The following is a 144179-nucleotide window of genomic DNA, read 5'->3' as shown; positions in this document are numbered from 1 at the left end:
CCCATTTTCGGTTTGTCGTCTTAGTGTGTATACCGGAACTGCTGCATATCACGGTCCACTATTGAAGACCTGTATATACTACTGTATAATAAAACATAGCTTGTCGTTACAAGACACGTGACGTTTAAATTATTATGGGTTGTGACAGGAAATAAGGATGCATGATCTTATATCACGTTCTTATTAGAAATTAGCCAATATACAAAAATAGGAAATAAATGATATAATGGTGTTAAATTTTCCCGTGAAAAGCCTGTTTTCCCACGATTTTCCTGCCTTAGTTCCAAACCGTTTTGACCCCTAAAGTCACTGACGAGTCCTAGGAGGACGGAACAGCTGTATAGTATCCCTAGCATCACTGACTACTCCTAGGAGGACGGAACAGCTGTATGCTATCCCTTTTTTATTGCGAATTTTAATCGCCGGAGAAATACTCGAAAATTAATCGCACACGAAAATACGTTGGTTTACAGTGATCCAGGTTACGTTTTGTTCTACAAATGAGAGCCAGGGTAGTGACCCCGGGACTACCAGACATACCAATCGTAGGATCGAGTATGTTCCGTGAGTTTATAGTAGAATTATATCATTACCCGTAACCATTTCCGGGAGATATGATGTAGAACCTAACAGGAGAGGAGGGAGACGGGAATCTGTTAGAGTTTGATTTCGAGCACCATTTTAAGGCCTTGGTCTTCACTCATACTAAAGGAAACACTTATCACCTTTATTAGTTCGACACATCGAAATAAATGACATTTCAACACTAACTCGATTTGAGCAGCATCTCCTCGTCCGCTCTCTTTCGGGTTCCTAAATCTCCATTAGCCATTAGTAGCTTCCTACATAGATCGTGTTAACGCTAGTGTTTAACAGTGGAGGATCCAATCTGGCCACTGATGGACATGTTAAGACGTCCGCGGGGTTAGAGGAGGCGAGGAAATACCGCCATGGGATCACGGTTATTGATAAAGTAAAGGAGACTGTGTACCGTGATATCCTGAGTTATTTTTATAATAGGAAACATCAACAACAAACAACAAACAACAACAACAAGACTAGTAACAACGGAACAATAAGCATCAACAACAAACAAATAACAACATACAATACACAAACAACAACAAACAACATAACAACAGAAAACAACATCATAACAACAATACACAAACATCAAAACAACAACATAACAACAACATAACAACAATACACAAACAACATAACAACACACAAACAACAACATAACAACACACAAACAACAACATAACAACAACATAACAACAATACACAAACAACAAAACAACATAACAACAACATTTCAACAATACACAAACAACAAAACAACACAAACAACACAACAAAACAAACAACAACAACAACACATAAACAAAATAACAACAAATAACAAAACAACAAACAACACACAAACAACAACAAACAACTGAAATATGGATTGTACAGACTTCGTCTATGATATGCCGTGGACGACAAATGGTAGTCTATGGTCAAACTGTCACGGAGTGAAACACGTCCGTATGGTAGCAGCTTGATTGGCAGTGTAGACTGACCGTGTGCCGTGACGCACAACAGCAAATCACCTCCGGGGCGAGTTGACATGAGCAATTTAACGCAGTTCTGTTCTGGTTCGTCACACATATCCACGTGGAACACAACAACAACAACAACAACAATAAACAACAACAATAAACAACAAACAATATGAAAGGAGTTAATTCCGAGAAAGATACTAATAAGTTATCTCAATGTTTACAGTTCTTTTCCTCATTATACAATTATATTTATAAATACAACAAACACTTGTCTCGAAACCCGTTGGTAAGTATGTTTAACACCCTACCAGTGGCCATGGTCATTTATAAGGATAGCCTCCCGTGTGTGAGCGATTTTTGTGAAGATGAGGTTTGTTCGATTTGGTCTCTCTGATAGCGCGATATTGATGTCTATTTTATTGTGCTGCATCACTGAGACACACTACCGTAGACAACCAGCAGCACATCACACCAGGTCACCACCGGGTCACCACCAGGTCACTAACAGGTCACTACAAGATCACTCCGAAATCACCAACAGGTCACCACCAGGTCACCACCGGGTCACCACAGGTCACCAACGGGTCAGCAACAGGTCACCACCGGGTCACCACAGGTCACCACCAGGTCACCACCAGGTCACCACGAGGTCACCAACGGGTCATCACCGGGTCACCACCAGATCACATTATACTGACAATAGACGAACCAGTCGTTCCTCTCCCAAAATGCTGAAAGCAGGAAAAGCATATCTCGTAGATAATACCGTGTGTGATGTGACGACTCTTTACTCCCGTAGATAATACCGTGTGTGATGTGACGACTCTTTACTCCCGTAGATAATACCGTGTGTGATGTGACGACTCTTTACTCCGTAGATAATACCGTGTGTGATGTGACGACTCTGTACTCTCGTAGACAATACCGTGTGTGTTGTGACGACTCTTTACTCCCATAGATGATACCGTGTGTGATGTGACGACTCTTTGCTCCCGTAGATAATACCGTGTGTGATGTGACGACTCTTTACTCCCGTAGATAATACCGTGTGATGTGACGACTCTTTACTCTCGTAGATAATACCGTGTGTGATGTGACGACTCTTTACTCCGTAGATAATACCGTGTGTGATGTGACGACTCTTTACTCCCGTAGATAATACCGTGTGATGTGACGACTCTTTACTCTAGTAGATAATACCGTGTGATGTGACAACTCTTTACTCTCGTAGATAATACCGTGTGTGATGTGACGACTCTTTACTCCCGTAGATAATACCGTGTGATGTGACGACTCTTTACTCTCGTAGATAATACCGTGTGATGTGACAACTCTTTACTCTCGTAGATAATACCGTGTGTGATGTGACGACTCTTTACTCTCGTAGATAATACCGTGTGTGATGTGACGACTCTTTACTCCCGTAGATAATACCGTGTGTGATGTGACGACTCTTTACTCTCGTAGATAATACCGTGTGTGTTGTGACGACTCTTTACTCCCGTAGATAATACCGTGTTTGATGTGACGACTCTTTACTCCCGTAGATAATACCGTGTGTGATGTGACCACTCTTTACTCTCGTAGATAATACCGTGTGTGATGTGACCACTCTTTACTCCCGTAGATAATACCGTGTGTGATGTGACGACTCTTTACTCCCGTAGATAATACCGTGTGTGATGTGACGACTCTTTACTCCCGTAGATAATACCGTGTGTGATGTGACGACTCTTTACTCCCGTAGATAATACCGTGTGTGATGTGACGACTCTTTACTCCCGTAGATAATACCGTGTGTGATGTGACGACTCTTTACTCTCGTAGATAATACCGTGTGTGATGTGACGACTCTTTACTCTCGTAGATAATACCGTGTGTGATGTGACGACTCTTTACTCTCGTAGATAATACCGTGTGTGATGTGACGACTCTTTACTCCCGTAGATAATACCGTGTGTGATGTGACGACTCTTTACTCTCGTAGATAATACCGTGTGTGATGTGACGACTCTTTACTCCCGTAGATAATACCGTGTGTGATGTGACGACTCTTTACTCCCGTAGATAATACCGTGTGTGATGTGACGACTCTTTACTTCCCGTAGATAATAACGTGTGTGATGTGACGACTCTTTACTCTCGTAGATAATACCGTGTGTGATGTGACGACTCTTTACTCTCGTAGATAATACCGTGTGTGATGTGACGACTCTTTACTCTCGTAGATAATACCGTGTGTGATGTGACGACTCTTTACTGTCGTAGATAATACCGTGTGTGATGTGACGACTCTTTACTCTCGTAGATAATACCGTGTGTGATGTGACGACTCTTTACTCCCGTAGATAATACCGTGTGTGTTGTGACGACTCTTTACTCTCGTAGATAATACCGTATGTGATGTGACGACTCTTTACTCTCTTAGATAATACCGTGTGTGATGTGACGACTCTTTACTCCCGTAGATAATACCGTGTGTGATGTGACGACTCTTTACTCTCTTAGATAATACCGTGTGTGATGTGACGACTCTTTACTCTCTTAGATAATACCGTGTGTGATGTGACGACTCTTTACTCTCGTAGATAATACCGTGTGTGATGTGACGACCCTTTACTCTCGTAGATAATACCGTGTGTGATGTGACGACTCTTTACTCTCGTAGATAATACCGTGTGTGATGTGACGACTCTTTACTCTCGTAGATAATACCGTGTGTGATGTGACGACTCTTTACTCCCGTAGATAATACCGTGTGTGATGTGACGACTCTTTACTCTCGTAGATAAAACCGTGTGTGATGTGACGACTCTTTACTCCCGTAGATAATACCGTGTGTGATGTGACGACTCTTTACTCTCGTAGATAATACCGTGTGATGTGACGACTCTTTACTCCCGTAGATAATACCGTGTGTGATGTGACGACTCTTTACTCTCGTAGATAATACCGTGTGATGTGACGACTCTTTACTCTTGTAGATAATACCGTGTGTGATGTGACGACTCTTTACTCCCGTAGATAATACCGTGTGTGATGTGACGACTCTTTACTCTCGTAGATAATACCGTGTGATGTGACGACTCTTTACTCCCGTAGATAATACCGTGTGTGATGTGACGACTCTTTACTCTCGTAGATAATACCGTGTGATGTGACGACTCTTTACTCTTGTAGATAATACCGTGTGTGATGTGACGACTCTTTACTCTCTTAGATAATACCGTGTGTGATGTGACGACTCTTTACTCTCTTAGATAATACCGTGTGTGATGTGACGACTCTTTACTCTCGTAGATAATACCGTGTGTGATGTGACGACCCTTTACTCTCGTAGATAATACCGTGTGTGATGTGACGACTCTTTACTCTCGTAGATAATACCGTGTGTGATGTGACGACTCTTTACTCTCGTAGATAATACCGTGTGTGATGTGACGACTCTTTACTCCCGTAGATAATACCGTGTGTGATGTGACGACTCTTTACTCTCGTAGATAATACCGTGTGTGATGTGACGACTCTTTACTCTCGTAGATAATACCGTGTGATGTGACGACTCTTTACTCCCGTAGATAATACCGTGTGATGTGACGACTCTTTACTCTCGTAGATAATACCATGTGATGTGACGACTCTTTACTCTCGTAGATAATACCGTGTGTGATGTGACGACTCTTTACTCCCGTAGATAATACCGTGTGTGTTGTGACGACTCTTTACTCCCATAGATGATACCGTGTGTGATGTGACGACACTTTGCTCCCGTAGATAATACCGTGTGTGTTGTGGCGACTCTTTACTCCCGTAGATAATACCGTGTGTGATGTGACGACTCTTTACTCCGTAGATAATACCGTGTGTGACGTGACGACTCTTTACTCCCGTAGATAATACCGTGTGTGATGTGACGACTCTTTACTCTCGTAGATAATACCGTGTGTGTTGTGACGACTCTTTACTCCCGTAGATAATACCGTGTGTGATGTGACGACTCTTTACTCTCGTAGATAATACCGTGTGTGATGTGACCACTCTTTACTCTCGTAGATAATACCGTGTGTGATGTGACCACTCTTTACTCCCGTAGATAATACCGTGTGTGATGTGACCACTCTTTACTCCCGTAGATAATACCGTGTGTGATGTGACCACTCTTTACTCTCGTAGATAATACCGTGTGTGATGTGACGACTCTTTACTCTCGTAGATAATACCGTGTGTGATGTGACGACTCTTTACTCCCGTAGATAATACCGTGTGTGATGTGACGACTCTTTACTCTCGTAGATAATACCGTGTGTGATGTGACGACTCTTTACTCCCGTAGATAATACCGTGTGTGTTGTGACGACTCTTTACTCTCGTAGATAATACCGTGTGTGATGTGACGACTCTTTACTCCCGTAGATAATACCGTGTGTGATGTGACCACTCTTTACTCTCGTAGATAATACCGAGTGTGTTGTGACGACTCTTTACTCCCGTAGATAATACCGTGTGTGATGTGACGACTCTTTACTCCCGTAGATAATACCGTGTGTGATGTGACGACTCTTTACTCCCGTAGATAATACCGTGTGTGATGTGACGACTCTTTATTCCCGTAGATAATACCGTGTGTGATGTGACGACTCTTTACTCTCGTAGATAATACCGTGTGTGATGTGACGACTCTTTACTCTCGTAGATAATACCGTGTGTGATGTGACGACTCTTTACTCTCGTAGATAATACCGTGTGTGATGTGACGACTCTTTACTGTCGTAGATAATACCGTGTGTGATGTGACGACTCTTTACTCCCGTAGATAATACCGTGTGTGATGTGACGACTCTTTACTCCCGTAGATAATACCGTGTGTGATGTGACGACTCTTTACTCTCGTAGATAATACCGTGTGTAATGTGACGACTCTTTACTCTCGTAGATAATACCGTGTGTGATGTGACGACTCTTTACTCTCGTAGATAATACCGTGTGTGATGTGACGACTCTTTACTCTCGTAGATAATACCGTGTGTGATGTGACGACTCTTTACTCTCGTAGATAATACCGTGTGTGATGTGACGACTCTTTACTCTCGTAGATAATACCGTGTGTGATGTGACGACTCTTTACTCCCGTAGATAATACCGTGTGTGATGTGACGACTCTTTACTCTCGTAGATAATACCGTGTGTGATGTGACGACTCTTTACTCCCGTAGATAATACCGTGTGTGATGTGACGACTCTTTACTCTCGTAGATAATACCGTGTGTGATGTGACCACTCTTTACTCCGTAGATAATACCGTGTGTGATGTGACGACTCTTTACTCCCGTAGATAATACCGTGTGTGATGTGACGACTCTTTACTCCCGTAGATAATACCGTGTGTGATGTGACGACTCTTTACTCCCGTAGATAATACCGTGTGTGATGTGACGACTCTTTACTCCCGTAGATAATACCGTGTGTGATGTGACGACTCTTTACTCCGTAGATAATACCGTGTGTGATGTGACGACTCTTTACTCTCGTAGATAATACCGTGTGTGATGTGACGACTCTTTACTCTCGTAGATAATACCGTGTGTGATGTGACGACTCTTTACTCTCGTAGATAATACCGTGTGTGATGTGACGACTCTTTACTCCCGTAGATAATACCGTGTGTGATGTGACGACTCTTTACTCTCGTAGATAATACCGTGTGTGATGTGACGACTCTTTACTCCCGTAGATAATACCGTGTGTGATGTGACGACTCTTTACTCCCGTAGATAATACCGTGTGTGATGTGACGACTCTTTATTCCCGTAGATAATAACGTGTGTGATGTGACGACTCTTTACTCTCGTAGATAATACCGTGTGTGATGTGACGACTCTTTACTCTCGTAGATAATACCGTGTGTGATGTGACGACTCTTTACTCTCGTAGATAATACCGTGTGTGATGTGACGACTCTTTACTGTCGTAGATAATACCGTGTGTGATGTGACGACTCTTTACTCTCGTAGATAATACCGTGTGTGATGTGACGACTCTTTACTCCCGTAGATAATACCGTGTGTGTTGTGACGACTCTTTACTCTCGTAGATAATACCGTATGTGATGTGACGACTCTTTACTCTCTTAGATAATACCGTGTGTGATGTGACGACTCTTTACTCCCGTAGATAATACCGTGTGTGATGTGACGACTCTTTACTCTCTTAGATAATACCGTGTGTGATGTGACGACTCTTTACTCTCTTAGATAATACCGTGTGTGATGTGACGACTCTTTACTCTCGTAGATAATACCGTGTGTGATGTGACGACCCTTTACTCTCGTAGATAATACCGTGTGTGATGTGACGACTCTTTACTCTCGTAGATAATACCGTGTGTGATGTGACGACTCTTTACTCTCGTAGATAAAACCGTGTGTGATGTGACGACTCTTTACTCCCGTAGATAATACCGTGTGTGATGTGACGACTCTTTACTCTCGTAGATAAAACCGTGTGTGATGTGACGACTCTTTACTCCCGTAGATAATACCGTGTGTGATGTGACGACTCTTTACTCTCGTAGATAATACCGTGTGATGTGACGACTCTTTACTCCCGTAGATAATACCGTGTGTGATGTGACGACTCTTTACTCTCGTAGATAATACCGTGTGATGTGACGACTCTTTACTCTTGTAGATAATACCGTGTGTGATGTGACGACTCTTTACTCCCGTAGATAATACCGTGTGTGATGTGACGACTCTTTACTCTCGTAGATAATACCGTGTGATGTGACGACTCTTTACTCCCGTAGATAATACCGTGTGTGATGTGACGACTCTTTACTCTCGTAGATAATACCGTGTGATGTGACGACTCTTTACTCTTGTAGATAATACCGTGTGTGATGTGACGACTCTTTACTCTCTTAGATAATACCGTGTGTGATGTGACGACTCTTTACTCTCTTAGATAATACCGTGTGTGATGTGACGACTCTTTACTCTCGTAGATAATACCGTGTGTGATGTGACGACCCTTTACTCTCGTAGATAATACCGTGTGTGATGTGACGACTCTTTACTCTCGTAGATAATACCGTGTGTGATGTGACGACTCTTTACTCTCGTAGATAATACCGTGTGTGATGTGACGACTCTTTACTCCCGTAGATAATACCGTGTGTGATGTGACGACTCTTTACTCTCGTAGATAATACCGTGTGTGATGTGACGACTCTTTACTCTCGTAGATAATACCGTGTGATGTGACGACTCTTTACTCCCGTAGATAATACCGTGTGATGTGACGACTCTTTACTCTCGTAGATAATACCGTGTGATGTGACGACTCTTTACTCTCGTAGATAATACCGTGTGTGATGTGACGACTCTTTACTCCCGTAGATAATACCGTGTGTGTTGTGACGACTCTTTACTCCCATAGATGATACCGTGTGTGATGTGACGACACTTTGCTCCCGTAGATAATACCGTGTGTGTTGTGGCGACTCTTTACTCCCGTAGATAATACCGTGTGTGATGTGACGACTCTTTACTCCGTAGATAATACCGTGTGTGACGTGACGACTCTTTACTCCCGTAGATAATACCGTGTGTGATGTGACGACTCTTTACTCTCGTAGATAATACCGTGTGTGTTGTGACGACTCTTTACTCCCGTAGATAATACCGTGTGTGATGTGACGACTCTTTACTCTCGTAGATAATACCGTGTGTGATGTGACCACTCTTTACTCTCGTAGATAATACCGTGTGTGATGTGACCACTCTTTACTCCCGTAGATAATACCGTGTGTGATGTGACCACTCTTTACTCCCGTAGATAATACCGTGTGTGATGTGACCACTCTTTACTCTCGCAGATAATACCGTGTGTGATGTGACGACTCTTTACTCTCGTAGATAATACCGTGTGTGATGTGACGACTCTTTACTCCCGTAGATAATACCGTGTGTGATGTGACGACTCTTTACTCTCGTAGATAATACCGTGTGTGATGTGACGACTCTTTACTCCCGTAGATAATACCGTGTGTGTTGTGACGACTCTTTACTCTCGTAGATAATACCGTGTGTGATGTGACGACTCTTTACTCCCGTAGATAATACCGTGTGTGATGTGACCACTCTTTACTCTCGTAGATAATACCGAGTGTGTTGTGACGACTCTTTACTCCCGTAGATAATACCGTGTGTGATGTGACGACTCTTTACTCCCGTAGATAATACCGTGTGTGATGTGACGACTCTTTACTCCCGTAGATAATACCGTGTGTGATGTGACGACTCTTTACTCCCGTAGATAATACCGTGTGTGATGTGACGACTCTTTACTCTCGTAGATAATACCGTGTGTGATGTGACGACTCTTTACTCTCGTAGATAATACCGTGTGTGATGTGACGACTCTTTACTCTCGTAGATAATACCGTGTGTGATGTGACGACTCTTTACTGTCGTAGATAATACCGTGTGTGATGTGACGACTCTTTACTCCCGTAGATAATACCGTGTGTGATGTGACGACTCTTTACTCCCGTAGATAATACCGTGTGTGATGTGACGACTCTTTACTCTCGTAGATAATACCGTGTAATGTGACGACTCTTTACTCTCGTAGATAATACCGTGTGTGATGTGACGACTCTTTACTCTCGTAGATAATACCGTGTGTGATGTGACGACTCTTTACTCTCGTAGATAATACCGTGTGTGATGTGACGACTCTTTACTCTCGTAGATAATACCGTGTGTGATGTGACGACTCTTTACTCTCGTAGATAATACCGTGTGTGATGTGACGACTCTTTACTCCCGTAGATAATACCGTGTGTGATGTGACGACTCTTTACTCTCGTAGATAATACCGTGTGTGATGTGACGACTCTTTACTCCCGTAGATAATACCGTGTGTGATGTGACGACTCTTTACTCTCGTAGATAATACCGTGTGATGTGACGACTCTTTACTCTCGTAGATAATACCGTGTGTGATGTGACGACTCTTTACTCTCGTAGATAATACCGTGTGTGATGTGACGACTCTTTACTCCCGTAGATAATACCGTGTGTGATGTGACCACTCTTTACTCTCGTAGATAATACCGTGTGTGATGTGACCACTCTTTACTCCCGTAGATAATACCGTGTGTGATGTGACGACTCTTTACTCTCGTAGATAATACCGTGTGATGTGACGACTCTTTACTCTCGTAGATAAAACCGTGTGTGATGTGACGACTCTTTACTCCCCTAGATAATACCGTGTGTGTTGTGACGACCCTTTACTCTCGTAGATAATACCGTGTGTGATTTGACGAACCTTTACTCCCGTAGATAATACCGTGTGTGTTGTGACGACTCTTTACTGCCGTAGATAATACCGTGTGTGATGTGACGACTCATTACTCCCGTAGATAATACCGTGTGTGATGTGACGACTCTTTACTCTCGTAGATAATACCGTGTGTGTTGTGACGACTCTTTACTCTCGTAGATAATACCGTGTGTTATGTGACGACCCTTTACTCTCGTAGATAATACCGTGTGTGATGTGACGACCCTTTACTCTCGTAGATAATACCGTGTGTGATGTGACGACTCTTTACTCTCGTAGATAATACCGTGTGTGATGTGACGACTCTTTACTCTCGTAGATAATACCGTGTGTGATGTGACGACTCTTTACTCCCGTAGATAATACCGTGTGTGATGTGACGACTCTTTACTCCCGTAGATAATACCGTGTGTGATGTGACGACTCTTTACTCCCGTAGATAAAACCGTGTGTGATGTGACGACTCTTTACTCCCGTAGATAATACCGAGTGTGATGTGACGACTCTTTACTCCCGTAGATAATACCGTGTGTGATGTGACGACCCTTTACTGCCGTAGATAATACCGTGTGTGATGTGACGACTCTTTACTGCCGTAGATAATACAGTGTGTGATGTGACGACCCTTTACTCTCGTAGATAATACCGTGTGTGATGTGACGACCCTTTATTCCCGTAGATAATACCGTGTGTGATGTGACGACTCTTTACTCCCGTAGATAATACCGTGTGTGATGTGACGAACCTTTATTCCCGTAGATAATACCGTGTGTGATGTGACGACTCTTTACTCCCGTAGATAATACCGTGTGTGATGTGACGACTCTTTACTCTCGTAGATAATACCGTGTGTGATGTGACGACCCTTTACTCCCGTAGATAATACCGTGTGTGATGTGACGACTCTTTACTCTCGTAGATAATACCGTGTGTGATGTGACGACTCTTTACTCCCGTAGATAATACCGTGTGTTATGTGACGACTCTTTACTCTCGTAGATAATACCGTGTGTGATGTGACGACTCTTTACTCCCGTAGATAATACCGTGTGTTATGTGACGACTCTTTACTCTCGTAGATAATACCGTGTGTGATGTGACGACTCTTTACTCCCGTAGATAATACCGTGTGTGATGTGACGACTCTTTACTCCGTAGATAATACAGTGTGTGATGTGACGACTCTTTACTTTCATAGATAATACCGTGTGTGATGTGACGACTCTTTACTCCCGTAGATAATACCGTGTGTGATGTGACGACTCTTTACTCTCGTAGATAATACCGTGTGATGTGACGACTCTTTACTCCCGTAGATAATACCGTGTGTGATGTGACGACTCTTTACTCTCGTAGATAATACCGTGTGATGTGACGACTCTTTACTCTTGTAGATAATACCGTGTGTGATGTGACGACTCTTTACTCCCGTAGATAATACCGTGTGTGATGTGACGACTCTTTACTCTCGTAGATAATACCGTGTGATGTGACGACTCTTTACTCCCGTAGATAATACCGTGTGTGATGTGACGACTCTTTACTCTCGTAGATAATACCGTGTGATGTGACGACTCTTTACTCTTGTAGATAATACCGTGTGTGATGTGACGACTCTTTACTCTCTTAGATAATACCGTGTGTGATGTGACGACTCTTTACTCTCTTAGATAATACCGTGTGTGATGTGACGACTCTTTACTCTCGTAGATAATACCGTGTGTGATGTGACGACCCTTTACTCTCGTAGATAATACCGTGTGTGATGTGACGACTCTTTACTCTCGTAGATAATACCGTGTGTGATGTGACGACTCTTTACTCTCGTAGATAATACCGTGTGTGATGTGACGACTCTTTACTCCCGTAGATAATACCGTGTGTGATGTGACGACTCTTTACTCTCGTAGATAATACCGTGTGTGATGTGACGACTCTTTACTCTCGTAGATAATACCGTGTGATGTGACGACTCTTTACTCCCGTAGATAATACCGTGTGATGTGACGACTCTTTACTCTCGTAGATAATACCATGTGATGTGACGACTCTTTACTCTCGTAGATAATACCGTGTGTGATGTGACGACTCTTTACTCCCGTAGATAATACCGTGTGTGTTGTGACGACTCTTTACTCCCATAGATGATACCGTGTGTGATGTGACGACACTTTGCTCCCGTAGATAATACCGTGTGTGTTGTGGCGACTCTTTACTCCCGTAGATAATACCGTGTGTGATGTGACGACTCTTTACTCCGTAGATAATACCGTGTGTGACGTGACGACTCTTTACTCTCGTAGATAATACCGTGTGTGATGTGACGACTCTTTACTCTCGTAGATAATACCGTGTGTGTTGTGACGACTCTTTACTCCCGTAGATAATACCGTGTTTGATGTGACGACTCTTTACTCTCGTAGATAATACCGTGTGTGATGTGACCACTCTTTACTCTCGTAGATAATACCGTGTGTGATGTGACCACTCTTTACTCCCGTAGATAATACCGTGTGTGATGTGACCACTCTTTACTCCCGTAGATAATACCGTGTGTGATGTGACCACTCTTTACTCTCGTAGATAATACCGTGTGTGATGTGACGACTCTTTACTCTCGTAGATAATACCGTGTGTGATGTGACGACTCTTTACTCCCGTAGATAATACCGTGTGTGATGTGACGACTCTTTACTCTCGTAGATAATACCGTGTGTGATGTGACGACTCTTTACTCCCGTAGATAATACCGTGTGTGTTGTGACGACTCTTTACTCTCGTAGATAATACCGTGTGTGATGTGACGACTCTTTACTCCCGTAGATAATACCGTGTGTGATGTGACCACTCTTTACTCTCGTAGATAATACCGAGTGTGTTGTGACGACTCTTTACTCCCGTAGATAATACCGTGTGTGATGTGACGACTCTTTACTCCCGTAGATAATACCGTGTGTGATGTGACGACTCTTTACTCCCGTAGATAATACCGTGTGTGATGTGACGACTCTTTATTCCCGTAGATAATACCGTGTGTGATGTGACGACTCTTTACTCTCGTAGATAATACCGTGTGTGATGTGACGACTCTTTACTCTCGTAGATAATACCGTGTGTGATGTGACGACTCTTTACTCTCGTAGATAATACCGTGTGTGATGTGACGACTCTTTACTGTCGTAGATAATACCGTGTGTGATGTGACAACTCTTTACTCCCGTAGATAATACCGTGTGTGATGTGACGACTCTTTACTCCCGTAGATAATACCGTGTGTGATGTGACGACTCTTTACTCTCGTAGATAATACCGTGTAATGTGACGACTCTTTACTCTCGTAGATAATACCGTGTGTGATGTGACGACTCTTTACTCTCGTAGATAATACCGTGTGTGATGTGACGACTCTTTACTCTCGTAGATAATACCGTGTGTGATGTGACGACTCTTTACTCTCGTAGATAATACCGTGTGTGATGTGACGACTCTTTACTCTCGTAGATAATACCGTGTGTGATGTGACGACTCTTTACTCCCGTAGATAATACCGTGTGTGATGTGACGACTCTTTACTCTCGTAGATAATACCGTGTGTGATGTGACGACTCTTTACTCCCGTAGATAATATCGTGTGTGATGTGACGACTCTTTACTCTCGTAGATAATACCGTGTGATGTGACGACTCTTTACTCTCGTAGATAATACCGTGTGTGATGTGACGACTCTTTACTCTCGTAGATAATACCGTGTGTGATGTGACGACTCTTTACTCTCGTAGATAATACCGTGTGTGATGTGACCACTCTTTACTCTCGTAGATAATACCGTGTGTGATGTGACCACTCTTTACTCCCGTAGATAATACCGTGTGTGATGTGACGACTCTTTACTCTCGTAGATAATACCGTGTGATGTGACGACTCTTTACTCTCGTAGATAAAACCGTGTGTGATGTGACGACTCTTTACTCCCCTAGATAATACCGTGTGTGTTGTGACGACCCTTTACTCTCGTAGATAATACCGTGTGTGATTTGACGACCCTTTACTCTCGTAGATAATACCGTGTGTGATGTGACGACTCTTTACTCCCGTAGATAATACCGTGTGTGATGTGACGACCCTTTATTCCCGTAGATAATACCGTGTGTGATGTGACGACTCTTTACTCCCGTAGATAATACCGTGTGTGATGTGACGACTCTTTACTCTCGTAGATAATACCGTGTGTGATGTGACGACCCTTTACTCCCGTAGATAATACCGTGTGTGATGTGACGACTCTTTACTCTCGTAGATAATACCGTGTGTGATGTGACGACTCTTTACTCCCGTAGATAATACCGTGTGTTATGTGACGACTCTTTACTCTCGTAGATAATACCGTGTGTGATGTGACGACTCTTTACTCCCGTAGATAATACCGTGTGTTATGTGACGACTCTTTACTCTCGTAGATAATACCGTGTGTGATGTGACGACTCTTTACTCCCGTAGATAATACCGTGTGTGATGTGACGACTCTTTACTCTCGTAGATAATACCGTGTGTGATGTGACGACTCTTTACTCTCGTAGATAATACCGTGTGTGATGTGACGACCCTTTATTCCCGTAGATAATACCGTGTGTGATGTGACGACTCTTTACTCTCGTAGATAATACCGTGTGTGATGTGACGACTCTTTACTCCCGTAGATAAAACCGTGTGTGATGTGACGACTCTTTACTCCCGTAGATAATACCGTGTGTGATGTGACGACTCTTTACTCCCGTAGATAATACCGTGTGTGATGTGACGACCCTTTACTGCCGTAGATAATACCGTGTGTGATGTGACGACTCTTTACTGCCGTAGATAATACAGTGTGTGATGTGACGACTCTTTACTTTCATAGATAATACCGTGTGTGATGTGACGACTCTTTACTCCCGTAGATAATACCGTGTGTGATGTGACGACTCTTTACTGCCGTAGATAATACAGTGTGTGATGTGACGACTCTTTACTTTCATAGATAATACCGTGTGTGATGTGACGACTCTTTACTCCCGTAGATAATACCGTGTGTGATGTGACGACTCTTTACTGCCGTAGATAATACAGTGTGTGATGTGACGACTCTTTACTTTCATAGATAATACCCCGTGGTTTTGCGGTCACTACCCTGTTCTCAATGTATTTTCCTTGGCCATTAACCTTTGACCTAATTTACCATGAGTTGTTTGGTCAATAAAGTAGAAGACGTTTACCCTTCCGGAGAACCTGATCTTCCATATCAGCCTCACAATTAACATTTCATTGTATCCTGTTGATGAGAAAGGATGATTTTGTTTAAACCCCATTTTACTCTTGGTATTTCGCGATATGAGACCGAAAAAGGACACCGGAAGAACAGTCTCGACTGGTCTCAATCGATAATGATTGGTTTAAAATATCTTTTTTTTTTCAAATTCTAAGTTTAGTTTAAAATTTGATATCTATTGTGAAAACCGGACTGTAACATATAGATGTATGTGTTTGGTTTATTTTGTTTAACGTCCTATTAACAGCCAGGGTCATTTAAGGACGTGCCAGGTTTAGGAGGTGAAGGAAAGCCGGAGTACCCTGGAGAAAAACCACCGGCCTACAGTCAGTACCTAGCAACTGCCCCACGTAGGTTTCGAACTCGCAACCCAGAGGTGGAGGGCTAGTGATAAAGTGTCGGGACACCTTAACCAGTCGGCCACCGCTGCTCCACAAATGTATGTGACAATATACCTATATGATATACTGTATACACGTATACCTATTGTAAGGCTATGCTTATTGACACAGGTTTATTGTTATTTGATACATAGAGTCTACAGTCCACATGTTGATAAGTACATCATGTGACCTTGACATTAGGAGACGGATGGAAATCAATATTCAATCTCGAGTGTCTGGCTGGGGATACTGAGGTGTCAGTCCTAGATGTGACAAGTTAACCGATTATTTTTCAGTCTGTTTCATGATTCGATTCGTGAGCTTGTCATTCGCCTGCCGTTAATAACTGTGGAATATGACTGACACCGTGTGTTCAAATTTCAGAGAAGCCATATTTGCTGGTGTTAAAATTGTTTCTGCTGTTTTTGTTTCGAATACTTTCATGTTGAAAGTCAAGTTCAATTATATTAGATTTTTATCGAATTAATATTGAATAATATTTAATCAAAATGCATCAAAACTTGTTTCTTTATATCTCACAAGGAAATGGACTTCTCCCAGAAGAGAGCATACCGACTATTAACTTCTTCCATTGTCTTTACAAACTTTTTTAATGCATCTCCACATGAGAATACTCGCGGTACTAAATTCACGTTATATATCAGTTTGGTGAAATTTTCGTACGAGTTTAAACCAACGAGTGTGTCAGAGTGCTTGAAATGCACTGTTCTGCATAGCCCGAGTTTCCTCTGGCCCTGACACTATGTCTGGTGTAGGCCCTACTCCAGACATGGTGTCAGGGCCAGAGGAAACTCGGGCTATGTTCTACAATAGTTTTTCCTCAACGGTATCATGGCACAGCACATATTTTTTGACAGAACTCAGAACTGCTCCTCTAAATTCTGATACTAGATCATAATTTCCTCCTAGTTTGAAATCAGACATACCCTCCAGACCAAAATCATAAATCTTAATCTAATTTATTATTTTAATACTCTATAGACAGGTGACCAGTCTACTCAGAAACACGTGACAGAGTTTTTGCAGCTTGATGTTCAAATCCTATGGAACTGTTTGTAAAACATTATACGTTGTTGAACTACATCTGTAAATAAAATACTGTTTATACAAACACTGTTAACTACTCGACAGAATTTCCTCATATTAGGAACGGGGTTTAATTATGACTGTTGAGACCCACTAAGAGCTCTGGAAAAAACGTAGAGGGTGAAGTAGACTCGGGGGGGATAAACCCTTAAACTAAAAAACAAAAAAATGGTAATTTATCGGATTCCCACTAATTGAACCCAAATACTTTACGATGGAATCACTCTCGGTCCATCGACAATGGATTGGACCGGTTACGTAGCCCCGTACATCCCTTCCATTGATGAGCATGTAGGATGCCGCCAGTCTCGCCCGATTTCAGAACGCGTGCTACTTCCAAATTAAAGAAAGTACTTTTAGTTTCAGACTTGGCATTTTTTTTTTACTGAAAAGACTTGAAGCAAAATCAGATAAAAAAATAAACACCAACCGATAATTACAAGTAATTTTCTTGAAGGAGTGACTCCTGAATCTAATACGCTCACATGAAAATCTAATTACGTTGATTTCATTATCTAAAATAATTAGCTGTTCTCCCAACGCGTTTAAGTATGAATAAGTCGAGGAAAAGTGGAAAAATTATCTTCCGGTGTAAATTTCAGTAAAAGGTATCATTGAATAATTAAGTTTTCGTTAATAATACACTCCCCATTATTTATTTTATATGTTTAAGTATAGAATTGAAGATATGAAATCGCGAATACATATCGGATATGTTGCAGATGGCACGAAATCATCGGATGATTGCAATATTTGAAAAATCTGCTTGAAACTGAGGTTGTGGAGAGAATGAATGAAAACACTTTATTAATTATCAGTTAAAACTCTAGATGTGGAGAAAATGATAGACTTCTCCATCAATGTATATATTCATACCATAGTGCTATAGAATCATTGCGTCTATAGGATGTGCTAGCCTTCCACCTCTGGGCTGCGAGTTCGAAACCTACGTGGGGCAGTTGCCAGGTACCGACCGTAGGCCGGTGGTTTTTCTCCGGGTACTCCGGCTTTCCTCCACCTCCAAAACCTGGCACGTCCTTAAATGACCCTGGCTGTTAATAGGGACGTTAAACAAAAGCAAACAAACCAAACGTCTATAGGATGCGTCAGTGCATTGCCTATTATTTATTTCGTGAGTTTTCGGGGTCGCCTTGTAGTAGCTGGTGACTACCTCTCTGAACAACATACGGCATGCCATCCAGAGCAATCAGGGTAAAGTGTCCTGCCGCAGAACACAACCACGACAGCACAGACCGGCCTGTTCCTCAGCTTCCCGAGGTCGTTAAACAGCAACCTTGACATCCATAGAATACTAAAATTTACGGAAAATGTTTATAGGTTTATAAAGTCACCTTTCATTGTCGAACAATGACCGTCCATTGTTCTAGAGGTCCTTTGTTTTAACAACCAACTCAAACATCGTTTAACGCACTTAATTGCATAGACAGCGTCGGGACATTGTTCTTCAGAGATCCAAAGCTTTTTGGTTTTAAATATCAGCTTGTATAGTTTCTAAACGTGATATTTTACCGATCTGCTTCGCTCCTTTGTCCGGCGTTGTGAAATGCTTTGAAAATCCAACATTAATATCGATTTCAAATTCTTTCAGACGAACAAATGAGACTTAAGTTATATAAAAATGCCACCTTTCTAAGCTTTGGACACAGATGGTATAGGTGATGTAAATGGCGAACACCAACGGGGAAGTCAGTCTCACAATGGCTATTGTTATCTATTATATGTTAAAATCTGTATCCTGGACGATGGGTTTCGATATTCATCTGTAACAACTACTGCAGGGTACAATCAAAAAGTCGATAGATTTCAAAAGGATTATGTGATGAATTCATGCCATCTATTTTACTGTGTAATCCCTCCCTCCCCCCCCCCCTCCCCCTTTCCAGGTGAAATAAAATAGAATCAACATTTGTTCCATTAACTGAATATGATATTAGCAGCAGCTATATAAAATTATCTATGTAGCTGTCCATCAACCTTCCGACACTTAGCCTACATATGCATTTGTTCTGATACAGTAATGCCCTGGCATATTCTGGTCAAAGCTCAGGAAAAATAAAATAATTTAGTGACCTCTAATTATCGCTTTTGACACAAAGGATACAATCATTTATAGGGCCCTCACCCTTTTCAATTCATCAGAGTGTAACAGCTGTGACGTAACCGTCAATAACATGCCATATAATTATCCAGCTACCAAATTGTATTAATTATACTGCCGTAACATACAATCGAAATGATGAAGGCCTTTTACGGTTGCTACGACGTCCGCAATTAAAACAGAACATGGGGCTCTAAGATCTTTTGCATGAGATTCCACACTTCTACGCTATCCTATGGTGGTCTCAATTTTGTTACGAGACAAACACGATTCTGATCAAGGCGTGTCACGATTTCCATCACATCCACTCGAGTCGTCACACAATCACCACAAGATATGCTCGGTCACGTTCTGTTTTAATCTCTTACGTGCATAAGGTTCAATTAAGCTATCCTACGATTAATGGCCTCGACTTGAGCAAGATCGCCACGCTTTACCTTCTCATTCGGTCCAGATATGTACGTGTGTAATTAATTTAATGATATATTGTTGTTTTCTTGTTTAAAATATATACAATATATTGTTATAACATTTAAACAAATGTAAAAGGCACTACATGTTTCTCTTCTCGCAGGCTAGTTCCTTTATATTGAACTCTAATTGATCTGGGTGGCATGCGACGGGCCTCCCGAATGTTGTTCAGTGAGTTAGTCACCAACTACAACAAGGAGACCCAACCTCAAAATCTTCCTCGATGTTCACGGGGCGATAAATACAGCAAACAAACAAACAAACAAAATAATCCTTTGTACATAATGAGATATTATTTTTCAACGTTCATTACGCCTCGCTTATCTCCATTTTGCTTAGTTTTTTTTTATCGACTTTCGTATTGTCCTGGCATGACTGGTTTGTCTTTATTTTTTTGCTCCTAATTTCCTAGTATTGCCTTCCTCCCTTGTTGATAGAATTATACGTCTTGTGTACGTTGGTCGATTCGCTGTAAAACCTGAGAAAACCGTGGTTGCAAGGATGCGAACATCCCTCGTTTATATTGGAATTCCAAAATTCATCGAATCATTATACACAATATTTCATTCCTGGCACGAGAACTTGCTCAAGATATCCTTAACACTATCGAGTGAGGACTGCAGTCGTATTGGGATAGTGCTTACTCTAGAACTGGAATTAATGAAATGTTTGTTTTGAAGAACTCCAAAGAGCTTTTGATTTTTCCACTATTTACATTACCATTCCCCGTTCCAAACTTCACGAACGCCTTCATTCTCTTGTGATGGGAGCGTTCATTCCAACATTTCCGAGAAAGGCGAACGGAGTTAAAAGCACATTGCTGTGAACTATAGCGTATGTCGTTCAACATACGGTTAGGGTCCAAAGAAAAAAACACCGAAGATCGTGAGAAGAAGTGGACTTCTTTTAGAGTTTTACTTGTTCCAATTATCACAATATTCGTGATTTATTTCGACTACTGGCAGAAAAATTAACAATAAAAGATATCAAGGTTAGAGGTTTCTAATTTTAGATACAGCTTTGTCAACATGAATTTCCATGACATACAACTATCAAAATATACACCAAACAGGTTTTTCAATTTGTTCCAAATCAGTGATAAGGTTTAAATCAGAACAGGAAAGTTTCTCTTTTAAGGAAACAATCATACATTTTGTTCTCTGGTCATTTAAAATAATTTTGTTTTCATCGCACCACTCAGTAACATTTTCTAAATCTGAATGTAAAGTATCTTGTACATTTTTCCAGTGATTGTATTTACATAGTGAAAGATTTAATCGTCAGTATACATTTCGGTATTTCCATCTACAGATAATGAAAAAACATTAATAAGAAATAATTAGAAATAGTAGGGGTCCTAAAATCGAACCTTGTTGTACACCATGTGTCTTTTTTTTTTTTTTTTTTCTGACCGAGTGGTTAAGGTGTCAGTCCCGACACTTTTTCACTCTGGGTTGCGAAATCGAAACCCACGGGGGACAATTGCCTGGTACTGACCGTAGGCCGGTGGTTTTTCTCCGGGTACTCCGGCTTTCCTCCACCTACAAAACCAGGCACGTCCTTAAATGACCCTGGCTGTTAATAGGGCGTTAAATGAAATAAACCAAATAATCCAATCCTGACAAAATTCCACACAACGAGACTTTCTGTGCCCTACGGTAAAGATAAGACTCAAACAAAGGCATAGAATTTTCGTCACATCTATAAAGTATAATAGAATAAAATGGTTAATTAAGTCAAAAGCCTTTTTTTCAAATCTACACATCTTAAAAAGTCCATCATCAATATATTTGGCCCAAGATTTAACAATACTTTACAAGGTTGCTTCAAACGAGTTTTTTCCCTCTAAAACAAGACTGTGCTATTAGCTTTATTTAAGAACTTTTACAAATGCGTGTATACACACGTCTCTCAAGAAACTTTGGTGAAGTAGGCAAGACGGATATCATAATTATTAAAATCTGTACAACTACCACTTTTATAAAAAAAATGTTACTCTTGCCATTTTCTACTGACCAGGAAATTTACACGTTTTATACAACGATTTAAGATATAACCCAATGAAAGAGACATCCGATTGTGAAGTAGTGAACAGCCTTAAATAGCTTAGCATTTACACCATCGCCAACTTAAGCTTTGTTTGTGATCTGGTGGCACTGTGGTTACACCTAGGCGGACGGGGTTCGATTCCCCGATCGGAATCAATTATTAGTAATAAAGGTATTACTAAATTCTTAATTCTAAATTTTTAATGACTTTTTTAATTGTGATTTTTCTTCAAAATATTACATGGTGACCGAGTAGTATCAGGTTGCTGAAAACAAAGAATCCAGAATAAAAAAATAAGGATTTTCATTGAGTTAGGCCCCTGTGGCTCAATAGTGTCTGGGTGAATCTCGCCGTTGCCAGACCTGTTGACGATATTACCTTGGACGTGTTTTTCCTTGGCAGTAAATTTTATGGCCATCAAATAAGCTATATCGCAAAATGGCCCTCTAAATGACTTAGATTAGACTCAGAAGTGATCACTCTCAACATTATGTGTTTGTAGCAAGTCTAAAACGTTCCATGAATATTGGAAATGACAGGCATATCTCTTTTAAGTATACAATTATACACACCGACTACGCCCTGTAGTTAGAATCTATTGTGAAAGTGAAATAGTCGTCCCGGGACGATCAATACATTTCAGTAATTGAAATTATATTACTATTACTCAATTTCACATCTGACAGGCGCTGTTAGAGGGATCCCATTTGTGGAGTGTACGAAGTTCACCATTCTCATTGCATACACTGCTGAAATATGAACTCTAGATATTCCTGGTGATACCGTACCTGTAAATGCGAATGCGCGAGAAGGTCATCCGGAAATGGACGTTGGATAACAGGAACTTATCGGGTCTTACCCGCGAGTATGATGGGTCATGATAGGCTAAAAATACCAAAATAACAGTCCATTTAGCAGGAGTACGAATGCAATGGCTTACATAACTTAATTACCGTTTAGGTCATACCATTTCGTCCACAGGGGAAGACCTCATCTTCAGCCGACAGCTGGGTGGTCGGGAGGGGCAATGATTACACAGTTGCTTTTCGCTAAGGAGGCCGGGGCTTGATTACCCGACCGGACGTGAAAAGGTATATGGTCACCTGCCTTACCACGTGACGGGGTACTCCTGTTTCCTTCCACGGGGGCCGCGATAGCTCAGTCGGGTAGAGTGCCGGTCATATTGTCTCAGTTAGAGATCCGAGGAGCGTGGTTCGACACTTAGCAGCTTTCTACACAAATTGAGAGCTGTTTCGTACTTCTAGGACTCCTCATTGATGTTAAGGGCATCATACAAATGTTTCGTCCTTCTAGGACTCGTCATTGATGTTAAGGGCATCATACAAATGTTTCGTCCTTCTAAGGCTCGTCATTGATGTTAAGGGCATCATACAAATGTTTCGTCCTTCTAGGACTCGTCAGTGATGTTAGGGGCATCATACAAATGTTTCGTCCTTCTAGGACTCGTCAGTGATGTTAAGGGCATCATACAAATGTTTCGTCCTTCTAGGACTCGTCAGTGATGTTAGGGACATAATTAAGCTGTTTCGTACTTCTAGGACACGTCATTGATATTAGGGACATCATACAAGTGTTTCGTCCTTTCATGACTCCTCATTGATGTTAAGGGCATCATACAAATGTTTCGTCATTCTAGGACTCGACAGTGATGTTAGGGGCATCGAACAGCTTTTTACAATGACTCGTCAGTGATGTAAGGGACATCATACAGCTGCTTCGTCCTTCTATGACTCGTCTGTGATATTAGGGACATCATGTAGCTTTTTCGGGCATATCAATAGTGCCCGGTACGTGTATTGTGTATGGTAATGCCGATGCATGTTGAAGCGCGGTTGGCTCTAATAGTTCTTCGTTGGTCCTGTTTGTGAACATGCAAGTGACGTCATAGGACAAGCTGTGCATTCAGTTTTAACTGTGTACTTAAAATATTCTGTTGATAAAGAATTTTATATCTGTGATATATGTTTACTGTTTTCGAACCAAAGGTACACGGAAACAGGCATACTGGGTATTGCTAAAGCAATACTTAGTTGCAATGACCTTGACACGAAAACCTATCACACTTTCTGTAACATATATTTGTGGAGAGGGCTTTTCTAAGTTGTAATAACTTGTGCCCGATCCATTTGTTTATAACAATGAAATATTTTCAAAACACAAAAACCTCGAAATTCGAAATTGTCCGTGATATTATGGTCCTATATTTTTGCGTGAAATTTGATCAAAATCCCTCAAGGAATGAAGCAGAGAGCTTTGGCGTTGCATGTATAGGTGGTACAAGACGGACGGAGAGGAAACCGGTGGTCCCACGGTTTCACCGGTAGGGGACTAATTATCCATGTGCACTTGCACGTGACTGTTGCGAGGACTTTCAACACCATAGAAAAGTAGAAACGTGGTTTAAAATATGCTCTTGATATAAAGTATATAAATTTGAACTCGCATTTACTGTCCGACTCAGGATGAACGGTATCGGGCACATATTGTTTGGCAGATGAAGAAACCTACATAAGTCAAACTAGAACACATAGTGTAAATTGTCCACGTGATCAGCCTTTTCACTCATTGGTGTGTTTGACTATATCAATTAATCCCGACAAAATTGAATGTTATCTATCTATGAACAACCCTGTTGTTGATATTTTGACGTAAGTACCGATTGATATTTTGTCTTTAACGTTACATATACAAGTATGTTACTATTCACTTGTGTATCCCTGCTGGTGGACTCTTAGCCTTCATGGTTTGAGGTTAACCTAGAGGCCAATTCTATTTTTTAATCACACACTCACATATCCTATACTGTAAACCTACATACTTTTGCGGTTTTTGCACTGGAGCACTTAAATTCATGAATTGTTATCTACGACAAATACTGTTGGCGCCTCAATTCATCACCGCGCTAAATATTTACAGTATCCAATATTTCCTATCAAGGTTTCTTTTGACACCTAACATCATTAATCAGTCCTGCATGTTATTATCCCGAAAATCACATTCAAATGTAGAATTCTACAATGCTATTTTGATATTTTGTCGTCAATATGATTTGATATTTTGTCATCTGTATAATCCTATCGTTTGTTTTCAATGTGATTTGATATATTTTTTTATCCATTCCCATCAGCCGAGCCTGGATTAGCGTGTCAGCCGTGACAGACTGGGAAGGTAACCGGATGTTGTGCAGGTAATCCCGGAAAGCCCGGACAGCCCACAATCAGAAACCGATAACACCGGATGTGTGGTGTGGCTTATACAATGAGGCTTCAGTTGAAGCTAATCTCCGGATTTTCTTCGATTTCCGTGATAAGGCCTTTTGTGCTTTATCCTTATTTGGCATTCAAAATCACGCCTGGCGATGTATCCAAACAAAAGGTACACAGGGCCCGTGTTGACATATCGTCTATGGAATTTCCCCTTGTATATATATATTTTTATTAATTGCAATTTATCTCCGAATTTTCTTCGATTTCTGTGATAACGTCTCCTGTGCTTTATGAAATGAAATGAAATAATGAAATGAAATAATGAAATGAAACGTGTACTCCGGCTTTCCTCCGCTTCCAAAACCTGGCACGTCCTTAAATGACCCTGGCTGTTAATAGGACGTTAAACAAAATAAATCTAACCTAAAAATAAACCAAAGAAATGAAATAATGAAATGAAATGAAATGAAATGAAATGAAATAACCTTTATTTATCGTCGTTTACATGGTTAACAATAAACATAAGCTCTGTAGCTTTGTAGAGCTTTTATTACGACGCCACTGAAGGAACAAATATTGTTTTGGATCCTCATTTGACATTCAAAATCACGCTTGTCGATATATCCGTACAAAAGGTGCACAGGGTCCGTGCTGACATATGTCTGTGAAATTCTAACGTGTACATTTTTTTTCAGTAATGCCGATAATTTTTAACTAGGAATTGGTAATTCATTTTTGTCCTATTACAACTTGAAATGTTAAAGTAATATGAAGAAATGTATTGACTGTCAACATTTATGTTATAGATTTGTCCAATTATTCAGGGTTTCGTGTCGTAAGCTGTGGTCATATGAGCAGTCTCCAAAGATCACTGGCTCAATCCGGGACACTTTTAAACAGCCATACCCAGATAACGGAACAGAGATTCATTTCACCGTCAACGGGCTTACAGACTTCACCGTCACATTAAATTATTGTCAATGACACAAGTGAAAAAAAAATATGAATCTGGTTAAATAAAGTGCCTGTCCTATTAAAGTGTAGGTCATTAACAAATTATTATGATCAGTTTTATTACATTAAAGATTTTTCCCGAGACAGATGATTCCGAGGCGTTGATATAATGCTGATAAAATGTAATATAACTTGTTATTTTCAACTTTATAATGGGCCTGAATCGCTCACCTGCTATCCGATGGTTGAAGGTCATTCATTTGAACAAACTTTGTAGCCCTTTACCCAGCATGCTAAAGACCCAATATCAAGTCCCTTGGCCTACTGGTTATTGAAAAGAAGTTGTTTCAAGATTTTCGTCTATTTAATATATGACCCCCGCGACCTTCAATGAAGGTCAACTTCATTCATTTGAACATACTTGGTAGCCTTCATGTTACAGATCCAATATGGACTCCCTGGGCCTCTTGGTTATTGAGAAGAATTTGTTTAAATGTTTTAGCCTATTTGATCCCTGTGATCTTGAATTTAGGTCAAGGTAATTCAATTGAACAAACTTGGTAGCCCTTCATCACAGCATGCTATATGTCTGATATTAGGTCTCTGGGCCTCTTGGTTATTGAGAAGAAGTTGTTTAAATTGAAAAGTTGATGACGGACGGACTGCAGATGCCATGCCAAGTCATAAGCTCACTTGCCCTTTGGACTGGTGAGCTAATAATGCTGATAAAATGTAATGTAACTTGTTATATTTACCTTTAAATAATGCTGATGAAATGTAATATAATATTATTTTAACAGTAGAGCATTGATCTTTTTTCCTGGGTAATTGTTAACCTTATTTTGACATTTGGAGTTAAAAGGAACTACTTCTGAGTTATTGTAATGCAATATTTAACATCAACAAAACTGTCGAACCATTGTATCAAAATGGAGTTATCTGTAGACAATAACATTTTAATATGTGGTTATATTGTTGTTTGTTTTGTAGGATATCAAATGTTGTAAAGATGTTTAAGTTTTACATTAGAACCAAACACTATTATTGAATTGATAAAAATCATTTACTAGATTCAGAGATCAGGGTCATGTTCAGATGACCTCTGAGATTGGCCAATCAGCCTGTCACCGAGGAAAATTTGACACTGATACAACAATGCTGAAACATTCGAAGCAAAATACTGTAGCAACCATAAGGTCCCCCCTAACTAGCTTACTGCATTTACTAGTGATTAAAAGTTACCAGGCAGGAAGATTCAGCAATCAAACACGCATTCATAATCATTATTGAATTTTATTGAAGTTTTATCAAACTCCGGATGATTTAGAGTCCATCCATGATGTCTGTGTCCTTCAATCATAAAGATGTAGTTTTAAGTATGGAGTGTTTACTATCACACCATTCGCGGATACTGTCCAAAGCACGAAGGTTTAGGACTTGCACAACTAAATGATTTACTATAAGTTATTACTAATGACCCCATCCCTTCATTCGCTCGTTTGAAGTTCAAATGATGTGAAAATTATATCAAATCAAAATTTGAACTTTTTCCTATTGGATAAATGTTGTTATTGTATAGGTTTAATGGCATATAGGAGCCCACTGGTACTCACAGTGCACTGGGGAACCCTTTTTACCTTTTTACATCTCAAATCCTACGTCATTCTATTTTCAGTAGGAGTGTATATTTTTGATTTTCCAAATCTCAAGACTCTACTCTTTATTCTTATATATAGAAGGTACCCATTCTATATAATATTTACTCAGGAAAATAACTACAAACCTAAGAAATACATTTTCCTCAGGGACTTAGTTCAGGCGAAACACCAGCTGATTGGCTGATTTAGTTGTGGGAGTCCTTTATTGTTAAAATAATCAGTTCAATTACAAATTCTAATAAAGAATATCATACATAACTGTCCAAACCATGACACAAAAAAATTATAACTTCAGACTTTTATTTAAAAAGAACTTAAACAATGATAAATTCACCAGGTATTACAAATCGTTGATGTATTTTCCCTTTTCGTATGTGTTACAATCATCAGAGTGGGATACTACAGGTGAAAAATTAAACTTTCACTTAAAAGTACATTTCTGGAATAAAAAAAATACATACATGTAAGTATATTAAAAACATGCCTTGGGATTTTGTTTATTTTTATAATCATCTTGTTCTTGTTTACAGTTACATCTACAGTACGAACGAGGAATTATATGTATAAGTACCATCAGGGTTCAAATGTTATGGTAAATAAATTTTGAGAAATTACAAAAAACTTGCTAACAGGAAAATATATCCCTAGAATATGATATGAAAGGGTTTTTTATACAGTGAGAAATACCTTTGTCTGAATTCCAGCATTACACAGGTACATAGTATATGTAGACAGATGCGGTCAATAAGGATTTGAAATTTAACACTTCTTAAACATGGGTAGAAATCCACTTTATATATCATGATTAGTCAAATTAACACTGTATAAAATTCTTTGTCCTATACATAATGTACACCAAACAATTGTATTATCACACCAAATAATTAACATACCATTTACAGTTAATTACATCATTATTGAAATTAAATTTGTTAAAATCGTATCAACGTTATGGCAGAGGATAATCATATAAAATTCCTCTTCACAGATTGGCACTTAAAAAAATGGCTTTGATGTCATCACCACATAACAAGCTGATCACACACATTAATTAACATTAAAATGCCCAAAAATGTCTTACATGGAAATACAAACTGAAAGTATATTATTTATATGTGCATGTAAACAACTGCATTAGAACACGCAATCCAAAGATTATACAATTTGAGATAAGTCAACAGTAATGCCTCCCAAGATCCTTTTGAGCAGAATGATACGAAAATCACTCCTAAAGGATGGAATTATCCGACAGCAGATAAATTTGGTGATCAGAGAATTGAATTATAAAATTTGTGTGATTATTATAGTCGGGTACAACTGTGTGAGTGACAGAAATATATTATATATGCTGGTCAACTTAATGTCCCCACGATCCTCATTGAACTACTGAAATAATCCTGAGCATGCGTATCACAACCAACTTTATAATTCCCATGTCTAAATGGTGATTAGTCTGTTCATTTCTTGTCTTAAAAGTCCTCAGCTTCCCTAATTAGGACTCAAAGATACTAGAATTCCTCATACAGCACTAGAAGGATCGGAGATTGTCTAAAATACCAGCAGTTTCAACATCTGTATTGTCGAGAGGTTTCGACGCGAGTGTACTTGTGTACATGAATATAGTTTGAAGATAAAGACCGGAGATGTACTTCAAGAATTCAGTCATTATCGGTTCAATAGAAGATTCCAAGATGTCCAAAGAAACATCATTTGCGTTGAAAAGCTTGAATTCTTAAAGAGCTTTTCCTCTCACCATCTGAGATCATTTTGGTTTGCCCAGCTTCAAAAATGCTTCTCTGTTTTCTGCAAGACAACAAAAGTACCATCAATCAACGTCAGTCTACATGTTAACTACCAATGTTCGAATATGTAATTTTTATTAAGTCTACAAAAGAACTTTCAGAGATATACTGATAGCAAATTTCAACTATCAAAATCCAAGATGGCCACCAATTATAATTCGGCAATGATAAGTGATCAGCAGATTGGACCCTGTGGTTGCTTTTTCATTCTGGGTCATAGAAATGTGTCAAGCCCCTGTGTTCTTGTCAACCGTCTATATGTATAGAATATGTGATAGATGGACATTTGGTTGGAAATAAGTCCCAAACCCCTGTGTTCACAATCATAAAAACATATGCGGCAGATCATCTTGAATTGTTTAAGAACTCCACTGCCTTATGTTGGCTGGATAGCATATTATGATGAATCTATTACAACACTGCTCTGAAAAAAAAAGGCTAATGCCATAAAGCTGCTAAGTAAAATCAGTTGACACAAACTTCAAAGGCCTGGTAGCTGGGAGACAGATGGTACGCAATAGGGGACGCTGACTAACAAAAGCGGAAAGTCTGCCAGTAAAATGATAGATACAGAAAAAGGTTTAAAACTGACAGATACTTATTTGTGTGACAATACTGTACACGTACAATTTATCAAAAAAAACCAAAACATTTCTGATGATTCAGAAGAGCGGATCGAGAGACATATATATAGAAGGGATGATAAATTTTCAGTTAACACATGTTGATATTCAGAGTATTCCGGATCTTATCCATAAATCAACGCTTTCAAATTGATAACTGAAGTACATCAATAGGTTTATGAGACAGCACAAAAGATGTGGTCTAATCAAGTCCACACCTAGCTGTACTGTTGTGCTAATTACCTGTCTGCCGCACCTTGTTACTGGCCATATTCCACTGTCACAGCCTTGGTCTTCAGGTATTCTGTAAGAGCTTCTTGGCCTGCAAGTAGAACAATATAATTTTTTATCACGCCATCCATATCAGACCGACCGACTGACATCTCACTCTGCCTGACCACGTGGCATTTCTCTGGTTTTCTCCATTAGTTCAACCCCCGATGGAATCCCATTCCAGCTAACAAAAAGTGATCAGAAAAAAAAAAACATGTTCAAATAGTTTATCTCATTCCTTTTATGGACCTCTACAACAAGCATCTCCTTTCATTAATCTTTCAATTCCTTATTTCAAAATCTCCCCCATCAAAGTCAGGTTATCTCCCATCAACATCCCAATTTATAATCTCTCCCATCAACAACCCAGTTTATAATCTCTCCCATCAACATCCCATTTATAATCTCTCTCCCATCAACATCCCAGTTTATAATCTCTCTCCCATCAACATCCCATTTATAATCTCTCCCATCAACATCCCAGTTTATAATCTCTCCCATCAACATCCCAGTTTATAATCTCTCTCCCATCAACATCCCAGTTTATAATCTCTCTCCCATCAACATCCCAGTTTATAATCTCTCTCCCATCAACATCCCAGTTTATAATCTCTCTCCCATCAACATCCCAGTTTATAATCTCTCTCCCATCAACATCCCAGTTTATAATCTCTCTCCCATCAACATCCCAGTTTATAATCTCTCTCCCATCAACATCCCAGTTTATAATCTCTCTCCCATCAACATCCCAGTTTATAATCTCTCTCCCATCAACATCCCAGTTTATAATCTCTCTCCCATCAACATCCCAGTTTATAATCTCTCTCCCATCAACATCCCAGTTTATAATCTCTCTCCCATCAACATCCCAGTTTATAATCTCTCTCCCATCAACATCCCAGTTTATAATCTCTCTCCCATCAACATCCCAGTTTATAATCTCTCTCCCATCAACATCCCAGTTTATAATCTCTCTCCATCAACATCCCAGTTTATAATCTCTCTCCCATCAACATCCCAGTTTATAATCTCTCTCCCATCAACATCCCAGTTTATAATCTCTCTCCCATCAACATCCCAGTTTATAATCTCTCTCCATCAACATCCCAGTTTATAATCTCTCTCCATCAACATCCCAGTTTATAATCTCTCTCCCATCAACATCCCAGTTTATAATCTCTCTCCCATCAACATCCCAGTTTATAATCTCTCCCATCAACATCCCAGTTTATAATCTCTCCCATCAACATCCCAGTTTATAATCTCTCTCCCATCAACATCCCAGTTTATAATCTCTCCCATCAACATCCCAGTTTATAATCTCTCCCATCAACATCCCAGTTTATAATCTCTCTCCCATCAACATCCCAGTTTATAATCTCTCTCCCATCAACATCCCAGTTTATAATCTCTCTCCCATCAACATCCCAGTTTATAATCTCTCTCCCATCAACATCCCAGTTTATAATCTCTCTCCCATCAACATCCCAGTTTATAATCTCTCTCCCATCAACATCCCAGTTTATAATCTCTCTCCCATCAACATCCCAGTTTATAATCTCTCTCCCATCAACATCCCAGTTTATAATCTCTCTCCCATCAACATCCAGTTTATAATCTCTCTCCCATCAACATCCCAGTTTATAATCTCTCTCCCATCAACATCCCAGTTTATAATCTCTCTCCCATCAACATCCCAGTTTATAATCTCTCCCATCAACATCCCAGTTTATAATCTCTCTCCCATCAACATCCCAGTTTATAATCTCTCTCCCATCAACATCCCAGTTTATAATCTCTCTCCCATCAACATCCCAGTTTATAATCTCTCCCATCAACATCCCAGTTTATAATCTCTCTCCCATCAACATCCCAGTTTATAATCTCTCTCCCATCAACATCCCAGTTTATAATCTCTCTCCCATCAACATCCCAGTTTATAATCTCTCTCCATCAACATCCCAGTTTATAATCTCTCCCATCAACATCCCAGTTTATAATCTCTCTCCCATCAACATCCCAGTTTATAATCTCTCTCCCATAAACATCCCAGTTTATAATCTCCCAAACTCCCGTTTAAACCCTTCCCCCATCAAAATCCGTTTTAATCTCTCCCATAAACCCCCCAGTTTTTAATCCTCCCATCAAATCCCAGTTTAAATCTCCCATCAACATCCCGTTTTAAATCTCTCTCCCATAAACACCCCAGTTATAATCTCCCCTCATCAACATCCCATTTTTAAAATTTTAAAACAAACCCCCAGAAAAAAACCCATTTTAAAAATTTTCCCCATAAAAACCCATTTTTAAATTTTCCCCCCCCATCAAAATCCCAGTTTAAATTTCCCCAAAAAACCCATTTTAAATTTCCTTCCATCAAATCCCAGTTTTAATCTCTCTCCATAAACCCCCCGTTTAAAATCTTCCCCATAACATCCCAGTTATAATTCTCCCATCAACATCCCAGTTTATAATCTTCCCCCATCAACCCCAGTTAAATCTCTCCCATCAAAATCCCATTTTTAAATTTCAGATCCCATCAACATCCCAGTTTATAATCTCTCTCCCATCAACATCCCAGTTTATAATCTCTCTCCCATCAACATCCCAGTTTATAATCTCTCTCCCATCAACATCCCAGTTTATAATCTCTCTCCCATCAACATCCCAGTTTATAATCTCTCCCATCAACATCCCAGTTTATAATCTCTCCCATCAACATCCCAGTTTATAATCTCTCTCCCATCAACATCCCAGTTTATAATCTCTCTCCCATCAACATCCCAGTTTATAATCTCTCTCCCATCAACATCCCAGTTTATAATCTCTCTCCCATCAACATCCCAGTTTATAATCTCTCTCCCATCAACATCCCAGTTTATAATCTCTCTCCCATCAACATCCCAGTTTATAATCTCTCTCCCATCAACATCCCAGTTTATAATCTCTCTCCATCAACATCCCAGTTTATAATCTCTCTCCCATCAACATCCCAGTTTATAATCTCTCTCCCATCAACATCCCAGTTTATAATCTCTCTCCCATCAACATCCCAGTTTATAATCTCTCTCCATCAACATCCCAGTTTATAATCTCTCTCCCATCAACATCCCAGTTTATAATCTCTCCCATCAACATCCCAGTTTATAATCTCTCCCATCAACATCCCAGTTTATAATCTCTCCCATCAACATCCCAGTTTATAATCTCCCATCAACATCCCAGTTTATAATCTCTCCCATCAACATCCCAGTTTATAATCTCTCTCCCATCAACATCCCAGTTTATAATCTCTCTCATCAACATCCCAGTTTATAATCTCTCTCCCATCAACATCCTAGTTTATAATCTCTCCCGTCAACATCCTAGTTTATAATCTCTCTCCCATCAACATCCCAGTTTATAATCTCTCTCCCATCAACATCCCAGTTTATAATCTCTCTCATCAACATCCCAGTTTATAATCTCTCTCCCATCAACATCCCTAGTTTATAATCTCTCCCCGTCAACATCCTAGTTTATAATCTCTCTCCCATCAACATCCCAGTTTATAATCTCTCTCCCATCAACATCCCAGTTTATAATCCCCCTCCCATCAACATCCCAGTTTATAATCTCTCCCATCAACATCCCTGTTTATAATCTCTCTCCCATCAACATCCCAGTTTATAATCTCTCCCTCATCAACATCCCAGTTTATAATCTCTCTCCCATCAACATCCCAGTTTATAATCTCTCTCCCATCAACATCCCAGTTTATAATCTCTCTCCCATCAACATCCCAGTTTATAATCTCTCTCCCATCAACATCCCAGTTATAATCTCTCTCGATCCCATCAACATCCCAGTTTATAATCTCTCTCCCATCAACATCCCAGTTTATAATCTCTCTCCCATCAACATCCCAGTTTATAATCTCTCTCCCATCAACATCCCAGTTTATAATCTCTCTCCCATCAACATCCCAGTTTATAATCTCTCTCCCATCAACATCACAGTTTATAATCTCTCCCATCAACATCCCAGTTTATAATCTCTCTCCCATCAACACGACAGTTTATAATCTCTCTCCCATCAACATCCCATTTTAAAATCTCTCCCATAACATCCCGTTTAATCTCCCCCCATCAACACCCCAGTTTATAATCTTCCCCCAAAAACATCCCATTTTAAATCTCTTCCCATAAACGAATTTTATAACCTCTCCCATCAACATCCAGTTTATATTCTCCCCCATAACATCCCAGTTTTTTTTAAATCCTCCCCCATCCTCCCAGTTATTTTTTCCATCAAAAATCCCCAGTTTATAATCCCCCCAAATAACACCCATTTAAAATTTTTCTCCCCCACAAAACCCCCCCCCAAGTTTAATCTCTCCCATAAAACCCCCCAGTTAAACTCCCCCCCAAAACATCCCATTTTATAATCTCTCCCTCAAACCCGTTTATAATCTTCCCCCATCAACACCCCATTTTATAATATTCTCCTCAAATCCCAGTTTTTAATCTCTTCCCAAAACACCCCATTTTAAATCTCTCCATCAACATCCCAGTTACAACTCTCTCCCCAACACCCCAAGTTATAATCTCTCCCCATCAACATCCCAGTTTATAATCTCTCCCATCAACATCCCAGTTTTATAATCTCTCTCCATCAACATCCCAGTTTATAATCTCTCTCCCATCAACATCCCAGTTTATAATCTCTCCCCCATCAAACATCCCAGTTTATAATCTCTCTCCCATCAACATCCCAGTTTATAATCTCTCTCCATCAACATCCCAGTTTATAATCTCTCTCCCATCAACATCCCAGTTTATAATCTCTCTCCCATCAACATCCCAGTTTATAATCCCTCTCATCAACATCCCAGTTTATAATCTCTCCCATCAACATCCCAGTTTATAATCTCTCTCCCATCAACATCCCAGTTTATAATCTCTCTCCCATCAACATCCCAGTTTATAATCTCTCCCATCAAACATCCCAGTTTATAATCTCTCTCCCATCAACATCCCAGTTTATAATCTCTCTCCCATCAACATCCCAGTTTATAATCTCTCCCATCAACTCCCAGTTTATAATCTCTCCCATCAAACATCCCAGTTTATAATCTCTCCCCATCAACATCCCAGTTTATAATCTCTCCCCATCAAACATCCCAGTTTATAATCTCTCTCCATCAACATCCCAGTTTATAATCTCTCTCCCATCAACATCCCAGTTTATAATCTCTCGCCCATCAACATCCCAGTTATAATCTCCAAACATTCCCAGTTTTAATCTCTCCATCAACATCCCAGTTTATAATCTCTCTCCCGTCAACATCCCAGTTTATAATCTCTCTCTCATCAACACCCCAGTTTATAATCTCTCTCCCATCAACATCCCAGTTTATAATCTCTCTCCCATCAACATCCCAGTTTATAATCTCTCCCATCAACATCCCCAGTTTATAATCTCTCCCATCAACATCCCAGTTTATAATCTCTCCCATCAACATCCCAGTTTATAATCTCTCTCCCATCAACATCCCAGTTTATAATCTCTCTCCCATCAACATTCCAGTTTATAATCTCTCTCCCATCAACAACCCAGTATATTAATCTCTCCTATCAACATCCTTTGTTTAACCCATCCTCATGTACCACTCCCTTGAACCCATTCGATTCATGTAGACATAAAGTACTGTCTGAAAGGCTAAATAACCTTCAAGGCAGCCAGGGAAACCAGATAAGCACATGCATGCATCAAGTTTATTAAATAGTTTGGGGAATGTAATAAGAAAATGGCAATTTGCCAAGACTTTCACACAGAATGAAAACTTCACGCCAGGAAAATGTGTATTTCATTAATTGTCCCCTCGTGGCATTTGTGTGTGTTTCTTGATCTTGACCGAAATATGGCCGTTGATGGGCCGTATCTAAATCTGATCACCATCTAAACTCAATACATGACAATTGTATACCAGGCTTTAAAACACAGATAGGGACTCTCATACCCAGGCACTTAGAGGATATTGTGACAACAGGATTAGTAGTGACTGGATATTGATATGATTTAAGGTGACTGGATATTGATATGATCTAAGGTGACTGGATATTGATATGATCTAAGGTGACTGGATATTGATATGATTTAAGGTGACTGGATATTGATATGATCTAAGGTGACTGGATATTGATATGATTTAAGGTGACTGGATATTGATATGATTTAAGGTGACTGGATATTGATATGATTTAAGGTGACTGGATATTGATATGATTTAAGGTGACTGGATATTTCAACAAGTGCAATCAATGATTGCGAAAGCTCACCGGCGGCAGCAATCACACTATGCATTCATTTTTTATGTATGTATAAGCATGTCATTTTGAAATTGTATGTCACATAATATTGCTCCTGACCTCTAATGGATTATATAAACCAAATAAGAGGGTGTTGACCTTACAAGCTTTCGCTGTAATAACTAACCCCCAAAATCTTTTAAGAGTGTTTTGTTGTCGATAAAAAAGTAAGTCCACTAATGGTTAAAATGCCAAAAAAATAAAATCACAACTTATTCTGCTTAATGAATTTTTTGACATTCATATATAATCACCCTAGACCTCTAAATGAATGTTAACAAATTAGAAGGGCATGAGGTGTATACTTTTGGACTTGTTGGACAAGCTTTCCAAAAACTTACCCCAAAAACTTTAAAGTTTTGGAGTGGGACGCCGACGCTGGGGTGACAGCATTAGCTCTCGGTTACTCGTATGATTAATATGACAATATGATTTAAGGTGACTGGACATTGTGACAATATGATTCGAGGTGACTGGATATTGTGACAATATGATCTAAGGTGACTGGATATTGTGACAATATGATTTGAGGTGACCGGACATTGTGACAATATGATTCGAGGTGACTGGATATTGTGACAATATGATCTAAGGTGACTGGATATTGTGACAATATCATTTGAGGTGACTGGACATTGTGACAATATGATTTGAGATGACTGAATATTGTGACGATATGATTTGAGGTGACTGGATATTGTGACAATATAATTCGAGGTGACTGGATATTGTGACAATATGATCCGAGGCGACTGGATATTGTGCTATCAGGACTCGAGTGATGACATTGTATTTTATAACAGGATAAATCATGAGAGGGCCTAGGTTTTTAAGATTACAAAGACTGATTAAAACCTTGAAGCCTAATTGTACCTTAATGAAAATCTGTTCTCTTGAAGCACATACACCAAAAGTGAAAACAAAATGTCTGAAACACCTTACTCCTTCTACATTTCCAGGCCAGCATGTTTGCAGGTTTAAGTTACATATGTAATAAATTTCTAGACAATCAATTTTTTTTATAATCCTAAACTTCTTCGACGGTGACAGAGTACCACCATAAACGGAAAATTCAATCAAAGTATAATGTTTCAGTGCCAAGCAGAAACCTGGCTAACGACCGTCCCACAATTGTATGTACACCCTGAAATATCCCCACTTGATTAAGACTTTAATCAACATTTAGAACCAATTCAATTCATCCTTGAACTGTGTTTTTGAATTCCCAAAAATTTGAATTAGGAAAAATTGCGACACACTGATAATTTGAAAATAAAACACACAAAATTTCATCTGAGGCTCTTTATCTAAAACACACATAAATGTTTAAAACAAACGTGGGTCCGGCATTCCTTTGTTCGTTTCCCAATGTTGCTCGACACAGTATATTTGAGGAAAAATCTCATGCGCATTTGGACTTTACATCAATTGATTCAAAATGTGCTGAATTTTTAACATGCAGTAGAAATACATTACCTAGCCATTGATTTCACTGGCTATTCTTGTGACATTTAGTGCTGTTTCGGGAATAAGCTCAGAAAGAAAAAGACATTTTGTGAAGTTTTGCGGCCGCCTAAGTATTATTGAATAACCAGCCCTCCTTGGAGCAATCCCTCGGGACCAATAGCATACACATATACCTGACAACTATAGAGTTCGGCACATTTCATTGAAGTCCAGAGCCACACTGATGTTACACAGAAACAGCGATTTTGTGTGGGGATGCATATGAAGTTCGGATCCACTCTCTGAGTTGCCAACTTTGCAAAAAACTAATCGGACTGTAAACAATAGATAGTTTGTAGCTTGGTGATAAAATGTTGATTTGGTCACGGTCCAAATACAATATACTGATTCGGCACAATATACAGCTGTTCATTGTCAAACTTATTAAATATTTGTTCTTGGTACATTATTTTATTTACTTTTAACTCTTCCTTAATGTGAATTTGTTGTTTTGTGTTGTTTTTTTATTTTTCTATATATGGTGTTTTTTATTCATTTTTTTTTGGGGGGGGGGGGGGGTGGGGTTGATTTTAATGTGCACTAAACTAAAAGTAACTTCCACTATTCATGATTTGAAATCTTGTTATTTCTTTCTAAATTTCTAAACAGAAGAGGCGCTAGAGGCCTGTATCCCAAAGGCTATAATGTTGTACAGGGACTACCAGTACAAAGTCCCAGATGCCGTAACAAATCAAACTTAAAACACAATGAACGAAATATATAAAAGAATAAAGCTATCCTGTCAAAATAAAACAAGGAAAAAATTGGAACATCAAAACCACAGAGGAGAACCTTCTTGGCGTTCAGTCAGAAAACAGCTCAATACTTGCGAATAGGGTACAATGAAAATCAACAGTAATCGTCTGTATGTAGCGCGGGACGGGAAACTTTCACATCAATTATTGTTGACAGACTAACAAAAAACAGATCTTCATGCAGTAGTGTGCAAGTTTTGTTCAATCAGCAAACCTAGCTTTAATTCCCAATACTAGAGAGACAATTTCCGAACGTAAATGGAAGTTGATTTTTTTTGTATGTAACACCAGACAAAGACTGTTAAAAGCCCCTGGTTCATTTGGAAGTAATCATAAATATAAACTTTTTATTTCATGAGGATTGATTGTTACATTAACTGATAACACTAGTACCAGGGTCATCATTTTGGCCAAACTGGAAGGGTGCCGGTGACTTTCTGTGTGAGGAAACCGTTCTGTATAAAGGCCCATGGGACCTGTATCTAATTATGTCAATAGTCGATTGGCCACTTGATCATTTATTTTTCTACTGACCCAAGATACAGGTCTGAGTGGCCTTTATATAGCTACAGTTTGAGAGATGGTCACTTCTTGATGTATATTTCTACTGTTTGTTTGTTTGTTTTTGTTTAAAGTCCTATTAACAGCCAGGGTCATTTAAGGACGTGCCAGGTTTTGGAGGTGGAGGAAAGCCGGAGTACCAGGAGAAAAACCACCGGCCTACGGTCAGTACCTGGCAACTGCCCCACGTAGGTTTCGAACTCGCAACCCAGTGGTGGAGGGCTAGTGATAAAGTGTCGGTACACCTTAACCACTCGGCCACCGCGGCCCCTATATTTCTACTGACCTAAGATAAAGGTTTGATGAGGCCTTATATAGTAACAGTCGGAGGATCAGCCATTGTTCATGTATTTTTCTCAGGGGCCTTTATATAATAACAGTCTGTAGGTTGGTCACTTGCTCATGTATATTTCTACTGCCTCTGACCGTAGATACAGGTCTGAGGGGCCTTTATATAATAACAGTCTGTAGGTTGGTCACTTGATCATGTATATTTCTACTGCCTCTGACCGTAGATACAGGTCTGAGGGGCCTTTATATAGTAACAGTCTGTAGGTTGGTCACTTGCTCATGTATATTTCTACTGCCTCTGACCTAAGATACAGGTCTGAGGGGCCTTTATACAGTTACAGTCGGAGAGGTGGTCACTTTTTAATGTATTTTTCTACTGCTTCTGACCTAAGATACAGGTCAGAGGGGCCTTTATATAATTACAGTCTGAGGGTTGGCCACTTGATGTATCTTCTACTACCCCAGAATACAGGTCTGAGGGGACTTTATATAATCACAGTCTGAGGGTTGGCCACTTGTATTTTCTACTACCCCAGAATACAGGTTGGAGGGGACTTTATAATATATTAGTACAACTAAGAGTCGGTGGCTCAGTACCTTGAAACTTGTTAATACATTTTGTGTTGAATAAGTTATGGTTTCTACGACCACATACATACATATTGATTAACTATTTCGAAGGAGTTAATGGGTTCATCCACAGGGACTGGGCGATATACAGGAATTAATTAATTCACCCCCAGGGACCGGGCAATAAACAGGAATTAATTAATTCACCTACAGGGACCAGGCAATCTACAAGAATTAATGGATTCACCCACAGGGACCAGGCAAAATATGGGAATTAATGGATTCACCCACAGGGACCAGGCTATCCATAGGAATTAATGGATTCACCCACAGGGACCGGGCAAAATACGGGAATTAATGGATTCACTCACAGGGACCAGGCTATCCATAGGAATTAATGGATTCACCCACAGGGACCGGGCAAAATACGGGAATTAATGGATTCACTCACAGGGACCAGGCTATCCATAGGAATTAATGGATTCACTCACAGGGACCAGGCTATCCATAGGAATTAATGGATTCACTCACAGGGACCAGGCTATCCATAGGAATTAATGGATTCACTCACAGGGACCAGGCTATCCATAGGAATTAATGGATTCCCTCACAGGGACCAGGCTATCCATAGGAATTAATGGATTCCCTCACAGGGACCAGGCTATCCATAGGAATTAATGGATTCACTCACAGGGACCAGGCTATCCATAGGAATTAATGGATTCCCTCACAGGGACCAGGCTATCCATAGGAATTAATGGATTCATCCACAGGGACCAGGCTATCCATAGGAATCAATGGATTCATCCACAGGGACCAGGCTATCCATAGGAATTAATGGATTCATCCACAGGGACCGGGTAAAATACGGGAATTAATGGATTCCCTCACAGGGACCAGGCTATCCATAGGAATTAATGGATTCACTCACAGGGACCAGGCTATCCATAGGAATTAATGGATTCACCCACAGGGACCAGGCTATCCATAGGAATTAATGGATTCCCTCACAGGGACCAGGCTATCCATAGGAATTAATGGATTCCCTCACAGGGACCAGGCTATCCATAGGAATTAATGGATTCCCTCACAGGGACCAGGCTATCCATAGGAATTAATGGATTCCCTCACAGGGACCAGGCTATCCATAGGAATTAATGGATTCACTCACAGGGACCAGGCTATCCATAGGAATTAATGGATTCACTCACAGGGACCAGGCTATCCATAGGAATTAATGGATTCACCCACAGGGACCAGGCTATCCATAGGAATTAATGGATTCCCTCACAGGGACCAGGCTATCCATAGGAATTAATGGATTCACTCACAGGGACCAGGCTATCCATAGGAATTAATGGATTCCCTCACAGGGACCAGGCTATCCATAGGAATTAATGGATTCACTCACAGGGACCAGGCTATCCATAGGAATTAATGGATTCACTCACAGGGACCGGGCTATCCATAGGAATTAATGGATTCACTCACAGGGACCAGGCTATCCATAGGAATTAATGGATTCACCCACAGGGACCAGGCTATCCATAGGAATTAATGGATTCCCTCACAGGGACCAGGCTATCCATAGGAATTAATGGATTCACTCACAGGGACCGGGCTATCCATAGGAATTAATGGATTCACTCACAGGGACCAGGCTATCCATAGGAATTAATGGATTCCCTCACAGGGACCAGGCTATCCATAGGAATTAATGGATTCACCCACAGGGACCAGGCTATCCATAGGAATTAATGGATTCACCCACAATGACTGGACCGGACGATCTAGAAGATTCATGGATTCACTCACAGGGGCCAGAAAATATAGAGGAATTAATGGACTTTGAAGTTTGAGAAATAATTCTGGAGTTCTTTCTGGAAACAATTAGCCACAACTGATATTTGAGAAATATCCCATGAGTACAGTATTAAGAAATAGTGGTAATAAAAATGGACAAATGATAAAGATACCTCTCCTATTCTCTGAGAAATAACAAGAATACAAATTTTAAGAAATATCACCTGAATATTTTCTGAGGAATAGTGATCAACTGAAAATAGGAAAGAGAGATGAAAATCTGATATTTGAGATTTATCCCATGGGAACAGAGGAAGACGGGCAACAAACAAAAATTCAAGAAATTTGTCTGAAATAGAGATAACAATCTTTAATGCTAAAAATCAAAGATACCAACCAAACGACCATCTTGTATTTTTATCAATCCTAAATCAAACTTGCCAAAAACTTTCTTTTTAAATTTGAGACATGTTGCGTATCTCCCTTATTTTCCCCTTCCTTCCTTCTGTATTATTTTATATTAAAACATATATTGCTAACAAATATGTATTAGAAACAGTTAAGAAGTGATAATCCTCACACCTCCAACAATGTGGTTGATGTACAAACCACTGACCATTTCCCCCTTGACCAATGACCACCAAAATTAAGTCGGACCTTAACCTCGATGTTAATATGCTATGTTATAAATATCAATTAAATCTGTTTTAAGGTTCATGAGATATTTTGTATACAATGTTTTTGTTAATATGATGTCAATATGCTATGGTATAAACATCAATTAAATTACAAGGCCCAGGAGATATCTTGTATACAATAGTTTTACTGGAGAAAAACAGAGATAATTTTTCACAGAATAACAAATACTCTCACAGCAGTAACTTACTGGATAGTACCAATATTGGTAATAACAGAATCGCTGACCTACACACACTCTCTAACACATCATATCCCCATATATTGCCAATAAAAGCTTCTCATTATTCTCAGAGCTGTACTCCGCATTTATCTTGAAGCCACAATTTGAATGAAATTTGCCGTACAAGCCCGGTAAAGAGCATCTACATTAAGACTGTAGGAAGTTAGGAGGCTTCTATAACCCATTTGGAGCTTCATGCATATTTGATGACAAGGCGAGGTTATTATCCTGTATCTATACTTCCTTAGTGACAAATTTGACAAGGTTTATTTTTTCCGGAGCTGAAATACATGCTGTTATGAAAGCATGCCAAGAGTTGCAGGACACATTTCTGCTGTATATTGTAACACAATTAACTCCCTCAGTGTGAAAGTACCGCGAAGGTGCTCTTTACTTTAGACATGTTTGTGAAGAGACCCACTGGCATTACTGGATAAAACCTAATAATTTTAGGGAAAAATAATGGTTTTGACGTCATGTCCATAGCATCGTTTATGGTGCCGTGTGTATGCATGTATGTATAGATGGAAATGTATGAACTTCCATAACTATTCACTCTGCACAAATATTTCTTATTCCTATGTCTATTTGGTGAATCATTTGACAAGGGAAATCTGAAATCACAATTAGCATAATCCAAGGAAAACTGAAATCACAATTAGCATAATCCCTCTCCATATACTTGCATGATCACATATCTTGATAAACATCAATTGAGCTTCATCACTCAGGCATGGGTCATTGAACATCAACTTCATCACTCAGTTGAGGGTCATAGAACATTAACTTCATAACCCAGTCATGGGTCATTGAACATGGGTCATAGAACATTAATTTCATCACCCAGTCATGGGTCATTGAACATCAACTATCTCACTGAGCTGTGGGTCACTGAACATAGACTTCATGACTCAGTCATGGGTCATTGAACATCAACTTTGTCACTGAGCTGGGGGTCACTGAACATAAGACTTCATGACTTAGTCATGGGTCATTGAACATAAATATGTCACTCAAATGTGGCCTAGGAACATCAACTTCATCCCTCAGTCATGGGTCATTGAACATCAACTTTGTCACTCAAATGTGGTTGAGGAACATCAACTTTATCACTCAGTAATGGGTCATTGAATATCAATTTCATCATATCAAACATAAACTTTGTTTCATCACTGAACTTGAACACTTGAACTGCTACAACCCAATACAAGGTCCACAAACCTCCTGCATAGTCACAAATGTTACATCATACAAGATGCCCAGAGGGCCTGCATCAGTGATTATTTAAACAGATATAAGCCCATGCTTAGGAATAAACACCCTCCCCATATTTTTCAGTTTTGTTGCACAGGCCTATATTTGGGAATAAGCCGGGTAACATAATTTATTTATGATATCACAAATATTTTCTGATTTTCAGATCACAGCTTCTCAGTACAATTTATTAGTCTCAAAACTGGAAGCCAAGAAAAAACTACAATTAAACCAGAGAAATAACAATAACAAAATAACTCTCATATTCAAAGATGGCAAACATGTCGGCCATCTTGTTTATCCAATCAGTCTCTAAATTAATCTGGTACAACTAGGGGCTGAGGAGAAGTTATTTAACTACAAAGTTTAAGAAATATCCTTCAAGTACTTCTCAAGAAGAAGCAATAACAAGGATTGTTTAATGGCACAAGACTGGACAGAATGTGAGCAAAGAGCATTTAAACAGTGTACTATCTGATGGTAAGCTAACTACATGTAGTTGAGTTGCCAAAAACAGATCAAATTGGAAGTTATTACTTGTAACTATACAGCCATTAAGAAACCAAAGCTGCTTTCTTATATCATAAAACTTAAAATCATTTTTCATTTCTTTCTTTATTTTTTAAATTCAAGTTCACAAAGAACCCAAGGGATATTTGCTATTATCTTAGAAATTCAGAAGCAATGGCCACCATCAAGAAAGCTGAAACTTAGAAGTTAGTCATATAAAACAAGCTTGCTGGGTATTGCTAAAGCAATACATGTCCCCTACCACCCCCAATAAAAACAGTAACAGTGACCTTGACCTTGACCCAAAAACCCTAAAACTCAAACTTGATCTTGTAGCTACTCATACTGAAGTTACAGATAACTTTCACCAACATACCTTGAAGCATGGCGGAGAAAATTGCGGAAAACTGAGTGGGCAGACGGACAGACGGACAAACAACAACGGGGAGGAAAACTATAGTGCCCCTGGTTTTACCGGTAGGGGACTAATAAAGTACACCACCTCATGTGACATTTCAATGAACAAATCTTAAAAAAGTTAGTTGCAATAAATAAGTAAATTAAAGAACTGTTTACACTTCAACTTTCTAATAACTTTCTTCACCAATAGAGATTAAAAAAACCTATTAATTTCACACACTTTCATAAAAATCCATTCCATAAAGTAAGTGTCAGCCCTACATGTCTTGATTAATCAGAAACTACATCAACCGAAAAAATGTTAACTGCACATGGACACCTAACTGTCGACAAGGTACCACATAAAACGGCATGCTACTAAACCAATACATGAACCTGATTCTCTTAGTTATTGAGAATGTGTTTAAATATTCTAATACATTTGACACCTGTGACCTTTAAAGTAAGCCAAGGTCATTACTTTGAACAAACTTGGCAGAAATTCATCCCAGCATGCTTCTGGGTCAATATCTTGAACCTTTTCCTCCTCTAAGTTATTTAGATGGTGTTTAAATATTTTAACACATTTGACACCTAAGTAAATCAAGGGAATTTATTTGAACAAATTTGGCAGAAATTCACCCGAGCATGCTGTGGGCTCTCTATCATGACCCTGTTCCTCTTGGTTATTGAGAAATTATTTAAATATTTTAACACATGTGACCTCTAAGTCAATGTCATTCAATTGAAGAAACTTCGTAGAAATTTATCCCAGCATGCTGTTGGCTCTATTATATCAAGACCCTGAACCTCTTGGTTATTGAGAAACATTTAAAAAAAATTTAACACATTTCACCATTGTGACCTTGAACAAACTTGAACAGTCCTTTTGCAACTTCGTTGTTTATGTTCAGAATTTGTCCTCAGTAAAGAGAATTTTATAGGCCAGTAAAAAAACTTGTTATATGTTTCCTGATGATATCTCTGATATTGTTTTCAGAAAATTAGTCGGGGAATTGGACCAAAACATATTATATAGAAGCATAATAACAAAACCAAATGTAGAAAAATATATTAATATGTACAATCCGGGTAATCAATGAAAATCCTCAAACTTACCCAGATCTTTTCCAAATCCAGATTGTTTGAATCCTCCGAATGGTGCAGCGACATCGGTCTTGTTGTAGGTGTTAACAAACACAGTGCCGGCCTGGATGCTGTCTGCCACATGCATGGCCTTGTTGATATCCTTGGTGAAGACGCCAGATGCAAGTCCAAACTCTGTGTCATTGGCACGACGAATCACACCGTCAATGTCACTATAGAGAGAACATATCGCAAACATCACTATAGGTATATGGACACAGTAAAAGATCACCAACATCATTATAACGACACACCCTAAATGTCACTAAAGAAAAGAGATTTCAAATGTCATTATGTCAACATTCCCTAAATGCCACTATAGAGAGATTTCCAACATCATTATATTGACACACCCTAAAAGTCACTATAGAGAACTTTGCAACATCATTATGTTGACAAACCCTAATTGTCACTATAGAGAAAATATTTCTAACATCATTATGTTGACAGACCCTTATTGTCACTATACAGAGAAGATAGCAAACATCATTGTGTTGACAGACCTTAATTGTCACTATAGAGAGAATATAGCAAACAGCATTGTGTTGACAGACCCTAATTGTCACTATAGAGGGAAGATAGCAAACATTATTGTGTCGACAGATCCTAATTGTCACTATAGAGAAAAGATTTCCAACATCATTATATTGACACACCCTAAAAGTCACTATAGAGAACTTTGCAACATCATTATGTTGACACACCCTAATTGTCACTATAGAGAAAATATTTCTAACATCATTATGTTGACAGACCCTTATTGTCACTATAGAGAGAATATAGCAAACATCATTGTGTTGACAGACCTTAATTGTCACTATAGAGAGAATATAGCAAACATCATTGTGTTGACAGACCCTAATTGTCACTATAGAGAGAAGATAGCAAACATCATTGTGTCGACAGACCCTTATTGTCACTATAGAGAGAAGATAGCGAACATCAGTGTGTTGACAGACCTTAATTGTCACTATAGAGAGAAGATAGCAAACATCATTATGTTGACAAACCCTAATTGTCACTATAGAGAAAATATTTCTAACATCATTATGTTGACAGACCCTTATTGTCACTATACAGAGAAGATAGCAAACATCATTGTGTTGACACACCCTAATTGTCACTATATAGAGAAGATAGCAAACATCATTGTGTCGACAGATCCTAATTGTCACTATAGAGAAAAGATTTCCAACATCATTATATTGACACACCCTAAAAGTCACTATAGAGAACTTTGCAACATCATTATGTTGACACACCCTAATTGTCACTATAGAGAAAATATTTCTAACATCATTATGTTGACAGACCCTTATTGTCACTATAGAGAGAATATAGCAAACATCATTGTGTTGACAGACCCTTTTTGTCACTATAGAGAGAAGATAGCAAACATCATTGTGTTGACAGACCCTTATTGTCACTATAGAGAGAATATAGCAAACATCATTGTGTCGACAGACCCTAATTGTCACTATAGGGAGAAGATAGCAAACATCATTGTGTTGACAGACCCTTATTGTCACTATAGAGAGAATATAGCAAACATCATTGTGTTGACAGACCCTAATTGTCACTATAGAGAGAAGATAGCAAACATCATTGTGTCGACAGACCCTAATTGTCACTATAGAGAGAAGATAGCAAACATCATTGTGTCGACAGACCCTTATTGTCACTATAGAGAGAAGATAGCGAACATCAGTGTGTTGACAGACCTTAATTGTCACTATAGAGAGAAGATAGCAAACATCATTGTGTCGACAGACCCTTATTGTCACTATCGAGAGAAGATAGCGAACATCAGTGTGTTGACAGACCTTAATTGTCACTATAGAGAGAAGATAGCAAACATCATTGTGTCGACAGACCCTTATTGCCACTATAGAGAGAAGATAGAGAACATCAGTGTGTTGACCGACCTTAATTGTCACTATAGAGAGAAGATAGCAAACATCAGTGTGTCGACAGACCCTAATTGTCACTATAGAGAAAAGATAGCAAACATCATTGTGTTGACAGACCCTAATTGTCACTATAGAGAGAAGATAGCAAACATCATTGTGTTGACAGACCCTTATTGTCACTATAGAGAGAAGATAGCAAACATCATTGTGTTGACAGACCCTTATTGTCACTATAGAGAGAAGATAGCAAACATCATTGTGTTGACAGACCCTAAATGTCACTATACTGATAACCAACAATAGGCTATATTTAGCTATTTCACATATGTTTTCACTCCCGGGCAAAACCTAGGTTAAATTTTGACTTACCCGTCCTGGAATTTAGAGATTATCATGACGGGCCCAAAGGACTCCTCCTCTGCGATGAACATGTGGTCCTCGACGTCAGTGAAAACTGTAGGCTCCATAAACAGTCCTGCAGAAGAGGATAAAGTACATGGGCTGTAATTAATCCAGTTCCTTCCAAAATTACTGGAGTATGGTGATAGGATGTTTACTAACAGAGTAGCCATTTAAATTAATAATTTATAAAATCTTAATATATTAATTATAAATCATTAATTTTTAAAAATCTTTATTTCTTTTAACTTTACCATACAATTTTACACCAAAAAAGATCTCAAATCATGTTTCTTTTAAATCAATGATTTTTATAAATCTTTATTTTCAAACTTTACAATACAATTTACCAAAAAGACCTTGAATCAAGTTTCTTTAACAAGAAAATGGAGATAATATTTGACATGATTTGAAACATGCCTTTATGCTGGCTCTATCTTGACACAGTTGTTCCCTGAAATGATCTCTTAAGATATAATAGGCACATTTTACAAAGAACAAGGTTTGTAAAAAGCCATAATCGGCGCCAGGATATTGTAAAACATTTTCAGAAAAATGGCATTATCTATGAGATCATATTTGTACCAGATTTATTAGACGATGTTATAATAGTCTATCCCCTTCAACTGAGAAATGACCTGGCAATGTTCACTCAATTCGATTTTACCTGGCATATCGCATTGTTTGCCTCCTGTCACCAATGTGGCACCCTCCTTCACACCAGTGTCACAGTATTCCAGCAGCTTCTCCAAATGGGCGCGGTGATTCTGAGGCCCATGGTCAACTGATCGGTCAAGAGGATTACCGATCTTCATTTTCTTAATCTCATCAAGCTGGAGATCAATATAAAAGGTTTACAATCCAGAAAGAGTAAAAAAGATTTATTTTCAATTGAAATTATGATTATCATTTTATTTAATCTTTGAAAAAAGACAAAATAGGCCAGCATGCTCAAAAATTACATCCACATTTACATTAGATCTGTAATAACTATTTATGACCAACATCCCCATAATGCTAGATATCGTACCTCAGAAACATTGATTTTATCATTAACATCTCATAAGCTTGGTACTCAAGCTGTAAATGTACTTCAGAAAAATTGATTTTATCATCAACACTCCTAAAAGATTGTTTATGTTTATGTGATAAGCAGAAACAAACAGGTGTTTCAAATAAAAGTAATAACATTCACTTTCTGAAATCTGTCTCTTCAAGATATTATTGATAAAATTTCAACTAAACAGCAATACTGTAAATCACTTATATTTCGCGTGGGATTCATTTTCGCGTAAATTCGCGAGGAGAGTCAAACGCAAATTCAAATCCCTTCGAGAATATTTATATAAGAATGACAAGAATAAGCGGCGTCCATTTTGAATCTATCGTAATCATTAATTGGTGAACAGACATCGCCATTAAAGTAAAAATAGAATGATAGATTACTTATATCAGAGTGTTATTTTATATCACAAAACACCAAAATTTCACACACAAAAAACCCGCTGAACACTATATATATAGCTAATATTGTAGTTGAACTCGGACTAAAATACCGTCTAGACGACAATTTAGTTAATTCAAGCGCAGTAGGTCCGGTCCCGAGGATCCTGGATGGTCACCCGGAAGACGTTTTTTTTACCTGCGCTGTTGTTTATGTAAGCTTACCTGTATGTCGTACTTCACATCGCTTGATTCTATATGTTTGTTCACTGTTTCCGTAATTGGGACCAGCAAATTATCTTTGGTAACTATTTTCTTTTAATTGGAGATCTTTGGCATGACAATTGTATATAGCCTAGAGACATATACAGGTATACGTACGGTACATACAATTCAGCATAGACAGACATCGATATCACATGACTTTTCTTGTACCGTCACATGACTCTCATAAACAAAATGTCTACCAACATGGAAATATCGCCTGTTAACGTTATTCGCGAATTTAAAGTCATTTTGAGGTCAGAATTCGCGAAATTATGTATTCGTGTATAAGTCGAATGAGGTGTGTTCGCAAAATTAAGTACTCGCGAAATATAAGTGATTGACAGTAATACATAAGCTTTACGGTGACCTAGATGTTACATACCACTCTTTGTACGAACTCATCGTGGATGGACTCCTCCACAAACAGCCGACCAGCAGCTATACAGTTCTCTCCCTTGTTGAAGAACACGGCTCCACATCCCTGAAGCAAATGAGTTAACTTATTACTTTTAGAATCGACCAATCGGAACAGTGCTTTCTATTCACTACATTAAAATCAGCAATATTACAAATGAAGCAAAAATAGAATCAGTGATTGTTTTCACTACATAGATTTCTCTGCCCTCCCCTAGGGTATGACAGATCGCACGAGCTAACCTTCTGAACCGGAAGTACTTACGGAACTACTTTTTGAGTGAAGTCACTATAGTTCCCACATTGTTATTTAATGTTGAATATGTGTAAGAGACACAAGTTTTATGAAATGACAAAAATGTACTGTTGTTAACATCAGAATATAATCACTGATACCTTATTTCAGTGTCTGTTTGAATAAATATTGTGACTTAATTTAAGATCTATGTTTTTTTGTGTAATTATAGTGGTATGCATATTTTGGAGTTGATGGATACTTCTTCAAATGAGGATATTCATGTGCCGACCATGTGTATTTGTTTACAAACAGACCTTGATCACCGATGGGGTATGCAATTATCTTAAGTTGTGGAAAAATAATCATTCGCTACCTAGGGAGTGTGACGAAGAAATCTCAACCCTCGAGGATATTCATTAAAGTCTAACCCTCACCAAGCCTTGGGTAGGATGTTCGTGAATTCCACCTCGGGTGGAGAATTTTGTATCACCCCCAAGGCAGGGAAAGATTCTACTTTCTCCCATACTTCACAGGGTTATCCGGCGGTTGCTAGGGAAAAGATAAATCGATCTTACACGGGGTGGGTAAAGACAGCCGGCACGCGCTATATGACGCTGCTCACAATAACGTAACGTCATCATTTAACGTTGAGTAACCAAGTCGTAAATGATGACGTCATCAATTTTGACGCACATTCCAAGGAGCATTGAAGACGGCACGATGAAAAACTTTCATAAAAACCGACGTTTGGTTGCAAGTATGTGAGAAAAATAATGAATCATGGGTCTGTTCCGCGAACAAGGATATCTCAACCCTCGTATAAGAGTTTTGCTGGCCAGCACTCGGCAAGCCACGTGCTGACTGGCCAAACTCTTACACTCGGGTTGAGATATCCCTGTCCACGGAACAGACCCGTGATAGATTCTATTACCCCCCCCCCGGTTTCACTAGTACGGGACAAACAAGTGCCTCACAAATGACGACCAGACAATACACTGATAACTAGCCCCTACCATATGATTCACTGAGCCATCATTCCCTCTCTATTGACCTACCATTCTCACGGCCTTATCCAGATCACAGTCCTTAAAGATGATGAGAGGAGATTTGCCCCCTAATTCCAGTGACACCTTCTTCAGGTTGGATTTACCACAGCTACAAAATAAAGTTAATTTTAGTGTATCTGTAAACATAGGACCTTACATTTTACAATCAAATAAATCTATAGGCAAGATATTTGAAACATTTAAATGAATAATACTTATTTTACTTGTTACGATAATAATACATACACAAGCCAATACTGTAATGAACAAAGGGCAATAACTTTTGCAAAAATCGTCAAATCACAATTGTTTTCAGGGAAACACAACTTCATGCCATGATCATAATGTATAAAGTTTCAAAAGATTGGTAAAAAAAATGTAGGAGATCACCAGACAAACAAAAATTTGTGCCAACCAAATTTGATAGGCATATAAAAATAAGATGCATGAGAATCATTTTTATCATTATCAATAATAATCTTTTTTTCCACTAAAGTTTTTAGTATTTTGTAATGAAAATATGTTTATTAAGCACAACTTGTTAAATTAAAGTTAAAGTGTTTTACTTTTGTTTTGGCGTTTTCTGTCCAAATATATCTGTTCATTGTTCAATTTTTTGCCATTAACATGAGGTAAATAAATCATGATCATTTGAATGTTTGCCTTTATAAGTCATACATTCAAACGTTTTAGTGATTTGGGTGACCAACTGGTAAAATAAACATGAGGGCCAAATTTTGCGGGTGGCCGATGCATTCCCAATCTTTTTTATTTTTGCATTTTTACAATTAAAATTGGCAAGGCAGCACCTTTAAAGGGCAGGTCTGAAAACTGAAGTGATTTTTTTTTTATAAAGTTTGAGAAGGGCTTATTAATGAACCACATTTATCACACTATTTCAAAATTGATGAAGGGGACTTATTTTTGGGTAGTGGCTTATTTGTAGATAAAAAGTGTTTATACCTTGTCATGATAGTCTTGCCGATGGGGGTTGATCCAGTGAAGCCTAGTTTCCTGATATCTGGGTGTTCAGACATGGCCTGACCAATGGATGAGCCTGACAATCGGTAGACAGAACTCAAATATATTGTTTTATAAACAAATGCAATGCATTACATTTCATGATCATATACATGTACAAATTTACAAAATCAATGATATTTGGTGCGAGTAATACATGACTGAAGAAAGCGTAATGTAAAATCTACAATTTGAAGCCTGAGGTCAATATTTTAGATTCCAACAGGTCAGTAGTGATCACATTGACCAAATCAAAGGTCCTTGATTTTTATATTAGATATAAAAATTGTTTACACAATGGTGGAATTGCATTATATTTATCTTGTCAGAGGAAATTAACATTGGGGCATTATGACATCACAATGATTATCATGACATACATAAAATATGTTTAAAATAGAACTATCAGGTTACAGATATATATGTTGTAAATATTGACCTCGACTTGACAATGTTTTAACCAAAGAAAAATGAGGAAAATGGGACCAAACTAATATCAACCAATCAGAATTTGCGATGTGATACAATGCGATACTATGTGATGTATCTTGACAACTACAATATAAACCCTTATATACAGTTATTATGTACATTGGTGTATACTGGTATGTATAGCAAATAGTAAGTATGAACAAACTAAGCTAAGAATTTTGAACAAATGATTCTAATATTTCCAGAAATACTGACTAATGAGAAATGTATGCTGTGGTCCAGGTCTCTGTGCCTTGTACTTGTCAAACATAGAGACTTAAAAATCCAGACCATAGCTAATTACTGTACCTCCCTACCCAAACAGACTCGGACATACCTAGGTCCGGCCTGTCCCCTAAAACTGGGAGGAATTACTACAAACAACTTCTTTATGGTTACAAACACAGCAACAAAGAATACCTTTAAATAAATAAACTACTACAGTCGTTTTTTCAATGGTTCTAAAGGTTTTAATCAAAAGACTGAGGCAAAAACCATGTTTTTTTAGGAAATCATGAAAGGGACCATAATTTTCCCTAATAATTTGATTTACAAAGTATTAAATATTTTGTGTGCTTTTATCTTATTCGAGAAATTAACATTCTTTGATTAACCGTGATTTGTATTCAAGTTATCTAGGCAACAGTGGGATGAAATACAGATACCTGGGCCAGGAAGGATGTTGATGACACCTGGAGGAAAGCCAGCCTCTACAACAAGCTCGGCAAACTTGAGGGCAGTCAAAGGCGTCACCTACAGGAAATAGTCTGTTGATTAATTTGGGTGATAAAAAGACATGATCTTCACATGTAGAACAATTTCTTATCAGTTGAAACTGATGTCTAGGTTTTCAGTATAAATCTAAGTGATATTAAGTCTAACAGTATAGTCGATGGACATATTCACAGAGCTGGTACTGACAGATAAATCAAGCGTGTTTACAAAATCAAACGTGCTTACAAAACATATTACACAGATGTCTACAAATGAGAATCTGCCAAAGCTTTAGTACAAATGTTACTGATGACAAGTAGTGGGAACCTATCCCAGGTGGAGACAGGAGTACAAATGTTACCCTTGACAAGTAGTGGGAACCTATCTCAGATGGAGACAGGAGTAGGAATGTTACTGATGACAAGTAGTTTGAACCAACTCAGCTGGAGACAGGACTGCAAATATTACTGATGACAAGTATTGGGAACCTATCTCAGCTGGAGACAGGAATACAAATGTTACTGATAACAAGTAGTGGGGAACCTACTTGAGCTGGTTTGAGGACCACTGTGTTTCCTGCGGCCAGACAGGCCGCCATCTTCCAAGCCAACATCATGAGGGGATAGTTCCATGGAACCACGATACCGCAAACACTGTATAGGACAAAACAAAACATTACTGGAGAAGGCACCATTTTTTGTTTGGACATTTTCTTCAATCTATTGAATATAAATTTATAAATAAATCTTATATTTTGTACATGATGACTTTCACTTGAAATTATTGTAGAATAACTTTAAGTGACCTATTAACATGGTGAAAAAAGGGAGAGGTTTTTTTTATTTGTTTTTAAAAGACTTTTGAAATAAAATACTTGTTTTTACAAAGCTGTATACGGCTAGATCTTCCAGCACTTACCCGATTGGTTCTCGTTTTGTGTAGGTCAGATTCTTGCTTGGCCGGGCATTATTGATAGGAATCGTCAATCCCTATGGTAATATCAAACAAAAAGATAATTTAAACAGATATTATATTTTTAATTATTCTGTACACAAACTCGACACCACTAAGTATACTATTTGTGCTATTTAAATGTAAAATACAAAATTTAAAGTTAAAAAAACATCAAAAGTCTTGGAAAAAAATAAGTTTTCCAAATTGACTTCACCACAACTATGTTTTTCAACAAGAATTTTTTATGCAAAATGAATGCCACATTTGGTACTATCATGATCCGTATTAAGGAGATGATGAGCAACAGATGGACAGACAGAGTGAGAGAAAAAGACTAACATTGTCAATGCCTCTGACTATTACGTGGCATGAACGTGCATCTCACAAAGTCGACTGATACTAACCTGAATTTTGTCACACCAGCCAGCGAAGTATCTGAAGGTAGCAATAGACATGCCCACGTGGGTTTTCAGTGCCAATGTGTAAACAGCACCGGAGTCAATACTCTCGATCGTCGCCAACTCCTCCTGGTGTTGTTCCATCAAATCAGCAAGTCTAAGGGGGAGATAAGTCAGAACCTTACATTCTGGTCCAGATTATAGATTGCAACATCCTAATAGTATATTTTAGTATTATATAGTATTATTTCATAACAATCTTGTTTTTTTCTTTATAAAATTTATCCTGCCTTTAGCTAATTTATGAAAACATTATACTGAAACTTATTATAGTGAAACTTTTTCAGATCTTATTGCTTTGTCACTAATTTAAAGTCAGTTTACCTGTTATTCCAACTTTTCTCTGTTTAACTGCTTCTGTACTTACACAAGAACTTCCCAATCCCCATCTATTGCATTCAAAAGAGCCCCCCCACACACCAAAAAAACAATGGTTTTTCAATACATCAATGACCAGGAAAACCACCAGAGTGTAGTTCACGACCACCACCCAGGACTTGACCAATGTCCAGTGTTTGACCACTTGGATTTACCTTAGCTGCCTCCACTGTGCGGTTCACATCATCAGTTGGGGTTCACTTGGCTATCTCAGCCCCCCTCCCCTCATCAAACTTAAACATAATTGCCCCCCTGTTTCTAACATTCATAAATTCTGGCTTTCATACTTACTTGAACATAAGAGCTCCCCTGTCTCTGGCATTCATTCTCCCCCATTCTCCTTCATAGAATGCAGCCTGTTAACAAAATGAGTTTCAGAACATCAGTCTTTTTCTATTCTTATTAAGGGGGAATAACTCTACTTTACCAAGCACCACAAGGTGGCACTCTTGCACCACCTATCAGTTTTGGACAAATTATTTGTAATATGTCTATTTTACTTATCAAACAGATCAAATATATGTTGCTATCCCATTTTATGCTGATACATGTGAGAACAAAACAAAGTTTTATATCTATGCATTGTGTAAATTATTCCATGTTGACATAAGTTTATACAAACTTAATTTCAAAAATTTAAACCTTAAATACAATGAAAACTTTTAAAACGTAAAATATTTTACAATACGTTTGTTATTTAATGAATGGCTGTACAGCTAACATTAAATTGGATATAACAACCCTCTAAATTTTTTTAGTCATCACAACATTATATTAGCTACAGACCTACACATGACAGACTATCCCTGTCAACATACCGGGTGATAAAAGACATTGACCATTCCATTGATATAATTTATTCCAGGCCTAATTCCAGGGTTCATACAAATTTCGAGTTATCAATGAAAATTAAAATTATATCAAATTCCAAAATTCTCAATGCAGACACTGAATTTCAACACTTTTCCAGCAAGGGGCAGCATTTAAGGACATATCTGTACAAATCATGGACACATGACCATTACCAAGGACTTGACCACTGTCCAGTGTTTGACCACTTACCTTAGCTGCCTCCACTGCACGGTTCACATCAGTTGGGGTTCCTTTGGCTATCTCACATATCACCTGTACAAACATGCAACAAGTATATGAATCCAAACTTCTACAAAATTGTCAGTATTTACCTTAGAACATTAACATTTCAAATAATATGTCTTTATATTACATTAACCTGTCATTAAACGTTAATAGTTTTTGAACTTTGTGATCTGAAGATCGTTCAAAGGGCATAATAATGGAAAATGAGTCAAATGCCTGAATGATTTAATTGAATCTGTTTCTTTTCTTTTGACTGAATCACTTACTTTTCGTTTAATTTTTCATTCAAGCAACCATATTTGTTCTTGGGAGTGTAATATCAGTCAGAACAGATGAATCTCTCTGATTAAAAGACTGTTGAATGTTTAAAACATTCAAATCCGTTCCTTTGTGTGAATTTTGAATGCTCAAAACTTACAGATTCGTCGTTTGGATTGACAGTCTTGAAAGTGTTCCCATCAGAAGAGTCTATAAATTCATTGTCGATAAAAAGCTGGTGAGCAAACGAGACATCCATGTTGTTGACTCTCATCTTAACCTGCAAAATGGAATAAAGATAAATCAAAACGGAATAAAGATAAATCAAAATGGAATAAAGATAAATCAAAATGGAATAAAGATAAATCAAAATGGAATAAAGATAAATCAAAATGGAATCAAGATAAATCAAAATGGAAAAAAGATAAATCGAAATGGAATAAAGAAAATCAAAATGGACGAAAGATAGACCAAAATGGAATAAAGATAGACCAACAAGGAATAAAGATAGATCAAAATGGAATAAAGATAGATCAACATGGAATAAAGATAGATCAAAATGGAATAAAGATATATCGAAAACATATTTCATTCTGAGAGAGTTAAACATGTCATTATTAATTGGAAATTTTTATTAAACCTTAAATACTAATCTTCGGTTTAACTTTTGAAACATATTGCAGTAATAAATTTTGGCAAATTCAATAAAAAAATACTTAAATTGTCAAATGAATAATTGAATACATACAGCATCAAATACGAAAGGTTCCTTGTCCTCAATTCCTCTACTCCGTCGGATGACACAGCTCGAGAAATCCTCAAACGTGGTATTCATGTATACATCCTCAGTCTGGAGGGTGGTACCGTTACATTTCTCCTTCACCTCCTCAACTAACCTACAAACAGAGCAGACTCAGAACTGACAAACGGTCATTCTGGAGGGTCGTACCGTTACCTCAACTAACCTACAAACAGAGCAGACTCAGAACTGACAAACGGTCATTCTGGAGGGTCGTACCGTTACCTCAACTAACCTACAAACAGAGCAGACTCAGAACTGACAAACGGTCATTCTGGAGGGTCGTACCGTTACCTCAACTAACCTACAAACAGACCAGACTCAGAACTGACAAACGGTCATTCTGGAGGGTCGTACCGTTACCTCAACTAACCTACAAACAGACCAGACTCAGAACTGACAAACGGTCATTCTGGAGGGTCGTACCGTTACCTCAACTAACCTACAAACAGACCAGACTCAGAACTGACAAACGGTCATTCTGGAGGGTCGTACCGTTACCTCAACTAACCTACAAACAGAGCAGACTCAGAACTGACAAATGGTCATTCTGGAGGGTCGTACCGTTACCTCAACTAACCTACAAACAGACCAGACTCAGAACTGACAAACGGTCATTCTGGAGGGTGGTCCCGTTACCTCAACTAACCTACAAACAGAGCAGACTCAGAACTGACAAATGGTCATTCTGGAGGGTCGTACCGTTACCTCAACTAACCTACAAACAGAGCAGACTCAGAACTGACAAACGGTCATTCTGGAGGGTGGTACGTTACCTCAACTAACCTACAAACAGACCAGACTCAGAACTGACAAACGTTCATTCTGGAGGGTGGTCCCGTTACCTCAACTAACCTACAAACAGACCAGACTCAGAACTGACAAACAATCATTCTGGAGGGTCGTTCCGTTACCTCAACTAACCTACAAACAGAGCAGACTCAGGACTTACAAACGGTCATTCTGGAGGGTCGTACCGTTACCTCAACTAACCTACAAACAGAGAAGACTCAGAACTGACAAACCACTATAACGACAGTATTTATCCTGAAATGAATTCTGGGGACAAACATCAACTATGACCCAATGCCTTATTATCTGTTGGAGTTTTAAAAATCCTGATAAAACCATTTCTCGTAAAACTGTTTTGACAAAATTGTATGAAAATATAACATTCATCAGTCTTCCTACCTGCCTATTTTATAAACACACAAGAGTTTCGAAAGGAGAAATGAGATTTTCACTAATCAATTAAGTTAATCTCCTTTTGAACAACCGGGCCATGGTGAACAGATATGGCTTATTGTAAAACATCACTTCACAATCAATACAAACAAACATAATTATCAAAGAAGGCAATCCTGTGATGAACAGCAACATCGAGATTTTAGCGCAGGAGAAAACTGTTCACAGCAACATAGAGATTTTAGTCCAGGGGAAAAATGGTCACAGCAACATTGGGATTCTAGTCCAGGGGAAAAATGTTCACAACAACATCAAGATTCTAGGCCAGGGGAAAGCTGGTCACAGAAACATCAAGATTCTAGTCCAGGAGAAAGCTGGTCACAGAAACATGGAGATTCTAGACCAGAGGAAAGCTGTTCACAACAACATCAAGATTCTAGGCCAGTAGAAAACTGTTCTCAGCAACATCAAGATTCTAGGCCAGGAGAAAACTGTTCACAGCAACATTGAGATTCTAGGCCACAGGAAAACTGTTCACAGCAACATCAAGATTCTAGTCTAGGAGAAAACTGTTCACAATGTCTATTGACACACAGTCAGCTCTGAACCTAACACAAGTTAGTGCTTTCATCTACCCTACATCAATCTATTAAGGAAGCTCCAAAATAAATATACAGTATTTGACCCATGGTAATAAGTACAGTGTGTGTTTACAAAAACATCGAAGGGGCGTGCTTAATCAAACCATATACTGAGAAAAATTTGTGTGTGAAATTTTGAGCGGGATTTATTTTTTTTCATATACATGTACGTATATCTTGATGTAATGAAAAGACTGAAGACTACATTAACAGAACAGTTTGGTAAGGAACTTTTTATATGTTTCAATTAGCGTACCCATCCTCTTTCCTGAAAAAAAGGGGGGGATTGATGTACTTATAGGGGCAAGTGTGCTTATTACATCAAATATGGTATTAGTCCTTTCGTCACAAAACCTACCTCACCACGTCCATGGAGCCAGCTCCGGACTTGAAGAAGTCGGTACTTTCATCAATGTCCACATTTAAAATACCGTTCCACACAGACTGGAAAACAGAAACCAATACATATTTGTTATTTGTAAAAACTCAACCTATATATCCAGATATATGTGTTCGAAAATAATTTCATTACTTAAAATCATTATTTTTGTGTTAATATGCGAGGAGAGTCAATCCCAAATCCAAATCTTATGCAAATATTTGTATGAAAATAATACTGTTAGATAGCAGCCAAGTTGTTGGTTACCAATATAGGAGTCCTGTATATTATATGACTCCAAAAGCTCATTTGCGAATTTAAAGCCATTTCCAGATCAGCGTTCTCGAAATCATGTATTCGCGAATATGTCTGAAGAGGTAAGTTTGTGAAACAAAGTTTTCGGATATGGATGGGGTATTAATAGGTATGGAATTTACTGTCGGATAAATATTTTAGTCAATCAATATTTTAACAAACCTCTAAAAGACATGGGTAGGTTTATCACTAGTAATGAGATTAATTGTTGTATAAATATTTTTGTCAATCTTTCATTTTAAACACTGACCTTAAGAGATGAAATCATTTTCTCCTCCTCAGCAGAGAGCTCCAGTTTGGCCTGTGAGAGGTCTTCCTTACCAAACTTACAAGCCTGTATCATTTTCCCATTTTCATACTGTATCTGGGTAACATTCACCTGTAATGAAAAGAGCATAATAGGTCAGAGGTCAATTTTACTTTCCAAAATAAAGTGAACACCTGACCTGGAGTCATTTTGAGACTGGATTTCTCTGTTGTAGCTGGTGGCTGCTTCACTGAACAACATACAAGAGGCCTGTTGATGCTACCCATACTGCAATAACTCAGAACTGTTTGTAATCCCTGCTTTAATCTGTGACCTCAGCTTTAAGTCTGTGACTTCAGCTTTAAGTCTGTGACCTTGGCTTTAAGTCTGTGACCTTAGCTTTAAGCCTGTGACCTCAGCTTTAAGTCTGTGATCTCTGTTTTAAATCTGTGACCTTTGCTTTAAATCTGAGACCTCGGCTTTAAGTCTGTGATCTCAGCTTTAAGTCTGTGACCTTTGCTTTAAGTCTGTGACCTTTGCTTTAAGTCTGTGACCTTTGCCTTAAGTCTGTGACCTCAGTTTTAAGTCTGTGACCTTTGCTTTAAGTCTGTGACCTCAGTTTTAAGTCTGTGACCTTTGCTTTAAGTCTGTGACCTTTGCTTTAAGTCTTTGACCTTTGCTTTAAGTCTTTGACCTTTGCTTTAAGTCTGTGACCTCAGCTTTAAGTCTGCGACCTTTACATCAAGTCTGTGACCTCGGTTTTAAGACTGTGACCTTTGCTTTAAGTCTGTGACCTCAGCTATAAGTCTGTGACCTCGGTTTTAAGTCTGTGACCTTTGCTCTAAGTCTGTGACCTTTGCCTTAAGTCTGTGACCTCAGTTTTAAGTCTGTGACCTTTGCTTTAAGTCTGTGACCTCAGTTTTAAGTCTGTGACCTTTGCTTTAAGTATGTGACCTCAGCTTTAAGTCTTTGACCTTTGCTTTAAGTCTGTGACCTTTACTTTAAGTCTTTGACCTTTGCTTTAAGTCTTTGACCTTTGCTTTAAGTCTGTGACCTCAGCTTTAAGTCTGCGACCTTTACATCAAGTCTGTGACCTCGGTTTTAAGTCTGTGACATTTGCTTTAAGTCTGTGACCTCAGCTATAAGTCTGTGACCTCGGTTTTAAGTCTGTGTCCTTTGCTCTAAGTCTGTGACCTTTGCCTTAAGTCTGTGACCTCAGTTTTAAGTCTGTGACCTTTGCTTTAAGTCTGTGACCTCAGTTTTAAGTCTGTGACCTTTGCTTTAAGTATGTGACCTCAGCTTTAAGTCTTTGACCTTTGCTTTAAGTCTGTGACCTCAGCTTTAAGTCTGCGACCTTGGCATTAAGTCTGTGACCTCGGTTTTAAGTCTGTGACCTCGGTTTTAAGTGTGTGACATTTGCTTTAAGTCTGTGACCTCAGCTATAAGTCTGTGACCTCGGTTTTAAGTGTGTGACCTTTGCTCTAAGTCTGTGACCTCCGCATTAAGTCTGTGACCTCAGCTTTAAGTCTGTGACCTCAGCATTAAGTCTGTGACCTTTGCTTTAAGTCTTTAACCTCAGCTTTAAATATTCGACCTCAGCATTAAGTCTGTGACCTCAGATTTAAGTCTGTGATCTCAGCTTTAAGTCTGTGATCTCACCTTCTTAAGAAATGTGAACCACTCCAAGTATGTGTTGAACCACAGAACTTTATTCTTGACCTGAGATTGTTATTCAATCTGATGTTAGCATGAGTAATCGAAACCCCTTTGGAGTGAATTATCATGCAATGATTTATGTGGTCAAGGTCATAGTGCTCTCTGTAATAAGTATAAGATACATACAATGACAGCTATAATTGATATCCCTGCTTTTAGCTAAAATTTTATCTTAAATACACTGCCATAGAAAAACAAAATGAAATATGTCTCAAATTCTTCTTTATGGAGTGCCAGTACATTTTTAAGAAATGGCTATTTTTATTCTCGCCTGTCCATCAATGACTTACCATCTTGCCATCGTTGCCATAGAGTGCAAGTCCATACTTGTGGACTACACCTTGCTGTGCTGCCCCTTTCACATCCACTTTGGTCCCAAGGGGTTCCATCCGGTTCCAAAGACGCGATCCAAACAAGGTCACTTTCTAAATATAAGAACCAGCACAAAACCATGATAAAAAAAAGGCTGATAATACAATGCTAAGGAGTTAAAATGTGTACTCTCTAAACTATAGGCAATATCCTAACAGTAAACAAATCATCCTAAGAGCTAAAATTTTTCAGATTTTATACATTTTTGAATTAATGATCAGTTTCTCTACTTAAAGTTTGAAGTTTCCACCATATGATCATATACTCAACGTTACGACACATAAAAAATTTCAAGACATGAGCTCATTTACTCTCATGGCATACTGAGTCTCTGGGTTGAAATAAATAATTAATATAGTATTTATGAATTCCATGATCGTTTAAACATTTTTCTTGTATCATCTCCAAAACGGAAAGGGACTCTATTGATTTAACCTGATTGTGGTAGTCTGATAATGACACCCACCTGATCGTTTATAGTTGTCCAGGCACCAGGGCACCTTGTCACAGCCTCGGATGAAGTTGTGGATAGCTGAAGCTGACTGGTCCATGTTAATCTGCAAATCACAATATCTCACTGCACTCGTAGTATGTGACAATTAAATTATAAATTTGTAATTGGTAACTAAAACTCTTTCAGTACGAAGTGTAACAGATAATTCTTCTATACAGAGTTTTCCAATAAAATGGTAATAAAAATAACAAAAGATCAGCAACGTAAGCTATATTTACTTGTTTGTTGAAGTTTTAAATAAAGATATTATTCATAATTTACAGTTTTCAAGGAAGGGTGACTACGTTTCGGTGTCTGAAGCAAAATGATTCAAACAAAAAATGAATTATCCCGACTCTAAAAAATACCTCAATTGGAATGACCAATTTGACTATAATGATCGATGGCATACCTCAACTAAGGCTTTTTTGTTTAGCATGGCGTCATATGTGGCTCCCTCCTCACTCTGGACGATACTTGGGGCGGTGCCATGTGTAATCATTCTCACAGCATCTCCCTACAAACAATTTCAGATCTTATAATCACTATTTCAATTTATATGTTCAGCCACCTGTCAAACTAGAAAGAAGAACAATGGAAAACGGAAAATATTTTTTTGTTGGTTTGCTGGAATCATTGCCTTACCAACAGCCAGAGCTAGCTTGAGGTTGGGTTTACTTGTAGTAGCTGGTGCCTACCACACTGTAAATTATACAGGAAGCCTTCTACATGCTATCCACAGCATTGGAATGAAAGACACACAATAACAGCACAAGACAGTCAGTGATCTCAATATCCTGAAGAAACACAATCACAAACTCTCTAATGTAGTTAACAAACCACACTGAACTATCAGCCTAAAACAATGTTGTATGTAAATTGACTGACCGACCTATCATACTCCTATACATAGTGATATGTAAATACTTTAATCTGTGATTGATTCCATCTGTCTATTTTGTAGTGGTCTACCTTCAAAGCAAATTTTTTTCCAAATGGTCCTTATTTTCTTCCAGCGGGGCTACCCCCCCCCCCCCCCCCCCCCCCCCCCCCCCCACTCCTGAAACACCCTACAGGATCCTGCACCCCCATTTGATTTCTACCTATATATATATATATATATAATGAATGATGAATGAAAAATCAGTGTGATAAATGCATCCTCTTTCCCAGAAAAGGTTATCGCAAGAGCTACCTTCGCATGCCAAATATACCTTCTATCCTACTATAAGCCCTGAGGCTAACACACCTATTAACAGAAAGCTTTATCCCTTCTATTAATTTATTGTGAGGGGATAATAAGTTTGAATGTGCTTATAGGGACCAACTGTTAGGTCTAACATGATGTAAGATAATTTGGAGTTTTATATACCGCTGTATCACAGCAACATAACCGTCTCAAAGTGGTTCACACATTATCATCCCTCGTCATTGGGCCTTTAGCAACCAGTCAATGTGTTTCTCAACTCCCTGGGGAGAATACAGCCGGAGCTGCCATTTCAGCGCTGATGGCTTACACACATTTCTTACACTGCCCTACCACATACTTGTCTGTTTGTTTGTTTGTTTTTGTTTAATGTCCTATTAACAGCCAGGGTCATTTAAGGACATGCAAGGTTTTTGGAGGTGGAGGAAAGCCGGAGCACCCGGAGAAAAACCACCGACCTACAGTCAGTACATGGAAACTGTCCCACACTGGTTTTGAACTCGCAACCCAGAGGTGGAAAGCTAGTGATAAAGTGTTGGGACACCTTAACCACTCGGCCACCGCGGCCCCAGCATACTTATTTACAGCCGAGTTGACTGGAACATAACAGATTAAAGTAACATGTTCAAGGATACAACACAGCACCTGTGTCGCGACTTCGGTCATGTAGCCCTGTGTCCTACCACTAAACCATCATGTTGGGACTAGAACTTACGACCCTTTAGTTACGTAACCCTGTGTCCTACCACTAGACCACCATGCCTCTATCGTAGTCACAGATAAAAAACGTAGGTATTTTACTTTGATGCCAATGACAAGTATGAGATTCATGGACCATCGCTAACTTACCATGGCTTTGACACCTTCAGGGAAGAGAAACCTGTTGTAGATACTGTCGACAGTGTCATTAGGATCCACGTAGGTTTTCCTCTGAAGCAGAATTGGCCCTGTATCTAGTCCGTCATCAGCCCAGAACACGGAGAAACCTGCGGACGGATCGCCCTGCATCAGGGTCCTGGTGAAACACGACAAAAATAACATATCAATTCTAGTTTGGGTCCTTCATTAAACGACAAAAACATACTAATTCTAATGTGGATCCTGGTTAAAAAAGACAAAAACATACTAATTCTAGTGTGGATCCTGGTTAAAAACGACAAAAACAACATACCAGTTCTAGTTTGGATCCTGGTTAAAAACAACAATAACTACCAAAGTGTAAAATTAATATCAAATTTACAGTATAATCACTGTATATTATATTTTCACAGATTTGATCAGTATTACAAAACCAGACAAGAAAATCTCCAGTTGGAGAAAACATCCAATGACAAACAGTCTGCCAAGTACATGTGCACTGAGATTCATCCAAGCGTGGCTAAGACTATGTGTGGTGAAAAATATCGTTAAAACAAATGGTCAAGTCATTATCAATACATTATACATAGAAAGGTTTACCACTAAGCAAAAACTTATCGAAATATTGTTAAATTGGCTTCTTTGATTTCAATAAGAACTGTAATAAAATATGAGAGAGATCCGATAGGGACTTTTCTGAGCAAGAACAAGAGTTTTTTTTTGTGAGCAGGATTAGGTAAAACACAAACCCAGTTGTTCAAAAGGTGATTAGCTTAATCACTTGATTTGTGGAACTTCATTTCTCATTTGTTGCAAAACCTGTGAGTATATCGTCTTTAAATTATGCCAGTTGGAAGAAAATTAAGAATTACAGAATTCCATTAAGTTTTGTCAAGTTAGTTCTACCAGAAATTATTATATCAGAATTTGAAAAAATGTTTTTAAAATGTGATTAGCCTAATCACCTTTTGAACAACTGGGCCCAGTTTCTCTTTGGGTTATACCTACCAGTTAATGGCCGATGCACCTCTATGCCTCGGAAGCAGAGAAGGGTGATAAATGATGCTCTGTTTCTTAGGGAAGTTGATGACATCCATGGGGATGAACTGGGAGCAGAATGGCAGAACATTGAGCTCTGCCCCCACAGATTTGTATTCGTCAAGTATTTCAGGAATTGCCTGCTTTTTCACCTGCCATCTCTTGTACTTAAATACCGGGATTCCATCGTCAGCTGCTGCTGCCGCTGTAACCGTAACATGTTAAATTATATGTAAAACTTAGAACATTTGAACCTGCAACTCAAATTTGATACTTTCACAACGGTCATGAAGTGAAAAACTGGTTATTTTATACATCAGAAATTCTTTTACAGTTATGTAATACACAAACATAACAGAAAATGTATGCTGCCGCTTTGATGAAAATAGAAGTATATGCAAAATCTAACCAGCTTTGATGGAAATGGAGGCAGATGCAAATATATTTTTTGAGGGGGGGGGGGGGGAAGAAATAATCAATTTGCTGACGAGAGGACAAAGTCGCGAAGCATACAAATGCAGAGGCATAAAAAAAATCATATTCAGTTGTTAAATAATGCCACACTTCAAGTCTGACGAAGGCTAATGAATGGTTGTCCTACCTAGGGGGTCAGGCTTGCCATTTACATCAGGCACAGTAAACACTCCGACGATGTTGTGTCCATCTTTCTGTAGAAGACGATAAACGTCCGCCCCGAACAAACTCTGGCCAATCACAGCTATCCTCATTTTTTCGTACCACGCCTGTAATGAAAACAAACTTTCTTAAAGTCTTTATATGCGTGTATATTATGTCCAACGTTTAGGCCTTCGTCTGCATGCACTGAATTTTCATATGTGATTTCTTGATAAGAAATTCTTCTTTCTCTGTTTTAAAATGGTGGCGCATTTGCGCATTCGTAACAGCTAGGAAATCGGTTATCTCCAGTCTACTTGATAATTTGCTTTATGTCAAGGTCATCTCATTCTAAGAGTTGAACTGCACTATTACATAATGCAAATAATTCTTTTTTACTTGATGAATGGCCAAAACTTGAAGACTGAACTGCGTTGCCATGGCATTTATAGCACAAATTAATGACAGAGCTTTGCAGGCAAACATCATGAGTGTTTTGCATACATATATCATCCGAAGGATTGTGATAATTCCTAGTTAAACACAGACACAGGGGGCAGACGGCTTCCTATGACTCAGAATGAAATGTTTTACCCCCAGTTCTGGTCCAACCTTCAGATCTGGGGATCGGACCCTGGGGTTTTATCGAAGATTATGTGTGGACCCCTGAGCTTTTTACAGGATAAATATAGTACTCGGGAGGCCAGATATATCTTTAGGAACATATAGTCCGATAGACTCTTGATTCGATCCTCCGACACACATTTTGACCTTTATATCTCATTTTATCTGGACAGGATCACATCTCTCCCTTACTTACACAATAACTCCTAGTATGGCGACAGAGTTTGGGAGCTTGTCAGTCTATATATATAGATCTATCTTTTGACCTAGATTTTAAGAACTGAAAGACACAATTGAGGTTATTACTAGAATTATGTGCTTACCTGGTAAATAAATCTACTTCAAATTAAGTTATGGAGAAGATTTTAGTATTTTTACCGCATAATTTTACTGACAATCTCTCAAAATTTTAAAATGTTATTTCTTAAAGACAAATTTCATAATTGCTTTCTTGAAAACCCTGGCAATCTTTCCTTTATAATATTCATGACCCTGATAGTATAAGAAGTAAATTAAATGAAAACTATTATTTGTTGTTCATGGTTTATCATCCCATGAACTGACAGGATCATATTGAAGGGGGTCGCTTTGTAGAAGCTGGTGACTACCTCACTGAACAACAAATGAGACTAAGAGGCCAATTGCATGCTATCCAGAGCAAGTAGGGTATAGTTTCTTGCCCAAGTACACAACCATGTCAGCAAAGACTGGTTCGCTTCCCAGTTTCCTGAGAAACATATAAACTGACACACGGGCAGGGTGCGTTGAACCATGCACCTGGGATCTTCATCCGAGATTATGTTTGCTTACACTCCATCCAAATGAGTCCCATATACATAAACTACATGTATATAAACTTGACTCAGTATTGTAAAACCGTAAATATAAATAGAGGATATCTAACAGTGTCTTCAGTAATACCAAATATATTTCACTAGTGGGGCTTATATTTTGATATTTTTCACGAGTGCGCAGCACGAGTGAAAAATATCAAAATATTAGCCACACGAGTGAAATATATTTGGTTTTACTGAAGACACTGTTAGATATTCTGTTTATTACATTTTTTATCAACGAAAACCCTACCCCGTATGCTTACTAGGACTACAGCGATAATTTGTAAACAAAAAAAGTAGTTTCCCCTGTCTAGTTGCTGACATATATGTCGGGCTTTCTGATTGGTCAATTATTTTGGTATTTTCTAATCATTAATTTGATTGGTCAAATCAGCAAAAGTGATTTTTTTCACTAGTGAAAAATATCACTTTTATAGAATGAATAATTTTTGATATTTCACTGGTAAAAATGTAATAAAGTAATATATTTATATCTACATGTAATAAAAAAAAAAAATTCAAATCAATAAAATAAAATATATACATAAATATGTTACCTACTTTGAATAACTATACACACTTGAGTATTGTAAACTGTATAAACCTGTGGTATGAACACCGCAAAAATTTATTTTTTCCACTGTGATGTTGGCCAAGATCAGCTTAGTCAACATTTGTGAAGGACGTTGGTAACAGGTTGCTAAAACCGTACCTGAGGTGATTATCTGCATGTGCATATATACATTTATATCTTACACGTTTAACCGAAATGACATACGCGATGTTATAATGCATTATAAATTAGTTACCTATTGTATCAATCCTTTGTAAGTCCAGGGGGTGTACACACAAACTTTTCATCAAAGAAGGATGTAGGCTTAATTCGAGACAACAAATTTGTATTTAGCTAGCATTTTTATTGAACAGTTATGTAATGGGCTTTTTTGCTGGATAAATTTATGTACGGTAACATGTAAAATATTGCTACCAAAAGAAATGCTCTTGCTTCTACATAGCTATAAATCAAAGTCGTCTTCCTGAAACAATTTTACCAGTCAAAAATAAACTATCATTTGACATTTAATTAATGGATTACCCCTATAAGCAAGTAGCATGGGTTTAGTTTTGCACTGTCTAATGTCCTATCAACAGCTAAGGTTATTTAAGGATAGTCTCCCCATCCGAGAGATGCATGCATTTAGTCTATATATATACATGTGTATGTTTTGGGTAGCTATGATCTGTTCGTTTTTGTTCCTTGTGATAGCAAGGAACTGACGCCAAATTTATAGTGCTACCTCACTGAAGTATACTGCCACAGACACCCAGCAGGACACCTCACCTAAACACACTTTACCGACAACACACGAACGTGACATCCAACTCCCTTAAATGCTGAGCATAAAGGAGCAGCAACTTCCATTTTTATAGACTCTGGTATGTCTCGACAAGGGGACAGAACCCAAAGCCTTCCTCACAGCAGGCAAACACTCAACTAAAGCCCGAAAGTGAGGCAGTGTCAAGAGAGACACCAGGAAAAAGAAAGTCGATATAAAGAAGAGCAAAGATATGACCCCAAATTTAGTCGCCTCTCACGATCAGGCAATGGGCACAATTCTTACACCCTGTCTCCAGGACAGAATAATAACTACTTCTTTATAAATAAGACTAAAAATATGTAGGTACAACATGTACACAAATGCCCTTGTTCTCTACTTTATTTTGACCCCCTACAAATGACCTCAATAAATATCTATACCAGCAACATGGCCAGACTGCTGGAATGACAGACGGGGACAGACAAAAGTACGACAGACAAAAGTACGACAGACAAAAGCACAGACAGAATCTGGGTAAAACAGTTTGCTCCAAATTAAGTCGTACAGGGGCCATAAAAATACATATGGGCTTCAAATGTTAACCAATATATTTATCCCTGCCCCAAAAGCTGAAAATATCATTTACAGTTTCTAGATTTTACTCATTAAAAAATTATGTATAGCAAATGATTCTCTATATTTTACTGATATAAGATGTCTGTCCTATTGTTTGAAAATGAAAATAAAAGAAATTTAAACATTTCTAACATATAAAATCTCTAGCTATCTAATACATAGACAATGTGACACCTGTTACTGAGAGAGGGATTAACATACATTATGTATGTACATGTACCTACCTTGCTCGACTTCAGGGAACTGGTATACACATACACTTATGCTGTACGATATATAGATATGTTATATAAGTAACTTATATCCCAACTAGAGGCAGGTCATACACCCCTTATACACTGATAATGAGGACAACTCAACAAGATGCAAAATGTCAACAGTTTCATGAAACAAGTCCGTGTGCACACGTGTATAAAGGTCAAGGCTTATTTTTATCACATAAGTATTTACTATCATACTATACAGATAGTCCTATAAGGCCAAACCAACTGAAATGTTTATCAGACTTTCTAAAACTTTGTGTTTACTCCCCAACTGGCAGGCGCAATGGCAATTTTTTGTTATAGTCGATAATTAAAAATCAATCTGTTGATAACAAGTTCATGTAATTAGAAAATCAGATGGCATCAATCTTTATTTCCCCATAGCAACGATTAAATACAGAAAAAGAGTGAAAAGAAACTGACAAGTTTATTTTTAAAGTAAGAAATAAGGATTTGTAAAAAAATTATCACAGTCAGTTTACCGGACCCCTCCTGTAGGGGGTTGTAGCTCATTTCGATGGGTTTCACACCATTATCTAATCAAGACAAGAGTGTGATACTTTTCTCTGAAATATTACACACTTCAGATGAAATTCAACAGGGACGAGTAGATCAGGTGGAAGGTTGGTGCCAAGAAGGGTTCCGAGGAATTTTTTTTATTGTTCATTGTCCATGTTTGGTAAGGCAAAGAAATAATCAGATCTAAAGCTCTGTAGAAAACTCAGGTACAAATAACAGGTGAATTCATTTTAAGGACTCACACAACTAAATAATTTACTATATGTTATTACTAGTGACCCCATCCCTTTATTCCGTCGTTTGAAGTTCAAATGATGTGAAATGTATATCAAATTAAAGTTTGAAGTTTTTTCTATCAGATAAATGATGTTATTATATAGGTTTAATGGCATATAAGAGCACACGGGTACTCGAAAGACAGTAACCCTGACATTAACAGTACACTGGGGAACCCCCACCTGGGGAATTCCCACCTTTTTACACCTAGAATCCTACGCCATTCTATTTTCAGTAGGAGTGTATATTTTTGATTTTCCAAACCTCAAGACCCTACACTTTATTCTCGTATATAGAAAGTCCCCATTTCATACGTTATTTATTCAGGAAAACAGCTACAACCTAAGAAACACATTTTCCTCAGTGACTTGGTTCAGGTGAAACACAAGCTGATTGGCTGATTTAGTTGTGCGAGTCCTTTAAGACTTATATCACACTTTTGGGTTAAAAAAGTCCTCTGCAAAATTTAATTTTACTATAATTTCTTTGTACTTTCAACTGTTTCCAATCACTCGCCCACACTTCATTCATGGTTGCATATAATTGATGTTTGGGGTGTTGATAAAGAAATGCATAGAAACTTCCCATGTAAAATACTGATGCACAATACCGTGTATGTTAAAAGAAATGAAAATTAGCAACAAAATTAAATTACCTGTGGCACTGTCATCATTCATACACTTACCAAAATATTGTTAAAAAGTATGTTGCGAAAATTTAGGTAGTAATTAACTTTTGAATTTTCATGCAAATAAAAATGGCAATAAATGAAACTACATATCATGAAAATGAACTTGCAATTGAAACCAATATCTTTTAGCATACAAACTTTTGTTAAAATCAGCATATCATCAAATCTAGGAAAATTCTTTTAAAAAACATGTACATTATGTAAATGATAAGATTATATAGCAGAATAAGATTGTGCGGGAAGACTTTTAACCTGTAACTGAACAGTAGTCTTGGAGTAACCTAATGCCTCAAGAGGTGTAACATTTACTCATGACTTTTAAAAACTATCAAAGTCAGGTATAGGTTACAGACCAAAGAATTGATGCCCAAATAATTAAAGTACCAGCTGGCCTGGTGAAAATTCGTTTGAAGTTGTCACTTTTTTTGCACCCAGAGATCATCATATACAGTCTTCTCTCAATTAAGAGATTATACAATTTTGATAATTGTAATTTTTAAACTGGAATCAGACAAGGCTCTCCAATTTTGTTGCTATCGTTTTTATGAAAATTTTAATTTTGGCTGAATGCGAACCTATGCATATGTAGGTGCGGAACATTTATGGTTTATAAAGAGTGATATTCCATCAATGTGTTTGATTCAAAAGTTAATACATTTGGTTAGAATCCTTCTACTAGAAATTAATGCCAGTTTGATCGAACAATATATGCCATATGGAGATATTTTGGTTCATATTAAAAACTAAATAATTCTCTACACACAAAAATCTATTCCATACCACCACCACCCTCCTCCATACTAACACACACACACTTCTAATTTGTGATGGAATTTTTACTAAATAACACCCCCCCCCCCCCCCCCCCCCCCCCCCTAAATATAGATATACAATAACTAGTCTACATCAATCAATTAAATTACACAAGAAAAAGAAGCAGAGTACTAGGAAAGCCGTTTTAATATGTTACAGTATTACCTATTTAGCTAAGTTTTTTATTTAAAATCTTTGGCTTAAAAAACATAAGTTTGAAAACCGCCGAACAGCTGATTTCAATTTACCGGTATACTACTGTTACTCGCTAGGAAACTTGTAACCTATTTTATGTAACGGTACTTTCTAATTTTCGTGTAAAAATGGTTTTGATGTAAGGAAACTATGTGGCTATTTAAACAGTATGTTGTTCAACAGAAAAATAAATGATGAAGTGAATGCTATCATCCATTTCTTTTTACATAAGATCAAAGATACACACGATTCACTCAACACGTTATGCTACAGTAGCCCTGATCACTGAAAGTCAATGAATGTCTGCATGAATGGAAATTTTCGACTTTACTTCTGCAGCTTATTATGACGATACGCCTATCATGTAAACCAGATAATGTTATCGGCCTTACCTTGGAGGTCGAAAAATATCGGACGAACTGACGACTGGCAAACATTTTGAATCTGGGACAGTTTACACAGATAATAAGCCCGGTGGTCAAATATCTTTCCCCAACCCACGTTCCCAGGTTTCTGCGGAGTTCAAGGTCACTTAAAAGAGTTGCGCTCCATGCGGTTTTGTATGACGCTTCCTGATTGGTTGATAGGGACACACCTCCAATAGTAACATGTGCTTTTGATAACGTCATAGAGTTTGTAAACATGCCAAGCAATGCAACATTTTTTAAGTGATCAAAGCTATGCTAATCACTGTGTTTATGGCAAATCATTTGGGTTTCTATTTATTTATTCCAGATATCTGTATTTAAATAAATATATCTCTATATAATTTTAAAAATGCAGATACAATGTATATCTATTTATAATCAAAGACTGTATGCGTTTTTAGAACCGAGATATATATATCTGTAGTTCAAAAACTATATACATTTATGCATTTTGAACACAAACACTGTATTCTAATCAAAAATAAGATGCGGATATCTCTATATAAAACACACAGATGGATCAATATTTCTATTCATTAAAGTAGAGTAATTTGAATTGAAATAAGATGTATCTATAATTAAATTCATATGAATACAGATGTAATAATTTTGTCAATGAAAAGAGATATCTGTATTTGAATAGAGATATCTGTATTTGAATAGAGATATCTGTATTTGAATAGAGATATCTCTTTCTGTTTCATAATTAGAGTAATAATCTGTATCAAAAAATGAGATATGTATAGACATATCTTTTATCTTAATCAAAAATAGAGATATCTCTTTTTGAATAACCAGATGCAATAAAATAGATTCCTTTATTTTGAAAGTGATATATCTTTAGATGAATAGTAAATTATGTAAGTGGTGTCCATCCAAGGGTTAAAAAAACTTACGTAAATACCGATAGGTATAGGTAAGTGATTGAGATATATGTATAAACTATGGTGAATGTAGAGATGTAGAGTAATATGATTACCTGAGAGAGAAACAAAACAATTTGCGAGATAGAAGGCGATAGGATATTTCGTTTAAATTTAATTTGACATATAATAAGCTTTCAATAGATTTTTAAAAGATACTTTCCTTGATACGCCGAGGTTTTCACGGAGGAGATTTACAATGTAATTAACGATGATATATGACGAGAGTGATGACGGAGATGCGATGAAATAGACGTTTAATCGATGACCATTCAATAAAGATAAAAATGAATTGACCAGGTACACTCCTCGATGAACTCCTCGATGATCCATAGTTTGCGTTCACTTTCGCTCGATAATGGTATATATGACACCCCGAGAACACAAAAGTTTGTCCACAGGAGATTTACTTGACGTATATGTAGTGTATATTACGTCTCTGATAGATGTTCCACGGTGAGTCGGTTTTATCAGTGATCATCGTCGGTTGATTGCACTACGCTACATCACACTTATCACCGACGATGATGAGCTATATATACATATGTAGTTATATCAGCTTTAAGCTGACCTATAAACTGATATATAACTAGCCCGTTTTAGATTATTGTATTTTCCCTGATATCAGTTTCTATATTTATCAATATCATAGCCATCTTTCCCTGACAACACAATTGTATACTCCGCTGACTTATCGATACGAATATTCTTCTTGAGCATTCATTCGATATTGCCGCTCAGAAATATTGTCATAACATCTGTAACTTTACTCTAGTAGGTATTTACAACAAGCTATATATCTATTACTGTATAATTATCATGTAAATTAAGTATATTAATGCTTCAGTATTAAGGATTGTTAGTTGTATGATGTAGTCTTTTAGTATGCTTATGAGCTGTACGGCTAAAAGTTGAATAAACATTGAATACACATCATCGGCCTGTATTATTGGCTGTATTAGATTTCTATCTCCACATTCCTATGGAGCTTCTGAATTACTTTCAGATTTTATTTTTCATATACATGTCCTACATGATGCAACTCATAAGTGCCTGGTGGTATTATTAATTAAGTAAAATATATACAGTTTCCTGGGTGGCTCAGAAGCAGCTGCGGTTGATCTTTGCTTCACGATCCTTCAAATGATAGTTCAAAATAGATTAAAAACCATTTGATATGTCTGCGTTCATAATGTATTGATATAAAACATAGTAACACACGTGACGAATGAAGACAACTTGATGACTTTTTAATTGTACCCTGACCGGGCCTCGAACTCACAATCTACGGCATCCAATCGCCTAGCCAGAAATTCCAAATACCTGTAGCTCTTTCTGGAAAGCTGCTCCAGTCATTCCATTACTCAGACAGAAAAGAAAGGTTTTCTCGGTGTCAAATTTTGTATGTTTTTGTTTTATTTATTCTTTTTGTGGTCCTTGTTCTGGTTTCATCTGATGGTTTTAACATTTTCCCGCCTTTTTGACGATGTTGTTCATTGGTCTTTAGATTTGTAAAAATCACCCATTTCCCTTCTGTACTCAAGTGTTAGGAGACCAAGAGTTCGGAGAAGGGTGCCTTTCTCTGTGTGTGTTTTTTTTTTACAATTGAACCACACATTAATTAATAGCTATTCCGGACAAAAAATTAGTACATTTCAATTTTAGATGTGCATGCAACTATCTTTTCGTGTTTACGTGGCAGATAGATCTTCGCGCCTGCAGAAATTACACTGTACTGTACAGTAGCCTACCGTACGTAGTAGTTGAAGGGCGGTAGATTTTCCTTTTATGAATACAAACTGTGTTGCCTATAAGTTGTTCCCTGTAAGATGTTCCATATTGTGGTCCTTTCCAATGAATTCAAGTATTTCAATAACAACTTCATTTCTTAAGCTAACTGGTCTCTAGCTTTAGATTGCCTTTTAATTCCTCTTTCGTAAATACTTAGCTAAGTGTAATATTTGTCATTGCATCTAATAAAGATAATAGATAAAGGTATACTGACCCATTTCAACATTCCGTAAGAATTTTGGGGCGAATCTGGTTTGTTCCAGTTAATTTTGCTCTATCTAAGTTCGACAATTTTTTGAAAACTGTCTTTATTTATTGCGAAATTGGGTGTTAGTTTAACTGTACATTTGTTGAATTTTCCATTTCTGTAAAAAAAAAAAAACCTACTAGAATCTAGATCTAATCTACTAGATAAAGAGTGGGCCTTTACTAAGGTTGTTTCGGTCTCTGTATGAATTATATCAAAAAAAATCTTTTTCTTACTTTTCTGTTATGGATAATCAAATAACTAAATAAACTACAAATAACAATAGAATAGACTATCTTCGGACTTACAAGGTAGAAACGAAACCTGCAAAGTTATCGGTCCTTTATGTTTAGTCGACATCACCAATACGTTTGTTGTCTAAGCAGATTGTGTAGTACGAGCCAAGTTTTTATTGACGCAGATCGCCGTTGCTGAGTGACTCGGAACGCACTTGTCAGAATGTAAACATCGGGAATCGACAAACTTCACGATGTAATATGAGTACGTATTCTGTTTTCAAAACGTTTAAGATTTGATAATATGAGATATGTATCAAATTAACTGCCGATGAATTTTTGATGCAGCACTCAGAAATCTTACACGTCAATAATGTATTTTACCATGAGGCATCCACCAGTCCAGTACCCCGGCCCGTACTGTACTGTACCGCACAACTTCGTATGGCTTTCGATTACTATCTACATAATGAGGACATTGCAAGTGTATCACTGCTGAGATTTCGATGGTGACAGTCAAACATATATGATACTATGAGTAATGAAAAATAACTCTGGCCTGGGTTCGAACTATATATAGCGACCTCTCGAATTTTAAAGATAATACTGCAGTTTGGGGTATATTTTGTCCACTATTTTTAATATAAGCACTTTTTTAGGGGGTATAGTTTGGCGAAAACCACCAACTTGTGTACTTGCCTATTATATGCCAATATTGAGGTGTATCTTTGTACTAAAATTGCCCAAGTCACTTCAATCTTAACTTTTAAAAATATTGTCCAATTCCCATTTATTTACTAATTTAGTCATGAAACGTCACACAAATGTATGGAATTCCACAAGTGCCAGGTGCCCTGCTAGCAGTCTATTGCCTACTACTTGCTATATTTTAGCTAGTTTTACTGTTTACTGTGTATTGTCAGCTGCAGTAAAACTATAGCAAGCAACATGCAGCAAACAGGACACTGTCACTTATGGAATTTCATAAAAATGCAAAAATAAAATTCATCTGCATGTTGGAAAGCACCAAAAATTGATGCAATACTTCTGGTAGAGTTACATCAACTTTCTAAGTAAACAACATTTTCAGTAAGCATCTTTTATAGTAAAATATGATTTAACTTGTCGTAAATTCATGCACATTTTAATGATATATACTATACTTCCTGTGAGGAGCTGATGCAACCAACTAAACACATAGAATTATTCAATAATATGTTTTAGTTTGATGCATCCATTTATGTACCCTGTAATTTTGAATGGGTCTCATTGGGTCTCATCTTGTGCAGTACAGCACATATACTAAGCCTACACTATGACGACCCTGCAAATATATATAGCGACTTCGGCATTTTTGTAAATAATAGTTTGTGGATATTTTGTATGTTGTTAATATAAATTATATCTATCTCCAACATGGAGTGCTTAGAAGTAAATGGCCGTATCTCAAATTTATCTATTTTTAGATTTTTATAAATTACAATTCCGACTGAGCTTTTCTTATAGAATATGTACTTTATAATATATCAATGGAAATTGTCTAATTCTTTCAAATCACACAGTATTTTAACATAATTAGACCATTTCAATTGATATAATGAACAAATTCTGTAAGAAAATCTCACTCGTAGTTGTAATCTATTAAAATCTAAAAATGGATAAATTTGAGATACGGCCCTTTACTTCTAAGCACTCCATGTTGGAGATACGTCCTTGTTCCTCTAAACAATCGACATGTGTGAATTCTTTTATTTTCATAAAATAACATTTGAAGCAAAAAATAGATATTGTCATCTGAAAACAATAGGTAGTGTATTGGTAATCAACTGCGATGTTTGGATATAAGTCATTGTATTCAATTTACATTTTTCAGACTTGCATACAGAGTGGCAGTGACGACAACAGACTTACAAGATGATGAGCTTATCTGATCTGTACCAGCCTGGTACATCAGAAAAAGTACAGGACTTGGACAACGACTTGAAAAAGGAACTCGATGAACTAAAGGGAACAGTGGAGGAGTTTGAACTCCTGTATCAGACTCCGGCTAAACCCATCAGGTATGACAGTATTTCTTATCAGAAAATATAGTGATACCTTAAAGAATTTTTTTTACCTACCTTGAATGCACTGGACAACTGAATCCAGTCCTGGCCGGTCCCATCATCAGGTAGATTCCTCCTTCCTCAGTCATTTCGGCGTTTTCCTAAGACATCCTCCAGAGGTGCGCCAGCTGAGTTGATAAAGCCCAACCAGGGACTAGTCGGCTCTCGCTACTACTTGCTGGTAATGCGGAAAATATAGTGATACCTTAAAAAATTTTGTGTTAGATTATTTCGTAGCAGAACAGAACTGGGCTGAATGCTCGTGGCCAGGTAGCACAGATGGTTAGAGTGTCTGTCTAGAGTTTTGAGGTCCCGGTTCGAGTCCCGGTGTGGTCATTGCATTTTTCTTCTCCTGTTAAGTTTGGTGCCCAACTAAATACCCATGAAAGGTATAGGGTCTCGTGTGTGTCTTCGAGGTCAAAGACCTTGTTGAAGGAGTGAGGAATTGTAGCGGAACTGAACTGGGCTGAACGCCTGTGACCAGTCAGCTCAAATAGTTAAAGCGTTGTTCCTCTTGGAGACTGTATATTTAAGTTTTATGTCTGGTCGTTGCATTTTTCCTCTCCTGTTACAATTTACTTAAAAAAGACAAGTTTGATATGAAAACTGCCTTTGAGAATTAAGTGTTGTATTGTGAATTAAAAAAGACAAATTTAATGTATACCAATCTTGGTGTTATGTATGAACATTTCCTTTTCAGTTCTGTTCACATTCCAAAGGATGCAGAGCATTTCAAATTGGAAAGAAAGCTTGTGATATCAAGACTACTCCAGGTAATCATATGGTTCTCATTCCGTCGATTACCTTTGTTGTATATATTGATTCTCATAAGAAAATTATACACGTACAGTGATAGTGTCTCATTAGCCAAATATGGCCAGGTGTTGATATGTGTTAATGTTTTAAGGAAACTATATGCTTGTATTTTATGTATAATGCATGTATCAATACGTGACATTTTAATAAACATATCTGAATTTGAATCTGAATCTATATTACATAGCTCCTCATATTTGTCAAGAGTTTCATTTTGCAGACAGAAGCGATTCAAATAATTTTGTAGGTGTAATAGATACTCTGTTATGGTAATTATGTGTTACCTGTACTAGAGCTACAGGTGAGTCAGTACCAGCCTTTGTAGTGTTAATTACCAGTTATTTCACCTGTGATGCAGGTGAATCACAGGTGATAGTCCTAGCCTATATACCTTGTTAATTACTAGTTATTTACCTGTGATACAGGTGAGAGTCCTAGCCTTGGTACCTTGTTAATTGATTGTTATTTACCTGTTATACAGGTAAGAATCCTAGCCTATATACCTTGTTAATTACTAGTTATTTACCTGTGATACAGGTGAGAGTCCTAGCCTTGGTACCTTGTTAATTGATTGTTATTTACCTGTCATACAGGTAAGAGTCCTAGCCTGTATACCTTGTTAATTACTAGTTATTTACCTGTGATACAGGTAAGCAAGGCCTAGTTTCCATAGGTAGCTAGGCGACATTGATTACACATATCATTTATCTATGATACAGGTGAGCGAGTCCCAGCCTCTGAAGCTACAGGCAGATCTGATGAAGGAAGAGATGATGACATGTGATTCTCTGGAGTATACCCCCAAAAGTCTACCCCTCCTTCTTCACCAGGTAAGTAAAACATCAAGGTAATATATCTATAATATTGTTGTAGCATTCAAAATTAAGTCATATTATATTTAACTGGTTTAGAATACAAAATTATAATAATTTCAGCGATAGAGATGTCACAGATGTTCATTGGTAAATGTTTTATTTACTTTTAGAAAATATTACAGTTATAAGACTAGAAATATGTCACTCTTCCTGAAATAAATTCTGCTAAAACCTACAGTCTTCCATGAATATTGATCAAGTATAAATTACAAGCTTTAATTATCTATTATTAGCCTAGTACACTTAACCTATGCATAAATAGCTAGTACTTGTTCATTGTCATTGTTGTGCTACTGATTAGAGATGTAATTGATAATTTTGTGATTAAATCTATCTAATCATATACTGTAAGCATACTGATTTTGGCACACTCAAATTTTCGCACATTTCAAAATTTTAATGCAGTGAAGAATTGGCACATTCACATCATTTTCTATCGAAGCAGTATATAGAAAGTTTGATTAGTGCAGTCATAATTAACTCAATGCTTTCAGCGTGAAAAGCGTTAAAATAAGATTACCACTAAAATACAAACATTTGCAGTATCTAATGCATACACTTAAAATAGGATAATTACAGAAATGTTTTTAATGAGATTGATTTTTTTAAATGTTCGAAATTTCTCAAATTTCAAACAATGAAGCAAGGACTCTGTTTAATTAATGAATTAAGCTACAAGGTGATAATAAATGAATTTAGCTACAAGGTGATAATAAATGAATTAAGCTACAAGGTGATAATTAATGAATTTAGCTACAAGGTGATAATTAATTAATTAAGCTACAAGGTGACTATTTTTTTCAGTATTTCCTTGAGAGAATTCAGCAGCTGATTCACTGCAAATACCTGCATATGTTGAGATGGAAACGGTTCTGTGAACACACAAGCACCATAGAAACGCTGTACCCTCATTATACCAAGCGACTCACGTATGTACAGTGTCATGTTTATCCTTACCGTAATTACGCTCCCTCTCCTAGTGTGAAAGTTCAGTACAGTTAATATGGTAATTTCACATGTAATGCATACAATTATGTACTGCAGACATCAGAATCAGATATTTTTGTGGGCCTATTTTCATGGTTTTCTAATAAACACTGTTATTAAGTTGTGATCACCCTTCCATATAACCAGGGGCTACGATAGCTCAGTCTGTTAGCGCGCCGACCACGTAAGCTCAGGTGAAGATCCGAGGTGCATGGTTCGACGCTCACTGCCAGAGGGTGTTTGTGCTTCTCGGGGGAACCTGAGAAACGGGCTGGTCTGTGCTGTCATAATTGTGTCCTTGGGCAAAACACTTTACTGTAATTAATATGGATGGCATTCATCCAGCCTCCCATATATTATTCAGTGAGGTAGTCACCAACTACTACAAGGAGATCCCGTCTCAAAATGACCTTGACTGTTCACGGGGTGATAAACCCAGCAAACAAACATACATGTGACAAAATACACTCCATAAAACAGATTTTACAGTTTCTTCCCGCTCCAGAAAACAGATTTGACAGTTTCTTCCCGCTTCATCAATTACACTGTTCTGTTTCAGCCGTATTGTGGCAGAGTTCAATGACTGTGTTGCAAGAGCAAAGAGGCTGAGTGGAGCTAGGGAAGCCTTTCTGGCAGGTAACGATTCGGGAATGAGCTATGTGAAGATCGAAGACCTTCTTATCTACCTGAGGTGGCTGACTTGTCATATGTACTCCATGAGGACTCCAAATCAGTTTCTAAAGGTGAGAGGTGTTGTTGGTTTTAGAATCATTCATTTTATATATGTCAAAATTGATTTGTTGTTGTTGTTATTTTTGGTTGAGGGCACAATAGCTCAGTCAGTAGAGCATCCGACTAAGATATACCAGGAATTCAGCTGAAAATAAAATATACCAGTAGTTCCATCCATACCCAGGCCAGTTTGTGTTTCCCAGGAATCTAAGTTCACAGACCACCTTGGTGTGGTGTTAGATATTTTGCTCCAATTGTTTTGGTGTTGATCTCTTGCTATGGGCCTCTTGTATGATATCAAGTGAGGTAGCCACCATCTACTACAAGGAACATCTGCTTCAAAATGGCTCTATATATTGACAGTCGGAATTAACAAGCAAAAAAACAAAAAACAAACAAAAAACAAAAAAAATATGACAAATTATTTTAAAACCAATTGAGTAAGAAAATGTGCCAGATTTGTATAGTTGTTAAACGAAAGTTTACAACAGATTTGGAAATGAAGATATTCCTGTGGATCTACCAATTAAACACTTAACAGGGGGTGTCAGTGTTCAACCATGGACCATTAACACTACTACTATAAATTATTTAGTTTTTCGTGAATACTTTATTTTGCTAACTTATCTCTTCAGACACAGTCGCAAATGCATGATTTCATGAACGCTGACCTAGAAATGACTTTAAATTCACGAATGATAAGATATAAGATTCATGGACTCTACGAGACTCTCTATATTGGTGATTGATAACTTGATCATCATCAACAGGTGTTGGTTCTGCAGGAATAATCTTGTGTGGGATAAATGAAAATATTTTACAGGAAAGGCTCTGAATTAAACAGAAGCTGAGTATCTCATAACAGAGGATTTGCTCTTTACAAGTGATACAAATTTTGTCTTTGAATTATTTTACAGATACTTCACTGGTTGCCGATCCTGTACAGAGCTGACACACTTCCCCCTAGTAAGGACCAGGATGATTTGGTAGGTTGGACAACATCTCTATGTTACTTTCATTAAAATGTATAGTTTTAATCATGTACACTATTTGGCAACTCCCTGAAGTAGAAACAAATTGATTATTTTATTAAAGACAGAAAATCATGTGTTTGTAGTGCAGGTAATTACTTAATTCAAAAACAACTGAAAGCTATTTTAACATGTATAAGTAAAATATAGGGGGGGGGGGGGGGGGGGTATCCATTACAATGTTAAGGTCAAAATATTGATATTTTCTGAATTAATCAAGATTTACAGCTTGTCATAATTTTGATTGATAAGGTAAATTTGTACTTTCAGGAGGATACAGCCAGTGCCTCTAAAATAGCGTCCCGTTATCAGGATGACAACATGGGCTTATTCCAGAAAGCCAAGTCTGCTTCGTCCCGTCCTGGCTCAGCAGCATCAACACAGACCTCCAGTGCCGTACCACCAGCGCCACCTATCAGTGCCAACCTCTTGACAACTTCGCCTCTTCCTTCTTCAGCTTTTACATTGGCTGCTGCTGCAGCGGGTAAATTATATTTCATGTCAATCAATCATTTAAATTATCCTCTAATAAGCCCGGGGGCCGTAGGGGTCGGGGCAACTCATAAACTTTGATTCCATATGTAGGAGGTGCACAAACTAAAGGACAGTGGAAGCTTTTTACTGAACTTTAATTATGACTGGGCTTATTTACCGGCCAGGGCTTATTGTCGGACAAGACAGCAATTTATGTCATAATTACCTATCTTAGTGTAGGATTATTTAATAAATTTTAATTTTAGATAAATTTGAATAATTATCAATTGAATTCTATGTGTAATATTCATCAAGTATTAAATTTTTACCTGTAAACAGTCTGCCAAATTAATTTTTATCCTCAAAATGTTTTACCTATTTGTGTAGCTAGGTGTATTAAATCAAGTTTAAAACTTGCCTGAAAAAAAACCAATTCAACAAGGAAATGGTATGTCCTTTGATTTATCTAGTTACCATAGAAACATAATGTCGTTATGTTTTTCACTCGTAGGTGGAGGCCTGGCTACCGATGAAAGCTCACTCGGAATTCCACTCAACGTGATTGACTTTGACTCTCTTAAGCCTCACCTTAGCTTCCTACTCAACATCTATGGAGTCAATTATGTATGTAATATTTACAATCAATTTTGATAATTTTTGCAGATTTGTCATTAATCAACGAAATCACAACTAACAGTGTCAGTTACGGTAACTCAGAATTATTTTTCAATATTAAAGCATCATGCGCTTACATGATTTGACCAAGAATGAAATCTAAGGTTGATCACCACAGTATCAGTGTGTTGAATCTTGGAGAAAAGTAATATGTGAAAAAAAATTGCAACAAAAATTATGAATGATAAATTATCATCGCTATTGTTATACCCCAGGATTTGGAGAGTATTCACACGCCTGCTGACGAAATGGAGTTATACGCTGCTGTTAACAGGAAATTCCGGCTCCTATTTCTCCGTCAAGAAAACATGAGAACGTTTAAGGCATATGACCGTGTTGAGGTATGTATACATGTTTGTTTTAGTAATAATAAACAATTAAATAAAAAAATTAATACTTTACTGCTCTGAACATTCAATATATACATTTTTCGGCATAGCCGTATAATATTCTTTTGGCCCAAGATATGACGCGACAGGTGGCGTTACTGGTCAAGATGAAGTATGTGATTGGTCAATGTAGCGGTAAATGGAAAATGCAGAAATACAGTTAAAAACGAAACAAACTTAAGATTGAATGCAAGCTGAATAAGTGGATGTATCTTTTCAAATGACACATTAATAAAATTATATTTCCGATTCAAATGCAATCTTATTATCACCAAACATGATTCAAACTGATATAATTTTGTTATCCTTGCTGAAATGCATTAATTCGTTAATTTATTTTACCAGCAGTTTTGCATTATAACCACCAGCATTTAAACTATGCCGTTTATCTTTTTAAAGATATTTCTTGTTTACAATAGTTTTGTAATTTTTTTTTACTCCTAATGTAATGATTTTAAACTGCCTTGATTTTGCTTCTATCAAAATTGCCTGTGATACAGATCAAATATACCATATTTATCTGCAAATAAGCCCTGCCCAAAATATCTGCCCAGTCATTTTGGCAGAACCATCAAGTTTAAAACAAAAAGGGGTTCAATGAATATAAATAAGTCCTCCTGAAACTTCAATAGTGAAATGTTAGTAAAAGTAAGGGAGGGATGGCTTACTTGAGGATAAATACGGTAATAAACTTTTACAACCAGGGGAGGGAGATTATTTTAGGATAAATATGGTACTTAACTTTTACACTAGGGGAGTAGCTTTAATTAAATGAGTATATTCAACAGATTGGAATAGAGAATTGGGGCTCAGATTCATCGACACATGCTCTCAGACAGGAAGCCAACTGGGTTCCCTACATACGTCTTCGTCCTGAAAAAGAACCAATTCAGGAGAAGAAATGGACACAGTTACGCCAAGCGAACAAAGTTGATGAGATACTGAAAATCAAATATGGCTTCCTGAGTATGTCTGAACCAAAGGTTTGTATAAATGGAGTAACAAGATTTGTCCCTCGAAGATTGTTTCATTTAACTTTGGTATCTTTACATGATATTCTTTTTATAGTATTTTGATATGGTTTTCTCTATTAATTAAAGAGTGCATTACAAATGTTCATTCTATTTTCTGTTAGAGACACTGCATTGCCAACAGTGTATACATTTCTTATATAAAAAAAAAAATAATAAAATGGCGCCCTTAGGATACAAACATATCTAATAAATACTAACAAATGATAGAAATAATTACTATTTCATAAAATTGATCACTTATAAAACAAAAGTTATGTACCCAATATAGAGACGGTAGCTGAAACATTTGGAATCTTGTCATAGCACAAAGTATGTAACTTTTGGTATTGTTTAAAATTATACAACAGCCTGTTCTTCTTTCCAATTGATCACAATTTCTCTTTGTTTGAATTGAAACATCTTTAATCAGTGTTTTTGATATACAGAGAGTACAAGATATATTGAGAGACCACGCAGCTGTTGTCCGTGACCCTGTCCCAGTGTTTCCGGCCTACGTTACCTCAAACACGGCCCCTTCTGGCTACAACACTGCTGCCACCTGGAGGAAAATCTACAGCAATCCAGACCGATATACAGAGTAAGTGGCATAATGCCTGGGGGAACGATTTGTATCCCCAACAAAAAGTTTTTAAGGCGTAGTATCAGCCTTTGTTCGTCCATCCGCTAAGGAAAATCTTTGCAGTCTTCACCTTTCATTCATTAATTGTGCTGTTAATTATTTTGCAATTAATTATTTTTGAAGATGTCATGTATTATTCTGACCAAATGTTTTTATTTTTCGGAGTGTTCAATAAATCAAAATGGCTGCCATGGTCAACGTACAGCATTGCACCAGTTGTTGTCTGTACCATTATATGGCGACTGAGTATATATACTAAAATAGTACTAGGGTATGTTGATGTCAGATGACTGTTCAGGCCCATGGGCCTCTTGTATATTTTCCCCCAAGCGGGAGTGTGGACATTAATTCTCTCATATACACTCCTATTCATCCTCCTGTATCAACACTTATAAAACAGCAAACCCAACATGCAGGTTCTTTCGATTTGGACCCATTTTTGATAGAGAGTATCGTTTACATGTTTCAGCTATAGGGTAATCGCCATCAGAACAACAATCATTTACTGCAATGTCATTTTACATTTGTAAACATCAGAAATTGATGACATCATAAACGTGTGCACAAAAAACTGCCAAACAGCACTTTTGCGAAGAAATAAATTTGATGTGTAGATGAGGTTAACAGCGGGAAATAAATATTGTGAGTTATATACATGTATACGGATGTTGAAGAAACTAATTATGCTCAGAAGATTAAACTTGGACCTATTAATAGCTCAACATTATGGAAGTAGTAGATTAATCATAATCACATTTAACAATAGACTATTAAGACTTCTGTAACGTAATTTAAGACAACTCATTAATGCTGACTGACATAAAACATTTGACAAACCTTGTCTTTTTTCAGTGAGGATGCTGATGATGAAGGTCGTGACCTTGATGACAGAGAAATAGAAAACGTTGATTTGACACAGTCCCGAGCTTCAAGTGCGAGGAAACGTAAAGACAGCTATGATTACATGAACACAGTGAGAATGCTGGGTAAGATCTGCTTCGTACAGAAGCTTGAAATTAATTAAATCTGCTTCATAATATATTTGGAAATTTTGCTTTTTAAATTAACAGCTTGTATGAAATAAGTATATTGCTTTGCTTTCTTTGAATTTTTATAACCTAATTGAATAAAATACTTACTGTATTTATCTGCAAATAAGCCACTGCCTTGAAATGCAGAAATATTAATTTTAAAAATCGAAGTTATTATGGTGGTAAACAAATAAGTCCTTCCCAAACCCTAGGAGAGGGGGCTTATTTGAAGATGAATACATTAAAGAAAATTACTAGACTAAATGTTTTTTAAATTATTATTGTCTTTTAACTTTTTTTTTTTTTTTTTTTTTCGTGATATAGTACAGTATATAGTCCAAATGGATTGTAATGATTTATTATTTTGATATGGTAAAACTTGAAATTATTTTTGGTTTTCGCAGTAGATTATGATAAGATGCCACGAAAATAAATACAAAGAAACAAGTTGAAATTTTATACTATAATGTTTGTTTATATAGGTTCTCAAATACTACCTGGCTGTAATAATGAAATACATTTGTAAATATAATAAATCATTTCAAATGTTTATTATTTGATATATCAGTGCTATCTTTAATCTTTTTTTTTTTTTTTCGTCTTCCATGCTAGGTTAAACAATCCATGTATTGACTCCAAGATGATATATTGTGTTTTGAATTTAGATTTCCTCAATAAATTTTTGAATGTTTTCAGCTGGTACTAAAGAAGGTATAACGTAATTAACAATTAGTTAATTAATTAGTTAATATTGGCTAGTTGGACAGAAAAATTGCCTAAAGTTTTTAAGATAATTAAAGGGTTTTTCTGTTGGTCCTCGTTCTCTATTACTAATATAGCAATTCAACTTGTGACATACAAACTTTGCTTAACATGAATTTCTGAGTACCATGAAAATCACTTGATTTCTAGAGTCCATTTTTCCCAATACATAAGATAAACAGTGTGATTCCATTAAATCTCTGTATTTCTGTATTAATATATATCCTTATATTTATGCTATGAAATTTTGACTTAATTCCTTTGTCATAAACATAGGGAGATAATTTTATAGACAAAGGGAGATAATTTCATAGACTAAGGGAGATAATTTAATAGACAAGGGGAGATAATTTCAGAGAATGGGAGATAATTCCAAGAACAAAGGGAGACAATTTGTCATGAGGACTTTCTACTGATTGACTATAACTGGTTATTGTGTTCTTTGTGTGGTATTGGGATAGCCCTCCGTAGTTACTAACCTAGTTTTATGGTAGTTCTAGTGTCGGGTGAAATTATAGAAAGTAAATTAACTGAAATAGAGATATTTTAGCCATAGGCTAAAACAGATCACGACATTTTGTTCTTTGTCATAGAAATTAAAGCTAGTGTGTTCAAGTAGATATATGATATGATTTCTGTATTAGATAAAAAAATTGATATACTTATCTAAATGTACATCACTACATTCTTAGACTAGTTAATTAAAATATGAAGAAAAGGTATGGAAGTTACTAAAATTGTTAAAAAAAAATTAGTTGAGAATCAATATTTACCAGACAATAACATTCTTTAAAAAAGTCACTGTATTCCACTGTGAAACATGTAGTAATGGGGAAAATTAACATCTTTGGTATGGTGGAGGTGTCATTGTCTATGGTATGGTTTCATTTGGGGAGTGGTTATTGTCTGTGGTATGGCGAGAGAAGTTATTGTCTGTGACATGTTGGGGGAGGGGTCATGGTCATGGATTATTGTCTTTTGTATGACATATGATGGCTCATTTTATTTGGTATGGCTGAGGGAGGGGTCATTGTGTATGGCATGGTGGAGAAAGGGTCATTTTCTTTGGTATGATGGGGGAGGGATCATTGTCTTTAGTATGGAGGGGAAGGTCATTGTCTTTGGTAGGGAGAGAAAGGTCATTGTCGTTGGTAGGGAGGGGAAGGTCGTTGTCTTTGGTAGTGAGGGGAAGATCATGGACTTTGGTAGGGAGGGAAAGGTCATTGTATTTTGTATGGAGGGGAAGGTCATATTGTCTTTGGTATGGATGGGAAGGTCATATTGTATTTGGTATGGAGGGGAAGGTCATATTGTATTTGGTATGGAGGGGAAGGTCATATTGTATTTGGTATGGAGGGGAAGGTCATATTGTATTTGGTATGGAGGGGAAGGTCATATTGTATTTGGTATGGAGGGGAAGGTCATATTGTATTTGGTATGGAGGGGAAGGTCATATTGTATTTGGTATGGAGGGGAAGGTCATATTGTATTTGGTAGGCAGGGGAAAGGGTTGTCTTTTGTCATTCATACCATAAGTTTTATAAATTATGAGTCAGAATGATATTAATCATTATGATCATCTTTACATCTTTACATACTGTGTACTCACTGAAGAACATTGGTTAAATTGGTTTAAAGTCAATGCACTTAGCTTAAAGGACCATCAAGACAAAATATGCAAATTATATTCATACAAAAACATGCTAGAGTCACATGTATATCTACAAAATGCACTGTGTTTACTTTCTCAAACTTTAAATGAAATGCTCTCTGGTATCATTTTAGGCATACCAATACTACATATCTATAAAATGATATTTAGTTAAACTGAATCATTTTACTTGATTAAATCAGACAATGATCCAAAGCCTTCAGCAGTTGTATTAGTACCCTGCTGCCTAAAATTTCTTACTGATGACAAAAAAAGAAAAATATATTTTATAAAAAGAAATACTTAAATTCTTTAAAAAAAAAAATATTCAGTTTTTTGAGAAATTTGTACTCTAAAATTTTTGTTTGTTTGGTTAATCGAATTAACCAGAGATAAATATGAAAGAGAAATCCTAGATATGTGTTTTTTCCTGATAGGTATGGATGATGGAAAGGAGGATACAGACCCAGCCACTGTTCAGGGGGCGTACCTGTCTTTTTTACACCTACGGCACCTGAGGCTCAGGGACCTGCATCGAACAGTATGTCAAAATTTCAAATGTCAAACCTCGTATCTCTTTTTTTCTTTTTCTTTTTCAAATTTTTTAATTTAATTAAAATACAAAGAACATACCATTATTTTGTTTATCTCTAACATTTATATAAAGAATTTAAAACTTATGTCAATAGTCTGATAGTTATGAAACTCATCCTTGATGAACCTCATCTGGTCGTAAGAGAAATATTGGATGAATACATTATAGTTCACAATCATGCTTAAAAAATAAATTTTGAAAATAATTTGTAGCCTTGACCTGATCTTCTGCATTAGAAGATTTCATTTTAATTGAAAATTGTGAAAACTAAACTTTATTGTGAATTCTTTATTGTTTTATGATTTGAAATAAATCGCCGGATGACTCACTGTACATTAACTAATCAACAGGTGCTGGGTTGTCTGAATTACTACCGATCCTTAGAAAGGACACTTTCCATCCACGACGCTGGCCTGACTCAGGAAGGAAGCGACTATAAAAAGACTTTGTAAGTAGTAAAGACGGAGTACATGGGGGGGGGCTTATTTGAGGATAGATACTACACTGTATATGTTCTTGTAGTGTACTGCTTTTTTGTCCCTCATACTTTCACTCCATCTGTCAACTTTCCATGTTTTACATATGGGATGGTTCACTATTTGACCTGTTGATGTTTTTTAGACATTTATAGTGGTAATTCAAATAAAACCTGTTATATTTCTGCAGGAGTCAATTATCAAAAAAGGAACTGATTCTTAAGAACATCTTATTGTCAGAAAATATCAACAAAAATATATAATTACTCAAATTACTTCATTTGTAATTTTTCACTTAAGTTTCATATTATATTTGCAGTGATATTGATATAATGAATATTGTGTTGATTTTACTTAAATAGCCCACAGAACCACAGACGATCCACAGAGCATGATGGGACTGTTGGAGGGGGCGGAGGGATAGGTAACCATGGTTACATCCACAACACTCCGGCAGACTACAAGTAAGATGTTAAATCAATATTACATGTCAGAAGTACACTATTGTCACAGAGACAATAGGATGAATTATAAATACATTAATCCAACAGTAATGTCCCATATGTTGAGAATTTGTTTAATTCATTATTTGTTACAATTTTCCTGTTTATATTTTTATGTGATTATTTGAATAACTGATGATATGAAAAAAAATCTTATTTAGGTTTTTGCAATAATTAACTTCTTTAAGACATTAAAAATATTTTTAACAGTGTAATGACACACTGTTCAGATAAAGATTTAGATGGAAAAGTAATGATTTAAAAAAAAATTTCTTCCTTAATTTAATTTTGGTTTGTATAGGAGAGTTATCATTCACTTACTAAAATCATTAACTTTCGTGGCACAGACTGCAGTTTTTTCATTTAGTTATCTCCCTTCCTTCAAGGTTGAACGAGTCTGAGTTTGTCCAGTATGCAGATGTCGATAACCATGACGACTTCTACACAATCGAGGAAGGACGAGTTCATGTTCAGGATCAGCGAGGATATTTCATCATCTATGATGCTGCAGAGACTGACCTCAAGTAAGGTCACAAAACAGAGGTTAAGGTCATAATAAAGATGACTTCATGGTCATTGTTCCATGGTGACATCTTGTAAAATGTCACAGGGCAATGTCAAGGACATTGTATGTAATCTGACCTCAAATAAATTTACAATACAGAGGTCAAGGTCAAGTACCAAGGTCAATCATTATGAAATTTCATTGAGAAACTAATGTCATTGTACCTACTCCTGTACATAATCACATTTTAAGGGTTAGCCATATAACATTAAGAAAAGCATTTCTACAAAGGCTGTCATCGTTTCTCTCCTTTAATATTCTCTTGTCAAAATAGAAAAAACAAAAATGTAAGAGAAACTTAGCTGGTTTTCCTATACCTGTATTTTTCTAAGTGGAAAACTCGTTAATTTTTGTTTACAGGGATTTGGAGAAAGATTTGTTACTGGTAGCAACACACTACATAGAAAAAGACCGAGACTTACGACAGCAGTCACGAATCGTCAGGTCATCCGACTCCATAAAGCGCAGACAGGTAGGGATGACAGCAGAGGATATTCTAGGAAATCTAATTAAAAGGACTCCAAAATTGATAAAACTTATCATAATATTTCACTGAAATAAAGAAACTTAAAAGAAGAAACTTGTGGTTTGGTGTTACAAAAGTATCTCTAGTTTCCGTATAGTCTCATTTATTCACATCAAAGTTGAAAATCTAAAATTCGCATTGTAGCAATCCCACTCCTTTAGAATTAGATGATAAACTTTACAAATACATCTATCTTAAATATACAAATTAGGTTTAAGATCCAAAGACAAAATGTCTCCCCTGCTTACCAATTTACTCTATTTTTCAGATATCGGAGATGGGGCCTGGAGATTTTGACATCGCCAGCTATGCCCACCAGGAGGTAGATCGGTTTGGAGTCCTCATGGACTTGTGGACCAACGAGGCTGCCTACCAGGAGTGTAAACGAGAGGTATGTCTCATAAAAATCTCCCTCTGTATTTATGGGAGATTTATCTCACAGAAAATCCCACTTAAATGGAAGATTTGTGTCACAGAAAATCTCAAAAAGTGTAAATGGGAGATTTGTCAGTTTATCTGTACAAATAAATAAAAAAAAAAAATTCAAAAATAATTTGAGCATTTTAACATAACAAATAACTGGGCACTGTATAAAGATAATGAATGTCTTAAGCTATGAATTATTGCATTATAATCTACGATATTACAACATATTGAATCAAGTTAATTTTGGTTGGTAGCTTCTGGATTGTTACATCGAGGCCTACCAACATGTGTTTGACCGGGACGAAAAGCGAGCCCTTGCACAAGTCATTACCAACCTCATCTACAAACGGCCGCGATTTGACTTCGATACGACCTACTTTGTGAAGACCTATCGGACAGAGTGTGTCATACTCAGACAGACAACATCACTGGTCAAGGCCATGCTTGACCGGCAGGTTAGTCCAACCTTTACCTGTAGCCTCTTTATGAAAAACACTTCATACTGGATCAGAGTTTAGAAAGAGTAGAAGGATCAAAGTCCAGTTTATTATGAAGATCTAATTTAACTATTTTTATACATTAATTTTTTTATTTTAAATTTTAGAATAAAAAAATTGTGAGTGGGGAAACTGGATTGCAATCTGTCTTTTTTTTTCTATCTGCTGATTTTTTTAGCCATTGTTATTGACAAATTCCGCATATATTGTTTTAAAACTAAATAGTTATGATATCTTACAAATAATGTTCATTTCATTATTTTGTTAAAGGGGAGGCAACTGCAATGAATTCTGCAAGAAATTAGTCACAAAGGAAAGATAGTTTTGTGCACAATTACAATACCTGGGACCATTATGTGTTTCAGTACATTATAGGGGAATTTGTTTAACTATTCATGTATAAATTTAATTTCAATAGTTTGTGCATCCAACAAAAAATTTAAAATTCAATATAAAGATATAACAATATTCAATCTTTGATAGTGCGTGTTATATTGTTAAACATTTTTGTAAATTATATGAAAATTCTCACCACCAGGTGGAGCAGCAGAGAGAGTATACCCAGAAAGTCTGTCGAGAGGGCGACTCTGAGTTTGGTTTGCCTCTGTGTGTTGTCCCCAAACAGCCTATATCGGTGAACTTGAGTCGACCAGCCTTGAAGAATGTGTACATGCTTGAGTTCCATACATCATTGTCCATGGCCAGTAAGGTCCCAGGGGCTCTCAAGTATGCTCTGCAGGTTTGTAACTTTGGGCAAACAAAATACTTTTATCTAATTATTATTATTTTTTATTATTTTTTTTTGGTGGTTTCATGGAAATGATGTAACAAACTATATATTTCTTGTCTCTCTATTTGACAAAAAGAAGCCTCCATGATTTTAAGACTTTTGGTTAAAAGTTCAAAAGGTTTAAATTAATATTTGAATGACCTTTGACATTTGATCTTTCCATCTTTCATTGGTCAATAGGAACTTATACATGCCCACAGACCTGAGTCCGTGTACGACGCCCTCATTATTGAAAAGAAGATGCTGGAGGCAGCAAATAAAGAATGGAGTAAAATGCAGCGACCGGGGAAGTCCTACTCCGACCAGCTGGAGAAAGATGTATGTGTTGTTATTGTTACTAATAAATACAAATGTATATTTCGTTCAGAACTCACACAGCTAAATATTTCACTATATATTGTAACAAGTGACTCCATCCTCTCAATCGCTCATTTGAAGCTAAAATGATGTACAATTTATATCAAATCAAAGCTGGAAGTTTTCGCTACCTGAAAAGTTATATAATTCTATTTTAAATAGGAGTGTTTATTTTTGTTTTTTCAAGTCTTAAGAAATTGCTCTTTATTCTCATAGGTAGGAAGTACCTATTTCATATGTTATTTACTCAAGAAAATAGCTACAAACCTCAGAAAAACATATTTTCGTCAAGGACTTGGTTCTGGCAAAACAGCGGCTGGTTGGCTGATTTAGTTGTGAAACAACAGCTGATTGGCTGATTTAGTTGTGAAACAACAGCTGATTGGCTGATTTAGTTCTATGAGTCCTTCAAGAGAATATTTTGTTAATCAGTGTGTTGTAAGAAATTATATGAAAGTTGTTTTTCAAACTTTTTATTTTACAACAACAACAATATCATATTCGTTTTATTATAGTTGTTTTCTGAAGTGTTTGCTGACGACCCGTTGTTTATGTGCGAGATTGCCCAGAGCATGGTTGCCCAGGGGGCAGAGGAGGCCCAGAGAAAACCTGCCAAGGAAAGACAGGCTTTAATGTTATCAACTGTTGGTAGACTCATGGAGGTTAGTAACATATTTATGTCTCTTTATGCCCTGCCAGGGGCCACGATAGCTCAGTTACAGCATTACAGTTACAGGTTACAGCGTCGACCATGGTATTTTTAAGGTTCAAGGTCATTGTCTGTACTTTGCATCAGTGTGACATTTCTTTTGTTACAGGCGCTGACCTATCGTTACCGACTGATAGACTCAGCTTGGGAAACCGACATACTGGCCAAGGTAAGAATTGGTAAAGGGCATTCTAGTAGAGGGGATATTTATCCAACAAAGACATGGAAGACTTCAAACATCAAATGCAAAACACACAGCATTAGTCTGTTTTCATCATTTGTACAAGTTATCTCGGTAATACCAAAACTATTTTCCCCTGAAATCTTAAAATATTCTATAATTTTCTGTATATTTTTTGTTTTCAATATATTTCTGCATTTTTTTTTCAATTTAAATTCACATTTGTTGAAAATACTTATTACAGGATAAATACGGTAATATTTGATGATATGAAAAAAATTCACCACTATATTAAATATTAATTTAAATAAATCAGTTCATATGATTTTTTTACACAGAAGCAAAAATGTTAGTCAGATTATAATAAGCCAATGAATTTCACCCAAATATAATTTTGAAAAATAAAAAACAAGTTGTGTGTAAAACAGAGTCCGTTTTTTGCCTGATTACAGATCTATAAGAAGCAGGCGGAGGAGATGGGTTACCACGAATCTCACATGTTTATACGCTTCGTCCAGTTTGAGTACGCGTCGTACAAGGAGGATGCGGGTAAACCTCCGCCCACCTTCATGACCCAGGATCAGGATGATGAGTCCGCTGCTGACAGGTAGCTCTCCTTTCTCCCTACATGTTAAAACATATACTAGTACAAGTAAATTCAAACTGTATTCGCCGAAGTATTCAGACCACTTATCTGAAATGGAATTGTAAAGTGTTCAGGACCTTTGACATACATCAATGTTTCATACTCATCATGATCCTGACCCATTAACTTATGTTGTCAGCAAAACAGAAAAAAAAAATGTTTCCTTGGCTTTTGGTTCGAAGGTCAAAGGTCAAGGTCACTGTTACTAAAATTAGAAAATTTGTTTCCTTATGATAACTTAAGTTCCTTTGGGCCCAACAACTCAATTTTCATGCTGTTATTCCATACCAAAAGTGCTTGCGTGGGATTGTTTTTTAACTGATCCAAAGGTCAAAGTTTAAATTCACTGTTACTATAAATAGAAAACCTATTTCCATGCATTAACTCCTGTTCTCTTTGGCCAATCAAACTGAAACTTTGTTCAGTGCTTATTTACAATTCATGCTTACATTAAACATTTTTTCTTGAAGTGAAAAAAGTATTAATTTCTTTGAAATCACCCAACTTGCTGCGCAGGCGACACATCTTCATACTTCGGTGGAATTCTTGTTTATTTGTTGATTGTTTGCGTTTACAGATATGTACCAATCAACCTGTTTCTTGCCATACATGAGTTAGATGAAGGCCATGTTGGCCGATTCAGCTTCCGGAGCCGAGAGGGCGTCCTACAGGTAAGTCTATATACATATATGTCTGTTTGCTGTTTTGAAATATGTGTTTATAATAAACTGTTATTATTTCGCAGAATTATCACAGGAAAAAAATCTTATGTTAGTCAATGTAAACAGTGACTTTACAACTGATCGAATATTTTGTTGTGATATACAGATTATGCGTCCGGGTGGTGTGGAGAGTTTATCGGCCGTGCTGAAGTCACAGATTGTACAGAAAAATGCCCTAATGAGTGCCGTTCAGCTCGTTGATGTTTGTACGCCATTAAAAGAGCCGGAGAATTTCAAAAGGTATGTTTCCATAACATTGCCTCGGATATATTTCATTGGCTCCGTGGAAATAATGGAGTAATGTATTGATAAGAAGCTTCCATGAAATAAATTCGTAAAATGTTAGAATTGATAAATATGAATGCATGGATAATAAGAGAAATAACAATTATGTTTTTTGGAAAGTTTTAGAAGATTATGGTTAGAATCTAGGTCAAAAATTTTGTCAATTTGATAGTGGAAGATTGAGTCCAACCGAAACAAAAAGTGAGAAAAGCTCCCTTACCCAGCTAACGGGATTCTCCAGTGGAACCGGAGGTACAGCATTAGGGTCTAAAGGCTTGGGCCGGACAGCTCGCAACAGACCCCTCCCCGAGTCTTTTGTCTCCATTAAACTGGAAAAGGTAAGGCATCAGTTTTTATTTTATTTGACTTTCCAAATATTTTCTTATATACTGTAAATGTGGTTATTTTTGCGGGTGGTTAATTTTGCGATTTCGATACGTAAACTATACGCGTGGGGATAATTTTCGCGATCGACCCACCTTTGTTTTAGTTGGAGTATACTCAAGTTAATATCAAAATAATACATGTGGGGGAAATTTTCACGATCAAAAGGGATCCGTGTAATTAGCGTAAATTTCCCCCTTGCATAAATTTCCACGTTTACAGTATGAGAAACTGTGATTTCTGCACTTGTGGTCAAGTAAAAATCATAAGGCAATATTTTGTAAATATATATGAAAATTTTGTCTAATCAACAGACCCCTAGTCGAGACCTTATGCTGAATCAGTTTGTACACAAGAAGAGCCAGATGGGGATGTTACTGAGGAATACCGAAGAGATGGAGAAATTAAAAAGGTCTGTGTTTTGGTCACTTTTTTAAAGACAGTTTTTCCAAGTGTCTTTCAAACTTTTGAGCGTAATTTGTAATATTGAATATTAGAGTTAAAAGAAAAGTGACAAAAATCATAACAACTTTAGGGACATTTTTAAGCTCATGCCCTCATACCATGGCACGGTGTCTATTGTCCAGCATAACTAGTCATAAAAGCCTGAATGGATTTTGACCAAATTTGGTCAGAAGCATCCTCTGGGGAAGAGGAACAGATTTTGCATAAATGGTGATTCTGGCCCCCCAGGGTCCAGAGTTTAGTGAAAAGTATCTTGGAATTTAATGAAACAAATTTGGAGTTTACTGAAATAAAATTGGAGTTCAAGCTTAAAAATATACATTTGTTTCCGCTAAAACCCTCCGCCCCTGTATTTTTGTGCCCACCCTGAAGTTTTTTTGGTCATTTTCAAGGAAGGAATTTAAAGTCTAAGATTCCTTGTCAATACAACCTTAGTAAAAACTATTTTGAAAATTAAAATATTTTCCTACATACCAACCCTATTTTTTTCTGGCATGTGATGGCGAAACACATATTTTTTTAAGGCCTTACTGAAAAGTACTCAAAGCATATAAAGCGTTATATGATAATAAGTTACTTTTTTAGTGAGTTTTGTGGTAAATTAAAAATTTCAATATTTATTAGTAACTGCAGTATATAACGTTCCATCTTTCTGAGTGGTTTAATATCTGTAGTGACACTATCAAATTTCCGCCATTTCTATGTTTCTAGCCTCTGTTTTTTTATTTTCTTCAACAGGAACCTGATATCAGAATTTTGCTACATGTTCAATCGCCGGATGGCCCAGTTTTCCTTGAGAGGACAGATAATCGCTTACTACAACAGCATGCTTCGTCTGTTAGAGGACTTCCCAACACTACGGTAAATCCACAAAAATAATCTTTATTGATGATAAAAAATGATTTAGAGCAGCCTTGTACCCTTGGTATTCTAAAATTTACAGAAAAACAAATCCACTTTTGATGATAATATTCCTGCAGATATATATATTTTTTTTGCCATGTTGTGAAAACAACAATTTTTGATTTACTATTCCTGTTGTCAGTAAAAATAGTCTTTGATATCTAACTCTATTTCTCGACAATAATTCAATGCTTAGTAATAACGCTACCCATTCTGTTATATTTCTGTGAAAATGCTAGTAAATGCTACAAGAATAATTTGCAATAAGCCTCTTGATAAACCAATCCTGGGTAATAAACACATGTCTGGCAATAAGCCCATGTCTGGCAATAAGCCCATGTCTGGCAATAAGCTAATGCCTGGAAATAAGCCCTTGTCTGGAAATAAGCCCATGTCTGGCAATAAGCCCATGTCTGGTAATTAACCCATGTCTGGTACAATAATAAACCCATGTCTGGTAATAAGCCCATGCATACCTTTAGCAGTTCAGTAGAATTACCAACTAATACTATTTCATTGTCCTGTAATAAGCCCACTCTCTAGCTATTGTCCCCCTGGGCTTATTACAGGAGAAATATGGTAAAAGAGGGCATATGGACATTTAAATGTTGTTATATATATAATTACCTGTAAAGAGTTTTTGCAGTATAAAGTTGTACTCTACTTTGGCAGAAACACCTACTTCATGCTAGGAGAACCCAGTGAAAAGAAGGAAGATGTCGATGACCTTTCTGGACTCGCACCCGACCCAAGGTACATACATACCATACCTATAGGCGTGAGTCAAAATCTCCCATATTGTCAATAGTCAATTGTGTCCTAGAAAAGATTAAGACATCTCTGATGTAGTTGTGGCTACATCGTCATCATCATACTGTGACAGACATGGACTGATACTCTCGGGTCAAAGGTTAAAATAGTCTCTGTCTTTGGAAATGTTTGAGTAATTCGAAGAATTATTTGGTTGTAGGTAATTCCATGTATTAAAGTTTGAGGACTTTGATTTGCTGTACAGGTAGGACTGTGTATAATGTTAAGTGAAACTAGAATGACTTGGTTGGTTTTACAGACAGAGGAAAGCTCGTCCCCGGCAGCTTCTCACCAACGACGGGAAAAACGTCCTAAACATCTGGTTCATTCCGCACCACACCGAGGCCTTGAGCATGTTCAAGAAGCTGGATGACACGGATTGCGTCCGAGCATTGACATACACCGTGATGATTGTCGCCTCATTACACGACATGCTCCAGTACCTGTGTGCGCACTCACGGCTTGGTAGCTCTCTCGCTCGTCTCGGCACACGCAAGATGGAGTTTGTATCGGCAGATTGGGGTGGAATTGAAGGCATAGGTTAGAGTTTGTTTTAAATGTACACAACAATTGAACCTTATACAGACACAACATTAAAGATTGGAATAATAATCGAAATGAATTTTTACCCAACTGTCATCAGATGAAGTGGTAGGCTATGTAATGTGTAACAATTTGATTTATAGACAAAAAACATGCAGGTAAAAATATGTTTTTTTAGCAATGTGCTATTTTTTACTGTTTTCAGTCAAAATATTATGATGAGGTCAATTTGTGTAACAATTCTTAAAATACATCCACATTTAAACTTCTGTGTTTTCACATTGCTGTCAAACATTTACAGGATCTGAACTAAGAGAAATTCAGAAGCAGATCGACAGTTTACCGAACCCTAACGACCCCGCTGCTATAGCTGACCTGTTGAATCTACGGAAGGATGTCATGTTCCTGGAGTTTGATACAGCTGTTCGACACTGCATGACCGATACTTTCTTATCCACGGGCAACGTACAGGCATTTAGGGTAAGACATTTTTGTTGTGTTTTTGTTCACCCGCCCAATTTAAAAGGATTCTGGTATGGCGTTGTCCGTTTGTACATCTGGTGTAAACCTTTTTTTGTCCAAGATCTCCTCTCTTCGGTTTCAACCAATCTTTCTGAAACTTAATTAGCAAGCTCTGAAAGAGTCATTACCAGTTTGAATCTATGCTGGCTTTTATTTAGCATTTTAAACTTGTCTGGAGATTTCATTACTCAGTTAAAGCTTAATCCCTGAAACTTTGTTGGTATTATAATCATCACATATATCTGTTTTTGTGTTTCCTGTAAGAGAGTTATTAAATCAAATTAACAGCTTTTTCACAATTTGTGCATGTTTTTTTCCTGATAATCTTAAGATAATTCTTTTCCCTATCATAATACATGTTTTATCTTAATAATTTTTTAAGACTTTTTTTCCAATGAAATAATATATATTTTTTTTGTCACTATAGTCAATCAAGCAAAACATCCACCACGCCTTACCTGCACTGAGTAACATTCAACGTCCAACTCTGTATAGTACTGAACTCACGATCCCCGAACCCCTGGAGGCAAGGGACTTGGCCACCCAGGAACTTTTCCCGTACAGATCATTCCTCGGACGGTACGTAGCCATGTTTTATTAACATATTGGAGGTTTATTGTCCTGTATGGTTTAAATTCATTATGTGACATTTTTTCTCTGACTGTTAATATATATACCTGCTGTATAGAAAATATTTCACCAGAAGCATTAATATTAGAAAATATTTAGAGATTTGATAAATAATGCAGGGGAAAAAATATTTAGAGATTTCAGAAATAATAAAGGGAAAATATTTAGAGATTGAAGAAGAAGAAAAAAGAGGGAAAATATTTAGAGATTTGATAAATAAAACAGGGAAAATATTTAGAGTAATACTGTAGACATACATATATTAAGTCAAACTGAAATTTTATTACTATATCTAATTCTAACAGATCTGTGCATTTACCATAGAAAACATTATATTTTGTACAAATACTGCTTTTAGTGCATAAATTATTTAGCAAGGATCAAAAGCACTAGCAATAATAAAAACACAAAAAAAAAGATTTCTTGTTTTCAGGTTTTCTCCTTTAAAACTAAACACTTTTGTACTTAAGTATTTTTTCCATTTTTAGTTAAAGAATATTCTATATTCCTTGTTAAAGCTAAGTTAGTTTTCTAGGTATATATTTCCATGTTCTGGCCATTTCAAAATTCAGAAAAAGGAAATTTTGCTGCACATGTTTGTGAGACATTTAATTTTGATTTCTACAGGAGTGGACCGTTTGCATTAGCTCTTTGGCAGTTCCATATGATTGAGTATTACATACAGTTGTGTTTGGCCGGACTCAAGGAGGTGGACAGGTCAGTTTATGGTCAAGTACAGTAAAATTTATATTGAAATAATGACGATATGAAAATGAATGAATGTAGAAATTAATTAATCAGCCAAGTTATCATTGAATTAATTAAAAGTTAGTTCATAAAGGTTAAAAAATATTTTTTCAGATGAATATGAAAAAAAGTTAAAAAAAAAAAAAAAAGTAATAACTCTCTGGTTGTATTTCCAGACATGTCGCTAACGGCGAGATCCTTGGAGTGACCCTCCTCATGGAGGACGCCTTACAGTCCGGATACGAGGACACATCATCTCTGGCAGATGTGGAAGAGGTGGAGTCAAAAACCAGCAAGAAGGAAGGAACGGGGTCACAAGGGGGTTCAAGAACGGGGTCAAGGGCCACAAGTCGTACAGACGTACACAAGGACCCACAAGATGGTGTGGTAGCTGTGGTTGGTTAGTATCATAAAAAATTATCTTTTATCAAAATATCTGTGTAAAATATTAAAACTAATGTTTGATACATACCTTACCTGGATGCTGATATTCGATTTTGACCTTTGACACAGCCCCTACAAGCAAGAGTCTTTCCCGGACAACACAACCAATAGAAGCATACCGCCTTCTGAAGTTTTTCCTCATGCAGTGGAAATGTCTCGAGTTCCTCAAATTTGATTGGGGAAAGTGGCGTCTGCAAGTGGAGAAGATAGAGAGCCCTCCTCTATTCAAAGAGTTTTGGTTAGTAAATATGTAGATATTATATTTATCTGGCAATAAACCCAGTAATTTTGATATTCGATAAGTCTAGCCTCTGAATTATAGGTAATATATTGGCCCTCTGGGCTTATTGCAGGATTCGTATGATTAAATTATGCCAACCATGGCATCCATCGACCGTCTGTCTGTTGTCTGTCTTCTGTCATCCGTACAACAGTTTCTTTAAAAGACTTCCTCTCCTAAACCACTGATTGGAATTTAAACCTAATTTGACAAAAAGCATCACTTGGTGGTGGGGATTCAAAATTGTATAAAAAGTGGGCTGACCCCCCAGGGGGTTGAGGGGCGGGGCCAAAAGGGGACAACTTGGCTATATTGATATAAACAACTTCTTCTCCGGTCGTTATGCTTTAGAAAAAAATGTGTTTGGTTAATGATTTTAACACATTTACTATCTGTATATACACTCAACACAGAAGAAATGTAAGATTTGATATATTAAATACAAAACCGTATCTTTGTTGTTATCTGTAGTAAACTGTACAAGACAGAGATCCTTATGCCGGTCCTCACAAGCATTGCTCGACGTCTCGGACAAGGTGAGATGTACGAAGGTATTGCCTTGGACACAGATCCTCTTGTCATGCCGAAAGGGGCATCGGAGATCGAAGTCAGATCCAAACAGGTAGGTTTTCCAGGTGTTGTGGTGCATGTTGTAATCTAAGGCCTCCCCTTGAACGATTTGTTTGCTCTAGTTTAGAAATGTGTTATGTTGTCCAGCTATCAGCTTCTTCATTAAAATATTTGAATGATAAAAATTCACAGCATCTTACTCTCCATTTCATATAAAAAGTCAAAGGTTTTTAAATTTCATGTTTTAGAAATAGAAACAGCCATGCCAATCACAATGGTTCATTTACACTTAAAGTCATCAGAATTTATTACCAAAAACTCAGTCTCTGATAAGTCACCACAAATCATACACTAAAAATCAGTCTGAAAAGTCACAACAAATTATAACGTAAAAATCTGTCTGAAAAGTCACCACAAATTTTAACCTCAAATCTTTTAGCTCTGAAAACAGTATTAATCTTGTGATCCTTACCCAACATTGATGTCATGTTTTTTTCTCTCTTTCAGCTGATCAAATTGTTGGAAACGTATGAGTGTCACCAGATTATGGAAATCCGAAAGAAGATTGCAAGGGAGATGACTCTAGTGACAGCAGAGCGGGCACGCGAGGAATCAGCATTGTCAACGGATCTATGGAAACGTCCTGTAAGAAAAATATATAACAAATAACTGTTTGATCTGATATAATCTTTCTTTGTTTCTGAGATAATGAAAGTATAATCAGTGCGTCTTATTGATTTCAAAACCAGCTTTATTAAAAAAATCTGTTAAGGAGAATTAAAAAAAAAAAAACTTTATGGCAATGTATGACTGGCAACCATAAGTTGGAAAGAACAATAAAATATATATGAATTTATAAAAGATAACAAAAAACAAGACTTTGCCGCAATGCCTTTCTGCCCTCTAAGGCTTCTTCAGTCCGCCTGAAGAAGCCCGAGAGGGCAGAAAGGCCCTGCGGCAAAGTCTTGTTTTTTTTGTTATTTTTTATACATCCACCTTCCCAAGGAGAGATTTCTTTTTCTTATATGAATTTATATTTATTTTAAAGGATAGAATGATGTTAACACAATTTAGATACATGTATATGCCAAAAATCTGTAATGATGTGAAATACAATATTGGTAATTGCTATATAGAAATATTAGTATTTATCAACATGTATTTTTTGTCATTTTCTGGTAGGCAATGAAGGAGAGCTTCACCATCAACAAACCTCATTTAACTGAGAGTTTTGTTGATCTCCTCATGTCCAATGCCAAAGAAGGCGAGGAAGGGGAGGTAACCTTCTCCTCGGATCACCTTAACCACTGTATCATGGAGCTGGCCTCTCAAGTCATGGGCCGAGAGAAGAGCAATTTTGAAAGGTAAGCATTTCCTGTAGGTTTAGGAATTTTATTTTTCAAAATAATACAGATACTGTCTTTTAACATCTTGTAGTCTTCAGACAATCAGTATTCTGGGAAACCCCTCAACCAATTTCAATAAATTTTTGTAGAAATCTTCCATGGCCATAAATGCACCAAGTTTGTGAATTATATGGTTCCTGCCCTCAAAGCTGAGGGGCAGGGCCCAAAGGAGAAGGGCTGGATTTGCTAAAACTTCAACAGTTTCCTTCTTTAAGCCTAAATTTGCTCAAATCAAATACTCTAGTCTTAAATCTGTGTTAAATATTCGATGAAACAGTTTTATCAATATTTGTGTCGGTAATATTTTAAAAATAAAAATGAACTCTTTGGACATATATGTAACAGAATTTGGGTGACTGTTAAGGTCCCATGGGCCTCTTGTGTTAGCATTTATTTACTGAGCTTCATTAGACAAGGTTGGGCTTATTATCAGACATGTGCTTACGGATAAAAATGGTGGTTTAACGGCCCGTCTCTCTGTTTTAACAGCTACACAATGTATTATGAGAACCTGATGAAGGTCCACCATCAGCTACTTTACCAAAAAGAACAAGAAGTTAAACAACTGAGGGATCAAATCAAGATGTACCAGAATAACATCCAGGTGGAGGTTCAGTGTGACCTGGCAACACAGACACACGATATGTTGATGGGTAGGTATGACGTCTATATACAGGTGGAGGTCACAGACACACGATATGTTGATGGGTAGGTACGATGTCTATATACAGGTGGAGGTCACAGACACACGATATGTTGATGGGTAGGTATGATGTCTATATACAGGTGGAGGTCACAGACACACGATATGTTGATGGGTAGGTATGATGTCTATATACAGATGGAGGTCACAGACACACGATATGTTGATGGGTAGGTATGATGTCTATAGACAGGTGGAGGTCACAGACACACGATATGTTGATGGGTAGGTATGGTGTCTATATATAGGTGGAGGTCACAGACACACGATATGTTGATGGGTAGGTATGGTGTCTATATATAGGTGGAGGTCACAGACCCACGATATGTTGGTGGGTAGGTATGACGTCTATATACAGGTGGAGGTCACAGACACACGATATGTTGATGGGTAGGTATGACGTCTATATACAGGTGGAGGTCACAGACACACGATATGTTGATGGGTAGGTATGATGTCTATATACAGGTGGAGGTCACAGACACACGATATGTTGATGGGTAGGTATGATGTATATATACAGGTGGAGGTCACAGACACACGATATGTTGATGGGTAGGTATGATGTCTATATCCAGGTGGAGGTCACAGACACACGATATGTTGATGGGTAGGTATGACATCTATATACAGGTGGAGGTCACAGACACACGATATGTTGGTTGGTAGGTATGACGTCTATATACAGGTGGAGGTCACAGACACACGATATGTTGATGGGTAGGTATGATATCTATATACAGGTGAAGGTCACAGACACACGATATGTTGATGGGTGGGTATGATGTCTATATACAGGTAGAGGTCACAGACACACGATATATTGATGGGTAGGTACGATGTCTATATACAGGTGGAGGTCACAGACGCACGATATGTTGATGGGTAGGTATGATGTAATATTGTTTTAACGGACCTTGTAGTAATTCGTTGTAAAATCTCAGCACATTTTTTGAAAACGATCACTCTACAGTCTGAAGATATGATTTTGAAATACATTGTGTCATGTCTCCAGAAATCACTGCCCTCCGAGCCAAGATCTTTGAGATGAGGACAACAACTTTAAACCAGGAGCAAGAGATTCGAGACAAAGTGAAGAAAGAGTATAACGACCTTATAGGGAACATGATGGAGTTGTGTGACCACATCAAGGCAAAGTTTGACGAATTCCGGTAAGAAAATGTTTTGTTTAGTATGTTTTGTTTACATGTATATTTCATCTTCAATTCTTTTAAATCAAACTCTTGAAAATGTAATTTTATCAACTTATCCTGCATTATGTCAAAATTTTGTAGGCATGAGTTACATGATGATGTGAATGACATGATTACGGAAACCAGACGAGAAACTTTGAGGGCCATGGAGAGTGTCAAGCAAAAGTCAATGGCAGATGCTGGTAAGTATAAGAGTTGTCTGCCCTTAGGTTATTTTATCAGATCTGATCATCTGTATGGAGTTGTCTCCCCTTAATTTATCAGACCTGACCATTTATTAGGAATTATCTCTCCTAAATTGACGAGAGCTGAACATTAATATGGAGTTGTCTCCCCTTAACTAATCAGATCCAATTGTTTGTATGGAGTTGTCTCCCCTTAATCAGATCTGATGGATTGTATGGAGTTGTCTCCCCTTAATTTATAAGATCCAATTGTTTGTATGGAGTTGTCTCCCCTTAATTTATCAGAACCAATTGTTTGCAGCTGCTGGTAAGTATAAGAGTTGTCTGCCCTTAGGTTATTTTATCAGATCTGATCATCTGTATGGAGTTGTCTCCCCTTAATTTATCAGACCTGACCATTTATTAGGAATTATCTCTCCTAAATTGACGAGAGCTGAACATTAATATGGAGTTGTCTCCCCTTAACTAATCAGATCCAATTGTTTGTATGGAGTTGTCTCCCCTTAATCAGATCTGATGGATTGTATGGAGTTGTCTCCCCTTAATTTATAAGATCCAATTGTTTGTATGGAGTTGTCTCCCCTTAATTTATCAGAACCAATTGTTTGTATGGAGTTGTCTCCCCTTAATTAATCAGATCTGATTGTATGGAGTTGTCTCCCCTTAATTAATCAGATCTGATTGTTTGTATGGAGTTGTCTCACCTTAATTAATCAGATATGATTGTTTGTATGGAGTTATCTCCCTCTAATTAATCAGATCCAATTATTTGTATGGAGTTGTCTCCCCTTATTTAATCAGATATGATTGTTTGTATGGAGTTATCTCCCCTTAATTAATCAGATCCAATTATTTGTATGGAGTTGTCTCCCCTTATTTAATCAGAAATGATTGTTTGTATGGAGTTATCTCCCCTTAATTTATCAGATTTGATCATTTATTTGGAATTGTTTCCCCTTTATGTACCAGATCTGACCATTTATACAAAGTTGTCTCCCTTTAATCAATAATATCTAATTTTTGTATGGAGTTGACTTCCCATAATTTATCAGATATGACCATTTATATGGAGTTATCTCCCCTTAATTAATCAGATCTGTCGATGGAGTTTTACTTTGTCAGCAGCTTCCTTCACTGATAAAGTCATCAATTATCTGTATGAAGCAAACATAAAACACTTTTATTTAGAAACGTTATGTGTATCTACTGATTGAGAACTGTTTTTGATCTTCATAAAAGTACATCAACAAAGCTGAATATGGCGACTGCATTACAACAAATTGAAAAAAAAAAATTGTTATATCATTTCCCAGTAAATGTTCAATCAAACTAGGTTTATTTTGCAGATATCTCTGACTGTTCAAGTTAGCAGTGTTACTTTAACCTCAGTTTGAAATGTATTTTGTACAACTACTAGTAAGCCGATTCTTCAATTATTAAATGAGTTGTTATTTCCATGTCCTACAAAAATTGCCTGACATATGTTAAAATGACTTTTAAAAACTCCACTTACGGAGATACAACCTAACTTTTCAACAAATTTTAATATTTATTCAAAAAATGTAACTGATAGTAGACTCACACTTTATAATTGAAAGTACTACAAACCAAATCCCAGTGGTAGAGCTGTGCTATGTTTGTATGAATGGAAATCATAGTGAATATATAGAGGATATCTAACATTGTCTTCAGTAATACCAAATATATACACTCGTGTGGCTAATATTTTGATATTTTTCACGAGTGCGCAGCACGAGTGAAAAATGTCAAAATATTAGCCACACGAGTGAAATATATTTGGTATTACTGAAGACACTGTTAGATATTCTGTCTATTACATTTTTTATCAACAAAAAACCTACCCCGTATGCTAACTAGGCCTACAGCGATAATTTGTAAACAAAAAATGTAGTTCCCCCTGTCCAGGTGCTGACATATATGTCGGGCTTTCTGATTGGTCAATTATTTTGGTATTTTCTAATCATTAATTTGATTGGTCAAATCAGCAAAAGTGATATTTTTCACTAGTGAAATGATGAAAAATATCACTTTTATAGAATGAATAATTTTTGATATTTCACTGGTAAAAATGTAATAAATATCTTTTATATGTAACTCTTTGCTATTGTAAATTTGGAAAGAACTCAAAGTTTGAAAAAAAAAAAGATGAAAAAAAAGAGAACTCTTCATGATTAGAGATACGGTATAGACCACCAGGATTTCTTAAAAAGAGCTCTTAATTATCTTAACTTTCCTCAAGACTGAAATCACAGTATCTTACTGATCCCGGTGATCAGATACTGTTTGTATATTGTGCTATTAAGATAAGTATATACATCTAATCCAAAAACTACACTTGTATATGAAATTGTATGCAAATTATTTTTTACAAGCATGCAGGTGAGTCAGATTAATTTCAGATTTCAGTCATCCATTTTTATCCTGTAATAAGCTGGGCATCACATCAACTTTGATGCTAAGTAGGGGTGAGCTTAATTGCAGAATGCTGAAATACTATTGGTTAGAATATTTATTGACTTGCAGTAGACATACGCTGGTATGTGGATTTTTCTGGATAATACACTAAATGATGGCGGAAGTACATTACGAGACCCCAGACTTGTTAGAATCAGTAAACTATATTTAGTTACGATTTCATTTTTTCATCAAGATCAATTTCTTATGGTATTCTTTCAATCTTTAAAGGATTAAAACAGCCAGAATGTAAGTAAAATATTAAGAGAGGTTGCTTCTTATCATTACTTTTTTGCTATTTCCAGCTCATGCCTTCGGGATAGTATAATGGAATTCTCTTTTTGTGTGATATCCTTCCAGCACAGTTGTGAAATCCTGTCGTCACCCTAGGCCAGAAAAAACAGACAACCACAGCACTATATCATTCATAAATACTTTCTGTAAAATACATTTAAGTGACAAGAGTTGAATTATGATTCCAAATTTAGTAAAATTTAAAAAAAAAAAAAAAAAAAAAGCGTATCTAAATACAGAGCTTAGCTACCACAGAATGTTTCAGTCATGAAATTGGTCACATACATTTAAATATAAATGTCAAGAAGACATTTTAAAAGTTATGTAATAGAATTTCAATTTTTTCAAGATGAATTAATTAGATTGAAGAAAACATTTTAATAGGGATTACAACTTCATGATTTGGTTATCAATACTTTTTTTTGAAAATGATATACTCATTAATAAAGGAAGACAAAGCAATTCTCATAAAATATGTTTAAAAAATCCTTTTGTTTTTATTACTTACCTGATATATTGAACCAAAAAAATGCATTGTATGATCAAATCTGAATTGTTTTTATATAGAATAGGATAGAAATAGGAGAAAAAAATTGTTCAAAAAATTTACATTCCTTTAATCATTGGATTTAAGGCTTTATTTAGCATTTATGGGGTAGATAGTTCTCGGCCTGAAAATTTTACATAATTGAAATCACCAAAAATGTCTTAAACCCTTGTGGTCATATCACACTGGGGTAAAAACAATAAAAAAATAAATAAAAAAAAATGAATTTATTTCTTGATTAAATTTTTCAAAACTGCAAAGTGCATGTACAGAGATGTTTTAGCTTGAGACATGAAAGCATTGTAGAGGCAAATCCATGTCATGAAATTGGCAGAATTGAAGCATGTTAGATGGCATTTGCTACAGGAAGCAGTCGTGAGTCGTTGCAGTTTTGTTGCTTTTTAGCATAACTAGCTTTAAGATTTGTTCAGGTCAGTTTAAAAGTCAGAGCAATGAGTAATTAATGAATTATGACAGATACAGAAGTTTTTGCTTTAATGTCACAATAGAACTAGTAGTAAAAACAATTAATGAATTACTGTGTGATTATTATTTGAGAAAGGAAGGGAGATAATTTGATAAATAAATTTAGAAATATTTCAGAAAAAAAAAATCATGAGATGATTAGTTGCTTTTGTATACTGGTTGCAGACTAAATCAATAATAATTCACTAAAAACAGTTCCTCTATATGAAATTTCTGGGAAAAATTTTTTTAAAAGAATTAATCATTATTTTTTATTATAATTATTCTTTAAAATTAACCATTGTTGTCATATTTTATATCAAAATGTAGCCTGAGGTAATTTACACCTGCGCAAGCTCATGTGGAACATCCCCTAAATGCAACAAAAATGTCTTGATTTTTTTCACGCTCTTTCTCCCTCATTTTGGATGTGGAATGAGGGAAATCTCCCTCATTGGTGGTTTCAGAGGTTGACATGTATGCAGTCGTTGCATTTTTGTTACTTTTTAGCATAACTAGCTTTAAGATTTGTTCGGGTTAGTTTAAAAGTCAGAGCAATGATTAATTAATGAATTATGACAGAAGTTTTTGTCTAATCAGAATTCTCCTTAAAAGGTTAAAGGTTACAGTGGTTCCTTTATTCTGATTGGCTGAATATTTTTTTTTTATTATTTTTTTTTTTCCATTGAGATAGAAATGGTGTTTATTTACAAAATATAGCTTCTGTTGTGTGACATTTATTGTATGGGAATGCATTTTATCTTTTAGTTTGAGAATGACGGGCAAAAAAGTCAGACTTTGCATTAGAAAATAGTTTTTAAACATTTTCAATTTTAAGTTTAATTAGTTAGATGTCTTCAGATTTTCAGATTAGTGTTGTGTTTTGCTGATTTTTTTCTTTTTTCTTTTAGAAGTTCCTTCCATTTCAGAAAAAAACAGTGATATAGACAATGATTCTATATGTCCAAATATTTTATAAATGCTATGAAACTGATCAAAATTATGTTGATGATAGTGATAACAAGTAAAGCTAATAGTTTCACAATGCACATATAAAACTCTATTGAAGCAGCTTAAAAACTGTATGTTTTGTTGTACATAATGCAATATGTTTTCACTGTTTGTTCCTGGTATCTTACACTGTCAACAAGTAAACATTGCATTTGAGAATTTTTTTTTTTTAATTTTTATTTTGTAAAATCAAATGTTACCAGCAGACTTACTTGTTCAATGTACTTGTTCAGATGAGGAACTGATCCAGAGGAACCTTGCCAAGTCTGAACAGATTCGGGAGCTCAAGAATGAGAACCACAATCTAAATGTCCTTGTTCTGAAGATCAAGGCCATGAATAATTGGAGACAAAACCATACCAACCTGGGCTTCGTCAAAACAGTGAGTCTCTTTGCAAAACATTGAGTTTCTAAGCAACACATTGAGTCTCACAGTAAATCAGTGAGTCTCATAGCAAAACATTGAGTCTCTCTCAGCAAAACAGTGAGTCTCTTAGCAAAACATTGAGTTTCTAAGCAACACATTGAGTCTCAAAGTAAATCAGTGAGTCTCATAGCAAAACATTGAGTCTCTCTCAGCAAAACAGTGAGTCTCTTAGCAAAACATTGAGTTTCTAAGCAACACATTGAGTCTCAAAGTAAATCAGTGAGTCTCATAGCAAAACATTGAGTCTCTCTCAGCAAAAAAATGAGTCTCTTAGCAAAACATTAAGTCTCTTAGCAAAACGGCGAGTCTCTTAACAAAACAATGAGTTTCTGAGCAAAACATTGAATCTCATTGCAACACAGTGAGTCTCATAGCAAAACATTGAGTCAGAGTCTCTTAGCAAAATTGTATTTTAGCAACACATTGAATCTGTTAGCAAAAGATTGAATTTCACAATTAAAACGGTGTGTCTGTTAGCAAAATATGGAGTCTCTTCACAACTCATTGAGTCTCTTAGCAAAACATTGGTTCTCACAGCAAAAGTGGTGAGTCTTTAAGCAAGATATTGAGTCTCTTTCATAGCAAAACACTGAGTCTCACAGCGAAAACTTTTGAGTCTCTTTGCAACACATTGAGTCTGTAATCAAAACATTGAGCTTTAGCAAAACATTGAGTATCTTAGCAACACTTAGAAAAAGTGAGTCTCAGTGCAAAGTCTGCTCAATTGTCTACAAGGCTTACAAGCAATGAGATTAAAATTTCTTGTACTGGTCAATGTTAGGTGTATTTGGACGGGGTCAGTCAAAATATCAAAGTTCAGGTTACTGACATGAAAATTTCAGTTTCTTTGCTTAAAACTTTATTTCGTTTTTTTTTTTTAAAGTTAAAGTTTAGAATGCATACAATACAAGAATTAAAGCATGGAAGATTAGGGGTTCATTTATACAGTTGCTATGGAGACAACAATAATGACAGGGAAAACATTTGTGTTTTAATTTTCAAACAAAATATCATTCAGTTTCAAATTATTTTTCTGTATTTTTATTCAGTTCCAAATTTTCATTACTGTCTCTGTTTGAAATGTTCTCAGATAAACAAACTGAAGATGGATGCGAACCAGAGTAAGAAGGAATATGTCCAAATTAAGATGAAAGCAGACGAGAAAGTTATTTTACTCCGACAACAACTGTCAGCCATTAGGAAGGCTCTGACCTCCACAGAGAAAGAATGCAATGAAATTCGCAAACAGCTGGACAAAGAGGTATGTAAAAATTATCTTTCAAACAGCTGAACAAGGAGTTGCCCTAGAATTATCTGTCAGACAAGCTAGCAGCAACATAGACCATGCTGGTGACTGTTTTACTACAGAGCTAAAGAGGTCTAGTGTTTGAAAATCTCTTGATTGCTCTAATTTAGTCAGCTGTATAAATAGGTAAATGTATATTGGGAAGTAAACTTGTGATGGTCTGGTGTACTTTCAGGGAAATACTCACAATATGCCATAAGATACCAAACTACAGATGTATAGATCTATCAATAGACCCCTTTCACAATCCCCGCAATCGACTACAATTTAGAGTTATTTCCCTTGAATATTTCTGAAAACGAGGCTCAGCCTGCTGAAAAACACTTCCGTGTCCGTCTCCAATGTCAACAATGTCGGCTTTGAATTTCAAGTTGAACAACACGGAAGATTTAAACAAGCTGAAGGTTGCCGAGTTGAAAGAGATTTTAAAATACAACGATGAGAATGTAACAGGGAACAAATCTGCTCTAATAGCGAGATGTATTTCTCTTAAAATAAAGTTAAATACCGCTGATATAGATGCCAGTGATGTATCTGACTCTACCGCCGGTATTGACCCATTTAGGGAGCTTGACGTAGAGAAAGAAATTTCCTACGAGCAATTGCAAATATCAGCAAAAGATCGTATATGGAGCGGAGACTTGAGGAAAATGGTCGAATTTAATTTTCACCAACTTCATAATTATCTCGTAGTTAGGACATTTAAATATGACGAGGAAGTAATGAGAGGATCATGCTACAAGAAGTTAAAGTCATATCAGTTTTTTATGGAGGGACATGTCTCAAATGTCGAGGTTGCGTCAGGACATGGTTATGTTTGGACTAAGGCAAAGGTTCTTGCTTCCATGAAGCATACCAAATACAGAGTTATGTTAGTGTTTCACAGTACTGGTGACGTGAAGTTTGCAGCTTGTGATTGCCCAGCAGGGTAAGTTGACAAGAAAATATATCTAAAACAAAATTATACATCAGCTGTGTCTCCGACACATCAATTTACCAAAACCATATTTATTAGTAAATGGCAAATATTGTTAACCAGTTGTAAAGTAAATGTAAGCATAAGTCAGGTTCATAGTTTTAAGATCACATTTATTATGTGCTGTCTAGTCATATCTACAATATGAATTGATATATACTGCAACACAGCAGAAAAATATATACAGCTACAAGTTATTTAACTGAAATGTTTATAACAATTATTCTTTACCCACAGGCTAGGTATTCTTGGACAAGGCAAATGCAACCACATAGGAGGAGTACTTTTTGCTGTTAACAGCTTTTATACCAGTGGATTACACACTAACCCAAGCAAAGTATCATGTACCAGTAAACTGAATGGCTGGATAGTTCCAAGAAATTTGTCTGTACCTCCTAAACCTGTAAAAAACATCAATATTGAAAAAATACAGTTTGGAATAGATTCATCCAAGAAAGTATATAACCAAAGTAGCATATTCGACCCAAGGGCTCCACAACACCGCACAGCTGATGTTAATGACCTAGACATTTTGTACAAAAACATTACAGAGTGTGCTCCATCTTCCGGGTACTTTCTATTTCACAAAGAACCGGCTGAATTACATACCAGTATGCATGTGTCTGAAGAAGTTGATTTTGTTGACTCTATTGAAAGTTTAGATGTTGTCGAGGATGTGTCTATTGAAACTGAGCAGGACCTTTGTAACAATGAAGTTGATGTGTTACCTAATATTATGTCTAACATTTCTGTCGTTAAAGAAAACTATAATATATCTGATGATGTTGCAATAGATGAAGATTTTGTAGCCAGATATGTAACACATATTGTAGAAAATGAAACAATTACACATGAACTTATCAATGATATTGAAATCCATACAAAACTACAGGCAGAAAATGATCTATGGAAAGAACTACATGAATGTAAAATGACCGCATCAAACTTCGGAAGGATTGTAAAATGTTCAAAAAATCCTAATGGACTGCTAAAATCTATGTTGTATGATAATCCGTCCTCAAAATATCTTCAATATGGAAAAGATCATGAAGAAGATGCAATCGCTATGTACATTAAACTAATTTGTGATGAAAAAGAACATGTTAAGGTTCAAAAGTCTGGCATCTTTATGTCAAAAGAGAGACCTGGTTATGGTGCAAGTCTTGATGGAATAGTCATCGGTAGCAAAGGAACCTATGGAGGACTGGAATGCAAGTGCCCTCTTAGTCAACGTGGTAAGTCTGCTAAAGAGGCTTGCAAAACAAAAACATTCTATTTAGAAGAAGATGAATCTGGAAAGATCAAACTGAAAACAAATCATAATTACTATATTCAAATCCAGGGCCAGCTATTTGTGACAAAAATGGAGTTTGTTGATTTTGTGGTTTGGTTTGGACCTGAACAGGACATTTTTACTGAAAGAATTGAATTTGATGAGGAAAAATGGTACAGAACATACCTCCCATCACTAGATTTCTTTTACAAGTGGGCATTTATTCCCGAGTTATTAACACGGAGAGTCCAGAGAGGTTTAACCATTCACCCAAATTGGAATAATTTGAAAGCAAGTCACTAGCTATTAACTATCATGATCATATTGAACTTTTTGGTTTTAACTCTTGTATGAATCGACCCCTGCTATCTCATCACATAGAAATATATATCAAGCAGAAATTAGTGGTGGGTATCCGTTCAATGTCATTCGTCTATTCATAATTGGTTCTAACACTGGTTGGTTTAAAAATAATTACAATCTATTATTTTTTTAGGCAAATCTATTTCTATAAAGGATAATGTTTAAAACACATTAGTGTAAAAGTGCCACAGTATTATCTAAATCACTAGAGTGAATAACTTTGTAAATAAAACAATCACAATCCAAGTTCAGAATCATAACCATGAAAAGGTTGAAATGTTTAAATGACTTGCAAAAAATTACTTTTGAAATTGCCCACAATATATACATATATAAATGTACTTTCAATCCATCGTTAACCAATAACCATACAAATACCTGTATCATTGATTATTAAATTGAGATAAGAAAAGCATTTCTGTTTCTGACAAATTCAATGAATCAGCACAATATATAGCAATGCATATATAATCATTCATGATATTAGATTATTTTGCCTATTTACTTAAATGCTCTGAAAATGTTGGAACAGGAAACCCATATAGTTAAACATATATAATTTGCCTTGGCAACTGAATTTGTATTCTTTTTTCTTCTTAACATGCACAAAAAGAGAATACAAAATAGTTATTAACATCATAAACTATACAATTTATAACTTCCAGATATTTGTAAGTTCAAGATACTTTACAGTTTACAGGACATTATCTGGTAATATCAAGCAAATTCAACATCTAAATTCCAATCCTGTTTGTAAATGCAAATTAAGATTTTCCAGGGGGCACTAATGGTGGTAAGAAATTGGTCAAGTATGCTACAACCAAAAACATCTGGCTACTAATATGCTTCAAACTCAATGGCAACACTCCATCTAAAATATGGTAGTTCTTAATCCTGCCTATTGCACGCTCAACATGGATTCGAACAGCAGCAATATTCATAGTGTCGTCCACTTCCTTTGCTGAAAGCTGCTTCCTATTTCCCTTGAATGGCGGAATATTCAGAGCTACTCCAGCAGGAAGAATGTCAGCAATCTCGAAGCCCCTGTCTGCCATAACATTGTCCCCAGACTCCAGCAAGTCCAGCACCCCACTTTCTTTGGTAATCATTTTGTCAGAAACTCTACCACCCCATAGTTCCGATACAAACGTGACAACTCCGTTGGGACTTACACCTACAAGTACTTTGTACGTATTGTGATGTTTGTAGTTAGACCACGTCTCCGATTGTGCTAGCATTGCTGATGGCACTTCGACAAATACTTCTGTGCAATCTAAGATGATTCTAGTTGAGGGATATGGTTTGAAAGAATCTGGTAGATTTTCTCTAATGAGCTCTCTGGATGGAAAAGGGAACATGATTGGAAGCTCGTGATAGAGAAAGTTAACCCAGGTTGTAAATACTTTGGAGAACTGACCCTGTGAAATGTTAAAACGTTCAGAAATATCCCGCACAAACAGTCCAACTTTCAGACGTAATAAAACAATGAAAAATTCTTCTTTCAAACTCAGCTTTCTTTTCTGTCCAGGTTTACTGCCTTTGGACTGGTACAGTTTTGTTTCAGAAACCTCACTTTGACCTCTCCAATACTGTAATTTTTCTGCCTTTTTTTCAAGATAAAGGAAAACAGATTCAAATATTCCCTTGTTCTGAAATCCAGTATAAAACTGCATAGCTTTGGAGTCTTCCTTGATTTTTTCATATGAAAACTGGTTGATCTCAAATTCACTCAGTTGTATACTTAATTGTTCTATAACAAGGTTACTTTCCTCAAGTTTTGCCTTAAGAATGTTCACTTCATCATCTAAAGCTTGAATATTGGTACTAACTCCCCCACACATATCAGCTGAATATCTGTGATCCCCAGAGTCGAACCATTCTGTCTGTGTTCCCGTGTCAACAGTCAACATCGGTTCAGTCTGAATGCCAACACCAGATTCCTGTGAATATGTAAAAGTCTCGTCTAATACATTTTTACAATATATGTACAAGTGCAGCGACCTTTTAACATAAAGATTATTTATGATATCCCAATGAATGTTTAAAATGGTAACAAATCAGTTGAATTCATTGGTCAAAAATTATAAAATCAAAAATCACACATGTACAAATGTACATTTTTGTATTAGATTTTTTCCCCACAATTTAAGTTTTATGATTTTTCATTTTTATTTATCTGTTTTCCTTAATTTTTGTGTGTAAATAACAAATTACAAAAAATGATTGGTTCTCAACATCTTAAACTCACTTTTTTAAACAAGTACAATTAATTGAACATAATCAATTACCTCTTCATGATGTTCCGACAAAGTGCCACCACTTGGATGGTGAGTGGTGTCCCCATAGCCAGTACTTTCGTTTTCATCAATGACCTTAAACGGAATCCTGTTTATTGGTGGCTTTCGTCGAGTCACTTGCTTGGTCCAGCTAAACACTGTAGGTCGAACACCAGGAAGAAGATTCCATCTCTTTGTACCAATAGAAATTTTGATATCCCTTTCCTTATTAAAATGCTCAGAACAAATAACAGTGGACTCAGTCATATGAAAATTATCTTTCCCATCTCTGCGTTTAATTAGGTTACACCATTCATCCTTAAGTTTTCTAGTTTGGAGAACGACCTTTGGAATGTGGAAGAAATGTATTTGTGACTTTGTGCCATCCACCTGATATTCCTTGTTGAAACATGAAGCAACACAGCATTCCCTGCCTGTGGAGACCACCTGACTGGTCATAATATTGATGATACTGAAAAAAAATAAAACAGGTCTTATACATCACATTCTGTTGTAGGAAGGAATAGTGAAAAAAAATCTGTCCCCTTGGGGTTCAAATTACACTGTAGCAAGCTTTCGATTAAAATTTCGATCAGAAATGAACATGCTAACACTTGTCTAAAGGGCAATTTCATCTAGTCACAAGGTGAGTAAGGCACCCTGTACATTCTATTTATTAAGGGTTGCTAGTTCGAACCCCAGTGGGGACAGATTTATTTACAAATAAACAAAAATTGCATATGTATTAGTATGATAATAAGAAATATAATGATCAGGATAGATTACAGATCTTTTTAATTAGACACTAGCAAATACAGTTGTATTCATAATTATCATCACCATGCTGTAAGTCATACATTTTCAGAGAGATTTCATAACACAATTTAAATGAATAACATTTTCTTTTGAGTGGATTTATTTTAAAAGTGTATTGTAAATGAATATGTTTTCATTGTTGACTATATCTTTCATTTCAATGATTCTATGATGCCTTTCTATAAGTTATGTTACCTAATTTTCAGAAAATGTTCATGTGTTTGAAACTTGAGTAAATTTTTTTTTAAAGGATTCGGTTTAGAACACTTTCATGTTGTGCGTAATAAACCAGAAGGTATATGTATATGTGTGTGATCTTCGGATCCATTGATCTGCTAGACTGTTACATCAGTTATTCTTCTTGGGGAATACCGTCTGGATTTATAGTTAAAATGTTTTTGATTGGCTGATATTTTTAGGATGAATTTTATTTACTTTTACCCTATCGAACAGCACTCTACGCTCAGGTAGGGGTTTACGCTTTTAACAATGCTGCACATGTGTACCAGATATGAATAATTTTTATCAGATTCACGTGCACTATGCGTTTTAGTATCATGTAGCTGGCTGGCAAACTTTTCTCTGTAATAATGGTATGTAGATTTTTTTTTCCTGAATTCCTGGTTGGGTGGTATTTCAGAAGTACATGTAGTAGACATAAGATATTTGGGTGGTCATTTCATCATAAACATTCAATACAAACCCTACTCCAATAATATTAGAGGTACATACATGGCAGGAATTTTTTGATAGGCTGTCGCAATATCCACCTATGTAATCAGGTAGAATAAGACCTCATATACATATAGAAGTATACATACCCTTGTGGTTGGACAAGTCACATACAGTACTAGAGAGATGTAAGCATACCAATGTATGATTTTCTCATTTGTAATAATAAAACATGAAATTTTATTCTATGTGTTGGCATTCATTGACCTGTCGTGAGTAATAATAGTAAAAAATCAGACAGAACCACAGCGTTGACCAACTGCTGTACAGTAGTTTTTCATTTTTAAAAAAAATCAAAATACTCTGGCCTCAATATGTGGATTGTTTAAAAATACAATAGACTGTAAAACTCTTAATTAACCCGTCTGTAACATCACATTTTAATTAAAAACAACATATTCATTCCCAGAAGTAGGCAGTACCGCAGTGCGCGAGACATGATGTTACAGGCCATGGGTTGTAGGACCGATGTTTAGGCCTATCTCACATCGCCAAGATCAGCAACAATTAATATTACTAATGCAAATCTAAACGGAAGATCGAATTTCAAGCAGCTTTATTTTTCTTATTTGTATTAATGTAGTTAACTTACCTCAAATAATGATCTCTTGATATAGCCTACATGATCAACACGCGGTCATATGTTGACGTCTGATGCAGTAACGACTGGCCCATGCCCATGGATAGGCGGTTGCTGGTCTGGATGATCTCATGATCTCTGATTATTTTAAAAAGGGACTGAACAGTAATATGGCTTGTGTAATGTGAGTGATTATGTCTGCCAATTGGTTATACCTTACGATTCCCAACACAGTTAGTTAATGCGATATGTATTGTTGTGCTGTAAACAACGACGTCTTGTTGAAGCGTGACTGTCAACTTGTCAGCAGGCTGAGCCTCGTTTTCGCGAAATTCAGGGGAAATAACTCTTTACATTTTGCGATTGTGAAACTGGCCTATTGTAAATTCTGAACAATGAATTTTTAATTCACTCATGTTTATTTTGAATTTGTGTTTTGCGAGTTTAGTTGAAGGAGAAGTTGGAGAAGACACATGAGGAAATGCAGCGTGCGGCCAGTCAGAAACAGCTGGAAATGGCCAAACAGGCTAACATAGAGAAACTGGTGAGTTTAATTGACATTACGAGCTCAGAGGTCATTTAAATGAGGTCATTGTCTCTGGGTTCATTCAAGAGGTCAAACTACCTGAGGTAGGCACCAATTCGGAAGTTAGGTTTATTGGAGGTGAAAATTGTAACATTTGTATAATTTAAACTAAAAATGTTTTGTCTTCAAACCCCATTAAATTTAAGTAATTTGTATGTTCTAGCTGAAAACTAGAAAAAGGATTTATTTATAAACTTAGATGTGGCAAAGATTTAAAGCATCAGAAAAACAAACAGGAATTTTAATCAACAGTGAATGGAGTTTGAAATGTGATTGTGAAAACAATTTCTGAAAAATTTGAAGAAAATATTTTATGATACTTGTAGATTGAGGAGTTGGACTACAAAGACACAAGACTTAAGACAATGTTAGACGTCCAGGATAAAAACCAAAAATTCCAGATTATCCAACAAGTAAAAGTACGCAAGGATGTAGACGGTATCAGGAAACAGCTCAACCATGAACGTGGGCTCAAACTGGATGCCTTCAACCGTGTCGATGAACTCCAGACGCACGTCAGTATAATTTGAATTTACTGTTGATTACTGGAACTTCTCTATTGAAGTTTTTATATTATACAAGGTTTACACAAATCTTATTGTCTCCAAAGTAGAAATAAGATAGTAAGGGGAGAGATTTCTCTTGTGGGAGGGGAGAAATGTCTCTTGTGAGAAGGGAGGTATATCTTGTGAGAGGGGAGAAATGTCTCTTGTGAGAGGGGAGAAATGTCTCTTGTGAGAGGGGAGTAATTTCTCTCAAGAGAGGAGAGAAATGTCTCTCTTGAGAGAGGGGAAATATCTCTTGTGAGAGGGGAGAAATGTCTCTTGTGAGAGGGGAGAAATGTCTCTTTTGAGAAGGGAGAAATGTCTCTTCTGAGAGGGGAGAAATGTCTCTTGTGAGAAGGGAGAAATGTCTCTTGTGAGAAGGGAGAAATGTCTCTTGTGAGAGGGGAGAAATGTCTCTTGTGAGAGGGGAGAAATGTCTCTTGTGGTAGGGGAGAAATGTCTCTTGTGAGAAGGGAGAAATGTCTCTTTTGAGAGGGGAGAAATGTCTCTTGTGAGAAGGGAGAAATGTCTCTTGTGGTAGGGGAGAAATGTCTCTTTTGAGAGGGGAGTAATTTCTTTCCTGAGAGGGGAGTAATTTCTCTCGTGAGAGGAGAGAAATGTCTCTTGTGAGAGGGGAGAAATGTCTCTTGTGAGAGGGGAGAAATGTCTCTTGTGAGAGGGGAGAAATGTCTCTTGTGAGAGGGAGAGAAATGTCTCTCTTGAGAGAGGGAAATATCTCTTGTGGTAAGGGAGAAATGTCTCTTGTGAGAGGGGAGAAAGGTCTCTTGTGAGAGGGGAGTAAATGTCTCTTTTGAGAGGGGAGAAATGTCTCTTCATGAGAGGGGAGTAATTTCTCTCGTGAGAGGAGAGAAATGTCTCTCTCGAGAGGGGGGAAATATCTCTTGTGAGAAGGGGAAAATATTTCTTGTTCAATAATTACATATGCCTAAAGGATTGTGAATGTGAGATTCCCTTACTGCAAATAATTCTAATGATACCATAATATCTCCTCAATCTACAGACAAAAATGAAAGTGCATCAACATTAATTTTCCTGAAACTAGAAAATAAAATGTTTTACATCATTATCCAGGTGTACGACATGGAATCTGCCTTTTTGACAAGAACACAGTCAGCCATTACAGCGCGACCACTTTCTCCGGCCCAAACAGGTAAGCTACATACTATTTATAATGACTATATTTTGTGTACTTATTTCAGATATCTTTTCCCATCAGACATGGTCGTAATATTCAGTCAATACCTAATTCAATCAGAATACAGAAAGAGGTCTAAATATTGTCAAATCTTGCATCATTATTTTATGTTTGTTCAAATGAACAACCTTGCCCAACTTTCTAGGTCACAGATTCAAATGTGTTGAAATCTTAATTTAAAAAAAAACAAAAAAACTGTGTGTACATATCAAAACTCTGGTGACTTTTAAGGCCCATGGGACCTGTTATTTATGTCAAAATGGCATTGTCAGAAACATTTGCCATTGATATACTCTATTCTTTTCATTTACAAGACCAATACTGACCAGGGTCACTCAGATTCTAGCTGACCACAGTCTGTATTACCAAAAGTATAAAACTAAATCGTCCCTTTCGTTTCTGATTTACAGTGAAGTCAAATAACTCCAAAAGAGCGCAGTCTGCCTATGGTACAGCGCGGAGTCGAATGTCCAGTCGGGGCACTCCGACTTCCTCTGGAGTCTGGCCTCCACCTGTGTCCTGGCCTGCCGGTCACAGAAGCTTGACCGCCGTCCCACCATCGACGTTTGATCACAACAACATTGACAAGAAGTCTATACAGCGACCCAAAACTGTAAGCAATTAAGATGTTTTCCTGTTACTGGGTAGAAATTTTTTCTTTTTATATTTAAGGTAATTTGATGCCAAATCTGTATACAAACTGAGTTGTATTTTAAAGGATATTCAAAATAACATGCATATAGGGATCTTATTTCAGTATGTACAAATTATTAACGAAAAAACAATTAAAAGAAAAACATCAGAAATACTTTAATATGCATTATGAATTAGAAGTTATAAATTTTCAAAAATGTGTATTGATTTTTGTAGATTTATTTTGGGTGTATTGCTGTTTTTACCCAGTAATAAGTCCATGCCCAGTAATAAGCCCACCCGTACTTTACATTTTTGTTCAGTAAATACCAACAAATGCTATTGCTTTGTCCTGTAATAAGCCCACTCCCTCAGATTTTGATTCAGAGGCTGATCTTACTGCTGGATGATTACAGATTACAGAGTTTAGGGGACAGGTCCTGCCTAGAAAATAAGATTTACGTTCTTATACAACTGTGGTTATTTATATTTTTATTTATCTATTTATTTTTTTATAGTCGTACATGAAACAAGTGGTATGGTCTCACTTCGTGTGATGTGTGAAATCTATACTGTGTGGGATGATGAAATGTTTCTGTATATAAATATATATATATTATACATGTATATTTTACATATATGCATGGTACCCTACTCTAGGACAGTACTTAATTTACCAAATATGTAATTTTACATTTTACATGAAAATTATACAAGATGGATTTGAGGAATGTTAGGAATTCAGGTCTTTTTTTTTTCATACATTTCTTACAAATTCAAATTTATCAAATATTGACTTTTTATACATCTGATTTCTGGGTTCATGAATTTCAAGATTCATCTCAACAGAAATATGTTAATTGTATCGCATATAAAATAATTATATTGGCATGGGTTTGCATATATGCATTTACATACCTGTTTGTGGTGAGATTGTTTTGAACCAAATCATGACTCAAGGAAAATAGACACAGAAGTGGATATTATATTATATCACAAATAACAAAAAAAAATATTGCTTTGTTATTATTAATTCTTGTATATTTCATGATTTGGATAAAATTATATTGTATTACCTCTAATTTACCTAAATTAGCAGGCTAGGTTCTACAGTTCTATATATGTATGTATTGAAGGATTGACAAATCGAAAAAAAAAAAAATTATTCGCAATATTGTTTTGTAAATATACCTGAATGAGAAATAGAATCTTGGATGTTTCCATCTTTTCTGTCATTAACCGAAGTTTCCAATTTACCTAATTAGTTGGCTAGGTTCTATGATTCTATACATGTATATGTATGTATTGAAGGATTGACACTACGAAAAAAAAAAAAAAAATCATCACAATATCGTTCTGAAAATATATCTGAATGAGAAATAGAATCTTGAATGTTTCCATCTTTTCTGTCATTAACCAAAATTTCCTATTTACCTTAATTAGCAGGCTAAGTTCTATGATTCTCTATATGTATGTATTCGAGGATTGACTCTATGAAAAATAAAATGATTCACAGTATCATTCTGTAAATATCTACCTGAATGAGAAATAGAATCCTGAATGTTTCATCTTTTCTGTCATTAACCAAAGTTTCCAATGTTATCAATATTAACAAACTAAAATTTGTGTTTTGGCCTTGGTTTGATTGACCGAAAATCACAAGTAATACTAATCAAATCATATTGTGTGTTTTAGCTATTTATCCACTTTGACTTTTATGATGGAATAAGTCAGGGAGATCTTTTACTTGAATTGCTATTATATATATATTTTGTTGGTACCTGAAATTCCAGGCACACAGATAAACGGTGTGGAGTAAGTTAGATAAAGTTTGATTTTTATGTTCCAGACTGTTTTTATTTAAAGTTTGATGTTTTTCATGTTCTTGTTGGTTTTTTGTGGTTTTTTTTTTCTTCTTTTAATTTTGTTGACATAAAAAAAATTATTCAAGTTGAAGTTTTATGTTAATTATGTTTGTTAATTAAATAAGGTTAACTAAAAGTTGTCCACTTAGATAAAAGTGTGAGGAACAAGCTTGAAAATTGAAAGTGGTGAAGGATGGGTTCAGTAGATCTAGATTAAACATTAAGGGTGGTAACGGGTGAGGGGTGGGCTGGGGATATCTAGATTTAACACGGAGGGTGGTGAGGGATGGGCTGGGGATATCTAGATTTAACATGGAGGGTGGGGAGGGGTGGGCTGGGGATATCTAGATTCAACACTGAGGGTAGTGAGGGATGGGTTCAGAAGATCTAAATTAACACTGAGGGTGGTGAGGGATGGGCTGTGGATATCTAGATTCAACACTGAGGGTGGTGAGGGATGGGTTCAGAAGATCTAAATTAACACATAGGGTGGTGAGGGATGGGCTGGGGATATCTAGATTAAACACAGAGGGTGGTGAGGGATGGTCTGGGGATATCTAGATTAAACATGGAGCGTGGTGAGGGATAGGCTGGGGATATCTAGATTTAACACTTGAGGGTGGTGAGGGATGGTCTGGGGATATCTAGATTTAACACAGAGGGTGGTGAGGGATGGGCTGTGGATATCTAGATTTAACACGGAGGGTGGTGAGGGATGGGCTGGGGATATCTAGATTCCACACTAAGGGTGGTGAGGGATGGGTTCAGAAGATCTAAATTAACACAGAGGGTGGTGAGGGATGGGCTGGGGATATCTAGATTAAACACAGAGGGTGGTGAGGGATGGCTGGGGATATCTAGATTTAACACTGAGTGTGGTGAGGGGTGGGCTGGGGATATCTAGATTTAACACGGAGGGTGGTGAGGGATGGGCTGGGGATATCTAGATTAAACACAGGGTGGTGAGGGATGGTCTGGGGATATCTAGATTTAACACGGAGGGTGGTGAGGAATGGGCTGGGGATATCTAGATTTACATTGAGGGTGTCAAGGGATGGGCTTAGAAGTCTAGATTTAACATTGAGGGTTGTGAGAGAAGGTTGGGTAGTCTAGATTTAACATTGAGGGTGGTAAGGGAAGATCTAGATTTAATAGTGAAGGGTGGTGAGGCAAGACCTTGATTTAACAGTGAGGTTGGTGAGGGAAGATCTAGATTTAACAGCGAGGGTGGTGAGGGAAGATCTAGATTTAACAGTTAGGATGGTGAAGGAAGATCTAGATTTAACAGCGAGGGTGGTGAGGGAAGATCTAGATTTAACAGCGAGGGTGGTGAGGGAAGATCTAGATTTAACAGTGAGGGTGGTGAGGGAAGATCTTGATTTAATAGTGAAGGGTGGTGAGGGAAGATCTAGATTTAACAGTGAGGGTGGTGAGGGAAGATCTGGATTTAACAGTGAGGGTGGTGAGGCAAGACCTTGATTTAACAGTGAGGGTGGTGAGGGAAGATCTTAATTTAACAGTGAGGTTAATTCCAAATACAATGTACACAAAATTTACATATTGACCAATGGACTGTGATGTACAACCTGTTATCAATCTATTGATAATATTGTTAATAATTTTACCAAGTTTGAGTTCCCTTGCATGCCTTTCCCTGACATTAATCTGTACCTGACAGTCAACACACAACCCCACATAACTTTATAAACTTCATTTACAATATTTCTGTTCCCACCAGTAATCCCATCTGTTAAAAATACTGAATTCCTACAGAGATTTCAACTCCCTCCCCCTCCCACACCCCCTCCCCTCCCCTCCCCCTCCCACTCCCACCCCCCCTCCCCCAGATATTCATTGTAACTTCCAACCATTCATTGTAATTTCCAACTAATATTTAATATGACAAAAATTTATTTGAAAATTAATCTTTCTATCCATTCATGAATTTTTAGGTGCACAGTCGACTGCGGAGTAGAATCGCCGAACAGCTGATGAATGAACTTGAGCTGGACAATGAGAATACAATCGTACAACTGGAGAAATTACAGTTAGATAGTAGTCGTCCAAAGGAAACTGCCTACTGATTACAGGACAAGGGACATCATTCATGGTCATCGTCTGATAAGTGAAACAAGAGTTTTGAAATTCTTGTACATGTGACTTCTGCTGAATTCAGTCTGTGCCCAAGTTGTTTGATGGAAAGATTTTTTATGAAGCAAAGGAGATAACTGCGACTACTTTGAAACAAAGGTGATAAGTTGAGATTTTCAAATGCGAGAATATATTTCATATAAACTTGTTTGACGCATTAAAACTTAGCCATAGATACTACTTAAAGGGAAGTAACTCCTGCTGGTTTGGGATATTGAAATCATAGACTGGCCATGATAATGTTCCATACTGGTCAAACACATTAACTGCAAAAATTTTATATCTGATATATATAATCATATATATCATTTACTAAGTATTTTGTGTGGACCACGATGAAAACTTTTGTGAAATATTGTGACTGGATGAGATGAAGAGATGAGGTGCACTGCACGAATTAGGAAAATAAAATGGAGGATACCTTCGAATTCAGCACTGATAACTCGAAATGTTCTCAGCCAAGAATGCAACAAGAAGTATCCAGTCAATTTCTGTACACAATAAAATGATCTGTTATGTTGACCAAAGCAACAGTACAGATTATATACAAAAATATTTTGTATTTCTGATCTTTCTGTCAGACAATTTATTTAACCAAACTTGTTACATTTGATCTGTTACTTTGACTTTTGACCTCTGTGAGACTGATAAAATTTGAAAATTACAAACATAAGTAAAAATTAATTGCATTGTATTTTACTGAACAAGATTCTTGTTTGTGACTTTTATAAAGTTGCTTTTTAGAGTTTTGTCCAAATGCAACTTTACTTTTTCATCTTAATTAATTCATAGTATGATACAATAATAAACATGTTTGTATATATGTAAATACATTATTTTATTACTTGCATGCAATAGCTAGAGAGAGAGAGAGAGTGAAGTAGTTTTGATAGAAATGTTCAATTTTTATAAGTGGGGTATAAGGAAATACATCGTACTTAGATATTCCATGAAAATGTTACCGTGTTATAGATTACAGTAGAACTTTCTCAAAGATTGTGCCTTTTTGTGTCTATGACAAATTAAATGTTTTAAAATTCTTTTTTCTCCAGAAGTATCGTGACTATGTGAGGTTTGTTCGTAATCGTTTCTAATAGTATCCAGTAATTTTCTAAACAATAAAATTTGTTGAAATGAAATTGAAAATGAAATATTGTTTTGTTGTCCTAGATTAATGTCATGTTTGTTTATGTATGCATTTTTTTCTTTTGAGAATTAACTGATAAGAAAAAACCCTGTTTTTGCACTCAACTGTTTGTGTAAACAGGAATATTTTTCCAACATTCCTTAGTAGTGTTTACATTGGTGCTTTGGTTAAATGTGTAGAAAATATCCATAGTTAATATATTCAATTTATCTAATGAATATTCAACATTTTCTAGCATAGTTTATGAATATTCATTTCATATTTTAATATTCATAACCTTCTAAACACTGTATGAAAAATAAGGGTACGGGTATTTATTTTCCAACAAAAGAATTTTCAAAATCTTGAAAATAGCTTGAAATTACTATTTTCAATTGTACCAGAAAATTTTCCATTCCATCAATATTTCTCCCAGTTTTCCTAAGGCCTAAAAAATGTATTGCTTGTTTTGATTATTTTTCTTAACAGTAATTTAAATAACCTAAGCATTAAATACTGACACAGATTTACATAATGGTATGGCCTAACATGTTATTATTTTGATTATTTTTTCTTTTGCCAAGATTCAGACCATTATTTCAGATGCAGTTTTGTACAATTCTGTTATATATCTTAAAGCTCTCTCGATTTTGCATTTAACTATGACCCAAACTGGTGACTGCATGGTGACTTTTGATGTAAGTTCTTGATATTTCTTTTTACGAAACATATTCTGTAACAATGGAAATAGAAATGAACCACTATGTGAAGTGGTTGCCATGGAAACTAATTACCTGAAATATGTTGCCAGTGAAATTTTCTGTAACCATGGGAATATTTACATAAATAATTACTACATATTAGTGCTAGTTTCATAAAGAATTTTGTTAAATAGTTATTTCTATAAACAGATAGTTACTTTTGACATTTTCTGTGAAAAATTCCGTCCATGTTAACTGAAGAATATTTTCTTTTAACTTGTATGTATAGATATTTGTGGAATCAAATGAATATATTTATGATATTAAAATAAATTCTTTAAACAGCATTCTAAGAGATTTTTTTATCCTATTCAATGGAGAAATCATTTTGCAAAAGGTCTATATGGATTTTTCAATATCTTACAATGTTGTAGGGCAATGCTGTGATAGAATTAGTGAGAGTATTCCATTTTTAGAATTTATATTGTAATAAAAATTTAATAAACAAATGTGATCTTACAACCCTTGTTCTTTGCTTTCTTGGTGTCAGTTTTTTTAGCTCACTCTCTCACGTGCAGCGTCCGTCTGTCCAGCATCAACTTTTTCCTTTTCACAATTTCTTCTCAATAACCAAGAGGCCCAGGGAGTCGATATTGGGTCTGTTGCATGCTGGGGTGAAGAACTACCAAGCTTGTTTAAATGAATGACCTCGACCTAGATTAAAGGTCACAGGGGTCAAATAGGCTGAAATATTAAAATGATTACTTCTCAATAACTCAGAGGCACAGGGACTTGATATTGGGCCTGTAGCATGCATGCTTGGATGAAAAGCTACATTGTTCAAATGAATGACCTTGACATACAGCCAAGGTCACAGGGGTCAAATAGGCAAAGAGTTTTAAACAACATATTCTCAATAACCAAGAGGCCCAGGGACATGATCTTGGGCATGTAGCATGCTTAGATGAAGGGCTACCAAGTTTGTTTAAATGAATGACTTGACCTACATTCAAGGTCACAGGGGCAAAAAAGGCTGTAATCTTTAAACTATGATTTCTTGAAATGTTAACCAAGAGACTCTGATACATGATATTAACAATAGGCCAATAGTATGCTGGAATAAAGGACCAGAAAATTCATTGACATGAATAAACCTCACCTACGCCGATATCTAAATAAAGTGCTAATCAGTATAGTATCTGCAGAAATGACCTAGATCAACTTTGAAGTTGCTGAATCAGCTGAGGTGATACAGACCCATTGATTTTTTTTTTTTTTTTTTTTTTTGTGAATTTTATATGGTGATGAGGGTAATACAATTCGTCTATTATAATTGTCTATTATAAGTTATATTCCTATCTATAAAAACAGAATCAAGTAATGGTCCAAAATACGACTTGTATTTTTGTATGTACATTTTAAAACTTTTAAAGTTTAGGGAAAAAAATTCAAATTCATCAAGTGTGACTTAGTTACTACCCTTAACCCAGTCACTTAAGTGAGAAATAGAGAAATAAAAACAGATGTACAACTGTAACTGTGTGTTAACACCCAGACAAACATTTCTCTACCTGGTATGTGAGATTAAACCATTTGATGATCACCCAGGTCACTGAAGTATGAACTGATTCTGAATTAATTAACTCAACAATTACCATTTTAGAAAGTTACCCAGACAAAATAATTCTTAACTTTAAATATACATGGTGATGAAACAATTTAATTTTAAAGTCACTGAAACTTAAAATGGCATTTACAACTTTGCATTCAGCAGAAAAAACATGCAGGTAGGGTTTCAGGGTTACAAAGAAAAGATGAAGTAATTTCTTAGCTGATGCAGTGCTGCTGAAGCATAAACATAATCAAATTCAGCATCAGTAGCATAAATTTAGTAGTAACAGATAGAATCAAAATACCTGTCTGTCCATCTGTCTGTCCTTACGTAGATTGAAGTTTGTCCTGTAAGTTTTTAGATATTGTATGCTTGTGATTTATTTTTCAATGATTTTAAAGATTTTTTTGGGAGTTATGCCCCTTACATTGAGTCTATCTGAATTTTTTTTTAGTACATTAGCTGTACTTTTGCATATTTTTTCCTATTTTGATAAACATTTTCCTGTGAGTTTTGCCCCTTTAATTGATATAACCTGATATAAAATTCTATATATAGTGAAAGGCTGTCCAAAAATACCCTTCTTTTGTAAATCTTTTGCAAAATAGCTTTCTACTACCAGTGACGGGGATCTCAACCCTCGGGTAAAGATTCTTAAGCTGCCAAACACTCAGCAAGTATTGTGTTTGGGAACATAAGAATCTTCCCCTCGGGTTGAGATTCCCCTGTCTCACCCCCAAGTGTGATGAAAATTTCTATTATTCAGACATATTTAACCAGCTACCTTCTCATTTCTAGTAGGGAAAAGACAAATTGGTATTTCCTTACGTCGGGTCATCATCAGTCGCCCATGATCCTGACGCTCACGGACAGCGATACCATCGGGACTCTGGATTACTGATGATGACTTCAAATAGACATGTTCTTTAAGTGCAGGAGAAAAATAATCACGTATCTCGACCCTGTGTGATGTAGACAGATATATTCTCAACCGTTGGGATTTTTAGTCTCGCAATTGGCACAGCCTCATACTAAACTTTTTAAAATCTGATCTTTGGGTTGAATGATCTCTATCTACTTCACTTAAGGGCGAGAAATCCTATTAATCTCTTGCATAAGACAACATAGCACATCAAACTACCGAATGAGGAATATTTCACTTTTTAAAGTACATTCAATCTATTGATTAGAACAACAAACCAAATGAGATTTAGCGATGCTAAAAAAATAATTTTAAAGTGCACAAGTCTATTTTAGGTTGGATATTGCTTGCAGTGCCTAAAAGGTCTGTGTATCTTTGCGAGAATTAAAGTGAAACTTTAATCAAGTCACAGGTGAAATTGAAGATCATAGGAAATTATTTGTAAGACTAGAAGAAAATGAATTCTACAGAACTGCATCTGTAGAAATAATACATCAGTATGTTATTGACATTTTTAAACTTTTTTTTTTCGGTGTGTTATCGTCGAACACGACACAAATAAATTTGTTTAATTTGCCATCATACGATTAATTGGTTCAAAGGTTGCATTCAGCAGTACTAGGTTATTTAAAATTAACATCAAAGTAACTTTAATGTTGTAAATGATTGACAATGCTATTCAAAGATAGAATATTTAGTACATTTTAACAATAAAATATCGAAAATTATTTATTCTATAAAAATTCACTTTTTTTGATATTTTTCACTAGTGAAAAGTATCACCTTTTTCTGATTTGACCAATCAGAACACTGCTCACAAACAACAATGGGGAAAATTAAGATTTGCATTATAGCTCTCCGTCATGTTATATGATGTCATAATGCAAGATAGAATACATAATATCACAATTTGGCATACATTCGTGAGCCATTGACAGGGGACGTACCACAATGAATTCTGGGAGAGATTGAGCTGCCTTGGTATATTTTGCTGCTTATTTTGTGCTAGGCACTCATGAAAAATATCAAAATATAAGCCACACTCGTGAAATATATTTGGTATTACTGAAGACACTGTTAAATATCCTGTATATTCACAGAACGGGACCATTCTCCTCACATTCTTCACATTTATAAAGTTAAACTACCAGTTGTCAAAATCTTTAAATTAACATAAGGAGAGTGAGTGGCCAATTCAAACAGGTAGCCATATTAATTCAATTCCGTTTAAATTCTTCACTTAAAAGATTAAGAAGGTCAAGAAAAGGAACGAACAGATGGATATATATCCGATGATTAATGGCACGGAGGAAATATGACAAACAGATGTTTATAAAGTACAGGGATATCTGTTCTCCCAAACTGCTATAAATGACAGTTAGTGCTCCATACAAAAAAAACAGGGTCTGGTCCATGTGGAGTGCAAGCATGTCTGTGACCCTGACTGAAGTTGAGCTAACAGCAATTGAACTACACTAGCTAGGCCTATCTAGTGAACAATGATTATCTATTTCTACTGTTTCCTTCTCTTGACCCTGAAACACTCAGAAGACCTCTTTTGAACTGAAGTATGTACCTGCTAAGTGGCAAATTGTGTAAATCAATGTACTTAATGTAGTAATCAGTGCGGGGTTTTGTATCTCCAATGTAGAAGATTTCCATTTCTCGCTTCAGTTTGTTTGTCCATCTATCATCTTTGTTTTTGTTTAATGTCCCATTAACAGCCAGGGTCATTTAAGGACGTGCCAGGTTTTGGAGGTGGAGGAAAGCCGGAGTACCCTGAAAAAACCACCCGCCTACGGTCAGTACCTGGCAACTGCCCCACATAGGTTTCGAACTCGCAACCCAGAGGTGGAGGGCTAGTGATAAAGTGTTACTAGAAATAGGTCGTGTAGTAATAACGACAGTACAGATAAGTAAAATGTCAAATTTTCAAGGCAATCTGCCCCTTTATAAAGACATAAGTAAATTACAAACGATCACATACATAAAACATGAAACAAATGTAAATATATAGATATACATATACATGTATATATCTTATGTATATATTTGATCCTTCGAACATTTTATCATAAAGCAGGGAGTTTAAAATCTTCAGTTCAGCTGTTATTTTTTATAATGCAGTACATATATATTTTGGGAAATAATTCAAAATGTTCATGAACTCCTTTAAAGGTAGTAAGTTTACATGACCTGTGTATGTATTGTCCAAAATGAAGAAAATACCTAGCTTATTAAACTTTTTAATACCCGATCGAGGCACATGTATATCAATTAAGCTTTTAAAAACATCTAGCTGCAAATTATTGGGTAGTGTTTGCTTTAGAAATGATATTCCAAAGTCTTTAGTTACAATATTTCATTTCAAAAATCTCACACGGACAGTTTTATCATGGTAAACAAGCAGATTTTATATTAATACAAGAGGCCCAGAGGGCCTGTATCGCTCACCTGGTTTCATGAGATATGATCTGAATGATGCTTAAGTATATTTGTCGTTGGTATTGCTATGTCAATATATATCATAAGCATTTTATATGGGTACATGTACATTGGTTTTATTTTAATACTAACAAGAGATCCCAGAGGGATCTTGGCGCCCACCATTGAATGATCTTTATAGGTTCCATGTCAGATTGATCTTTTCTCTACTTTTCCCTTCCTCTAAGTCTTACTAATCTGTGTAAATTCAGAAACAGCCCTCTAGTACTTTTCAAACAAGGGAAACCTATATATAAAATTTAAGATTTAGCGATAATGGCTGTCTGTCGGCCATGTTGTTTTCGGATTGGTCCCAAAATGCAACACCAGGGACCAAGGGGAACCTACATATGAAATTTGAGAAAGATCCCTTCAGTACCTTCTGTAAAATAGCGATAACAAACTTCAATTGTCAAAATACAAGATGGCTGCCTGTCGGCCAGGTTGTTTTCTGACTGGTCTCAAAATGCAATATGCATAACTAGGCACCGAGTGAAACCTACATATGAAGTTTGAGAACGATCCCTTCATTACTTTCTGAGAAATAGCGATAACAAACTTCAATTGTCAAAATCCAAGATGGCTGCCTGTCGGCCATGTTGTTTTCCGATTCGTCTCAAAATGCAATATGCATAACTTGGTACCAAGGGGAACCTACATATGAAATTTGAGAACGATCCCTTCAGTACTTTCTGAGAAATAGCAATAACAAACTTCAATTGTCAAAATCCAAGATGGCTGCCTGTCGGCCATGTTGTTTTCCGATTGGTCCCAAAATGCTTTATGCATAACTAGGCACCAAGGGGATGCTACATATGAAATGTGAGAAAGATCTCGTCAGTGCATTCTGAGAAATAGCAATAACAAACTTCAATTGTCAAAATCCAAGATGGCTGCCTGTCGGCCATGTTGTTTTTTTGATTGGTCTCAAAATGCAATATGCATAACTTGGTACCAAGGGGAACCTACATATGAAATTTGAGAAAGATCCCTTCAGTACTTTCTGAGAAATAGCAATAACAAACTTCAATTGTCAAAATCCAAGATGGCTGCCTGTCGGCCATGTTGTTTTGCGATTGGTCCCAAAATGCAATATGCATAACTAGGCACCAAGGGGATGCTACATACGAAATATGAGAAAGATCTTGTCAGTGCATTCTGAGAAATAGCAATAACAAACTTCAATTGTCAAAATCCAAGATGGCTGCCTGTCGGCCATGTTGTTTTTTTGATTGGTCTCAAAATGCAATATGCATAACTTGGTACCAAGGGGAACCTACATATGAAATTTGAGAAAGATCCCTTCAGTACTTTCTGAGAAATAGCAATAACAAACTTCAATTGTCAAAATCCAAGATGGCTGCCTGTCGGCCATGTTGTTTTGCGATTGGTCCCAAAATGCAATATGCATAACTAGGCACCAAGGGGATGCTACATATGAAATGTGAGAAAGATCTCGTCAGTGCATTCTGAGAAATAGCGATAACAAACTTCAATTGTCAAAATCCAAGATGGCTGCCTGTCGGCCATGTTGTTTTTTTTTATTGGTCTCAAAATGCAATATGCATAACTTGGTACCAAGGGGAACCTACATATGAAATTTGAGAAAGATCCCTTCAGTACTTTCTCAGAAATAGCAATAACAAACTTCAATTGTCAAAATCCAAGATGGCTGCCTGTCGGCCATGTTGTTTTGCGATTGGTCCCAAAATGCAATATGCATAACTAGGCACCAAGGGGATGCTACATATGAAATGTGAGAAAGATCTCGTCAGTGCATTCTGAGAAATAGCGATAACAAACTTCAATTGTCAAAATCCAAGATGGCTGCCTGTCGGCCATGTTGTTTTTTTGATTGGTCTCAAAATGCAATATGCATAACTTGGTACCAAGGGGAACCTACATATGAAATTTGAGAAAGATCCCTTCAGTACTTTCTGAGAAATAGCAATAACAAACTTCAATTGTCAAAATCCAAGATGGCTGCCTGTCGGCCATGTTGTTTTGCGATTGGTCTCAAAATGCGATATGCATAACTAGGCACCAAGGGGAACCTACATATGAAATTTGAGAAAGATCCCTTCAGTACTTTCTGAGAAATAGCAATAACAAACTTCAATTGTCAAAATCCAAGATGGCTGCCTGTCGGCCATGTTGTTTTGCGATTGGTCTCAAAATGCGATATGGATAACTAGGCACCAAGGGGAACCTACATATGAAATTTGAGAAAGATCCCTTCAGTACTTTCTGAGAAATAGCGATAACAAACTTCAATTGTCAAAATCCAAGATGGCTGCCTGTCGGCCATGTTGTTTTCAGATTGGTCTCAAAATGCAATATGCATAACTAGACACCAAGGGGAACCTACATCTGAAATTTGAGAAAGATCCCTTCAGTACTTTCTGAGAAATAGCAATAACAAACTTCAATTGTCAAAATCCAAGATGGCTGCCTGTCGGCCATGTTGTTTTGCGATTGGTCCCAAAATGCAATATGCATAACTAGGCACCAAGGGGATGCTACATATGAAATGTGAGAAAGATCTTGTCAGTGCATTCTGAGAAATAGCAATAACAAACTTCAATTGTCAAAATCCAAGATGGCTGCCTGTCGGCCATGTTGTTTTTTTGATTGGTCTCAAAATGCAATATGCATAACTTGGTACCAAGGGGAACCTACATATGAAATTTGAGAAAGATCCCTTCAGTACTTTCTGAGAAATAGCAATAACAAACTTCAATTGTCAAAATCCAAGATGGCTGCCTGTCGGCCATGTTGTTTTGCGATTGGTCCCAAAATGCAATATGCATAACTAGGCACCAAGGGGATGCTACATATGAAATGTGAGAAAGATCTCGTCAGTGCATTCTGAGAAATAGCGATAACAAACTTCAATTGTCAAAATCCAAGATGGCTGCCTGTCGGCCATGTTGTTTTTTTTATTGGTCTCAAAATGCAATATGCATAACTTGGTACCAAGGGGAACCTACATATGAAATTTGAGAAAGATCCCTTCAGTACTTTCTCAGAAATAGCAATAACAAACTTCAATTGTCAAAATCCAAGATGGCTGCCTGTCGGCCATGTTGTTTTGCGATTGGTCCCAAAATGCAATATGCATAACTAGGCACCAAGGGGATGCTACATATGAAATGTGAGAAAGATCTCGTCAGTGCATTCTGAGAAATAGCGATAACAAACTTCAATTGTCAAAATCCAAGATGGCTGCCTGTCGGCCATGTTGTTTTTTTGATTGGTCTCAAAATGCAATATGCATAACTTGGTACCAAGGGGAACCTACATATGAAATTTGAGAAAGATCCCTTCAGTACTTTCTGAGAAATAGCAATAACAAACTTCAATTGTCAAAATCCAAGATGGCTGCCTGTCGGCCATGTTGTTTTGCGATTGGTCTCAAAATGCGATATGCATAACTAGGCACCAAGGGGAACCTACATATGAAATTTGAGAAAGATCCCTTCAGTACTTTCTGAGAAATAGCAATAACAAACTTCAATTGTCAAAATCCAAGATGGCTGCCTGTCGGCCATGTTGTTTTGCGATTGGTCTCAAAATGCGATATGGATAACTAGGCACCAAGGGGAACCTACATATGAAATTTGAGAAAGATCCCTTCAGTACTTTCTGAGAAATAGCGATAACAAACTTCAATTGTCAAAATCCAAGATGGCTGCCTGTCGGCCATGTTGTTTTCAGATTGGTCTCAAAATGCAATATGCATAACTAGACACCAAGGGGAACCTACATCTGAAATTTGAGAAAGATCCCTTTAGTACTTTCTGAGAAATAGCAATAACAAACTTCAATTGTCAAAATCCAAGATGGCTGCCTGTCGGCCATGTTGTTTTGCGATTGGTCCCAAAATGCAATATGCATAACTAGGCACCAAGGGGATGCTACATATGAAATGTGAGAAAGATCTTGTCAGTGCATTCTGAGAAATAGCAATAACAAACTTCAATTGTCAAAATCCAAGATGGCTGCCTGTCGGCCATGTTGTTTTTTGATTGGTCTCAAAATGCAATATGCATAACTTGGTACCAAGGGGAACCTACATATGAAATTTGAGAAAGATCCCTTCAGTACTTTCTGAGAAATAGCAATAACAAACTTCAATTGTCAAAATCCAAGATGGCTGCCTGTCGGCCATGTTGTTTTGCGATTGGTCCCAAAATGCAATATGCATAACTAGGCACCAAGGGGATGCTACATATGAAATGTGAGAAAGATCTCGTCAGTGCATTCTGAGAAATAGCGATAACAAACTTCAATTGTCAAAATCCAAGATGGCTGCCTGTCGGCCATGTTGTTTTTTTTATTGGTCTCAAAATGCAATATGCATAACTTGGTACCAAGGGGAACCTACATATGAAATTTGAGAAAGATCCCTTCAGTACTTTCTCAGAAATAGCAATAACAAACTTCAATTGTCAAAATCCAAGATGGCTGCCTGTCGGCCATGTTGTTTTGCGATTGGTCCCAAAATGCAATATGCATAACTAGGCACCAAGGGGATGCTACATATGAAATGTGAGAAAGATCTCGTCAGTGCATTCTGAGAAATAGCGATAACAAACTTCAATTGTCAAAATCCAAGATGGCTGCCTGTCGGCCATGTTGTTTTTTTGATTGGTCTCAAAATGCAATATGCATAACTTGGTACCAAGGGGAACCTACATATGAAATTTGAGAAAGATCCCTTCAGTACTTTCTGAGAAATAGCAATAACAAACTTCAATTGTCAAAATCCAAGATGGCTGCCTGTCGGCCATGTTGTTTTGCGATTGGTCTCAAAATGCGATATGCATAACTAGGCACCAAGGGGAACCTACATATGAAATTTGAGAAAGATCCCTTCAGTACTTTCTGAGAAATAGCAATAACAAACTTCAATTGTCAAAATCCAAGATGGCTGCCTGTCGGCCATGTTGTTTTGCGATTGGTCTCAAAATGCGATATGGATAACTAGGCACCAAGGGGAACCTACATATGAAATTTGAGAAAGATCCCTTCAGTACTTTCTGAGAAATAGCGATAACAAACTTCAATTGTCAAAATCCAAGATGGCTGCCTGTCGGCCATGTTGTTTTCAGATTGGTCTCAAAATGCAATATGCATAACTAGACACCAAGGGGAACCTACATCTGAAATTTGAGAAAGATCCCTTCAGTACTTTCTGAGAAATAGCGATAACAAACTTCAATTGTCAAAATCCAAGATGGCTGCCTGTCGGCCATGTTGTTTTCCGATAGGTCTCAAAATGCGATATGCATAACTAGGTACCAAGGGGAACCTACATATGAAATTTGAGAAAGATCCCTTCAGCAGTTTCTGAGAAATAGCGATAACAAGAATTGTTTACGGACGGACGGACGGAGGGACGGACGGACGGAGGGACGGACGGACGGACGACGGACCACGGACGCAGGGCGATTTGAATAGCCCACCATCTGATGATGGTGGGCTAAAAATGCCAAAAAGTGCATTAATTAATCCATGAAATGAAATTGTCGTTTGGCGCGACCCCATAGGGATGCTACCACACAAATGTGAGTGATATCCAATGCTTAGTTTCAGAGAAGATCTTGTTTAGACTAATTGACCCCTTTTGACCCTGCCTTCTGCCCCCTGGGGGGGTCAGCTCCTTCCTTTATACAATTTTGAATCCCTACTCCAATAGGATGCTACCAGTTAAACCATTGCTAAGTTTCACAGAATAAGTTGTTTAAATCAATTAAGCCAAATTGACCCCTTTTGGCCCCACCCCTCAGCCCCCTGGCGGCCCGGGTCAACCCCAACATTTGTACAATTTTGAATCCCCACCCCATAACCATGCTACCATACAAATGTGAGTAATATCCATTGCTTAGTTTCAGAGAAGAAGTTGTTTAAACAAATTGACCAATTTTGGCCCCGCCCCTCAGGCCCCTTGGGGGTCAGCCCCACCAATTTGTACAATTTTGAATCCCCACCCCATAGGGATGCTACCAGGCAAATATAAGCGATATCCATTGCTTAGTTTCAGAGCAGAAGTCGTTTATATTAATTCTGCAAAACTTACCCCTTTTGGCCCCGCCCCTCAGCCCCCAGGGGGTCGGCCCCCGTCATTTGTACAATTTCAAATTCCTACCCCAAGGTGATGTTACCAGTAAAATATGAGAGATATCCATTGTTTGGTTCCAGAGAAGAAGTCAATTATATGAATATAGCCCGATTGACCACATTTGGCCCCGCCCCTCAGGCCCCTGGGGGGTCAGCCCCATCATTTGTACAATTTTGAATCCCCACTACATAGTGATGCTACCAGGCAAATATGAGCGACAGGCATTGCTCGGTGTCAGAGAAGAAGTCGTTTATATCAATATAGCGAAATTGACCACATTCGGTCCTACCCTTCAGGCCCCTGGGGGGTCAGCCCCATCATTTGTACAATTTTGAATCCCCACCCCATAATGATGCTACCAGGCAAATATGAGCGATAGCCATTGTTTGGTTTCTGAGAAGAAGTCATTTATATCAATATAGCCAGATTGACCACATTTGGCCCTGTCCCTCAGGCCCCTGGGGGGTCAGCCCCATCATTTGTACAATTTTGAATCCCCACCCCATAGTGATGCTACCAGGCAAATATGAGTGATAGCCATTGCTTGGTTTCAGAGAAGAAGTCATTTATATCAATATAGCCAGATTGACCACATTTGGCCCCGCCCCTCAGGCCCCTGGGGGGTCAGCCCCATCATTTGTACAATTTGGAATCCCCACCCCATAGTGATGCTACCAGGCAAATATGAGTGATAGCCATTGCTTGGTTTCAGAGAAGAAGTCGTTTATATCAATAGTGCCAAAATGAGCCCTTTTGGCCCCGCCCCAGAGGCCCCCAGGGGGTCAGCCCCATCATTTGAACAATTTTGATTCCCCTTCCCATAGGGATTCTTCTGACCAAATTTGTTCAAATTCCGATCAGCAGTTATGAAGAAGAAGTCAAATAATTTAATTGTTGACGGACGGACGACAGACGGACGACTACGGATGACGGACGACGGACGCCACGGTATGGCATAAGCTCACCTTGGTCCTTCGGACCAGGTGAGCTAAAAATGATAAATTTATTTGATATTTAGAAATGATATTCAACAGTTTTTAGTTACGATAATTCATTTCAAACATCTCACAAGTACAGTTTTATCATGGTAAACAAGCAGATTATAAATTGATAAAGTAGTTTGATATATTTCAATTGCCATATCTGATGATTTATCCCAGAAACCTGTGAAACATGCCACAAATCTATTCTATTCACCTGCCATAATGTTGATGCATGTATAAAGATAAAGAGGCCTATTGTGCCTGTATAAGTCTGTCAGAATTTACACAGTAATCTCGTAAATCTGCCATTTTCATTATCTTGTATGTCAGAATGTACTTTAAACATCTGAATTAAATCCACATCATTTTTCCAGTCATACTGGTTTAATTGTTTTCAATAAATCGTAAAACACATGTTTTTTAAGTCTGTGATGCGATTGATGCCTGTGATTAATTTCTCAGGGAGAGCTCCAGACAGGGGGCATAACACCTTAATCTAAATTAACATGGAAGTTGTTGTAGCAGGTTTTATTTATCACATTCCAAGGTATATGAAGAAATCAATTACCACCGGCCAAGATTTTATGTCTGTGTCCAAGTTTGTGAAACTACTATATTATCCTCAAATAAGCCCCTCCCCTAGTGTAATAGTTTAGTACCATATTTATCCTTAAATAAGCCCCCTCTCCTAGTGTAGAAGTTTAGTACCATATTTATCCACAAATAAGCTCCCTCTCCTAGTGTAGAAGTTTAGTACCATATTTATCTACAAATAAGCTCCCTCTCCTAGTGTAGAAGTTTAGTACCATATTTATCTACAAGTAAGCCCCCTCTCCTAGTGTAGAAGTTTAGTACCATATTTATCCTTAAATAAGCCCCCTCTCCTAGTGTAGAAGTTAAGTACCATATTTATCCTCAAATAAGCCCCACCCCTAGCCCTCCCCTAGTGTAATAGTTAAGTACCATATCTATCCTCAAATAAGCCCCTGATCCCCAGTGTAAAACTTTTGTACTATATTTATCCTCAAAAAAGCCCCTTCCAATAGTGTAAAAGTTAATTTGAGGAGAGCTCATTTTTGAACCACTTTTAGCTTACTTATCATTTATTGAAATTGACAGTTCTGCAAAAAAAGAGAAAGAGCCTGGGTATTTGTGGACAGGGGCTTGTTTGTTAACAGGGGCTTGTTTGTTGACAGGGGCTTGTTTGTTGACAGGGGCTTGTTTGTTGACAGGGGCTTGTTTATTAACAGGGGTTTGTTATTTGACAAGTGCTTGTTTGTTAACAGGGGCTTGTTTGTTGACAGGGGCTTGTTTGTTGACAGGGGCTTGTTTGTTGACAGGTGCTTGTTTGTTGACAGGGGCTTGTTTGTTAACAGTGGCTTGTTTGTTGACAGGGGCTTGTTTGTTGACAGGGGCTTGTTTGATAACAGGGGCTTGTTTGTTGATAGGGGCTAAATGTTTGTGGACAGGGGCTAAATATTTGTGGACAGGGGCTAAATGTTTGTGGACAGGGGCTAAATATTTGTGGACAGGGGCTAAATGTTTGTGGACAGGGGCTAAATGTTTGTGGACAGGGGCTAAATGTTTGTGGACAGGGGCGTTTTTGTGGACGGGGGCTTGTTTTTGGACAGGGGCTTGTTTGCAGAAAAATATAGAATAATCTTATCTGATTAGTGGAAGACAATTTTTAAAACAAAGATTTGGAATTAATTATTTTTTCAATAAAATTAACCTTTTATTCTAAATTTTGATATATTTT

At 37.0% G+C, this 144179-nt stretch overlaps 4 protein-coding genes across 4 annotated transcripts; 2 read left to right on the top strand and 2 right to left on the bottom strand.

Moving 5' to 3' along the window:
* Positions 1-28457: 28457 nt before the first annotated feature.
* Positions 28458-74582, bottom strand: LOC117330840 (cytosolic 10-formyltetrahydrofolate dehydrogenase-like). Its single transcript, XM_033889364.1, is given in 26 exon segments — positions 28458-29977; positions 30843-30921; positions 46910-47109; positions 49216-49321; positions 49913-50078; positions 51338-51436; positions 52663-52762; positions 53617-53710; positions 54810-54897; positions 55406-55511; positions 55777-55847; positions 56217-56367; positions 56940-57004; positions 57711-57773; positions 58165-58284; positions 58753-58900; positions 60988-61073; positions 61574-61702; positions 63577-63711; positions 64125-64154; positions 64156-64215; positions 64564-64668; positions 66208-66373; positions 67225-67459; positions 67856-67997; positions 74434-74582. Coding segments are annotated over 25 exon segments (2772 nt in total). The 5' UTR covers positions 74479-74582; the 3' UTR covers positions 28458-29977; positions 30843-30859.
* A 4998-nt stretch (positions 74583-79580) lies between these two features.
* On the top strand, positions 79581-83930 carry LOC117331217 (putative uncharacterized protein C6orf183). Its single transcript, XM_033889814.1, has 6 exons — positions 79581-79726; positions 80472-80544; positions 81307-81417; positions 82267-82391; positions 83009-83192; positions 83817-83930. The coding sequence occupies exons 1-6, from the start codon at positions 79581-79583 to the stop codon at positions 83928-83930; spliced, it is 753 nt and encodes a 250-aa protein (XP_033745705.1).
* Positions 83931-84096: 166 nt separating this feature from the next.
* On the top strand, positions 84097-130817 carry LOC117330838. The gene is made up of 46 exons (XM_033889362.1): positions 84097-84167; positions 84483-84696; positions 85198-85310; positions 85577-85702; positions 86539-86733; positions 87210-87361; positions 88256-88389; positions 89131-89145; positions 91285-91388; positions 91793-91890; positions 92281-92382; positions 92808-92945; positions 93347-93458; positions 93781-93903; positions 94193-94393; positions 94974-95174; positions 95406-95543; positions 96098-96244; positions 96401-96460; positions 96925-97079; positions 97696-97789; positions 97947-98080; positions 98298-98463; positions 98824-98921; positions 99713-99835; positions 100550-100630; positions 100947-101227; positions 101532-101710; positions 102180-102331; positions 103010-103099; positions 103306-103529; positions 103643-103811; positions 104325-104475; positions 104931-105068; positions 105606-105787; positions 106319-106482; positions 107548-107704; positions 107828-107928; positions 112957-113105; positions 114241-114411; positions 121921-122016; positions 122385-122573; positions 123696-123774; positions 124230-124432; positions 124971-124988; positions 128270-130817. The coding sequence occupies exons 2-46, from the start codon at positions 84534-84536 to the stop codon at positions 128399-128401; spliced, it is 6198 nt and encodes a 2065-aa protein (XP_033745253.1). The 5' UTR covers positions 84097-84167; positions 84483-84533; the 3' UTR covers positions 128402-130817.
* LOC117330839 lies at positions 117393-121848 on the bottom strand. The gene is made up of 3 exons (XM_033889363.1): positions 121485-121848; positions 119357-119816; positions 117393-119008 (listed from the first exon to the last, which is right to left on the bottom strand). The coding sequence occupies exons 2-3, from the start codon at positions 119801-119803 to the stop codon at positions 117833-117835; spliced, it is 1623 nt and encodes a 540-aa protein (XP_033745254.1). The 5' UTR covers positions 119804-119816; positions 121485-121848; the 3' UTR covers positions 117393-117832.
* Positions 130818-144179: the final 13362 nt, after the last annotated feature.

The sequence above is a fragment of the Pecten maximus genome, chromosome 7 (genome assembly GCF_902652985.1).
Source record: "Pecten maximus chromosome 7, xPecMax1.1, whole genome shotgun sequence".
Taxonomy (NCBI): domain Eukaryota; kingdom Metazoa; phylum Mollusca; class Bivalvia; order Pectinida; family Pectinidae; genus Pecten; species Pecten maximus.
The sequence above is the reverse complement of the archived record's forward strand: the minus strand, read 5'-3'. Positions and strand labels throughout refer to the sequence as shown.

What these genes read in the sequence shown, in the direction of transcription:
- LOC117330838 (XM_033889362.1), top strand. Translation starts at nt 84,534, where the DNA reads ATGGGCTTATTCCAGAAAGCCAAGTCTGCTTCGTCCCGTCCTGGCTCA. An exon ending in GAGGACTTCCCAACACTACG is followed by an intron (nt 99,836 to 100,549) that starts GTAAATCCACAA and finishes CTACTTTGGCAG; the next exon opens with AAACACCTACTTCATGCTAG. An exon ending in ACTTTCTCCGGCCCAAACAG is followed by an intron (nt 123,775 to 124,229) that starts GTAAGCTACATA and finishes TCTGATTTACAG; the next exon opens with TGAAGTCAAATAACTCCAAA.
- LOC117331217 (XM_033889814.1), top strand. Translation starts at nt 79,581, where the DNA reads ATGATGAGCTTATCTGATCTGTACCAGCCTGGTACATCAGAAAAAGTA. An exon ending in ACTCCGGCTAAACCCATCAG is followed by an intron (nt 79,727 to 80,471) that starts GTATGACAGTAT and finishes TTTCCTTTTCAG; the next exon opens with TTCTGTTCACATTCCAAAGG. An exon ending in TACCCCTCCTTCTTCACCAG is followed by an intron (nt 81,418 to 82,266) that starts GTAAGTAAAACA and finishes TATTTTTTTCAG; the next exon opens with TATTTCCTTGAGAGAATTCA.
- LOC117330839 (XM_033889363.1), bottom strand. Translation starts at nt 119,803, where the DNA reads ATGACCAGTCAGGTGGTCTCCACAGGCAGGGAATGCTGTGTTGCTTCA. An exon ending in TGTCGGAACATCATGAAGAG is followed by an intron (nt 119,009 to 119,356) that starts GTAATTGATTAT and finishes ACATATTCACAG; the next exon opens with GAATCTGGTGTTGGCATTCA.